We start from the raw sequence: 144,179 nt of genomic DNA, 5'->3' as shown, positions 1-144,179 counted from the left end.
GGATTTTGTTCTTTTGTTTGTTTGTTTTTGGTTTTGTTCTTCCTTCTTGGATGCTCCTTCCCTGGAGGTGTTCAAGGCCAGGTTGGACGGAGCCTTGAGTAGCCTGATCTAGTTGAGAGGCGTCCCTGCCCATGACAGGGAGGTTGGATTAGATGATCTCTAAAGCCCCTTCCAGCCTATGCCATTCTATGATTCTATGATTCTCCAGGTACCTTTAAAAAAGCTGTTTCTGGATTACTATCAAGCATAGGCAGCACTGATCATAAACTCTTAAGCATTTTACTTGTTTATACTCTACATATTCCAGGTTCATCACTTCAACTGCACTGTACAATTTAAGATCTCTGTGTGTGATAACTATTTCTGTTTTCTTCTCCAAGGGGTGTTAAGTTTAATTTCCTAAGGTGCTAAGGTTATCTGCTACAGTTCACCTGTCTGTAATTTTTGAACATTTCTTTAATTGTAACCAAATTTTAGATATGATTAGAAGACAGAGCTTCCCCTTCCCTCATCAGTTATCCCGGTTTATGAAGAAAAGGCAAGCAACAGTAGAAAGCAGCTATTAATTTTGGCAATTAGCCATTGCCAAACACTCCGCTTCTCTGGCATGCTGAGTGACAACTCTATGCTTTCCACAAGCCATGATGTGCTTATCTCTGGAAGCACTGTTGTTCTTTCTCTCTGAGGATGAAGAATTAAAGCTAACGTAATGGGAAGGAAGACTGAGGAAGAAGGTACCTATGGGTAAACAAACTTCACTGTTTGAATGGCACTTTTTTTGTCATTTTTGTCAAAGATTTCCACTTTCTGTATCTTTCTTTGCTATAGATTCTAGATTCCTTTCTTTAGATCTTTTTTTTAATAGTATTTAATTTCAAAAGCCCTCCATACTCAGCCCTGATCTGTGTCAATTTTGCATCAGTTTCCACAGCTCCACTTCCTTCCAGTATCTGGTAATTTTTTTCTGTCATTTTGTGAAAGTCAAACGTGTATTGATTGTACAGTCTGATCAATGATCTTGTGTAAATTGATCATGTCCCGAACTACTCTTAAAATGCATCTTGCATTTTTAGGCAAAAAACTCATGATAGCATACAGGCTTTATTAGAACTTTTTTTTTTTTCCTAGAAGTCTTGAATTCAGTAAGTTTTGAATAAGCCTGAAATTTTTTCAGCCACCATTTGAGTCGGCTGAAGCCTTACTAATAATTTCTGCCAGGCTTGCAAAATATTTACATGGACTATGAAAACAGATCAGAAGAGTATTCTGCATGATTCTCAAAGTATGCAAATGTTGCCTATAAGGAATATACATATGAAGAAGATAATTTGGTTGCTGCAGGATAGTATTTCCTGTGTTTTATTCTTTTCTACAAATCATTGTTATTCTTTTTTTTTTTGACAGTAGGCTCAGAATTCATTTTAATTTGTTTCTTTTTGTCCTTTTCTCTCATGTCTTTTTTTTTCCTCTTTACACACGAATCGTCTCTGTTCCCTTTTTATATTCCACATCTGCTGAGGCACAGAGATATAAACAGTCTCAAATATATTGAATTCTCATTGCAAATGGCCAAAAGGAAATATGAATTAATGTGGGAATTGGCCTAGAGAAATAATAAACAAAATTAACATGGTATAAACCCCTTTTAAATTAATAGAGGTTAACTTAGATTTCTGTCACCCCTGTTTATAATTAAACCTAAAAAGCAAATCTGGATTAATAATAGAGTAAATAATAGGTAAAATATGGCGTACTAATATCAAGGAAGAAACTACTTATTATGCCACCAATTTCTTTTCATTTCCCATGCTGCATAGATCCTTGTGATATATTGTCCAGTCTCGTTTAAGTAATTTCATGAGAGTTTTTTGAGGAAGAATGTTCCTAATTTAAATGTGACAAGTTTAGTCTTCCAGGTTTCAAACAAATTTATTTTTGCTTCATATTATGTATTTTCTTTTTTAAAAATTTAAAAGCAAAAATCGTTCATTTGTTTTTAAATATATGCTAGTCATCTTAATAGAAACAGCATTAAAATTAAAAGCAATAAGTAATGCTGAAAATAACTACTTGTTATATTTTTTAGTATATTAATTCACACAAATTAATTCGTAAATTCAACATTTTGGATCAAGGTCAATCCAAATGCTTTATTAAAAATTGTTGTAAGAAATCAACATAAAGGGAACCACTTCTTCTGTGGGCTATTTAAGAAATGGTACTGATCTTAGTATGAAATCCTGGAGCTCTCCTTAAACCTCAATGATTTTTAGTGGGAGTTACTGGACCTATTGAAAGGAAAATGGGTACATTTGAACGTTCAGCAAGAAAGAATCAACTCCTATCTCTGTGTTACTCTAGTGACAAATGCTGGCTGGCTTCTCAGCACAAAAGAAAAGAGGTCTTTTAATAGAGCACATACTTGCAATTCTGATCCCAAGCTCAACAAGGAAAATCCTACCACCTCCACTTACCTTATTGCTAGTGTCAGTATGGTTTTTAGGTAATGAAGCAATGGATACATTGAGAATCTCAGTATATAAGGGTGACAAAATAAGGACTCAGCTTACAAAGACAGATGGCAATTCATAAAAGCAAAGTAAAAGCAATCATTATGGTATAAAACATTTCAGACAAATCCATGGAAATATGAAACGATTGTTACCCAGCATTCCCCTATGGTAACAGTATCAAGACTCTTCTAAATCTGCTAGTTTGATATGGAGGAGTTTCTCAAACAACTGAGGAATATGAGGATTTCTTATAAGTAATAGAAAGTGAAAGAAGTATCACAGGATTTGCCGGACCGAGGCAAAGCATTGATTTACTTGGTCTGCAACGCATTAAATCAGTGCAGGTAGTGTGCTAATAATCATAGAATCATAGAATCATAGAATGGTTAGGGTTGGAAGGGACCTCAAAGATCATCTAGTTCCAACCCCCCTGCCATGGGCAGGGAAATCTTCCACTACACCAGGTTGCTCAAAGCCTCATCCAACCTGGCCTTGAACACTTCCAGGGATGGGGCACCTACAGTTTCTCTGAGCAACCTGTTCCAGTGCCTCACCACGCTCTGAGTGAAGAATTTCTTCCTTATATCTAATCTAAATCTGCCCTCTTTCACTTTAAAGCCATTTCCCCTTGTCCTATCACTACATGCCCTTGTAAAATGTCCCTCCCCAGCTTTCCTGTAAACCCCCTTTAAGCACTGGAAGGCTGCTATAAGATCACCCTGGAGCCTTCTCTTCTCCAGGCTGAACAGCCCCAACTCTCTCAGCCTGTCTTCATAGCAGAGGTGCTCCAGCCCTCAAATCATCTTTGTGGCTCTCCTCTGGACTTGCTCCAGCAGCTCCATGTCCTTCTTCTGCTGGGAACTCCAGAGCTGAACGCGGTATTCCAGGTGGGGTCTCACAAGAGCCGAGTAGAGCGGCAGAATCATCTCCCTCGACCTGCTGGCCACGCTTCTTTTGATGTAGCCCAGGACACGGTTGGCTTTCTGGGCTGCCATTGGCAAAGGCAGGAGGACAAAGCAAAGATGTCTACCCTGGTTGCTGACTATCATCAGGGCTGTAATCCTGTAGCACCGTATTTATGTTCAGCCTCTCAAAGCTGCTGGTGGGCTAAGAGCAGGAAGAAGCTGCTGGTAAAGAGCTGGTTGGTGTCCTCTGCTGAGAATGGAGAGAAGATGGAGTAAAGTCTTAAGCAGTCTTAGAGAAGATAATTAGGAAAACACGGGGGCATCCTAACTTCAATAGCAAATGTGATGAGAGTTTACAAAATTAATACTAGCATAGTATTGCAAAGCACTCATGGCTTTTGTTTGAAGTGGAGTTATTTATTCTTTTTAATAATTGAAATGGGCTACTCTGTAGATCCAATGTCACATGTGTAAGGGGAAAAAAAAGGAATCTTGGCCTCTAGTTAATCTGGTGTTATTCATAACATGTAATGGGATGCTATTGAACCTAATACTCTGCAGATGACCTAAAATGCAGTTTGGAGAAAGAAGCATTCTCTGATGATAGTGGCTTCAAACAATGGAGCACTATCTCACCCCTGGTCACTCCTTTTCCATTTATTTATGTTCATCCTTGAAAGCTTATGTTGCATTTACAAGTAGAAAAGAATATCTGAACACTTTGCCCTGTGTGATTTTTGCATATTAAATTACATTTATATCAGCAGATTTTTTTATTTCATTAAAATACAGTATTTTCTGCCTGAGTGTAAGCATATATGACTCTCTCTTTAAGTCCCTTTACCTCTATGACACTTCAGTATATGCATAGAAGAGACAATGTTCAGAAACATGTTTCCTTTTTATTGCATCTTTGTAGACTTTTTATGTGCTTCTACTAAATAACTAAATTACCCTAATATGATATTCTTAAGAGAAATGAGATTAACCTGCCATAATGCTGTAATAGCTTTTAATTTCTTCATTACATAGTGTTTTTTCTAACTTTTAAAACTCATTTTCTGTTAAGTATCATAGTAAAATCTCCTTACTGAAAAATAAAATACAGAACCATATCAAACAAATCATGAAAACCTCCATTAGTTCAGTCTTATATAGTTATACAAGTCAACTGAATTTAATTTCATTGCATCCATGTGGCTACTCATATCTAAATCAATTTACTGGAAGGATGTTACAGAAGACAACACTGCTAAAAAAAGAAAAACAAAAAAAAATCATAGAATCGTAGAATAGTTTGTGTTGGAAGGGACCTCGAAGATCATCTAGTTCCAAATCTCTTGCCATGGGCAGGGACACCCTCCACTACACCAGGTTGCTCAAAGCCTCATCCAACCTGGCCTTGAACATTTTCAGGATGTGATCACTGCAACTTGGATTTACATCTGTCTGCTTAGCCACAGAGCAGAGGAGTAACATCATTGTGCTTTTGTGTGGGTTGTGAATGTCAGGCTACAAAAAATTTTTCTTATATCAGATGCACTTTTTTTAAAAAAATAAAAACAAAAAAAAAGCATTTTGGCAAGTTTTCAGTTGGTCAATCTGCATGAATTCTGAAAGATATATAATTTCAATTCATTAGTTTCCTAACCCCAGTTCCTCTGCCTTCCACGTTGCATCGAAAAGCCACCACAGATTTTTTACATTTTAAGATTGTCTTTTTTAGTGAGAGATCGGTAAGACTCAATGATCTTAAAGGTCTTTTCCAACCTAAATGATTCTATGATTCTATGACTCTCTGTGAATATATTGTTTCATGAACTAAAAGACTTTAAATATTTATTTCCAGCTCAAATGGATAGGTAAACTAAGAGCAGGACTAACACAATTATTCCTTGCAACATTTTCTCTAAGCTTTTAGTACTTCTGGGAATTTTCTCAATTCCAGCTATACATTATCACCTTCATAAAAGTGATACTTTTTTTTTAAGAAATGGGGAAAAAAAATATTCTTATAAAGCCATACAATTGCTATCTTAAAAATAGAAACAACACACCCATTTCTTGATGCTTTCCAAAATCAGAGTGATGATCTATTACACAGGCATGGTTCCTATCAGGAAATATTTAAAGTGTTCCTTACTAACTAAAGTTGTATGACTGTTCATGTAGGGAGCCATGAAATTCCAGGAGGGCAACACAAAAAACAAGGGCACTCAGCATGGTTTTCACACCATTCTTCAAGATAGACATGAGAGGATGGGCCGTGTGAATATTAAATTCTAAAAGCCTCTTATAATTCAAGAAGCCTTTAAAACTATAAAAAATTAAAAGGCTTTATAAAAACTACATATGCACAGTCTTCAAAAGAGCTTGAAAGATGTTTGGAAAGATCAAAGAGGAATATCTTACATTATCATGTGATGGGGGAAGGAGAAGGGAGGGAGGAGAGAGAACAAGTGTCTGGAGTTTGGTGTTGGAGGTGAAGAACAGAACTGAGGATGAAGGTCTGCTTTTCACAGTCTTATCTGGCACACACTGTTTGCCATCTTCACTTTTTATATCTGTCTTAGTGCTACTTAGAAAATTGTAGAAGGAGGTGGAGTGTGAAATGTCTGAATAACCCATGATATTCTGTGGAAAAGAAATGTGCCAGTTTTAGTGCTTGAATGGCTGTAATTATCATATTGTGGGCGAGAGTGCTGAAAGCTTAACATTTCAGTGAAGTATGGTGGGATTATACAATGTAAGATGTTGATACGTACCTATAACTTGCACGTGATACAGTGTGACATTAAAAGCAACAACAGAACACTCGTTGCCTTTCGGCTAAAACCGTATATGAAATTGAGGTTTTTTCCAAAGGGCTCTTTATAAATGTTGCATGTGGTACATTGCAAGAGACTTACACAGTGGCACTTAACAGTTCAAAGAGTTCCTTTGGTTTTACCATGGTGAATGCACTTCCGAACTTGAGATTCCAGTACTCTCCCTCCTAAGCAATTACAATGTCTTTCAGGATATTCAAGGAGCTATTCATTAAGCTATCTTTCTCTCCCCTTTTCTCTCTTCTTTCTTCTTTTTTCCCTTCCTTTAAGGGGTGATGTCAGGTTAAATTTATTTCAGGTTTTAAGTTTATGAAGCTTTTCTTAAAAAAAAAAAAAAACAAAAACCAACCAAACAAAAATAAAAAAGACCCACCTCCAATTAATGTGAAATAAAACAATAACCTTACAGTTATAGGTGAAGTTCTTGTGTGTTTGCAACTGAAATATTACACTGTTGGCTTAGTGTTTGAAATAAATTAAAATCAACAACAGTTTAAAAAAGAAACAAATAATCCTCATTAATTGTCCAAGCATGTGTATGTAACTAACCCTCCTCAAAAATCACAATCAATTTCTCATTGCAACTCACTTACGTGTACTCTTTCACTTTCATTTTGTTGCTCTTCATGGATTTTTCCATAACCATTGACGCTTTGTACTCAGATAAGTCACAGTTATTTTCTCTCCAGATTATCTTCTCCAGTAAGAGAATGAATTTTGTTGGTTCAGAATTGAATTTATCTCAAACACAATCAGTGCTGATTGCTGGTACTCTATTCTGTTAAAAAAATTGTTACCTCAGAAACTATAACAGTTCCTGCTTCTTAGTTTTTTCCACATTGCCACTTTAAGCGCTGCTATACCTGCTTACTGTTTTTTGTATTGTCAGGTCTGGAGTCTTCCTGCAGAACACACAAGTGCCATCAGTGGGGTGCCACTTCTCCCACTGCCTTCTGCAACTCAAGTCACATAATAGCTGTTACCATGTATTATGCTATGAGGATGACAGATCTTCTCATTTGGCTGTGATAGCTACTTTTGAGCCAGCCTCCTTTGGTGGCCTGCAATGAGGAGCCAGGAACAGAATAACTGTGTGAGTTAAAGGGCTGCTTGACTAATTTTTCTTTTTTTATTTATATGAAGTTGTAAGTAAACATATAAGGAACAGAATCCAGTTGCTTCCACTGTCTGTTTGAAACTCTTATATATCGAAATTAGTTTACCTTTAAAAGCCATATTTTGAGATTTTAACATCAGAGCATGGAAATGAGTCACTATACTTCCTAAAGGTGTTTAGATGCCTTATATACTTAACATGCCCATGAGGCCTTCCATGATCTACCGAATTTTTCCAAGAGAGGCGTATTGCCTTATGATGATAAACTATTTATTTCCTCTCTCTTTTATGTTACCTCTCTCTTTGTATTTAATGTTATCTTACAAAAAACTACAGTATTCCTCCCTGAGAATGATCCCAACATATCTTACAAACTCTTTTTTTTTTTTTTAAACTCAATATAATCCTATTAAGTAGCCTCTGAAAACAGGTACGTGCGTGTAGGAGGCTATATTTCTATCTGCCCTGTGAAGCACACAGAAGTGCTGCACATCATATTTATAAGCTCTGTCTTGAATTCTTTCTGCAACTAAGACTCCCACTGAAGCCATCAAGCAAGTTACTTTCACAAGGAATGCAGACTCCTACTCAAAGTGAATATTTCTTGTTATAGACCTAGCCAGGGGATGCTGAGGGAATACTTAGTGTTGCTTTTAAAAGTTACAGTAAAGTTTTGAGTCTCTAAGCAATAGCGTTACAGGAGAAGAGTAAGGATGTGCAATGAACAATAAAGTAGCATTTCTCTGTATAAACGAGACAATTCACTTATCAAATTCTTCAAAAACATAATACAGGATGATGATTTCTGGCACAAAAAAAAATGTAATTTTTGTAAAAAAAAAATAGGCAGAACAAAGGAAGCAAAATAGCACACTCCCTGTGTCATGGTGTGGCTTCAGCTCCTTATTTTGACCACTCTTACTTACAAAGCTGACACGCTAGATGTGCTCACTTGTGTTTGATTTAGGCAAAAGTTTTTTCCTTGATGAATGTCCTAGTTACCAATAAAGACTCCTACCAGAGTCTCTCAAGATCTTTCTGTCCCGAGTTACCATTTATCTGTTTACCGTGTCCACAGTGTTCTCTCCTAAACATTCATTCCTGTTGAAACTCGTGAAGTCAAAGTGCATTACTGAAGCAAAACCTACAGAAATATTTTGAAATCTGAAAGCGATTTTGGCTTCACCAGATCAGAATGGTTAGTTGCTATAGTAACAACATCATGCAAGAAGGAATTAAGCATCATTACAATCAGTAGTAAGTATTGAATAGCTGCTCAAAGCTTTTCCTCTTCACATATGGCAAACAAAATGTTCATAACTTTATTGCAGCAAGAAGACAACCCAAGTGGCTTTTTTTCTCTCCCAGCTCACTCTGAGAGACAGCAGACTAGCAACCTTCCCACCACTAACAACAAGAATAACAGACTATAGTTCAGTGAAAGGTAGTCCAGTGGTTAGGAAAGGTATCCTAAAAATATTGAAATATTTATCAAGCCAAATTCCTGTACATAATGTCCTTTAACTGCATATGGAGAATGAAGATAATGGAGAATGTCTCAACTCAACACAATAAATTGCATGACATTTTGTATAGTTATATAACACTAGCTAGTGTTAATATCACACCAGTTAAACTGATGCTAATCAGTTTTAAAAAAAAGCCTTTCTCCCCCCCCAAAAAAAACAAACACCACACTTTAATCTCAGAAAACTTGTGAGGGAACGTTTAGCAAAACATTAGTTTTCTAATGTTTTTAAAGAGAAGGTAACAAAAACCTAAGTGTTCACTGTGTTAAACGTATTGAATAATGTTGACAAATCCCATCACTGAAATGTTATGGAGGATGTAACTTGGTAATCCTACTTAATATGTTAGGATACAGGGCAAATCCAACGCTTCTATTCCTACAAGCCTTTCAGATGTGTTCTAAACTTTTCCTGTCCAACAAGCATGTTCAGAAATCTTAAATACTTCTTCAATGTAATGTCATCCTATAAAAATGCAAGAAAACCACTATAGTTTTACAGACAGAATCTTATATTGATGATTTCGGTCATTCCAAATGAAAATTTTTTCTTAATTATACAGTTTAGCTGCTAGTCTCCACTTGTGTTTACTCATTTTACACTTTTGGCCTTCTGACTTCATATCCACTGATCAGATAGAAGTATGAAGTGATTGATCTTTGTTTGTTTGTTTGTTTGTTTTTATTTTAGTGAACAATGAATTCCTTGCCTCATCAGAAACTATCATCTAAACTTCGAATTTTTTTTTCGTATTTTTTCCCCAGCATACCTAAGGAAAAGTATCAATCAGTAGTGACAACTATTACATTAGTATGTCCTCATGGAAAAAATTGAAAAGCAATATATGGTGTTTTGAATAACAATAATCCTTACTTAATAGCCTTTACAAAGAGTAAGGAACTTTTTAATAGCTGGGACCATTTTCCTGTGTTTGTGACGTTTGAAACCATTGTATTAGAATTTAATGATAAACACTCTGGGACTACATCTGGCAAAGGACTTGGACACCTTCTAGTTAAATGTTGTAACTTTTAGGGGTCTGACATTCATATTATTACCCTAGACCTCAACTGAGACATTGTCACCTTTATTTTGCTTTTGGCACATCCTATTTTCTGTTCAGAACTTTTATCTAGAGGTAGAGGAGAGAAGAAAAATGAGTGATTCTTGCTAAATAGATATAGCGTTATAGAAGCCATGTTGGGCATTCCAACAGATAAATGTGAAGCCCACATTGCTAATTATCTACATGCCTATGATCTGCATGGGCACAGAGAATTTGATGTGCATCGGAGGTATTGAGCTTAACCTGTATGTACTGATTAACTGTGCAGTGCACATGTAGAGACTTTAACTCACTCTGCAGCCAATGAACACAATGTGAAGTCCTTTCACAGCACTGGAATGCACAGCTCCAGGAAATACGCATTTGGGAAGTCTCAGCTTCCTTCACCTCTGTTGGGAAGGCAGGCACCTGTTCAACGTTCTTTTACAGAACTCAACAGAGATCCTGATCCTCTTCTAAAAGATAGCTAATGGTGCTTTTCATACGTGTGTGTGTATACATATATATATAAATAAAAGCTAATAAAGAATTTTCCAGGCTACAAGGTCAGGTCATGTCTCCACTTTTGAGAATTGCCTGTAGTGAACCGTATCTGTATCTTTTACCTCCTGCTCTAACCAAAAATCTATTTCAGCAATGGGGAGGGGAGAAGAGAGGAGTTGGAGACACTAAGTTGAATGAGAAGCCTTCATTTTTATCTTTGAAACTCCATCAGTACCGGTCAAAGAAACCAAAACAAAACTAAGTTTCCTGAGATGGAAAGAGTGCTTTGAAGTGTGTACGATTAAACAACCTAGTTTAGAAAACCTGTCTGAAAAAAGGCAAGCTCAGATTCCTATCCCTGCTCTCAGAATCATTTCTATATTTTCAAATAGTGTTTCAAGTAATTCACAAAAAATCCTTGGATTAGGGAATGCACTTTATGATCATAGGCTTTAATACCTTTGTTGTGAGAATTCCTCACAAATTAGGTGGCCTAATATCTGCTTAAGATTCCTTTTTTTGTTTTTTCCTTTGCAAGGCTCTTGATTTTAAACCCCTGGATGACTGAAAGAGAGTACTTAGTAGCTACTTCTCACATCACACCAATTCACTTTATCTGCAGGGTGGGCAGTAAATAATTCATGTGACAAACATTAAATAATGACAATACAGGAAAGTGTGAAGTAACTTTTTCTTTATGAAACCAGCTATGCTGTATATGAAATGGGAGGGTAGAGAGGGTCCTCTGGGCAGAGACTATGTAAATAGCAATTGAATACCATACTGTAATGCATATACACTAGGGGATAAAATATAGGTTCTGCAGGCATACTTTGTAACATCTCCTAGCTCTTCATGAGCCTAACTTTCTTCCAGACTAATTAACAATTTCTGTAATCTTCTAGTGTGATTTGTATTTCAGTTCAGTATTATGGTTATAAATAAAGGGAACTTAGGCATCTGTCTACTAATACTGCACTTTTGCTATTTTTAAACAAGAAGAAATAAATATGAGTGGTTTTGTGCATTCCATGATACCATTATAACTTGCTAACTAGATCTAATAATATATCGCAAGCTGAATATTCAGCTGAATTTTGAGTGGTTCCCTGTTCCAGCACATTTATGAACCTTTCTCCCTCTTTTTACCTGCACAAGCAGATTTTTAGCTAAATGTTATTCATAATACCTATTTGATCACCTGTACTTCAATAAAAGTCTTACATAAATGCTTAAAACATCACTTGCTGTTTTGTGCTTATTATTTTTCCATTTCAGATAGCTATAGTCAATCAAAGACCAGGAACAGTACTAAATCATGAAATTTTGTTGTTATTGCATGAATGTAAGAATTTGACTGCACCCTAGATGTCTTGTCTCTTCTAACAACACACTGTAGTAGTGACAGTTAGTGTTCTAACTTGGATTTAGGACAAAAATCTACAAATCAGCTTTCCACCCAGGTATGGAATGGAATGTGGAGGAAATGTTCTGTGGGCCCTTTGAATCAGATGTAAATTGCAGGCTGGGCATAGTTAATGGCTCCCATGCTCTTTTCCAGTGCTCTGTTATCTTTTGTTCATCAAAAGAGAGAAAAGGAAATGTAAATTTGGGAACAAAGCACATAATACAGCGGATGAAAAACCAAAGCAAATGTACAATGATGACCTACAGGCAGAAGATATTTATTTAAGCTGCTGGTTATGAGATCCACTAATATTCAGAGTCCTTGTGCTACAAAGGGATAAATTGCATCCTTCCAGAATGCTTACACATACTGTAAATATTTTCAGAAATTAGAAATCATTAAAGAGTGCTCAGTAGAGTTAGATGTTGCAAAGCATTTGGTTAGCTATATGATCGTATAAGGATTGGTGTGATAGTTCGATGTGGGGGAGGAGGTTCTGGTGGTAGGAGAGGGGATTTGCTCCCTGTGCCACTAGATCGGAGTCCCATCCCCCTTGGGATTGAGCCAATCATCGTCGCCTCTGCAAATTGCCCTATTTAAGTTGGGACAAAGGAACAGAAAAGGTGCTTTTGCCCAGGAGCGAGGACAGGGGAGGACAGCACTGCCCTCGCTCCCCGGTCCCGGCCGGGCGCTGCCTGCGCTGGGCTGGCGCCACGTGCTCAAGATGGTGGCAACGGAGCTGCTTGTGGAACTTGGGGAGCACCCCGCTCCCGGGGTGCGCGCTGGGCCGAGTTCACCCAGAGAGGACTAAGACCTGAAAGAAATGGCCACACAGACACCAGGTCAGTAAAGACGGAGTGGGAGGAGGTGTGCTGGAGCTGAGTTTCCCTTGCAACTGGTGGCGAGACGGCAGGTGGCCCCCCTGCAGCCAGGCAGTCCCGGTGGAGCAGAGACCCACTCGCAGCCTGTGGAGAAGCCACATTGCAGAAGAGATGCCTGAGCCTGAGAGAGGTCTTGGAGCATGGGATGCATGATGAGTAACTGTTAATAATGGAGCTTGGAATGCACGATGAGGTCGTGAGGCATCTAGAATCCGTGGGACGATCCACGCCGAAGTGAGTGGGCACAACTCCCTAAGAATCCAAGACTGGTAAAGCCCACACTGGAGCGATCCAATGGAGAAGGATTGCGTCCTGCGGGTAGGACTCACGCTGGAGAAGTTTGTGGATTTTCCTCGCGAGCAGGGGATCCACTGGAGCAAAGGAAAATGGTGTAAGGACTTCTCATCCTTTAAGAAAGGAGCAACAGTAACAACATGGATGAACTGACCTGCACTCTCCCATTCCCTGTGCCCCTGCGCCGCTAGGGGGAAGGTACAGCCAGGAACAAAAGGAAAGGGGAGTGGGGAGGTGTTGTTTATAAGATCTGGTCTTGTTTTCTCTTTATCCTCTGAAGTAACCGGTTATGTTTTCCTTTGTCCTTTTTAAGCAACTGTTAATAAATTGTTTTGTTTTGTTTTGTTTTAAGAAAGCTGAGTCTGTTTTGCCCGGGACTGTGGTTGGTGGGTGCTCCCTCTGTTCTTGTCTCGACCCTCAGTCCTTTTATTATAAAACTACTACAATTGGTGAGTAGCTTTACAAGCTAGTAATTTTTTTAAAACTTTACAAACTTTACAAATCTAGTAATTAATGGAAGTAGGACGTTGAAACTTTCCTATAAGTAATACTCAGTCAAGCTTATGAGAACTGATACTGAAATTGTGCTAAAACTGAGGTTGGAAGAAAGTCCTAGAATATAACTCTTCACAATTATAACAAATTATGTAAGTACTCATTTTCTTTCTCAATTCCACAGTTCACTATCTAGGAAATAGGGAAAATATTTTTGTTCCATACCTAAAGATTCAGAAGCAATAAAATAATGTAGAATTTGCTTAAAAAAAAAAAAGCCTTCCAGAACTAAAATAAAACCCAGACCTTCAGACACATGGAATGAATTACAGAATGAATAAACTGTAGGTGATTATACTAAAAGAATAATCTACATAAATATGTAGATTATTGACTATATGCTGTTAATATTTCTTTAACGAGATTACAGGTGCTACTGCCTACATGGTGTGTATCAGCTTACAAAGCTATCTGTCACTCTGTATAAGTACAGAGTATTAGATATGTTATAGAGCAATCTGAATGTTTTCTTTTTCACATTAATGGATTTACCTACATTTTATTAAAGAAGGTAGAATAAACTGTTACCAGTTAAACAATAGTGGTATCTGTTGTCTTTGTATTAGCAACACTTGCCTCAAGTGGAAATAGCCCTGTTATTTTATTTTTTTCATTTTTAGTATGTAATGTATAAGGTTAGTACAGATACTATATATTCATCTTTATTTTAGAATAGCTTGAGAATTACCTTAAAATGTCTTTTACTAAAAGCCAAAAAAATACCTGCATTTGCTATTTCTGTGGTATGAATGTAATGGGAAAGAGAGCACTGTTTTCTCGGAAACACGTTATTGATGACTGCTGTTTAACAAAATCATTAATTTGGCTAAATGTCAGCAAAAAATTTCTGCCAGATTAATGGTTTTATACAAAACCTGAGAGGACATCATATTCACAGGGACAACCAAAACTCTATTTGATTATGACAAAATTGCTACCCAGATATTGATAGGTTTCTGAAAATCTTTAGATTTGAGGTTATATTACATCTAAACCTACCAAGTCCATTCAGTGTAATGGTGGAATACATCTTAACACAAATATGAAAATTCAATCAAATTGGGCTTCTCTTTGCATTTTTTTTTGCTTCACTGTTAAAGAGAAGAGATTAATTCACTACAAAAAAACTAAAATAAAGTGTAACATTAATGTCTTTATCTAGTTATACAGCTGTCAGCAATACTCATTATAGTTTATTGAAAATATCAGCAAAGTTGCTGCCACTTAACTAAGTAGCCTAGAAAATTAGATCCTGTTTTGCAGTGTGTATTTATATTAGTCCTCGTTAATGTGTTACTTAACAGAGGAAGCAACAACATCGTAAGTCTTTTATCCATGGTTTCAGAAGTGTAGCAGATTTGCTTTCATCTTTTTACCGTTTTGGTTTTTGTTGGGTTTTCTTATTTATTTTATTTCTAGCCAATAGTAATATTAATGATAATGAAACAAAACGTTGTATTGTGATTGATCTCAGTAAATACAGACTGTACCCTTCAACTGTAAAAAGTAATTTATGTTTTCACACTATCTGAGAATATTCCCATGGTACTTTACCAATAAACCAGAATTTCCTATATACTACTCCCCTGCTTAGTGCACAAAAGAACTTGCTTGAGCAAGTGGGTAATAAACATTTAATGTATCTAATGTTCATGGCTTTTGTAACCTTTAGTTTTTGATACTGCCACAAAATGACTGACTTCAGAGTAATGCGAGATTTTTTTATCAGAATCTCCCACAGGTAAATCCTGCGAACTACAAAATCTAGATTACAGGTCTTTCAAAAAGACGAAGAAATGAAACAGCCTGTCTTCCTGTAACTGATTTCTTCCCCACCTTTCTTCATAGCTACATTTTTCAGAAAGATACAAAGGGCTTGAATCCTTTTACTTCCCACACCACTTCTTCTTACCTCTTTTTCTCTTTCTTTTTTTTTCCTAAATTCACTTTTTAAAATTAATAATATGTTGCATATAGTCTTGATTCTGGACAAGTAAGAAAGGTCAAGAAGAACAAAACATAACATTGAAGTAAGCTCTCATCCTCTCTCACTCTTGCAGCATGGTGCTCTGGGTGCTTTGTGTGTTATAATACCATGAATGTCTCTAATGTTGAACTCGATTTTTTTTTTTTTTACAGAGATATGAAGTCTATTGTTGCTTATCATATCTCTTAGAAGTGTTTTCTTAACATGAAGCAATGTATTTGTCCAAATTCTGTAAAGGTTTTACTGTGGCTTCCATAGAAACGACTCTCCCTGAAGAAGTGTCCTCTTATTCTCTGTTAATAAAGAGTCCTCGACCTCATTTCGGTTCTCGACATTGCTGATAATCCCATCTTCATGAACTATCTCCATAGCAATCCTGGTTCTCCTACCAATCTAGCGCATTTTTATCTTTTAAATTTGGGCTACTTCTTTGCGTTGATAAACCTTCTGCTTGTAACATAACAAGATTAGACTCATGATCTTCCATTTTCTGTGCTCAGCTGTACAGTCTTCCTGTTTCCTTGTCTACATTTAGTAGGTTGCCAGAGTACAACCTACCAGAGTAGGTATTTTTTTACAGTAAGAAATTCTAAGTGGTTTGTTACATGTTTTAAGGAGAGGAATACCACTTTATGAATTTAATTGCTGACATTAGAATTATTATTAACACATGATTTCACTAAAAGTTTAGCATCATTGTGAAAGATTATGCAGATAATCTAAAACAGCTATATAAAAGGCAGTTACTTAATTTTTTAACATATCAAAACAAAAACAATGATTTTAACATAGCTGTGTTTAAACAATGGTTGCAAACCAAGACACTGTGATTTCTATTTTTATCTAGGTGCATTGATTTACTACTATAAGATATAATTTTTGGTCATATTGCTCTTTAGAATAAACTCTCTGACAGTAACATTTATGATAACATATAGGGTTAGTAATTTTAGTGACTGAATGAACAAATCCTAGCAGTGGTATAAAATCACCAGAAAGGCCAGAGGCATTATTGCTAAACCAATAAGAATGAAAAAAAATTATTAGTGCATCGTTATATCTATAATCTTTATAATAATACAGGGAGATGTTATTCTTTTCAGTAGAGAATAAAACTCAATTTTCTCTAATAATAAAGTTAATATAAATCCATATTGGCTAAAGATTTGGGGAGTTTTGCATGATGCATATGCAGAAAGACATTCCTCTTTTCCAGAGATGACTGCAGAAAGATTTCAGAGGAAAATGGAACCTAGTATCAACTTTCACTTAGGAAATGCAGTCTTCTTATGTGTTGGGGTTTTTTTCTTTTATTTCAGAAGAGTCAACAAGTCATATAGCACAATTAATTATGGCTGAATTATAACAAAATCTCAACTATGGTTTAGTAAAGATTCAGAGCACACCTACATTTGACGTGTATATTTGCATTTCAATATCTTTTGAAATTGTTTCTAAATTATTAGCTATTCTGTGAGCATAACTGGTTAATTAGATGGAACTCTAATGACGAGCCTAAGCATATTTTAATACAGAGATATGAAGTAGAAGGTTTGATTAACAATGAAAATTGCAAAGTATCATCTTTCATTGGAAACATGGACAGAGTTGATGGGAAAAAAAGACACTCCTTTCACTTTGCCAATGCTGATGTAAACAAAACATGTGTCATGACATAGCATTATGGGCCTGGGGAAAAAAAAATCCACCCAAGGAAAGATGCTGAAACCTATAATTTCGATGAATGCAGAATAATCTGCAATTTATTTTTTAAATACATTTGCTGCAAAATAATTTGTCATAGTATATTGTGAAAAGTTCAGTTCTCTGCATCTAAGTAATGTTCAGTTGTGATAACCGTTTCATATTTTGGAGTCGAAATAAACTGTCCTGTCTGTATACTGGAAAATTCTGGTGTCTAGTAGACGGTGAGTACAAAGAGTTTGTATATCCCACTCATACCAGTCTTCCTCTAGTTCTTCAGCTTTAGAATCTTTTCTTGAACTGATCTGAGGACCCCATAGATAGGTAAAAGGACTGAATTAGCACTCTGAAAAGAATTCTGTGCTCATTTCCAGTGGTGAAATAACATTGGCTCCATAGCATTTTCACTTCGATAATTCATATCTTGTCAATCATAGGTAAGGACAAATTGACAATGAAGACTTCAGACAATTTGCCACTTCAAGATATAGCTTGAGTCAATGTTTGTTTTTAAAGGTTTTTTAAAGATGCCCACAAAAAGTATGTTGCTTTATCACAGTGAGAAGGTTCACTGTATTCAGTTAATACACTTCTCCCAATGTCAAGCTCCCTCTCTAACCATCAAGTCCAACTACCAGACTGAAGCTAACAGGAACCGTGCTGATCGCCTGAAGCAGCCTGTGGAAAAATGGGATTTAAAGCTAATATGGTAAATACAAAACAATATCCTTTTTCCAGGAAAACAAATGTGTCGAGGAAAGGCATAAAGACTATGACTGCTGACAGACTGTATTTTGAGAGGTGTAACTTTTGACCATGATGTAATCACACTGTAAATTGGTCATGTATATTCTGTTTGCCTAAGTAACATGGTGTTATCTAACAGTCTCTTTGGCTTGTGTCATTGTTTTCACACAAGCTGCTTCAGGTGGACAGAACAACCCTACCAGGTGCCACTGCATCCTTCTCCACTAAGTTGGGAGCTGGCAGAGTGGAAAGTCATATCCTGCCAAATGTCTCTGAGGAGCACAGCAAGCACAGTGGGTTCTACAGTGTATTTCTGAGGTTGTCTGCTTTAATTTCATATATTTGACATGCTCGTTTTATTAAACCTATTTCTAGGTAGAACAAATTTCAGTAAAAATTAATATGTTCCATGTGCTCAAATCGTAAATTTCTCATTTGAAGCTAGAAAGTCTTAAAAAAACCCCATGAAACAGTCTTCAAAGTCAAGGATTTGGCCTCAGATATTCATGTATCAATATAAGACAACAGCAACAAAATTATGAATGAGCTCAGCTTCACAGACTTTTAGTGGCTACATACTGAGATGATGACTTGCACATCTTTTCCTCCAGCTTTCGATATGGGAAGCTTCATAGTGAAGAACTAACCCATGATCTTGAGTGCATCTTTTAGGTTCCGCTTTATTTTCACCCTCCTCCCCAGTGGCGCAGACTGTGATTCAGGCCACCTAGAGGGCCCTGGCTCTCTTTCTCTGCATGCAGAAACTCATCCTTTCTTATTGTGAGAGTTGGCAGTTTTGCCAGAGAATGGTATTTTTGATCGCCTTCTGAGTGGCAGAGGAAGTGGGACAGAAACAGCAGAAGCCAGTCAGAGAATTCTAAGCCTGTTAGCATTTTTCTACAGAAAACTATGATATATTTTTTTTTCTGTTTGTTTTGTTTTTTTTACATTATTTTATTCTGTATATATCCCAGTATGATAATTGTAGTACATCAAATAAACTTCAGCATTGTATTATACAAAATATGGAAAAGAATAAAGGAAAGATCCACATGGGAATGATAATATTTATATATGAATGCAGTGTACAAAATGTGTATGTGCTACTGAGATTTAAATTTCCATATCTGCCGTATCGGTGATTTGTGTTTGTTTGATTACATCCCGAGAAGCAGCACAAGAAACGTATGCTGTTAACAGCTGATACATTGAATGTCATGTTTAATAATTTTCAAATATAATCAAAATGATTAATATTTTCTTGTCATTTCTTCTGTATAATGCTGAAATTAAGGCCAATGAAACACTGTATTTTTTTTATATTCCTTAGGAATGCAGGAGAACATATAAACGACACATACTGGGCTGATTCAAGCATTTTGCTGTATTAGCATAGAATCATAGAATCATAGAATGGTTAGGGTTGGAAGGGACCTCAAAGATCATCTAGTTCCAACCCCCCTGCCATGGGCAGGGAAATCTTCCACATAAACATTTCTTTTTGAAAACATGCATATAAAACCACAGTGGGATTGTAAATTTGGCTTTATCATACCCCAGAGGGCTTGAGTTTATGTAACAGTGTTAGGAAATGAGACCCTTCTTCCAAAAATTAGAATTTTGCCCTACAGAGACAATTTGATAGGGGTATTTTGCAGGTATACAAAGGTTTGCCAGTGGAGAAGCTCTGCAGGACCAGGTTCTACATCACAATACTATGTAATAAAAAAGGAGATCTATGTACAATTATTTAATATGGCAGATGTTACTGCTGTAAAAGAGTAATATTGTCTTAGTAATTACCCCTTCATTTTGCTTCCATCCCTCATGCCTTCACAGAATGATTCTCTACTGTATTATTATTTGTTCTTCTTTTAGTTAATTTGAACTGTAACAAGTAAATGAACTTCTACATTTTTCCTGGGGACATAATTCTCCAGTTTAACAAGTGTCAGCTTTTGGGGTTTGAATTTCGTCATAGTCACTCTATATGTCTGTATTCCTAATTTTAAATGGAATATCCAATAATTTTGAAGAGAAATGTCTTGTAGACCACACCTAGTATTTAGACTTTTTTCCACTGGTTTTCTCAAATCTGAATGAGAAATATTACTAATATTCTGTAGTTCACAGACAGTTCATTGGCTGGGTTATTTCTTAACCTATGCAATATCAGAAGAAGCTTTAGCTTTTGACTATTTTTTTTACAGCACAAAATCTTCCTCCTTCTGTTTCCCTTTTCACTCCATAACTTCTAATTGCACAACTGTGGGTAATACATGAGCAGAAAAGGGACACAGCTTGACTTCCTGCTTCCATGCTGTTTTTGAGGCATGACTAAGAATGAAAACAATATTTCCACTAGGAGACTGAGCAAATATGATCTTGAAGTCACTGGCAGTTAATAAATTTGGAATCCCTATTTTTGCTGAGCTGTTTACGAGGCTAAGACTGTATTGTCTGTCAGCAATCATGATATATATGTAAGTTCACATCTTAGAAGGAGAAATTGTACTTCAAATTATTTTGAAAATACTACACAAAGTTCTTAAAACAAGAAAAAATTAGTTTAAGAAACAAAAGTCAGGTTTGGGAATTACTCATATTTTAAATACAAATAATAAAACATTTATAGGACTGGTGACTGAAAGAGGTTTAAAAGTGAGCACTGCTGATCCAATGATCAACAAAACCAATGCACAAATTTAACCTTTTCTGTTTTTATGAATCTCCTCACTACTAAAACCAACAGCATAATGCCGACACATAACCAGACTGCTGGTCAGCCCATTTCTGTTCTTGGTCACTCGTCACATCTCTGGCAGTCCACTATCTGTCTGTTCATCAGTTTGGCTGCATTCTGTGGCACTCATCTTTAAAATGTGATCAAAATGTTTTATTTTGATTTTTGCTCCTAAATTTCCATTATCTTTCATCCTCCTATACATCTATCTTTTTTAATGTTATCATTCTGCTATATGTGTATCTTTTTTTTCATATATTTTGATGTTTCCTAAACTGTAATCTGAGATCTGTGATCCACAGTAGTTAGTAAAGAACTTGTGTATAAATATTCTTTTGTCCTGCTCTTTCTTCAAATGTCTGTTTATTGCATGAAAGTAAAAAAAAAAATCTATTTTCTGTTGATTTTTCATCCTTAAGCAATTAGCCGCCACAAGGATGCTTTATAGCCTCTAATGAGCATACTCAGTTTTTCAGGAAACTGAAACAACATTACATTAATCATCTGCAAATGAAATTATATCGTTTAAAACTTCAGTAAGTTGCCAATGCCATTTAACCTCCAGGTTTTGTATTTTGTTTTCCAAATTAACTATTCAAAACCTATTTATGCATTAAAAGATAGTCAAATAAATTTGAAGAATGAATTTAAAAACCTGTAAAACTTGATCTGACAGTTTTTTGAGAAAATCTATGCGTAAAGCAAGTGCTAGCTCAGGTCATAATTAAACAGAAGCTATTCAAAGCATAAATGGAATCAAAAGAGATTTTAAAAGCTTCATGAAAGATAGATCTATTAGTGGCTATTAAAATGATAGTCTAGAACAAGGCAGAATGAGTATTGGACCAAGCTCTCATCTTTCATTTCTAGATGTCTCTCGTTAGAACTTACTGGTATTACTGTTACACAAAGGAAAGGGGGCATGTCCTTTAGCAGTTAAAAAAAAAACCAACCCAAACCACACACACAAAAAAACCCAAAACAGATGAACGAACAAACTCTCATAGGTCTTTTATATTCTTGATACAAGAATGAATCAATCTTTCATAAATGAATGTAGACAAATGGAAATATTTAAGATAATCCAACTATTGTCCTACAAAGTATCTCTGAGGAAAAATAATGCTGCTTCAATATCTAAACCAACCTGAAAGAGCTGAACTGCTGGAGAAATCTCTTTGTGTGTCAGAAGGAAAAGAGAAAGAACAGTAATTTTCTCAGTCTCTTCTATTTACAGTCTGCAGGGCAGGTTTGACTGCTTGTGTGAACAAAAGATGAGAAGCACATCAGCAGCAGCAAGAATATTCTGGAGAACAAAACTACATCCATCGTTTCTTTCGCAGTTTTATTCAGTGAGAATGTTAATACTACAAAATTCGAAGGCAGCAGAAGACTGATGTATGTGGATGCACGAGGAATTGTATAACAGTGACTCATTGCCTGTATACTCTGAGGCTGCAGGTGAAAGTCCTGGGGTTAATTGCAAAAGATGAGGAAAGGACAAGGGAGAAAAAGAAACTCAGGAAAAAAAGGATTTGTTCTTGAACCTGGGAGAACATGAGTGTTATTCAGACCTGTTGATAAGCACTATGTAGGTTCAATGATTTATGCATTATGTAGATTTATGCTGCCTAGATTTACATTTTTAAGCAGTGTATACTTTCTATTATAGGAACTTTGTAAAGTTCATCATGATATCATTCGCTTATGTCATACTCCATAAGGAAAGGATATGATACTATGGGATGGATGGCTAAATACTACATCCAAATCCAAAATAATTTGCTTTGGAGGGAACAGAAAATCAAATCTGGAGCTGCTAAACATAATGCAATAATCACTTTACCACGTTCCTCTCAAAAGCTGGAAACCACTGAGGCTCTCTCAATGAACCTTCATTTTCATGTATGTATTTGCCCATGTCTGTGGTGTACTGCTTCACCAGCATATTTAGAACAATATCACCACTAAATGGAACTGCAGGAATCCACAAAATCTTTCAGGCCTGATCCCATGATAATGTTGCAATTTCAGAACGTTGTCTGTAACAGTACTCCACATCCAAGCATTGTTGGGAAGCAAAGCTTGGATTTAGATGAGACCTTTATTGAATCAGAAATGTAACTGACTTTGGAACAACGAAAGTTCAGAGTTAAACGTGTGTTCTTGGTTTTGATTTTTGACATCTAGGGCTGCAACTGACAGTTCAGAGTCCCCATCTTTGACAGGATGACCTTGACATGGCAGGAATTTTCTTATAATCCAACATCTGACTGCTGTGACCCACTGGCTTCACAGAAGTGTGCAATACTTTAAAGAACTGCATATATTACAAGAGTCACAAGATAAATTGTTGTTTAATTACATAGTAAAATTTATTTAGAATATATATGTACTATGCATATGAATTGGATACTACTTTGTTGCAAACTGGTTTATCTAATAATTTTGAACTCACTGCTTTGAAATTCTGCTCTTCTGCCTCTTTGGATATGCTGTCCTATCCTACAAAAATCAGACAGTTTGTTTCCCTACAGACTGAAAAGTAAGATTAGAAGAATATTTTCTCATAAATTGATTTTCCATATTTATGCATATATGACAAATTGAATTGAAAACAATATTAATTGACATATGTCCCTTAATATAACTGCAGGGCACATCAGCACACCTACCTTGCAAATGTTATCTTACCAAAATACTCAAAATTTGCAATTTATAAATGAGAAATTCTGCTAACAAACAATTAAAAAATTTATTTAGCATTTGGACTTAAAAAGCTTTTATTACAGAGTGGCACTGGAAATTTTTCTAGACTTTATCAGTCCTGATGAGAAGGGATTCATAATCATAAAACTTACCTGTTTTTATTAAAGTAGCTATAGTTGGACAAAAGATACTACCTCTCTCCTCAGACTTCTATTACAAGTGTATAAATCTTTTTTATAGGAAAGTCCCTATTTTTCAACTTTATGTAAGACAGTATAGATTCATAGTTTTTGTAAGATTATTTTAAAACCTGTACAAAAAATCTGTCTGCAAATCATATATACAATACTATACGACCCTTTAAAATCCTGCTTTACAGGATTGATAGGATCACGATTTTAATTTACGTGCAACTATCTGGTTTAAAATATCGAAAGAAATTTCCTTTATATCACTCAAATACATGTGTAAATTGTATCAGATTACATACCTTGTACAGGCATGTGTTTATATTAATGATATAATCCGAAACTCATTTTCATTTAATTTTTAAGTGCTTTTCATAAAATCAAGAGAAGGATTGTTAACATGAGGGTTTTGTTTCCTCTGAAAGAGTGTGTGATTTCTCATAGCACTCTGCAATGAGGTTAGTGTTGGGAAGTACAGCAGCACATCACCGACTTTGGAAGAAAAATGCAGTGGGTGAAATTTGGCCCTTACTGGTAGTGCTGTGCAAAAGCTGGCTGTAAAACAGTGCAGAGCTGGCCGAGCATCAGTGACAGCAAATATTCTGGCACTATTGCACAGGATGGCTGAAGGCACTCAGCCACAGCGCAGAGGAAAGCACACTGCCATTGCTTTGGAAAAAAAACAAACTTACCCCTTGGTCAGTAAGTTGCAGATGGCAGCGCATGTTAGCAGGTGGGGAAGCTGTTTACTGCCTTTGGCTCTCGCTCTGGATCCTGTTGAATGGTGCCATACTGCCTAGTGTCCATTCTGTATCCTAATCTGAGCATTAGTTGAAACAAAGCCCTTCACTTACACGAGATGGGGTTGAAGAGCCTCTTCATGTCTTGTTTTCTCTCTCCATGTCTGCTGAGTGCTGGTCAAGCTTGTTCCTAAAGATTTGTCATTAAATTAACAATCTGGAACTGCTGAGGAAAAACAATTTTTTTTTTTTCCCAGAAATCAAAAGATAATGTCTTATCAAGAAATCAAATGGAAAGACATGGAAAGAGTCCTTAGAAATAAAAAAACCCAACCTAATTCTGAAGGAGTGGAGGCCAGCTGGTGACGGGTGCTACAACTTGATATGTTTTTGCTGTCCATCCCTTCTGTTCCACTGTCATCCGCTTTAAATGAAAGATTAACTTTTAGATTAAACCTTTGCCAAAGGTTTTGCCAAATAGCCTTTGCCAATTCTTTGCCAAATCTGGGCATATTCCTGCATTTTTTAGGCCTTAATCCACATTCCTTTCTCTCTCCTCACTTTATACCTGGAATTAAAAGCTTCTTTCATTCTTTTTCTTTCAGGAAGCAAGACTGGGAAAGCACCTCAACTTCTTCTCTTGCAACTACCTCAGACCTGTCTCAGAAACACGTACTTGTCCAAAGCACAATCTTAATTTGGAAAGGATCTTTGACTCATTGTATCCCATGGAAGGACGTCTTCCTTTAAGATGTCTGAAATTTGTGGGGTAGTAAAAACTAATTGAAAGCAAAACTTCAGATCAGTTTAAGCAGCAAAGGTACATAAATTAGTGACTCCTAAATGGTTAACTGTCCTCAAGCCACTGTGGTTTGTGAAGAGAAGAGCAGGCATCTGCTCCTGTCTCCGCTACTGTCCTGCTGGGTATCTTTGGGGAAACTGGTGAACAAATAAGTGCTTTTCCTACCCGTAAAATAGTGATAATGATACTGACCTTCCTTGTAAAAAGCTTTAAAAACTAAGGATGAAAAGCATTATATAAGTATTATTGTTGCTCCTAGCAACTAGCAGCCTGCTTCCTGACAGCTGCAAGAGCAATTCTCAAGTAACAAAAATCCCATCCCTGATTTCCTTCTCACCATTTTCACTTGTGAAACTAAATTTCACCTCTTCTTCCAGTAGAAAGTGACAGATAGATACTTGTGTGGCACAGTGTCTGGGAGGGTCGTTCTGCCTCCTGCTGCTGGAGGGAAAGGAAGACTGTAAGGGTCCCGGACTGTATTTTAAAAATAGGATGGTTTTCAGATTCTGGGCTGCTCCAAAGATATTCTTGCACTACTCTAAGAGACCATAAAGTGTTTCTAATGTGGTCTAAATGTCTACCAGTAACTCAGAAGGTAAATTAAAGGTCAGAACTATAAGCAGTGAACAACACTATTATCATATCACTCCCACCAAAAATCAAAATCTGTGTTTGTGCAGGCTTACTTTGTACAGCCTGTCATTCTCCTCTGAGAAGTGATGGGAGAAATGCTTGGCACATTGATTCTAAAAGCAAGTGCTTTTTAAAATTATGGAGTTCATTCCAGGCTTAATGAAGGTATATTAATAAATGTTATGACAGGAGCTGAGTCAAATTCTATGGTAAAATGAACAAAATCAGGAATATGCTCAAATTTTAAGTCGCAGGACTGCTATGAAAATGTGTTTCCTGCGAAAAGAGTGTGCACCAGCAAGAGGAAAAAAGACATTGAAATTGTGACAAGACACCATCACTTCTTTGGTTTTTACTGATGATCTGAAATTTGCTAAAAAGTGTTCTAATGAATTTTGCTAGAGTGGGCGAAGAATGTTACAGAGTGCTTTGCTTTGAATGGGGATGGTGGGGTGGGGGGAATAAAAGGAATGAAGTAAATGTTCCTGGATTTCCTCTGTTGCTTGGTGCCCTGTGACAGCCAGTGGGCTGATTCCACGCACAGAAGCACTCACTTCCCCTGCGGGAATAATGTCAACATGATTTCTTTGGAACACAAGAACAGTGATACCCACAACCCTCTTTCCTGCGTTTCCCTTTCTGTGAGATTTTAACGAAGATGCAAAATCCCAAATTTGGAAGTGATTTTCAAGTACAGCCCAGGCAAGATCCCTCCTAGTTTGAACTATGATTCATGAACCGAAACTGAAGTGTAAAATATGCCCTCTAACAGCAGGATGTTAGAACAACATAAAACAAGATGCGTGCACATCTGCAGGGCTATGATCTTATTGGCATCGCAGAAACATGATGGCATGAATCCTATGACTGGAGTGTTGGAATGGAAGAATACAGGCTCTTTAGGAAGGACAGGAAGGCGAGACAAGGAGGAGGTGTCACTCTCTATGTCAATGACCAGCTGGAATGCATGGAGCTCTGCCTGGGGATGGATGAGGAGCCAACCGAGAACTTATGGGTCAAGATTAAAGGGAGGGCAAGTACACATGACATTATAGTGGGAGACTGCCACAGGCCACCTGACCAGGAAAATCGAGCAGACGAGGCCCCTCTATAGACAGATAGGAACAGCCTCACATTCAGGAGCCCTGGTCCTCATGGGAGACTTCAATCGCCACAAAATCTGTTGGAGGGACAACACATGAGGGCATAAGCAATCCAGGAGGTTCCTGGATTGTGCTGACGATAACTTCCTTCTCCAAGTGACAAAGGAACCAGTGAAGAGAGGAGCTATGCTGGGCTTTATTCTCACCAACAAGGAGAGACGGGTGGGGAAAATGAAGCTCAAAGGCAGCCTTGGCTGTAGTCACCTTGAAATGGTGGAGTTCAAGATCCTTAGAGGAGAACACACAGCAAGCTCACTATCCTGGACTTTAGGAGAGCAGACTTTGGCCTCTTCAGGGATCTACTTGGTAGAGTACGATGGGATGAAGCCCTAGAGGGAAGAGGGGCCAAGAAAGCTGGTTCATATTCAAGGATCACTTCTTCCACGCTCAGGAGCGATGCATTGCAACAAGGAGGAAGTCAGGCATAAACATCAGGTGGCTTGCATGGATGAACAATGAGCTCCTGGACAAACTCAAGCACAAAAGTGAAGCCTACAGAGGGTGAAAGCAAGGAGAGGTAGCCTGGGAGGAATATAGAGAAATCGTCTGAGTAGACAGGAAGGAGGTTAGGAATGGTAAAGCCCTGATAGAATTAAATCTGGCCAGGGATATCAAGGGCAACAAGAAAAGCTTTTATAGGTATGCCAGCGATAAAAGGAAGACTAGGGAAAATGCGGGCCCTCTCCAGAAAGAAACAAGAGACCTGGTTACCCGGAATATGGAAAAGGCTGAGATATTCAAAGACAGTTTTGCCTCTGTCTGCACAGGCAAGTGCTCTAGCCACATCTCCCAAGCCACAGAAGGCAAAGGCAGAGACTGGGAGAATGGAGAACTGCCCACTGTAGGAGAAGATCAGATTTGAGACCATCTAAGGAACCTGAAGGTGCACAGGTCCATGAGACTTGATGAGATGCATCCATGAGCCCTGAGGGAACTGGCACATGAAGTTATTAAGCCACTATCCATCATATTTGAGAAGTCGTGGTAGTCCAGTGAAGCTCCTATCAACTGGAAAAGGGGAAACATGGCCCTTATTTTTAAAAGGGAAAAAAAGAAGACCCAGGGAACTACAGGCCAGTCCATCTCATCTTTGTTCCTGGCAAGATCATGGAACAATTTAATACAGATGATTTAATACACAGTGTAGATGCTCACCACCCTCTCTTAGGCAAAGCCCGTCTTGTCCCGAAGCTGCAATACCAGGCGAACGTGAGGCCCCAAAATAGAGAGGGGGAGAGAGAGATAGCACTCCGAGAGTGGGAGTACTGGAAGAGAGAGGAAAACAAAAAGACAATAGAGCAAAAGTGCAGAAGCGCAAAAGAGCAGAAGTGGCGAAAGAGCAAAAGCGCAAAAAGCCCTTCTTTCCGGCTGTCCCTCGCTTTTATACTGGGCATGACGCTGCATGATATGGAATACTAATTGGTCAGTTTGGCCCTCAGTCTTAAGTTCCACCACAAATCACAAGGGGAATCGTGTCCCCCTTGTTCCGGCTATGCTCCCCCCTTATCCTGCCGTGCTTCTGCACTCCAGCCAGAACACAGCACACTGAAAAGTCCTTGGAGTTTCACTTTCAACTACAGACATCAGCTTGCTATCAGCGTTCTTCTCAGAGTGTGTCTCTGAGTAAAACCAAAACACGGAGCTCTTCTAGCTGCTAAAAAGAAGAGCTAACTCTGTCCCAGCTAAAACCAGGACAGTGGGTAAGGAAGAAGCAACTGATATCATCTATCTGGACTTGTGCAAAGCATTTGACACTGTCTAGTGCAACACCCTTGTCTCTAAATTGGAGAGACATGGATTTGATGGATGGACCTCTCAGTGGATAAGGAATTGACTGGATGGTCACACTCAAAATGTTGCAGTCGACGGCTCGCTCTCCAAGTGGATGTCAGTGATGAGTGGTGTTCCTCAGGAGTCGGTCTTGGAGCTGATGCTGTTTCACATCTTTGTCACTGACATGAACAGTAAGACTAACAGCACGTTTGTCGACGACACCAAGCTGTGTGTTGTGGTTGACACACTGGAGGGAGGAAGGGATGCCATCCAGAGGGACTTTTACAGGCTTGAGGGGTGGGCCTGTCTGGACCTCATGAAGTTCAACTAGTCCAAGCACAAGGTTGGGCAAATGGGTCAGGGCAATCCAAAGCATAAGTACAGGCTGGGCAGAGAAAGGATTGAAAGCAGCCCTGAAGAGAAGGACTTTGAGGTGTTGGTTGATGAGAAGCTCAGCATGAGCCTGCATTGTGCGCTGGCAGCCCAGAAAGCCAACCATATTCTGGGCTGCATCAAAAGAAGTGTGGCCAGCAGATGGGGGGAGGTGATTCTTCCTCTCTACTCTGCTCTCATGAGACCCCACCTGCAGTATTGCATTCAGCTCTGGGGCCCCCAAAATAAGAAGGACATAGAGCTGTTAGAGCAGCTGTTAGGAGGGCCATGAAGATGATCTGAAGGCTGGAGCACCTCTGCTATGAAGACAGGCTGAGAGAGTTGGAGTTTTTCAGCCTGGAGAAGAGAAGACTCCAGAGAGACTTTCTAACAGCCTTCCAGTACCTAAAGGGGGACTACAAGAAAACTGGAGAGGGACTTTTTACAAGGACATGTAGTGATAGGAGAAGGGGCGATGGCTTTAAACTGAAAGAAGATAGACTTCAATTAGATATAAGAAAGAACTTCTTTCTTCTGAGGGTGGTGAGGCACTGGAACAGGTTGCCCAGAGAAGCTGTGGATGCCCCATCCCTGGAAGTGTTCAAGAGCAGGCTGGATGAGACTTTGAGCAATCTGATATAGTGGAGGGTGTCCTTGTCCATGGGAGAGGGTTTGGAACTAGATGGTCCTTAAGGTCCCTTCCAACCCAAACCATCCTATGATTGTATGATTCTATGAAAATCATCTGTAAAATCTGATTGGTTTATGTTCTTTGTTTTGCACATAATTGAATGTATCTTGTACTCTGCCATACATCTTTTTGTCTTGGATGGGCATCTCTGTTTCAATAAAAGTGGTACCAAAGTATTTCTGTTGGTTAACCTCATAGATAAGAAAGTGCATATAAGTATATATTTATAGTCACCTATACATGTTGACAATCATATGCATACAAAGTAATATCCAGATTATGTTCCTCAAAAATAATTTTAGAGTTCATCTTTTCCTGATTCATCTTCCCATAGCAGCAGCAAAAATGTTTTATTTCTGAATTCTACTTTTTTTTTTCTTTTTTTTTTTTTTCTGGAGCTGTTCAAATTTATCTGCAAATTCAATTGTAAAACATAAAGTATAACAATACTCCAATATGCAACTCGAACACTTATGTGTTATATCTGCATGCTTAGCACAAGTGAGGAGTGAAGTGTAAATCTGACTGTAAAGTACAACTTTCAGTATAAATTAGACCATCAGCAGTTGAAATGCCTTAGGTAGAGCAGAAGGTGTTAACTCTTGCTGTCATTAATGCATAAGAAAAGTACTAAGGGAAAGTTTTATATGTGTTTTGTGTGTATGTGACTATTCTTAAAACAGCCATTTCATGAAATAACTAAAAATGTTAGGCATGTTTATGTATGGTGGTGGTTGTAGTTAAGTTGCTTAACCCAGCATAATGAGGAGTCTGTTTGGCATTTCACTGAAAGATTCAACCTTCTGTGGGAGATTGTCTCCAGCATTATTTTTTACTGATGCGACTGTTATTCAGGACAAGCTTGTAACTCTATGAAGATTTTACAAAATTCAATTAAAGTGAAAAGAAATAGAAAATACAGAAAGACTACAAAACATGAACTTTATTGTATGGTTTGTTTTGGAATTTTTGTTGGGTTTTTTTTTTTACCTGCTTTCAAGATGGAATGAATTTACCTTTTTTTTCCCTTGGAACATTCACTTCAAATTTTTCCACGTTCATTTTCACTCCTTCTCACTTCTTTTTTCTCAGCTTATTTGCTCTTAATCCTGAAGAGAGCCCATTCAATATCAATTTGAGACTGTTCAGAATGATGACTAAGTCAGACTCATCTCCCACAATATTTCCTTAGGAGTTAGTAAGTTTTTCTTGGCCCTTAACAGTCGCAAGTAATTTTTTTGCAAGAGATCATGAATTAGTCTTGTATATCCAAAGTGTTTCCAGCTACTTCTCCTTTGAGTGAACCACAACAGTTCTGACTGGCAGAAAAGTAGATCCTTCGTGAGATTAGCATCATAAAAAATTACATTCCTCCTTCATCTTGAGCCTCTTCTAAAGTCTCAAGGCTTCTAACTTCCCAGTGATACATATTTGAGGTTTAACGCAGTACCATAGATCTGGAACTTCGCTAAGCATAGTTGACAACACAGAGGATGAAGATGCACATAAACACGAAATACCCAGCACTTCTGTGCCTCAGTTCTCTCACAGATGGAGAAGCATCTGCAGGACCAACACTGGAAGGAGTTCCTACCTGTTATTCCTCTCTTTCTTTCCTGATGCTTAACCGCTATTGTGTATCCCACTGCATCATTCATCACTTCTGCCCAGTAGTGGACCGATATTGTTTGCCTATCCAGTTGAAGCTTGGTCTTTTTTTGTTAGAGGTTTTATCAGTTGTATCCATCAGTGTCACTAATCTTGAAATGCCAAATGCAGCTACTAACTTCATCAATACCAATTTGTATTGGATAACTCAAACACATTTTCTATGTCAGTCAGCTCCATCAACCATACTAGGGTAGCAGTATCCATGCTGGAAGTCATCCAATTCCTCTAAATGTGGACCTGTGAAACAGATAACAGCCATCGAACTCTAAGAGGTCTTTCAGGACCTTCTTTTCCTTGCCTCTATCTTTGGGAATCCAAATACAATGTACTAGTGGGATCTAGGTGTGATGCTCCCTTTACGACTTAGAGAAATCATATAGCCGTTATTTCAGTGATGGTTAAAGGGAGATGATGTACCAGTAACTAGACTTCAAAATGTCTTGTCCACACACACATTTATTACCCAAACTCCTTCTCTTCTCCCTCAAAATTCCTGTTTATTCATGGAATTATGAACTTTGTTATTATTTATTGCACAAACATATTGCTTAAATGATCAAAAAAATTGATGTATATAACACCATCAGTCTGAACGTATTACTGAAAAATAGAAGTTAATCAAAGGACAATCTCAAGTTTTTTCTGCGACCTTTGTAACTCTGCGAAGTAGATTTCTCTATCTGCAAATACTATGCAAGTTCCTGTTTGTTCCTGTATCTGGCCCTCTGCCTGTTCAGAGGAATAGAAAACCTGAGATTTAGTTAGCAGCAGTACCCACTAGAGTATCCAGAGTAGCTGACCACCCAACAGCCTCATCGAGTCAAGACGAAAGCTGTCCCTGTTCATCTTAGAATCTTCTCAGCACTGGAAGGTGATAGAGCTTGGGTTTTGTAGGCATAACCCTCTAACATTTTGGGTGGACAAAGTCAGAGAGAGTGCAGCTACTCTGCTGAATACCCATTGCAGTAAAGATGCATGCCTCTGTCATAGACAAAGGTGGCAGTTGTAACCTTGAAGGATACAGGTATTGCTGTGCAAAGGGAGTCCTCTATGAGAAATACCCTGGGAATCAGTCTAGGTTTTGACACCAGAAGCAGCAGTTCATCTGATCACATATCATTGTCACTCATTGGTTCGATTGTATAAAATGTGATCAAAAATGTCCCCCAAAAAAATCTCAGTGGAGGTAAACAGATACAACTGGTGCAGAGTAAAATGGACATATCACAATAGTTTCCACTGTGAATACAAATTCCTTATCTGTGATGTACTATTTACTGTATTGCTTCAGATGTAAAAGAAGATCCATTTTTTAAAAAACAATTGTAATAGAAAAAATAGTTTCTGCAGCCCATTTAAATGATCAAGCCCACATAACTACCAGTTAGGCACTTCAAGTGATAAACTTGCCAGCTAGTTTTAGTCATTTTAAGAATACTTGAATTTTTAAGCAATATTGAGGAATTACTTGTTTTGCTATATCAACTGTGAATTTTTGTGAGCTGTAAATCCACATAGGTCATCTTTTAAACAGATTTAAGTGGTATAGGCTTCTTGGGCTCACTACTGAAATAATTGTAAAGCATGGGAAAGTCTCATTCTTTTCAAAGGAACAAAGGCTTTAGTGGCAATTACTCAAAACCTAGAGTAAGAGAAGGAGGGTGCCTTTTTTTAATGATCTTCTGGAGTTTCGGCTCTTCCCAAAGTACCACAGTGTTACCATGATATAGTGGTACTGAGAACATGTCTCTACCAGAGTGTTCTGTGAGGTGACATCTTTTTCCTTTCTATCAGTCCTTTCTGAAAACAAACAAACAAACAAACAAAACACAAATAAGATTATTTCTACATGGAAAATGTAGCTTCCAAATTAAATTTATATGTCTTCAAGAAAGAAGAATCCCTCATATCCTGTTTCCTTCATCTTGCCTTCACCAGTAACTTCTCCGAAATCAAACTAGTATCCTTCGATGCATCCTGCACCAACTCTTTACATTTTAAAAACTTACTCGACTTCGCTGACATAAACCTTGTCTGTATCAATCCTTGCTTGGAGACAGATGTATTTTTGTTTTCCTCTCTCCTGATATTATACATGACTGCATGATATTCAGATTTCTGATGACAATTGAAAGATTGCTAAAAGCTCTTCTCTTAGTCCAATCTACTGTGTCTGTCACTGAAAATGAAGTTTGGCTTTACAGTAAGTAAAGGAAGATTTTCCTATATTCTTGTTTTGTTCTAGTTTTTTGGTTTTGTTTTTGCTTTTCCCCCAGTTGTTTATGTTCAAGGGCATAGCTTTTCCTCCTATCCAATCTTAAAGCAGTGCCTTAAAGTTATGAAAATTGCACTGAAGGAATAATGCATTCCTGTGCACTTCCACTTTATCAGCAACACTGTTGAGAAGACACATTCTATAAATCTTTTGCTTTCACCTCTGAAAGACATAAAAAAAATATGCATTCTTATACCATGAGCTTATACACTGGTGTCTTGTTACTACATCACATTCATGTACATGGCTGCTACGTGTCTGGTGGTTATTTTGGCTTTTTTGTGTCACTAAAGTTTTTTACTTGTAACTGTCGTGGGTTAGGTTGAAACCCCCCCCCACACACACAGCCGGTCACTCCCCCTCCCCCACCCCCAGAAATGAGGGAGAGAATTAAAGCAGAAATAGGAAACCCGTGGGTTGAGATAACAATGATTTAATACAGATGATTTAATACAGTGTAGGTGCTCACCACCCCCTCGTATGCGAAGCCCGTCTCGTCCCAAAGCTGAAATCCCGGACGAACGCGAGGCCCCAAAATACAGAGCGGCAGAGAGAGAGAGAGAGAGAAAAGAAAGAAAAACAGCAGAGCAACAGCGCAGCAAGCGCAAAAGAGCCAAAGCGCAAAAGAGCCAAAGCGCAAAAGCCCTTCTTCCCGGCTGACCCTCACTTTTATACTGGGCATGACGCTGCATGATATGGAATACTAATTGGCCAGTTTGGCCCTCAATCTTAAGTTCCACCACAAATCACAAGGGGAATCGTGTCCCCTTGTCCCAGCTATGCTCCCCCCTTATCCCACCGTGCTTCTGCACTCCGGCACACTGAAAAGTCCTTGGAGTTTCACTTCCAACCACAAACATCAGCTTGCTATCAACATTCTTCTCAGAGCGAGCCTCTGAGTAAAACCAAAACACGGAGCTCTTCTAGCTGTTAAAAACTCTGTCCCAGCTAAAACTAGGACAGGAACATAGTGTTGCAGATGTGACGTGCAACTCGCAGTGAACTGTTCAAATGCTTGTTTGGACCTCCCTATCCCCTGACACTACCTCCCATGCTACACCAAAAAAAAAAGGAAAAAAGGGAGTTCAGTGTCAGAAAACCTTAGATATTTCCCTAGACTGGCAGAAGAATATGGTAGAGGGATAAAAAATATATATGTATAAAAATATATAAAAAGATGTAAAAATAGTGAAAAGATAATCTGACAGTCAACAGAGTGGAAAGGAAAATATTAGGCAGGAATATGTTCATATGTCTAGGTGAAGTGACCTTGTGTGCAGCCTATTTATTGTATTTTTGTTAAGACGTAAATGCCTCAAGTAGCCCATGTAACATCATCAATGTGTATCTTAAGTTTCTTTCTGAAAAGATCTGAAAGAAATATCTAAATGATCTAGAGAAAACCTTAAAATAAGATTATTTTGGACATCTATATGCACTTGGTTCTCCCTAAAGTCCATATGACAAATAGAAATGCTATGGAATGTGTACATTCTATATTATTGACATCTATGATTTTTTTTCACTTTATTTTTTTTGTTTTTAAAACAAATGTGGATAAACCTTGCAACTCTCTGTTAGACCACATGTGATCCAGGTAAATTCCTCCTATTTTGTGTTGCAAAAAAGCCATGTGCATTGTAAAAAAACTGATCCAGTAAATAGATTTTAAACAAAAATATATACTTGAGAATTGTCATTAATGCTTTAGAAAATATGCAAATGTATGCACTTCTTTGAAAGAAGACAGCATTAACATCTTTAATAAAATATTAGTCGGACTTTGGTTTTATTGCTTGGCTGGCTTTGATTTAAAAAGAAGCTATTAGTAACGCATCTGATTTGCCTATTTGCCTCAAAATCCAAAAATAATATTAGAATACAAAAGCCTTCCTTTCATTATTGATGTTTGCTCATTCTAATTTTTTTAAAGGCATGATATAAAATTGTTTTCATATCTACCACAATAAATCTTCATGGTTCCTTTAAATAACCAGGCATATATGTATATCTGTTAAATCTTCTCATTGGTCACCTGTTCATATCAGAAGGTATGTGGAGGCGAATTCCACAACGAATCTATATTGTTATGCCATATAGTAATACACATTGCAAGTCAGATTGCATTTATTTATAATCACTTTTTCAAAATAATTTTTCTTTTTTCTACACTGCATTTCCATTACAGAGCACTCTCTCCATATTGTTCTTGCACAGTACATTTCATCCACTAATCCAATGTAAGAAGATGCATTCAAAAAGTAAGTATTGCACAACATGAAGTTTCCTTTGTTCAGAAAGATTGGACATTCCTTATGGTTAACAAAGTACGTGATTAAGTAGTGTTTTTATAAATACTAATTTATTTAATAAAAATACAAAAATATAAATATACATATATAAAAATATCATGATGAAACAACACACAGACATTCTTTAACTCAATAAATATGGCAGTAATATTAATATTTTTTAAAGTATATTTTTGAGATTATGTTACAATGTGGGTGCACACTGTCCCAGCTCATAGGAAAGGTAATGCAAAGGAATTAAAAAAAAATTAAGTTTCCATCTCATTATTAAAGGCACAAAAAGCCTTTTATTGTCTTTTTATTGTCAATGAAAACATTTCATTAGAGGTTTCTAGGCAGAGAGGGTGAATTATAGATTTTTTAAAAATCTGAATCATTCATATTCATTCACTTTGACATATTGATTAAGCAAACCCTTACTAAGACAACATCTAGTTATTGTAAATTTTTTATTCCCGAGTAAGAGAGAGTAGGCCACTTTATCTAGTAACATAGACATGAACTCCACTAACACTGACCAGATTATTTTCTGGTAAGGTAAGGTCACAGATTACTTTCTCAGTCTCGATCGCTGTCATCTCCACCATACATATCTGCTAGTTTTTTAAACCGTGGTCCCCAGTCACTGAGGTAATCATAGTCTTGGTTACCCTCCGTGGTAAGCGATTCCAGGGAGCTGAGTGAATTTGCTATGGAATCATTTCCTTCATAGGCATATGTTGCTAGTGAATCATAAGGAGGAGCAGCTGGGTCTAAATCATTTTCCTTTAACCTCCTATGAATAAAATCTTGGACATCAATGTTTTCCCATAGAGGTGCAGTCCGTCTTATCTGAAATATAGTTTCTGGGATAACATCTCTTCTCATCTTACTTTCCTCCCTCGCTTCTGGATTTCTCAGTGTGCCAATGTCAAAAGCCTCAGTGTCTTCTTCCCCGCCTCCTTCATCATTGTAGGTCACAATGTTGTCCCGAACATCATCCTTTGAGATGATCAAAGGTTCTTTCTTCCTCTGTCTCTTGAGAGCCGTAAACAAGACAACTAATACTGAAAGGAAAAAAAAGATGAATAAAGATATGAGTAGTTAGAAAATAAATACATGAACAAATATTTTGCATAATCTGTTGAACTGGAAAAGTTTTAAACATAAGATGAGAATTTTAGTAGGAAAATAGTGATAAAAGCTATCTCCAAGTTGAAGTTAACAAGGAAAAATAGTAATGATTTTGTAACAGTCAAAAACTTACCTTATGCTTTTTAAACCTATGAGAGCAGTGATTAAAATATTATATATTTGAAATAGATATACAATTAAGCTGAAGTTTAAAAGCAATGTCTTAAAATAGATCATCTTAAAATACATCTTAAAGTACATCCTACTAGGATCTGACTTTGATTTTAGTTTTGTGAAATACTGCCTTTCTGGCAGTCACTAAGGATGATTTCATCAAACGTAGTTGAATCTCCTTGGCAAAAGTAATTCACGCTCTTGAAAGCCAGTGATTTAGGTTTTCATAAGTGCCTAATTCACTTTTGAAAATGAGATCTACAGGTCCTGCTGAAAAGAAGAACCCGAAGACCTTCAGTTATCAATATTATTGATAAAACTACTTTTGACTTCCATGACTGCAAGGATTTGAATTCAATCTTTACTACTAAATGTTTCTTTTTGAAAACATGATCTCTCCAGTTTAAGAAATACTAGTTGAATAACTCTTTCATTTGGAGAGGTAAGGATTGACACAAAAATAAAGCTGTACAGAGGGAAATGAAAAACTGAAGTTAAGATTTGGAAATATATTCTGATGCCTAAATGCTATTGATTGCAGTAGGCATTCAATACTTGAATGCATTTAAAAATCTGACTGTAGTTCCAGTAGCTGGAGTAAATAGAAGAGGCCAGTCAGATTGACTGTCAAGGATGCATAACAGTGGTTGCTGAACCATACATTACAGCAGCGCTGAGCACTTTTGTTGAGTCTTAGGAGCAAAGTTTTTACTCTGAGTGGCTTGAATACTGGTGAATAAAAAGGAAGACTGGACATGCTGTATGTAGGGAGAGGGGAACTAAGATCTTCCACATGCCATAGTATAATACTGTGATTGTAAAGGCTGTTCTGTTTTGTTTGTGGATTTGTATCTGTACAGGATCCATTCTTTTTAAGTTTTCCTAATGCTAGACAAGTAATAGCCCACTTAAGTAACTCTGAGAACTTCATATACAAGCGTAGGGTAGATCACTAAAAAGTTATTCTGAAGTGTCTTTTACAGTTGGGTACCTAGTATGTCTCTCCTATTTTGGGGCATAATGACACCAGTCTGCTATCCTAACACACTCCATCTTGCTAAACAGTTAAATAAGGTGCCAATAACCATGATGTTAGCTGTAGACTAACAACTCTGTTCAGATGCTCTTCAGCCTTACGCTACTCTGGCTTCAGCTATGTCTGTAGCACTAAGTAGAGCAGGGTCTCTGGCCCTTGGGACCAAGAGATGCAAAGTGATCACACTTGCTTTGCACAACATTGGTCCCTGATCCTGCTCTGAGTTTCATGTGCTATCGCTATGGTTCTAAAGCACACTTTGATTTTTGTTTTTGGTTCAATTTTTCTGTACTAAAACATTGCAGCTGATTAGAGTGATGTTTTCACAGTGAGTGAGTAACAGTAGTTACTGGTGTTTCATGGTACCCGTTTCATCCTCTATTTTGGGGCATGAAGGATTGCTTTGAAGACGAAGAGCCTGTGGACATGGTGTTAAGAACTATGCAAGATGGAGAGTCAGATTTTGCAGAGTTTGAACAATAATTGTCTGCTGGAAGTTGTGCCCTGTAAATTCTGCTCAGACTATGCCTGGGCAATGACCTGGGGAATCAAGCTGGATTATGCTGAAACCAAGCCACCGACAATGCCAGTCTAAAAACTGAAAAAAAAAAAAAAAAAATCATCTCCTTAGAATTACATAAATTGACACTTGTAAGCTGTAGCACAGGTGGAAAAGGAAAGAGGTTTTCCACAGTTTGTCTGGAAAGTAGAGATGATGGCACTTTTGAGGAACTTCTCTGGTAAGCAAAACATGCAAGTTGCAGTTTTTATGTTCTTAACACCAGGTTATGAGCTAGCATTTTTTCTAGCTTCTTCACATATCACCTAATCTTTCTAATGCTTCTGCTCTCCCACCACCCATCTAACTTTTATACTCACACTTTATTTAATCAGCTGATCTCACTACCACTTGTAAAAAACTGAACATTTCTCTTCTGTGATGTTGAGCTAAATATTTCCTGGGTATACAAATCGCAAATCATTCATGATTAGATAGCTAATATAACTGATGCTTTTTTAATCACTGAGAAACTTATCACCCAGCTTCAGGAGTATGATTTTAAAGTCCTGAATCTAAATGAAGATCTCTTTATAACATAAAACATTATACAAATGAGCATGATATCTAAAATTGACCTTAGATTTTAAAATTTATTTCCTCCAAATAACATTGGTAGTCTCATTATTTTTGCACATTCTTGCAAATAGTAAAGATGACAAACAGCCCACAATAGCTCCTTCTGCTACTTTCCCAGCTCCTTTTCCATCTTAGAAAACAGCTGGTAAAAAAAAAAACAAAAACAAACCAACAAAACACCACCACAAAAACAAACCAATCCAAACCAAATCAAACCAAACCAAACCAAACCAAAACAAAACAACAAAAAAAACCCCACATCAGATATGAAATATTGTTCTGCAGGGTCATACAAATAAGGAGTTGAAGAATATCAGGGGTCTAGAAATGACCAGACCTTTGCCTAGTCAATTAAACATCTCATCACAGGTACTTGCCTAGCAGGATAATGATGCAGAGGAGAATGGCAACCAGTGCCCCTGTGCTGAGGCCAGCAGGGAGGAGCAGGGCCTCAGCATTGCAGGACTGCATGTTCCCCCGGCTGTCACAGGCACACACTCGAATGGTCAGCGTGCCAGTGCTGCTCTGGATCGGGTAGTCATTGTCAAATATTATGATTGGCAGGAGATAAGTACTCATCTTACTACGGCTGTATCCATTTCTTCTAGTCATAATTCCTGCCGTGTTATCTAGAATGGAAAAGCAAAATAAATAAATATTGCTGGATGAAGTTTTATGTGATATGGGGGTGGGGTGGTACTGATCAGCAGTTACCTTTGTTGTCTACAATGGAGAAGTTTGGATGAACAGCAAATTCTGGCACCAACTCAAAGAAAAATCTGTGTCCTCGAGGAGGCTCATCTCTATCAACTGCACTCACAGTCTGTATCAGCTACAAAGAAAACATTTCGTGCTATTTTAGAAATCTTGTGTTTGAAATAAGGTCTCTACTTGTCATGTCCAGTAGAAATCCAATGAATCTCTATCTGAAGACAAAAACTGAAACTTTCTTTCAAAGCCGAGAGTCAATGCCTCTCTTGAGGTTTTCAAGTGTTTCCAGTGTGTAGGGTGTCCTGAAATCCCACAGACATCAAAACCACTTGTTATTACAGACTTACTTTGTGACTTGTTTTTCTGATATTTCCAGGGAAAGTAAAGCATGACTTCTTCAAGAAATTCAGTAACTGACAAGTAACACCGACACGAATTTTAAGCTTTGCAGCAATTAAGTAAGGAATGGCTTCTTTCTTATATACTTTTTCTGAATATTACTTCAGTGAGGCTTGATACAGTCAAATTTTGGAAGATATTTAGCACCTCTCAGGATGGAACATTGTATTAGACAAACATAATTATAGAGCTACCAAGAATACTAAAGTCTTTCTCATACTATATCTTTCAGAAACCATGTGATGCTGGTACTGTACTGCACAATGAGTATTTGACCCATTATTTCTAGTTAATTTTGGGATACTTTTATTACAGCGATTAAGTTGTTATTAAAAAAAAAAAACCTGTAGAGAAAGTCTGTTTGACCCATTCACTTCCTAACAGTTCCTTCTAAAACAGCCACAAGATTTATTATTTTTATGATTTTTTTTTATTTTTGAGGCATTTTTAGGAACTTGAAAGGTAGTTTGTGAACATCAGCCTTGTACAAGAGGACATTACTACACTGAAGGAAAGATTATGCAGTTTTTCGAAGTGTGGTTAGAATAACAACTACATATTAAGGTCTCTTCTCTTACAAAACATTTGATGGTCATTGCTCTTTAGATTTATTTTTTTTTTAAGTTTTAGCTGTTTCCCAAAATCGGCCAAGTCCCTGTTTATGGCAAAGTAGCCTGTTCAGCATGTTGCTGATTCTCTGATTATATTAACATTTTTCCAATGTCTCATTGCTTTTCTCTTTGCCATAATCTGCCTCTGAGAGTGGCAATACAGACAGCAAGACCAGGATGGTGCTTAATTTTAGTTTTGCATTGCTCAATGCAAAAAAGTAATATTGCTACCAAAAATAAAATCCTTCTGATAAGACTAAAATATCAAATTGAAATGAGAAAATTTTCCTATCACATTTTTACAAGTTTAAAAAGCTAGAAAAAGTGTAAAAGTACCAAAGATAAGAGAGAGAATAAGTGATAATATTTGTGAAATTACTTGCTGAAAAACTCAGGGAGAAAATATCCTGATATAATAGCTACCAGAAATTGCAGTTGAGTATCTTGCGGCTTTTTGAGATGTAATCAGTGGGATGTTTGTAGGATCTGGATTTGATTCCCTTCATGTGTAAATCACATGGAGGAGAACAATTGTGCCAGGCATAGAGGAACGTAATTACATTGAAAACTTATTGTTGAAGGTAAGGCTGAAGAAGAAAAAAAAAAAACAAAAAAACCCCACCTTATTACCTGCTCTAACTATTGGCTGCATAAATTGAGAACCAGCTGTTCTTCCACCAAGAAAGATGAGAGAATAAAAGAACAATGAGAAAGAATGATTGCAGGTGAATTTCTCCAAATGATGAATAGGTGAAAGGAAATTAGAAATGTTATCTAATTAAGGGATTTTTTTTCAGTTATACAACTGTAAATAAAAGATAATGTTAATGATAATCACTGCAGAAATGAAAGACCTGTGGATATTTCCGCTTTAAGTATCACAATTATATAAAAAACATTGGTATTGTTTCATGTACATTTTGAAATTCCTTGTTGGAAATGTATTCTGCCATTTTCGAGCAGTTATGAACATTGAGTTATGATCACTCTTCACCAGAGTTTAGGGAAAGATCTCTGATGCTGTAAGATTTATGACAGAAGAGTTATTTCAAGCAAATGACTTTTACTCAAATATGTTTCAAGCACCTCAGGCTTAGAAAAGATAAAAAGCATTCTCATTTTTTTCTTTCTTCCATAGTTTCCCATGCAAATGAGGATGATTTGGAAAACGTAGTATTATTGGAATTATTTCGAGGGCTGCATGTGCATGTGCATTTCTGTGTGTTTAAAGAAACAGTCTCATACTCTCGAGTGGATCTGATTGGGCAAATGTAAGTTTCATGGGGTCACTTGTCTTCAAGGGTACTGAAAATTTAAGTGTAGGCAATGACATAAAGTTTTCTGGTTTACACTCAGGACAAAGTGGTTGTAGTAGCTTGACAATGTAAGATGAGTTGTGAATAAGGAATTATTCCAACTGGAAAAAATTCTTGAAGAATTTCTTTTATGCTGAAGCCAGAGATTCTGTTAAAGGGTTTGGACATATTTCCCATTGGCATAATTTTTTCAAATGTGGAAATAGTTTGATTATGATACTGTTTTGTGGGATTTTTTTCTCCTGAGTACTGTGTTTTTAAGGTCATGCCTTACATTACAGTCAAAATAATGGTTGTAGTTTATATTCAGGCTATGTTATAGCTATTCATACTCATCTCTGAAAAAGTGATTGGGGATGAATAGACTGCCTAGAAGCAGATTCCTTACACGTATCTGTTACATCCTTAGACGTAGTCTGCTCTCCGTTTTTCTTCAAGCTGTTTTAGAGACAGAAAGTGAGTAAAAACGAGGCAGGGACATTCTGAACTAACTAGGGTTCCTGTGCACTTCAGAGGATGCCCTTACTGTTCCTGAGGCTGCATTTGTGGACACGGAGAGCTGCACAAATAGGAGACTTGGGTCATGAGCTCAGCCTTGAGACTGTCTCTAAAAGGAGTATAGAAACCATTAAAGCAAATGTTAAGCTAGTAGTGCATCTTAGAGGTCAGCATCAGCTAGCCACTTTTTAGATGGGCTTTTCAGCCTGTGCTAGCTTGACATGTCATGCAAATAAACCACGGTTGCACATCAGCTCCAGGGTACAAACTTTAAAAATGCAGCAACACGCTTCAGACAGATTCTTGAAAGGTTCACTGAATAAAGCAGAACAAGATGAGGTCTATGGGTGGACAGATGCAATATATTTTCAGGTAAAAAATTTCTACTAATAAAACAAAATTTGAGACAAATAGAATGTCTGCAATGTAATTTACTGTTGCTTCTTTTCAAAACAGTAGCATATCAGTGGTTGCTACCGTATTTTTAAACATTTTTTCAACGTTCCTTCTTTTAAAATTCACTATAAACAAGACACTGAAAAGTAACATCACTTTCACAGGAATTTAACTATGTTCTGTTGTTGTACAGTGTCTTTTTGAAGTTTTAAAAGAAAGTAATTGTCATATAGCATGAAAATTTAACTTCCAGTCTCAGAGAAGTAAGACCACTGGAGACAGACACTGTTAAGCTAGAGATAGGGCAACAGCTTCTGAATTTTGTTGTTTCTTGTATGCGATTATTGATATGCAGAGGAGTAGATTTTCAATCCAGTTGAATCATTTGGGCTTTCATTCTTGTTATATTATGCTCTTAGTTAAACCTGGATATTGTACAACAGAGAAATTTCTCAAATGTCATTTATCTACTTTCAGCTGTTTCTGAGATAAGACTTAAAAAATATCATTCGGCACTTGAGAAAGGAATTATTGGGGCATTTTTCTTTTTGTTTTTGCCCAATACTTTTTTCAGAAGTGTTACAGGAGAGAACGGAACAAATCCTAGTTCTTGGAGCACTGGCTTTGTCGTTCTTGAAATTTACTACATTTGTTTTCTGCTGAAAATATTTCTCAGGGAATCTGGAAAGGTCTCATCACTTTGTCTGCAATAAACTATGAAACAGTATATTGTGAGAGACACTGTACTTTCGACAATCATCAAAAAGTAGTAGTGTGCAAATGGTATGGGGGAATGGTGGAAGAGCAAATTTGTGTTTTTCCTGTCGTTTCTTTCTCTTGCCCCTCTTCCTGCCTGTATGATCTGGTAGGGCCAATCACTAATCTTGAATGTATTAATAACACAGCACAGTGTAAGTGGGTGGGATGAAGATTTTGTAGATGATTTTGAAGTGGCTACATTTCTCTAGGAATCAATTAATAGTATAGTTCAAGTGTCCCCACACAGAAGTGTCAAAATCAATCCAGCTGTCAGTGGATGGCCATCTTGTCATTTTGTGGTATGAATGATCACATATGTTCAGGCACAATTCTGGCCTGTACACCTGTGTGGTGCTAGCTGCAGAAAGCAGCCTCCATCACGTGTGTGCAAACTTGAATAGGTCTTTGGTATTGATACTTTATGTCTTAACGAAATGTTCTGCAATGCCTGCCACTTAACAAAGCCTTATGTTTGGTAATGCAAAACAGTTCGGTCTTCAAGTCTTGGCTCTGTTCCACAAATGTGCTGACAGTATTAAAGCAGGACTGAATGCTTATCAGAAGTTGGAAAATTCTCCCTTGAACTCCAATTTTTACTTCAAAAGAGAGAGACTGTTAGCATGGGTCTCACTAAATCAAGCAAATAGATGCCTACCTAGAGAAGGCAGCTACAAAGTATAAACAACTCGTGACTGATAATTAGCAATGGCCACATGAAAAATGCCATCTCTGTGTGTTCCATCTGAAAAAGGGAGGGGGAGTATGGAGACTAATGAAAAGAAAAGTCTGCCAGCTTTCTGAAAGAGGAAACAAACTCTCTGTTCTGATATCTGAGAGCCCCTGAATGGCAGGAAAGAATACAGCATCAGAAAAAAAAAAAAAGAGACCCTGTTTATTTTCTTAAATATTATTATTGATGGGTGTTGAAATTAGCTAAATTGTTACTAGCAAATTGTTCTGTTAAATCAGTCTCCTTTTCAAGTAAATCTTCCTGGTTTCCATGGAGAGGACTCATCCTCTAATCCAGCTAAAAAGACCCAATTAATTCTCGTGACAAGGGCATGAGAGAACTTGCACCAGAGCCTTCCCCACAACAGTCCCTGGGGCTCTAGCACGCCATCAAAGGATTAGGGATTTCTGAATTTTGAGAGACGAAGGCTGTGTCATACTTTTCTTTAGCCTGTGTATTAGCCAGAGGAATGGGACTCACATGGTGAAAAACCTGTTCCAGCCTGATGAACGTAGTTGTTTATGCACCCCTAGTGATAATGTTTCTCCCCAGTCATACTATTGTTGTTTGGAGACAAAAGAATGGCAGGGGAGAAAGAGAAAGACTCTGTAGGATTTTTTTTACTCTGACCCTTCTAAGGCTATCTGAAAAACAAAACAAATGCAGCCTCTAATATCTGCTGATGTTGAGAATGTGTAATGAGTCTTGGCAGCAAAGAGCAATATTTGATCATTATGACTGCTTCTTGACGCACCTGAGATTCAGAGAGTGGTGTGATTAATAGCTAGTCCTAATTAAAAAAAAAAAAAAAAAAAAAATTAACTAAATGTGTTTATCTTCTCAGTCTGACTCTGCTACTGTAACACCAGATGTAGAAGCACTGTCGTGATGTGTCATAAAGCAATAATGATTCTAAACAGATAGCTGCTTTAGGTGATCTCTAAAATAAGGTAAAGTAGTATTAATAAATGAACACAACATGATACTGTATTTTTATTGTATTATAGGGAGACTGTTAAACACGAACAATATAGGCTATCTGGAAATTAGTATCCTTGGCCAAAATATTCAAGTTTGTATCTCTATATTCATTGCTATTTTTAGGCACTAAAATAAAAGTAGTCTCATGTACTGAAGGCAGTCTGTTTTCTGAATTGCTACGTTAACTGTATGTAAATGTCCAGATATGAACTCAGATGTCTGTCTTGAGAAAACAAGTTGTTAACAAAGAGAAGAATGGACTGGATCTCTCATTCTTCTGCAGCTACACTTGATGCACACTATCTTTCTAGTATTTTTGTGCATTTTTCCAATTAAGGAAAATAATTACTGGAATTACAATGTTATGCTAGATCTAAGGGAGGTCTGAATAACAATAGGGTTATCTAAGGGGTCTCTGTCATTTCTGTTGTTAGAAAAGCACAGAATTTACCAGAAAGATAAATGAAATTTTATACATTAATGGATATATTATCAAGTATGCTAGATTAGATGGAAATTAGGTTAAGGAAACTGACAAGCAGTGTGTCTAGATTGAACTTGGTTCAAATATATGACAAAACTTGTGTTTGCTGGTTGGTAAAATTGCACATGATTAAATTCAATGAAATCTTCATTTGTAAGCTTTGGAACCTTTCTTTGTATTATGCAATTAAAGTACATGACTTACTTTGCTATCAGTCATTATATTGAGATTTTTAAGGTTTATTTGTCTCAATTTCATCTTGTGCAAAAAGACTTTCTTGCACAGAGAGAATTTAAGTAACATGTCAGCTGTTTGAAATTAATGGCTAGAATTATCTGAATGTATTCCACCTGGAAAAACAGCTAATAAATCATAAAACAAAACTATGAGAGTACAATAACCAGAGTTTTAGGGAATTTTGCTTATTCTGTAAGGCTTGAACTGTATTCTTATGTGACAATTTATGTCATCAGTTAAGACGCAATGCTCTGATCATAAACCTCAGTTGTTTTGAAAAGGATTCCTTGATGATTTTTCTGATATTATAATTCTTTCCATTGTTTTAATTTAATTCACCACTGCCTTTGATATGCGTAATCCTTTATTTATGTCATTTGCATCAAAAAAAGTAAGGTTTTCTTGAAAAAGAATTAAAATAATAGTCAAATACCTCTTCAAAGCCAACTGACTTACTCAAAGTATCTGATCTTTCTCACCCACTTACCTAAATTCCAGTACTAGGTGCAATGAATGAAAAGTAAGTAGAATTGAATACAAACTACAACAATTTACTGTATCCTGTTTTAGCTCTTTTTTGGTGTCTTTTTTTTTTTTTTTTTTTTTAATCTATTAAACCAGTCATAGAATATGATTTAAATTGCAACTGGTAAAGTGCATGTTCTTGCTCTGTCCAGAGTTTTGCAGGATCTGAAATTCCAGACTTATCTCAGGTACCATCTATGCTGCTTCCAGATGTGTATCCATATTCCCCAGCCCTGTAAAGATTTTGAGTGTTGCATAGCCACTGTGCACTAAGGACAAACAAAATGTCCTACAATCTGATCCTTTCCACGTACCTTCCATCAAGCTACCCACCTTTGGTTGGATAATGTCAGCAAGAAAATAGTGAGACACAAGGACAGACTTAAGATGAGTTTAGGGATCCATCTAGGCCTCTCTCTGCTAGAGTAGGAACCCACTCAGATTTGTGCTAGTGAAAATAATGATCTCAAGCACTTTCTTCCACTCAAAAATGCATAAGTCCAGAGAAGAGGCTCACGCATGGACTTAGGCCCATGCTTGAAAGGCAATCTTGAGGTAACCAATCTGCTGTTAAATTCAGTTGTTTGATAAATACTTTCAGAATTAAAAACCAGCAAAGCACACATCTTTCTTTGTAGGTTTTAAAACTGAAATGCTGACTGACATTAGCATAAGTAGATCTTGGTTGCAGCAGCAATAACATTAAAAGACTTCTGTAATATCCTGGCTCTGAGTTCATAGAATCATAGAATGGCATAGGCTGGAAGGGACCTCAGAGATCATCTAATCCAACCTCCCTGTCATGGGCAGGGACGCCTCTCAACTAGATCAGGCTACTCAAGGCTCCGTCCAACCTGGCCTTGAACACCTCGCCTCTCTTGACCTGCTGACCACCCTTCTCTTGATACATCCCAGGATGCAGTTGACCTTCTGGGCCGCATGAGCGCACTGCCGGCTCATGTTGAGCTTCTCATCTATAAACACCCCCAAATCCTTCTCTTCAGGGCTACTCTCAGCCCACTCTGTGCCCAGTTTGTATTTGTGCCTAGGATTGGCCCGACCCAGCTGAAGGACCTTGCATTTTGACTTGTTGAAGCTCATGCAGTTTGCACTGGCCCAATACTCAAGCCTATCAGGGTCCCTCTGGATGGCATTTCTTCCCTCAATTGAGTCCATGGCACCACACAACTTGGTGTCATCGGCAAACTCACTGAGGGTACACTCAATGCCATCGTCAATGTCGCTGAGAAAGATGTTGAACAGCACTGGACCCAGAACAGACCCCTGAGGGACACCGCTTGACACTGGTGTCCATGTAGACATCGCACCATTGACCACAACTCTTTGAATGCGACCATCCAGCCAGTTCTTTATCCACCGAGTGGTCCATCTGTCAAATCCGTGTCTCACCATTTTAGAGACAAGGATGTCATGTGGGACAGTGTCAAACGCCTTGCACAAGTCCAGGAAAACGACATCCGTTGCTTTACCCATGTCAACCAGCCCTGTAGCTTTGTCGTAGAAGGCCACTAAATTAGTCAGGCATGACTTGCCCCTAGTGAAGCCATGTTGGCTGTCACCAACCACTTGGTTATTTTTTATGTGCCTTAATACAGCTACCAGGAGAATCTGTTCCATGATTTTACCTGGCACAGAGGTAAGGTTGACTGGTCTGTAGTTTCCCGGGTTGTCCTTGGTCCCTTTTTTAAAGATGGGGGTTACGTTTGCCCTTTTTCAATATGTAGGAACCTCACCAGACTGCCAGAACCTCTCAAATATGATGGCTGGTGGCCTAGCAACTTCAGCTCCCAGTTCCTTCAGGACCCGTGAATGTATCTCATCAGGTCCCGTGGACTTGTGCACCTTCATGTTCTCTAGGTGTTCCCGGACCTGATCTACTCCTACCCTGGGTGGTTCTTCACTCTCCCAGACCCAGCCAACATCCTCTGTGATTTGGGTGGTGTGGTTCGAGTGTTTGCCAGTGAAGACTGAGGCAAAAAAGTTGTTGAAAATTTCAGCCTTCTCGATGTCCTCAGCAACCAGGTCACCCGTATCTTTCCGGAGGGGCCCCACATTTTCTCTTGTTTTCCTTTTTTCTCTCACATACCTATAAAATCCTTTTCTGTTATTTCTAATATCGCTGGCCAGATTTGACTCTGTCAGGGCCTTCGCTTTTCTAACCTGGTCTCTGAGTACACGAGCAACTTCCTTGTACTCATCCCAGGTTACCAGTCCCTGCTTCCATGCTTTGTGTATTCCCTTTTTCTATTTGATTTTAGCCAGGAGTTCTTTGTTTATCCATATAGGTCTCCTGGTGTTTTTGCCTGATTTCTTCCTTTTAGGGATGCAGTGCCTTTGAACTTGGAGGAGATGATCCTTGAAAGTCAACCAGCAATCTTGGGCTCCCAGCCCTTCCAGGACTTTATCCCATGGCACACCTCCAAGGAGACTCCTGAAGTGGCAAAAGTCAGCTCTTCTGAAATCAAGGGTTTCAAGCTTGCTGAGCTTCCCCTTCTTAGCTGCCCTTAGGATCTCAAACTCCACCATCTCATGGTCACTGCAGCCAAGGCTACCCACGAGTTCAACATTACCTACCAGCCCTTCCCTATTGACAAGAACAAGGTCTAACATGGCATCTCTCCTTGTTGGTTCCTCTATCACTTGGATAAGGAAGTTATCATTAATACATTCCAGGAATCCCCTGGATTGCTTGTTCCCCGCTGTGTTGTTTTTCCAACTGATATCAGGGTGGTTAAAATCCCCCATGAGGACCAGGCCTTGTGAACAAGCAACAACTCCTATCTGCCTATGCAGGGCCTCATCCACATGGTCCTCCTGGTTGGGTGGTCTGTAGCACACTCCCACTGTAAAGTGTCTTACCCTTCCTTTCACCCTGGCCCACAGGCACTCAGTTCTATCGTCATCACTTGCCAGGTGGAGCTCCACGCATTCTAGCTGTTCGTTGACATAGAGGGCAACACCCCCTCTTCATCTCCCCTGCCTGTCCTTCCTGTACAGTTTATACCCCTCTAGTCCAACACACCAATCGCAGGAGTCATTCCACCATGTCTCTGTGATGCCGATCAGGTCATAGCGCTGCAGGCTCACAAGCATCTCCAGCTCCTCTTGTTTATTGCCCAAGCTGCGGGCATTCATATGGAGACATTTGAGTTGGGTCCCTGATGAGGTACCTGGAGCCCCCTGATGATGCTCAAATGTTTCCACAGTAACCAACCCCTCGACAACCCCCGTGCTCTGTCCGCAACCCGGCATGACACCTTGATCCAGGCTGAAAGAGTTGGGGCTGTTCAGCCTGGAGAAGAGGAGGCTCCTGGGTGACCTTATAGCGGTCTTCCAGTACCTCAAGGGGGCCTACAAGAAAGATGGGGAGAGGCTGTTCAGGAGGGCCAGTTGTGATAGGACGAGGGGTAATGGTTTTAAAATCGAGGGAGGTAGGTTCAGGTTGGATATTAGGAAAAAATTTTTTACCATGAGAGTGGTAGAACACTGGAACAGGTTGCCCAGAGAGGTGGTGGATGCTCCATCCCTGGAGACGTTCAAGGCCAGGTTGGACGAGGCCCTGAGCAACCTGATCTAGTTGGAGATATCCCTGTTCCTTGCAGGGGGGTTGGACTAGATGACCTTTGAAGGTCCCTTCCAGCCCTAACCATTCTTTGATTCTATGATTCTATGATTCTATGATCCCTTGCTAATTCACAAAACTGCGTGATCTTGCTAGTGCATTCCTCCCCCACAAGCACTGGCATACTGCATTCCGGCTCCCTTCCAGTGATCCTGATTTCACCCTCACCCCCTTTCATACCTAGTTTAAAGCTCTGTCTATGAGCCCTGCCAATTCCCTTCCCAAAACTCTTCTCCTTCTGTGGGACAGGCTATTACCATGCCTTTCTAACAGACCTGGCCTCTTGCAGATCCAGCCGCTGTCAAAAAACCCAAACCCCTGCCAGATACACCAGGCTCAGAGCCAGGTATTAATCTGTTGGTACTTCCTGCCTAATTCCTCATCATTGCCCACAGCTGGAAGGATAGAGGAGAACACAAGCTGTGCTCCTGATCCCTTGACCAAGTGCCCCAAGGCTCTCAAGTCCTTCTTCATTGTCCTTGGAGTGGTTCTTACTAATTCCTCACTGCCTACCTGAAACAACAAAAGGGGGCAATAGTCTGAGGGCCATACTAGGGAAGGAAGCTTTTTCCTTACATCTTTAACTCTGACCCCTGGGAGGCAACAGACCTCCCTGTGCAGCGGGTCAGATCTGCATATCGGGCCTTCTGTTCCCTTAAGCAGTGAGTCACCAATGACAATGACCCATCTTTTATTCCTTACTGATGAGGTTTTAATGCCGATAGCAGTCCGACTAGGCTTTGGTGACACCTCAAGCAGGGTGAACCATCATCCTCAGTGTTATCCAGTTCCCCTTGCAGAGCACCGTACCCGTTATGCAAGGACAGCCGGGGGGGCGGGGGAATTGCCAGGCAGTTATGCTTGCCTCTCCGAGCAGGAACCTTGTGCCATTGCCCCCTGTCCCCTAATTTCTCACTTTCCCTGATCCCCTCTAACCTCTCTACTTCTTCTTTCAGCTCTGCCACAATCAGATTATGGAAGTTGTCAATTTCCTTCTCACTTTCCCTAATTATTCTTAACCTACTCACCTCCTCCCTGAGCTCCAACACTTCATCCTGGAGCTGCACCACCCGGTTTAGCAGGTCATCAACCTGCTTGCACCTCACACAGCCATCCTCAGGATTGCTCCCAGCTACCAGGGAAAAGCTATGACATTCCTCACAGCCTGTGACCTGAACACCAATATCCCTTCGAGCGGGTGCAGAAAGCAAAATTCTCCTCCTCCGAGAAGCCACCATGACTCCCTAATAAGGTGGAGCACTTCAGTCCTGTCCAACGAGCTGTAAGCAACAGCAGTTGTCCCCTCGTTAGGCAGGAACAATAGGCTTGCTCGTCATTGTTCTGTCTCCTTTCTCAGCTCCCAGTTGCCACTTTATTTTCTCTACAAATCTTATCATCTTTTTAGATTATTACAGAGTTGCTGAGATAGTTTAGAAAGAGATATGCATGAGCTTTGATCAAATCCAACTCAACTCCAAATTCAAGTTCAACTTACAATGGAAACAGTTGCATTTTCTTTTATTTGTGAAAAAAAATATTTTTCACATCTCTTTTACTGAAGCATAATAAAAGATTTTCCTGTTTTGTGTACTTGAAGGTGTTGTTACATTAACTAAGGATTTGAAAAAAATCCAGAAAGAAATGGAATTATCAAACAGTATAAAGAGGTTTATAACATTACACATAACTAGTTCTGAAAAATATTTTCTGATATTAGGGATGAAAAAACACCTTAAAGTACAATTTTGTATTGTGTACTATGTTATTATACTAAGGTAAAATCCTGCATCTTTTATCTCTTCAAAACTTTTTGAATCAACTGGCAGTTTCTGTGGAAGGTAGGGAATAAAAATGTCGGATTGGTTTGCAGTTTTTCGATTTAAGAGATGTTGAAGTCTTCATGATGGTATTTCAGGAGAGTTTAATTACAAGTTCTTCAGTAACATAAGTATTTGTTTACCTGTCCTGCTTTTGCATTTTCACAAACAAATGTTTCATAGTATTTGGCGAATTCTGGTGCATGATCATTTATGTCTAAAATCCGGATGAAGACAGGTATCTGGCTACTTTGTTTAGGATTATCTGAAACAAGAAAATTATTTATATTACAATGCAATGATATACAGTCTAATTCTATGAAAAAAAAAATGAAATTATCTTTTTATTTTCCGATGGACACTAGAAATTTTCATTTATCTTGACTATTTAAAAACAATTGTATTTGATTTACCATACATTCCATATGCATAAGACCCCTATCTATATTTGAAACAAAATGTTCTATTATAGTGTATGTACTTTCAAATAATAAAAAGCATACTTAAATTGATTTGCATGAAAAACAGGTCACTGAGTTATTATTGATGTACATTCCATACATCCCTGCAGTAAGAAATTCATTGTAAAAGCTATTTCCTGAGGTTGAGTTGTCAAAAACATTTACTTGTTCATATAAGTAAAGCATTTAAACGGTGCCGGTCAACAACACTACCACAAAAAAAAAAAAACCACGAACCTCAAAGGTCTATTCTCCCTAAAATGTGAAAATCAAAACAAAAAATAGAGATAAGTAGAGGTTATCATCAATTGGCCTTCACAAACTTGACCTCTGAGGTTAAGCTATCACTGGAGATGAATCTCACAGTACACACATTGAAAATGGAGACCATATTTGGTCAAATTTTTGACCAAACAATGAAAAAGCATTTATGAAGAAAAGGTATCGGTCTTTCTGAAAATGGGCATATAATTCATCTATCCATATCACCCGACTCTCAGACTGTAAAGCATATAGACTCCTGGGGAATCTATAGGGAGAATCGTTGTTCCCTAAAATCAGTGTCTCTGTTTCCCCTCTGATGACTGTTATAAGATGGCTGGAAAGAAAAGACAGGCAAGAGGCATTCAGATCTAAAAGTTTCCAACAGAACAATAAATACTCCAGGTGAAAGACTTAGAGAGAGAGTTTATTTCAGACATGAAGGGGAAAGATTTTCCTCTAGTCTTCAAATGAAGTCATTTACTGAGATAAGTTAAAGCTGTTAAGATAGAGCACAATTTCTTCTGCTGTTTACAGTGGTCATTCTGATAATGTGTTATTTGCCTGTCACGGACATCTCTTTTTCCAGGGATATTCCCAAAGGCTTAGCTTAGGATAGAGCCAGTGTATCACACTTGCACCAAATTATTTGCTTGGAATTCTCAGAGAACCAGTTAACGTGTCTAATATATACTGTACATGGTTTTGTTGAGCCCAAATTATCTTTTCATAAATGAGCAAAGATAATCCTGAAGTAGTAAATTGAACTTTTAGATGTGCATTTAAAGATACTCTATCTGTTGATAATATCTGAATAAGGACAAAACTTAGAAAACAAGATAAATCATAGATACTGTAGAATTCAGTTTTTTTCTGAGTTCTAATGTTCTTCCAAGATAAATGATCTCCAACTTACTGATTTCAGTTGCTATGACAGTGATGTTGTGCCAGGGAGTTTCTTCCCGGTCAAGTGGCTTTGAGATGAATAAGGATCCGTTTCCTGAATAGACGTTGAACATTCTGTCAAGGTCAGTGTGTCGATCTACAGAATATCTGTCAAGATATAGTACAACTGAGCATCACTATCTCCTGTTACAATCTCTAGTTTAGCTCACAGCCACATCTAAAAGTTTTCTAATTTTAACTGCGGTTAATCAAGAATGTTTTCTCTACAATCAACCTGAGCTTTCTTGTAACTGCCTGAGGAGTGCAGCATGTTAAAAATACTGAGAAACAATTTTTTTAAAACTAGCGAGCAGGATGAAAAGGAAACTATTTATGTGTGCAGTTTGTTAGATTGATATTTTAGATTACATTTTGGTTTATAAAGTGAATGTTGGAATAACAACTAAAATTGGACATTCTTAGATAATATTTTTTCAAATTAATTGTTTCCTGGAGAACTCAGTCATCAAATGACACACATTGCAGATATAATTATCAATTCATAACAAAGTATTTTTGAGATGTCATAAGGACCATCAAAATCACCAGAAAAAAAATCTTTGGATTAGTTATTTAAGATTAAAATTCTTAAAATCTTATTTTATGACATTTGCTTTTGCTTTGTTCTTTTCCAGCAAGCAAAATCCTGACTTACAAGTGTTTCTTAATTGGTGTAGTAGTTACCAGTCACTATCAGGTTAAATGGAGATTTTATACATCGATTACTTAAAATTATTTATTTTTCTTCCTTCTCTCACACCTCCTATCCCACACTGTAATGCTGCAGGACATAACAGGTTTGTTCAGGAATGCAGAAATCAGGTTTCCTAGTCAGTTACATGGTAAATACACAAATTTCAGTGTTGTGTTTGTCAATGCAGATAATAATAGCAGATGGCTAACAATTACAGCAATTTCACAGCACTGAACTCTTACCTCTAATTGTTATGACTTTCTCGCAATCATTTCCTATTTAATATAACGTGATCATTAAATAGTTAAACTATGGAACATGATAGACAGTATTATGTCTAGGGGATTATGAAGGTACAGAAGGCTGACTGCTATCAACCAGCAGGGAGCATGGAAATAATCTGTTTTGAGTACTTTACGTAAGTTCACTGTTAGAAACATGGTATAAAAGCAAAATCTTATGAACAGTTTGGTGAAAGTACTAGAATATGATGCCAGTTAAATGCTGACATCTCCTTTCTTTTTGCCTGGTGCCTGTAGGCTGTCCTTCAGTAGCATGCCTGCACTGTTAAACGTGTTTACCTTCACAAGCTCCCATAGATATTTCCCTGCTCAACACTTTTCAGTAACTCTATGGTCTTAATTACTCAAGTGGCTCCCTATTACATTGCACTCTCATCACACTTTGTGTAGGAGACTTGACCCACATCTAAAATATTTTATACTGTGTAACAGCTTACTTTATTGCATTTTTTGTTATATCCGGATCTTCAGCTACAACCTGCCCGATAATATTTCCTTCCTTGACATCTTCATCTACTTCTATTAAATACCAGGGTCTGCTGAACACTGGAGGTTCGTCTACGTCTTCTACAGAAATTTTGACCAAAGCCGTGTCTTTGAATGGTCCCAGCTGAAGAAAACGAGGATCAGGATGAGTGTTGGTTGCTTCCACTCTTAAAGTGTATAACATCTTGTTTTCGAAATCCAGATGCTGGGGAGCAAATAATAATAATAAAGAAAATTGTGTCACTTTACAGGAAATGTGAGTCAGTTTTATAATGCTGAATTAGAATTGTAAGCGTTTTTAGAAGCAAAAGCTCTAAAATTTAATGCATCTTGGAGAAGATGGAGTATGTTAGGGCTTGTTCTAGATATAAGAAAAATAACGAGTATTATAGGGCAGCAAAGCAATTATTATCCCTCTGCTTACTACATGTTCAGGTTCCTGGAAAACCAGGAGGGGTCAATATATAGAAAAGTAGAAAAAGAAGCAGAAAAGTTGGACTCAATTCACAAGTAGGAGGTGTTAAAGGGCTTATTTGTCTCATCTCGTTGGCAGGAACAAGAACAATTATCCCACCAAGAGATGCTCTGTCCTGTTTCCTTTTTCCTTACTTCTTCCCCATTACCAGCTACACTTGCCTATTTTGCATGAAGAGAAACCCAGACCTATCTCTGGCCTCTGTGTTCCAGAGTGAAAAGAAAAACTACGAATTCTGATTTCCAATCTATGTGTCATTTATATTATATATTTCCATATATGCATATGTATATATACATTCATATGTGCACACATATAGATACCTGCACATTCGTAAATATACATATGTTTCCAAATATATGTGTATAGTTCTATATCACATATATATGTAGATTTAAATTATTTTTTACTGGTGTGTTCAGAATAGAACTGAAAATAGTGGTCAGAGTTTTACAGTCAGAACACCAAAAGGCAACAAAGAAATCTGTCAGAGATTCTGCTGATGTCTTTGCTCTTTGGAATTCCATTGACATAACATGTAACAACTTAATTTTCACCAAATTTAGACTTAAACTAAGAGAGATTTTAGGTGCTAGAGGTACCTGATTGTTGGACAGATTAGAGAGGGACAGTTTAATCTCAGAGGTATAAACCCATCAAGTTTCAGGCGCGCCTCAAACCCTTGTTAGCCTTGCTACAGCATTCAGCTGATGAACCCCGTTGTGAACTGAACCCACACAAGTTTTCACAGCCCTGATTCGAAAGTACTGTGTGCGAGAGTATACGTATTGAACTGACAGTAGCCACTGAAATATTGCTTTATGTGAAGTGACATGCCAGTGAATTTCCCTTGAGACTTGAAAATAACAGGTATCTGCTGAAGAAAGAGAAGAACAAAACTAATACCACAACTCCTTGGAAGCCTGACCCTTTGTGAGATCTACCCTCCCTTTCACTGGAAAAAGAAATATAACCTTAACACCTGGAGAGTTAAGTACATATAAAAGAGAGGGAGAAAGAATAAACCTTTTTGACAGTTATAATCCCTTCCTGTGTGTCCTTGTCAGTGATGATATCAAACATGTCTGATCCATCCCCATTGGAGATGCTGTACTCAATCTCTGCATTTTCACCCACATCAGGGTCATTTGCTTTAATTCTGCCAAGAGGAGTCCCAGGTGGTGCAGACTCTGGAGAGCTGAACTGGTAGGTGTCTGGAAGAGTGAAATCAAGTATTTGTTATTTAGAGAAGTTTTGTTCTTCTGAATAATAAACATCTTACTCTTTCACCTGGATTTCTAAAGTAACTTGAAGTTTGAAACACTGAGAAAAACGTTGTTAGTCATCATACTAAACTTTAAAACAGAGTTGATTGACAAACAGTCACAAAAATTTCAAGTGATTCTTCAAAGTCATTCAGTACTGTGGTTTTAATGTTTTTGTCTGTTTGTGGTATTTTTTGTTTTGCTTTTGTTCTTCAGATATAGGGAACAGAGAAGCTCAACAATATGGCATCAATTCTAACCACGATTATTTAATAGTTTTGGGATGTTTTTTCTCTTGATTTTCAAGAAATGTTCCCAGATATATTTAGAAGTAGCAGGGGGTTTTATTTTGTTTTCTTACACCACGAGAGTTGTATAAACCAGTGTGGATTTTGGAAAGAGACTAAAACAGAATGGGCATTTTTTTAATTTGAAAAATATATTAGAGATTTGTAGGTATTCTGTGTGAAAGTAATTCATACTAATACATACTAAAGAGTCATAGTAAAGAACATTTGGATATCTGTTTGTGTTAATTGCTATTGTTAATTGAAATTCAGATACATTCAGATTTTCTTTAATTTACTCTCCTCATACTTTTTGTGTTCTTTCAATGGCTGATTTTATTTAACATTTTTATAATCAGAGTTTGATAGAAAGAATTCTGATTACACAGACATTTTAATCTTGCCTGTGTGTATGAAAAGTGAATTTGTATGTATTTTTGACAATACTTGCAATAAAAAACTAATTATAAAGACATACTGTTGCACAAAAGTATTAATCAGATGGGTTTTTTGACCAATCAGAACTGGACAACAAAGATCTTTCATCACTAGCAAGACACAAATGTTTCTAAATCGTTATTTTCTGTTATTCGCTACCAGGAAAATTTTAAAAAATTCTGATATATTCAACATTTTAAATGTGATGTTTCAGAATCTGATGTTTCTTTTGATCTGTTTTTCATATAAATTAATATTAATTTACTAAGCAAAGTAGTAGCACTGGAAATATACTTTAAGATTCCGGAGCTGACAAAACACATAATCTTTATTTGAAGGATTCAATAAGAACCTGTATAAATTGTATTGTTTTGTAGTGAAGTACAATCAGATATCTCTCTTGCAACTAGCCTATTTCTTATATTTACATGTTCTTTGCTTTCTTTTAAGTCACCTAAAGGGTTCTGAAGGTTCCTTTTAAGTACAAGGACTATACCAAACATCTGAGTGCTGAATGAGTTTCTATCCTCAATTGTACGGACTATGTATAAAAAAAGTCACTCTAAATACCGTATATTTATATAGCTGTGTAACAAAATGGAAGCTAATGCTTGATGCTAAATTGTATTTGCTCTTACGAATTCAAGGTTGTAAGTGAAAACTCAGTGGTAGATTGTTTGGCTGCAATCCACATCGACTAAAAATATATGTTATCCCCTTAAACCAGGTTGAAAATGGGATGAAAGTTAGGATTCTTGGCAGCTAACTGTAAGTTTGAAGAGTTGCTCAAATTCCAAGTTTTGGCAAGTAAGCCAAAAATACTGCAAGAACAGGTTTAATCATGCTACTTATTACTTCTTTCAGAAGAAATAATTCCCTTGAGTGCTTTTGCATCTGAAAGCATTCCTTGTTTCTGTGATGCTATGTAAGTGCTACATGCTTTCAGCATGCAAGATGGCTATTTTGGTTTAGAGTACAAATAAATTCAGAATGTATACGATTTTCATTATAGTGCTGTTTAAACTCAGTTTAGGCCTATGTCTTTTAACTGTCCAGGATTCCTTTCAGGACACAAAACAAAACAGAAAATCTTTTCCTTCTTAATGCAATCTGAAAAACCAGTACACTCATAGTGCACTCTGCCATTTTCCTTTCTTCTATTCCTGTAAGAAATCAATCTTTATTTCTTCAGTACCTTGACAATTCCTGTTGGTTTCAGTTGCAATTCACCCTCTGCTTTGTGCCATATTTTTACTTAATGTTGCCTTACATAAGAGAAAATGAAAGATAATTGGTTTTGGAAGGAGCGGACTTCCAGAACTAGATAGTTCTTTGAAGGTTATGCCCCACTTCATAACTATCTAAGATGAAATCAAAACCTCCAGGTGTTTCTCTATGTTTGATATCCTAGGAAGTGTTTAAAAACACCCTGCTGGGGAAAAAGAAAATGAGAGGGAAGGGTCATCAGCAAAATGAAAATTGAACCATTGAATAGATCCCACAGCAGGTCTTCTATAGCCCATCCAAAGTGTTTCAGTGCTATTCAAAGTAGAAAGTTACAAAGAATATTGTATGAGGCATCAAATTGTGTAAATTTATGTATAATTAAGTATCAAATTCAAAGCTAATGGAAATAATCAGAACTTCCATAGACTTCAGATTTCAGCTAATCTTTAAAGAAGAGCATCATAAGGAGCAAAGGCTAAGGTGACCGAGAATCTTAAGCTGTTTTGCAGTTCTATGCATTCTTCATTCTCTATTTTTCTTTAATTTATTTTCATTCAATTCAACAACAAAGCTTACAATACAATGTGCAACACTACATTCTAATTTAAGTTCAAGAATTCCTGTTTGCCAAAATGTTAGGGACTATATCACTCTATATGTGTTCAAGCAGTATTCCCTCCTGAAGTCAAACAGGAAGGTTGGTTAAGAATTGCTTTTTGAGTTTGCCATGTGAACATGATTCTCAGCAAGTGAACTTTGAGTGTGAATTAGAATTATATTTTCTTCATGAGGACTGCAGTGCTTCCCCTCCCCTCTCTTTTTAAAAAGCAATCTGTTATCATGAATAGAGATAAAAATAGTTATATGCATTTTCAAGAATCCCTTCTCCCACACTGTCAGAATTTTCTAATATTTTTAAAAATCTGTTCTAGGTTGACCTGTTTATACTATTCCGAATGTACTTATTGCCATGGTACTGAAATGCTTTATAAGTTCAAGTCCAGGAGAATGTTTTCTAAATCAACTCTGCTCAGTCCTTGATGAATCTATAAAGAGAGCCAGTGAGGTCCCTAATCAGTGCCGATATGCAATTCAAATTTTATAATGTGGACATTTTTCCAGCAGGCATTGAACTGAGGCTGTATATTTCTTTTGTCTGCAGCCTATCGAACTGTTATCAGACACTGATTGTAACAACTCAGGACTGGATTTAAACCAGTGGTTTAGCATGAAAGGATCTGTAGTATGCTGTGAATTAAGAATGAGAAGTAAGTTTATCATTCCAAAACATATTTTGCTATTAAAAAATTGGAGGCAGAGATTCTCATTTGTCTTAATAATGCTGCAACATAAACAGACACAGCAGTGGGTCAGTATTTATACTAAAAAAAAAAACAACCCAGGACAAAAAAGAAGATCCCAGATGGTGACAGTGAAACAGCTGATTTTAGAGAGGTTCTTTGGAAAACAACAGAACTATTAGATGCTCCATACTCTGGGGGAAGCGAGGTGGATTGTCATTGACATCAGTCAGCGTGATGTTCACAGTAGTGGTCCCTGATAGTCCTCCCATCTGGCCTCCCATGTCTTTGGCCTGGATGACCACTTGATACTGTTCCCTGTTTTCTCTGCTCATGTCTGGTAAAGCAGTCTTGATTACACCTTGGAGAAGAAAAAACAGAGACAGAGACGTGAAGGAGAAGAAACACCACGCACTTTAATCTCAGAGTTTTAAAATGGATTCTTGTAAGATATACATAGCAGACGTTAATCCATAGCAATCAAAACAGGATATACTGTAATAAGCTTTTCAATCTATGGCTGATTTAATGTGATTTTAAGAAAAAAAGGATAAATAAATGTAATAGATATATTATTCATTGTTTATGATATGCTAAATCAATTTAATTATTCTTTTAATGACACGAATATAAATAATTTTTTTATTTAATGGAATTTTTCATCTGCTACCCCAAGTTATCATTTTAATGCATTATATAATCTCCAGCTCTTGTGAGGTTTTGATATTATAGCACAGGACTAGACTCTAACATGTCCTGGATTCATTCTTTTGCACTGTAATAGATCGTAGATTTTAATGCCCAGTGATGGCCACTATAAGTCAGCTAAGGCTATAACTAATAAAAGAATAGAACAAGACTCTAAAATTAGTGTTGGAAAATCTTCTTTAGGTGTCTGGTCTCTAGAATTTAATGAATGTAATTTAGTTGTCTCAGTCTTGTAAAGCACACCAAAAGAGTAGGGACGTCAGGTGAGAAAATCAAAAATCCTATAGCCTGAACAGAGAAGTTACTCAATCCTCCTGGGATCCAGAGCCCAAAAGACATTCTCATTAAAGTGGACACACACATATTTTCTTTTAGAAAACCAAGTAGAACTTTTTTTTTTATTATTTAGAAGGGTGATGGATTTGCAGTGTTGAAGCAATGAGAGCTTTCGCTTGTGAAGTGAGAGAATTTAAATATAATGTCCTTTTTTGTTTGGAGGATTCACAACCATGCCTTTCCGTTCTTGGAAGAAGGCTCTCATTACAAGCTTGTCTTGATATGGAAACTGTCCTAATATGCAAAAAAAAAAGCAACCCTGGAAAACTCCTACTCCTAGCAAGAGGATGAAGCAAAGGAAAAAAATCACCTCTGTAGTCTGGTAGTTGTAGCATTTATGCCCAATCCAGGATTACCAGGTTCTGTCTGCCATACCTAGGCTTGTTAATATATGTAAGATTAAAAAGTAAATTAGATAAAAACGAAAGATAATCCCAGAAACAAAGATGAGAGCCCGGGTCTCCCCCAAACTGTCTGCCTGCCAGACTAGTATCAAGTAAAGCAGTTCTTCTTCTGCAATATTATTTTAACAAAAAAAAAAAGGCATACTTTTATTGTGATTTCAGTTTCCGTTTAGAAAAAGTGCATCAGCTTTATGTCAAGTCATATGAAGCCATACACCCATTCAAATGTTTAAATGCAAGGGAGAAGTGTCTTGATCTCTGCATCTTGTCTCTGCTGCTGCAAAAAGTAAGACTGTGTGAATTGTTAACCTGTTTCTGGATCCACTGAGAAATATGGCTGTCCCTGGAGGATGCTGTACACCACTTTGGCACTGTTTCCGTAGTTGGCATCATCAGCATCTGTGGCTGTCACTTGAACAACAGATGTACCTAAAGGAGTACCAAACAAGGAATCAGTAGATTTTAAGTCACCTACTTATCGTAAGCCACATATAGTGGTTTCAGTATTGAATTCAGTAAAAAACTGAACAGCATCCAGTGGACAAATCCAGTGTTATCCTACCCAAGCAAATAGTAGAATAAAGTTTCATCTTCCTCATGACTAAAACTAAAATCTTTATCACTAAAGTTTCATGCTTCAGTTAAACATGACCAAATGCATAGGAATTGACACGTCTTTGAAATCAAACACAGGATTAGGTATTTTTGGTGATCAAACAGGTTTGAAGATAGTTCTCTGGTAATAACATGATCTCAGTTGAAACTATCTGCTTAAAAGGTAGGTAACTGCTACGATTCTTAGGTTTGGCTTAATCAGTAAATTATCCTAAAGTAAATTTCCCTGTGCTCATTTTCTGCTTAGATGACAACCTCCAGGTATCTGAAGTCAGATTGAATACAAAAATTTTTCTCATCCTAACTAATTTTTAAGATGCTTTTAAAAAATTAATTCAGTTTTGCAATAAGAAATTCTAGAGGGTTTTTTTTCTCTCTTGATCAAAACTATCCACCTATTTGGAAAATAATCCCGTTAAACAATAACTACATTTTTTCAGCATTCACTTATTTTGCATGAAAATGATTTACCTATTTCCTGTGATCACAATGAGGAGAATATAGACTATGTGGGATTAAAAGCACTGTGAGCAAATAAATTTGGTGTAGTTTATGGATTAGAAGCAAATGAAAGCTTCTCTAAAGACTTTCTTATAAGATATATAAAAGGAAAAATTGTTCTTCACAACTTTTTATTTCTAAGCAACTTTCAAGATGTCAGGACACATTTTGCTAACACAATCTAGAGCTGACAAATGTCTGGATAAACGCAGACAGTTTAATAACTAGGAGTGTAGAGGTCTTTAACTCCTTGCCAAGGGCAGAAAGCTGACTGAGAAGCTCTTTACCCTATTTTTGACTGGGTATTTTTTATGTATCTTACTTGCCTTATAAGGAAAAGGTCTAGTGAGCACTGTCTAATTCAGTGATATAATATTCTACTCCTTTTTTCTTCACCCTCAGGATTGAAGTTCACCCAGATAACTTGCAGTCAAGTATCTGTCTCGTCTATAAATTTAGAAGATGCTCATTTACCTGTGACTAACAGAACTGAAGTGAATCATCTCAACTGTCACTCTTCAGTGCATACAAGGGATTGGGAAAAATAAAATCCAGAGCAACCGAAACAGATTTATGAGAGCACGTGTTAGTATTATCTCCTGTTAGATGCACCTCTTTTCTCATAGTACATAATACTGCTTTACACACAACAGTTTTGCCTACATAATAGCAACAATTGCCACTATTTCAGGTTATTAGAACAGCACGAGAAGAGGGGAGGAATACTTCTTTCTCTGCAACAAATCAGCAGAACGAAGTTGTAAAAATGCTTTCTTGCAATTCATCAAACTCTAAAGATCATTTTTGCCATCAGCAATCTAGATTACTTTTAGCCTTGTTAAACAGTTAAAGGTCATCTGTGTTCCAAGCTGAGCTGTAAAGATAACCCTGAAGAAGCCAATATTTAATGACAAGTTTATCACTAACAGTGTCCAGTAGAGCTGCTCATCTGGGCAAAAATAAAAGACAGTTTTCTGAGAAATGTAAAGTTACATGAGTCCTATCTGCTTTCAAAAAAGCCAAAAAGTTAAATCCTCAAGACTAACAGGGAAAGAAGAGTCAATATCACATGCTAGCCTATAAAAAATATGGAAGTCATCCATAGAATCATATGCTTATGCTGTGTGTCATTGTAGCATCCAGAAATTAAGAATTGGGGGAAATGTATATGTCCATCCCACCCTCCCTCAAAAAAAGTCCAAAATATCTTTGTCAGGAAAATTTATTGCCTGTGACTTCCTGATCTAGGCACTGTCTTGGGGCTGACACAGAAGTTTGAGTATTGTCATAACAACTGAATGCACATTAAAATTTTTTTCCTAGCTACTGTTTTAATGGGAAAAAAAAAAAAAAAAAAAAAAAAGAAAAAAGAATGCTGAAGTCTGTTTTGAGAATGACTTTTTAATTTTATTTTTTTTCCAGAGAGGCATTTCTGAGCTCAGGGCAGTCTTTGGGAAATATCTGTCTTTGTCGTATTGGAATGTATATCTCTGTTTCCTGAGGCTCGAATGCCATATAATTATGGTTACAGAAGCTGTAACCCTACAGAAACTTTGGAGGTCACTACCAGATAATTCAAGTGAATCTGATATAGAATGAGATCTCATTATTGTTTTAAAAATTTTGATGGGGTTTTTTATTTGTCAAATTCTATAGTGTGGTGAAAAAACAGTGTTGTAACAACTACTGCTTCCTAGTAAACTAACAGTTCAATCATGAAAATGATTAAAAAAGTATATCCTCAGAAAATTTTTTGTCAGCATGCACTTCACTCTCTTTTCCGCCAGCATCTGCTGTGTCATAAAGGAAGATGCTCAGAGACAATAGGCAATGTTTGTGCAACTTCTTTTATGTGGAAAGAAACTTCTCTTAGCTTTTGGGATCCAAAATTAAAGTAGAAAAGGCAGTGAAATAAAGAAACTCAGCACTAATCTTAAAGTAATTGATAATGAGGCAAAAATAGTTTGAATCTTTTTAATTAAAGACAACTATGCCCTATCAGAATGGTACTCACAGAATGTACAACTATACCCTATCAAAATGGTACTCATTTGCTTATTTATAGTCTAGATTACCTCACAAGCAGCCTTTTGCCCACATTTGTCAGTGGAAGTCAGCAAGATTTAAAATGTGGATGAGGCTGCTAGGTCAGAAATAAGAAGCTTTCCGAGATACTTCCACAGCTGCCAACATGAGCAGAAATGAAGAAGTGAAATAGAGCCTGGGAGGAATTAGGAGTGAGGGGAAGGTGTTTCAGTTTTTGTCTTTGTTTCTCACTATCCAACTCTGTTTTCAATGGGTAAAAAATTAAATTAATTTTCCCAAGTAGAGCCTGTTTTTCCCTGATGACAGAGAAAATGTGAGAATGACTACAATACCAGTCTAAGGAGTAATAACATCACCTTTTCTGTAAAACAAAGTGAACTTCAACCTAATCCCACCCAGCAAGCCTATCCCATCTCAAGATGGGAACTAAATCTCAGAGTTCTCAAGAGATATGTCTTCTTTTTCTTTTTCTTTTTCTTTTTCTTTTTCTTTTTCTTTTTCTTTTTCTTTTTCTTTTTCTTTTTCTTTTTCTTTTTCTTTTTCTTTTTCTTTTTCTTTTTCTTTTTCTTTTTCTTTTTCTTTTTCTTTTTCTTGTTATTTTTCTCGTTCTTGTTCTTTTTCTTGTTCTTGTTCTTTTATTTTTCCTTTTTCTTTTATTTTTCCTTTTTCTTTTTCTTTTTCTTTTTCTTTTTCTTTTTCTTTTTCTTTTTCTTTTTCTTTTTCTTTTTCTTTTTCTTTTTCTTTTTCTTTTTCTTTTTCTTTTTCTTTTTCTTTTTCTTTTTCTTTTTCTTTTTCTTTTTCTTTTTTCTTTTCCTTTTATTTTTCTTTTTTTTTTCCTACTTGTTTTGTTTTGATGAATTCTCAATATTTCTTTCACACAACTTGCAGATTGTTTAGTTGGCTTTATCTCTCAGAATCTCTCTATGTCTGCATCAGTGAGCAAGAGATAACTGAATGTGTTGAACTTGACAATCTTTGAGTGCTATAGCATCAACAATATTTTTCTTTTCCTTTTCTTCTTTGCTTAGATATACAATTGAGTCTGGAAGCTTAAGAATTTTGACAGCGTATCTGTGATGGATGGGGTCATAATATGAAGGTGCAAAAACAGAGGATAATTGTGAAGATAATCTGAGAGAAGACAAATCTGGACTAAATCTGTGTAAGTAGTGTCTTTGTCTGTGTGTGTTTATGTGTGTATATGTATGTATGTGTGTACATGTAACAATGTAGAGTTCAAAAAGGAAAACTGAATTACAGAGAGCATCACTCCATATCTAGGACAGTATAACTCAGTGTCAGAACCGAATCCCACTAACACAGGTTTCTTGGAACTCACGAGCATTTGAAATTATAATGATTTCTGAATTATGTTTAAATACTTTCTGTATTTTTGTGTTATTCAGTCTTTGAAAGAGTCCCTCTGGTATAATTAGGTCTCCTAGCACGATATCAGAGTGTATTGCAAAGCTTAAGTAAGGCACATATTTTGCTACCTTTTCAAGTCATACTCTTCAACATGCAACTTGTTCCTACTTCACTCCTTTGGTTGACATGAATTAAAACAGCTTCTGCCAGTTAGAAGAATATATCTACATCTATTTGAAAATGCTATTTTACTGATAACTTTTTCTGTAACCTTCATTTTGAACTGTAATCTCAAGTTTGAGTGAAGAAAATGAGCAGATTCCATTGTTATCATTATACATTTCAAGATTCCACGGTGAACGTTGGATCAAAAAATGACATTTAGTAATTTAAATATCATTCAGAACTATGAAATTTATTTTTCAAAGAGAATTCTGTAACTTCAAAATGCATTTTGAGTGATGATTTTTTGATTATGATTTTTTCTAGAAAAATAGGATTTCAGATCAATTCGACCTTCTGATTTTAAGAAAAAATATGTTTGGTTTAGACTTTGACCTTCTAATATAAAGTTTTCAAAAAGTAATCTGAAAATAAAAAAATCAGAAAATGCTGAAACAGGATGTTTTTTACATCATCAAACAGCTTCCTTTCTATTTTTTCTCAAGTCAGCTTCTTTCAAAATTGGCAATTATTGAAAAGTTCTGATTTTTACAGAGAACTTTTGTGTATGCATGTGTGTGTATCTAGCTCTGTTTAAGAGAGAGCTCCACTCAAAGCAGAAAGGCTGTTTCATTTTCAGAAATAGAAGACCAGCTGGGGTAGGCAGGGAGGAAGGAAGGACTTTGTCTCTCTAAAAGATAAGCTCTTGTGCTTGCTTGGGTTTTCAAACACAATGACAATCTGCTGTTCATCAAGTTTATTCATGGATGGAAGATTTTAGAAGTGGATTACTTTTACAAGCTGAAAAGATTTGGGAGAGCTCTGGAAAACCTCTGGAGGCAAAATTAGGAATTTTGTTTGGCTAGAAGCCTAAAGAAGATAAGTGGACAGATAGTTTGCTCAGACAGCATGGCTCCAAGAATTATTTTCATGTGGACGTACTATGGAGATGTCTCTGCTGAAGACATGAGTGAAATTTTAAGTAAAATACAGAAATATTGCGAGGTATTAAACCATTTTTGTAATTGAGATCAGGTCATTCTCTCTGGATAGGAGGTTATGCTTAGGCAGTGAACTGGAGAAATTACGAACTAGGAACAGTCATATGACACTACCTAAGCCTAAATGTTTAGGAACACTTAGAGTTTACCAAAAAGGATCTCATTACCACATCAGTTGAACTGCATCACTTCAGACTGCTTTCTATACAAAGGGCAGGGCTAAATAAGGTTGAAATATAGCTCATTTTTTGACTGGAAGACAACCCTACTTAGAAAGCTGAAGGAATATGGAACTGCAAAGGAACAGAGATTTCACTAGACCGCTTTTCTTTGATGCAGAAAAGGCCAGAAGGTTGGTAGCATGAAAGATTTGTAAGAGCAAAGGTAAAGGAAGAGTAAAAGCAGAAAAGGAGCAAGTGTCAACAGATAAACAGGTAAATGATCCAAGCTAGAAGAGGAATAAATGGGCATGACTGAGAAAAACAAATAAAGCTAACTTAGAACAAATAAGGAATCTGAGGAACCAGACTCAAAGGAGCAATAACTCCTGGAAAATTAAGAAGGAACTTAAAATGTGGTTCAGCCATATATATTGAGCAGAAATGTATTTAAAAAAAAAAAAAACCAAAAACGAGGAGGCAAAAATGTGGCATAAAACAGGAGACATAATATTTAATAAATTACGTTTTACCGAGTTGGTGATTGTTAATAGTCCACCTTATGGGTATGAGGTGAAGCTTAAATTTCACCTGAAAATATGCTGTCTCTTATTTTTCTGTGTACAAAATGTATATACATAATGGCTGATGGAGAAGTCAGTTAATGTGCTAGCTCTTGTAGATCAGTACTATACCTTTGTTTTGGCTGCCCACTGATCTCTCCCACTCAGGAATCATAAACTTTGCACCACTGTGGTGTGCATAAACAGTCATTGTAATCCCTGTTAATGTGGCTAAAAGTAATTTATGAGATGCAAGAATACAAAGCTATGTTGTGTGGTATAGCTCTGCTTCTTCCGTCAGAACTACTTTTTCCTTTCAATTTCACTCCATACCAGTAAAACCAAATAGACTTTACCACTCATTCTAGGAATGTGAGATACTATTTTTATGTGGCTTTACTCTGGAAACAGTCTCTTATCCTTTCATAGAATTATAGAATCATTTAAATTGGAAAAGACCTTTAAGATCATCGAGTCCAGCCATTAACGTAACACTGCCAAGTCCACCACTAAACCATGTCCTTAAGTGCCACATCCACATATCTTTTAAATACTTCCAGAGATAGTGACTTCCCTGGGCAGCCTGTTCCAATGCTTGACAACCCTTTCGGTGAAGAAATTTTTCCCGATACCTAAACTAAACCTCGCCTGGCACAACTTGAGGCCATTTCCTCTCATCTTATCGCTTGTTACTTGAGAGCAGAGACTGACATCCACCCCACTACAACCTCCTTTCAGGGAGTTGTAGAGAGCAATAAGGTCTCCCCTCAGCCTCCTTTTCTCCAGACGAAGCAATCCCAGTTCCCTCAGCCGCTCTTCACCAGACTTATGCTCTAGACCCTTCACTTGCTTCGTAGCCCTTCTTTGCACACACTCCAGCACCTCAATGTGTTTCTTGTGGTGAGAGGCCCAAAACTGAACACAGGATTCGAGGTGCGGTCTCACCAGTGCTGAGTACAGGGGCACAATCACTTCCCTGGTCCTGCTGGCCACACTGTTTCTGATATAAACCAGGATGTTATTGTCCTTCTTGGCCACCTGGGCACACTGCTGGCTTGTATTCAGCTGGCTGTTGACCAGCACCACCAGGTCCTTTTCTGCCAGGTAGCTTTCCAGCCACTCTTCCCCAAGTCTGTAGTGTTGCACGGGGTTGTTGTGACCCAAGTGCAGGACCTGGCATATGTATAAAACATATATGTTTTATAAAGATAATGGGAAAATAATTCTCATTATTTCTTGCGTATGATGTGTTTTGATGTTTTGGGGTTTTGTTCAGTGCTTCCGTTTCTATGACAAAATGGAATCACATTTAAGACTGCATTATGAGAACTTGCATTAAAGAAGTAAGTGCGTGCTAATGATGATCTCACCACATAGAAAGATGCTATGTGGCTAAACTACTCTGTCTTTAATCCACCTGAAATGCTGTGTGGAGTAGAAACTTTTGCCAGTGAATACAATACATATACTATTGTAAAATATTGTCTGAAATTGAACTGGAAAAGAATGAGTAATGTTGAACAAAGCCTCTAGTCCTCACCCTCCCACTGTTCAATACCTTGATACAGTAACTTTATTTTTCCTTTGGCAGTAATTGTAACTGTGAAGTGCATCATATGCTCTGCATGCAGATACAAAAAGCATTATGAATGTAAAAACAAGTGGGAAAAAGTACTAAGAATGAGAAGAAGTCTGAAGTATTGGTGGGTGAACAACTCTGTATGTTTATTCTTTTGGGAAGCTTCTTTTTCTCCTTCTCACCATAAAGAAAGTCACTTCTGAAACAACAATACTGATGCTATCAAATAACAGTGATAAGATAGAGAAAAGAGCAGTCAAACTCTTTCAAGTGTTAATGTTGACCAGCTTTTACGTTTCATTTCTTAGTGACTCTGAAGATGTACAATATAAAGTGATTTGCCATCCATAATAAATGAACTGCAGCTTAGAAGTCTTTTTCATTTTGTTCAACATGCTGTATATACTTACAATTAGAAAACACATTTCTTTTAGGCAGAGCAAGTATCTGCAGTCGGTGTTCAAAAAGAAATTAAAACCAAAAATGAAAAGAATGAATCACAACATTATCCTCAAAATCTCTATTCAAAATAATGATGAAACTCACCAGTAACATGTTTCTAGACATGGAGCTGCTATGTTTATGGTAAGACTGTTCCAAATAGAATTAGTTAGACCAATATGTTGAAGGAGCAACAAATAATGCCGTAATATGGCAGTTAATTACTTTGGTTACTTTTTCTCTGACTACCATGCTTTTACAGCGTATGTGGAAACAGGCTGGCTTTATGGACTGACAGCTGCCGTCTATGGTAGGTCAGTCACAAGAGCTCCACCACTTAAGAATCCTTGAACACTTGTTCCCTTTCAAAAGATGAGAGCTGGTGATCTTGGCCCTTTACCCCATCTTACTTTACGGAACAATCTGAAAGAGAGAAACAACTTTCAGTTGTTTTTATGATGAATTTAGGAAGAGCTTGTCCCAGTTGATCCTACTAGGAGAAGTAGTAATTCATAAAACCCGAAACATGGTTATCTCTTGATTAAAAATCTCAATTCCTAGCCAACACTTCCAACTAAGTTTTCAGTTCTATTTATAATTTTAAATTTATAAAATAATTAAGCAATCATAGGAATGTTATTTCTTCAGTACTGTCAGGACCCTTTGTACATGTAGCACAGCTTTAAGAAGCTTTCTGCTTTGCACTTTTCTTTTCTCAGAAGAAATTACCTGGGATCCTTCATGCAATCTCTAAAGGTTTCACTTAAGAGAAAAAAAAAACAAGCTTAAAATAAATAGTTTTCAATAATTGCCACTTTTTAGGACTAAACTTTGAGCTTCTGATGTGCATGTCTGTACAGTTCAGTATTTTTCAATGCAACACAGATAGGTTTATGATTTTTTTTGAAGGAACAAGTTAGCTTTCTGTATCTGTTTTTCATTTGCTCTCATTTTGAGCTCATCTTTTGTATTGCTTTGTTAGATTTTTAAGAGTCTCTTTAATATGGTTTTTTATCTATGATAGTGAACTAGAACCTCACTGTCAGCTGCATCTTCAAAATTCTTCTGTAATACAAGTAAATAGAAATCTTAAAAGAATTTCTACCTTTGGCCAGCTCTTCAAACAGGTGCAATTTGAAAATGTATGTGAATCTCTATTATGAACGTGAGAATGTAACACATTATTATTAAGACAACAAGCTGGCCTCATTTATTTTATTTGAGTGCATTTTCATCATCTATGGAAACTCCTGTTTGGGTGGTGATAAAGTCTGTCTCTTTAAACATTAATACATCTGTGGAAATAGTAATTTTCTACAAAAATATAGTAAATGAATGTATTATTGGTAAACTCAAATTTGCATTGGTTTATGATATGTGATTTGTGAAAGCCTCTTGCTTCTGTTGAGTTTAGGTAATGTGAATGTTTTCTGTGGAAATGACAATAAAGACCTGTAATTTGGAAGAAAAATGAAGTCTAAAGCTGAGAAAATGAAACAAATTCCAGGGTTATCTTAGTCATGGGCTGTTTTTAAATTACAGTAGTTAGAGTACTATTTTTAGACAAAAGTAAAACAAGAGCTTGCATGGCTCTATATAAATAAATATAGATCTAAGTATATACATGTGTGTGTGTGCATGTACATGTAGACAAAACCCATAAAACATTAAGTAGGGTACTCTAGGGACCTTTTTTGTTATTATTTCTAGACATTTAATTTATCTTCAAAAGTGTTCAAATGTCTTGAGTATAATCTGTCAAATGATTCACATGCATAAGTATTCTGCTAAAGACTGCTGAGCTTTCAAATTGATCACAAGTGCATTGGCTATTGAGTCCAGGATTACAGTCACAGTAAATGATGCATATCATGAGGATGATCTCATTTGAACAAATCTCATCGACTTGAGAACTTCTGGTTGAAAAAGATTAGAAGTATTGACTAAAAATTGCTTGCTTGGGAAATACTCTTAGAAATGCCTGAACTAATTTCCAATGGTTTAGACATTGGAATGTATAAGTCTTGGTGAAAATTTGTTGTATATATGGTTTTAAATAGTTTATCTTCCTAAGGTAGACAAGCGTTCCTGATAGCCAAAGTATCTTCTAAAAATCTTATTCATGAAGTCAATATTAGTCTTCCTGACCATGAAATATAAGACTCTTTTCCTGTCCTCTCTCTTAACCACTACAGTGTGCTAAAGAGGTGCTTATTGTTTAGGGTTTTTTTTCACAACCGTCACATATTTGGACTTTATGAGCAAATAAACCTTTTGATTTTTGTTTTCGTTTCCAATATACTGTGTACATAGCCTTATTTATCACAGGTTATTTATCGTTTACCTTGGAGCAGAGCAAAATAACTGTTATTCAGTTGGCTTTCTGACAGGAAGCTTTGATGAGAATTTGCAGTTTATTGTCAGTAACTCTTGTTAAATGCAGGTTATTCACACATATGTGTACATACTTCAGTGGACAGTAAATTAAGTTGTTTTGTTTTGTTTTAAATTACCAATTAGGTGTGAACAATGTGTTTTAAATATGAAGATATTAACAACTTTCAAAAGGAATAATATTGATACTTGCACACATCTTAATCTTGCTTGATCTTAATTTCATGGTGTCACATATCTATGAGGTTGTAGGAAAAAGATATTCTGGAAAGTCTTTTGAGACATCTGGTTAGATAGCAGATAATAAAGTAAATGCGAGCATTGGCATTGCTGTCTTATGAAAACTTGCAGATGTCCATTTAGTTAGATATTAAGAAAAAGATAGTGATTGCCATAAGAAATGTTGTAAGTTATCTTGTTCTATGCACTTAGTAGAAGACGAGTGTCAGTGGGAATAACATAGAGTAGTTTTCAAATAAGCAAGAGTTAGATAAGATAGTCCAGGATAAGCCTTTTCTTACCTTCATTTTCTTTACTCTCTGAAAGCTGTATATAACACTGAAAATTTTCAAAATTACTATATGATTGTCAAGAAGGAAAAATGATGACGTAGTATGTTGCTAATTGAACAAAAAAAACCACATATGCAGTAACTGATATTTCTATAATGCATCTTCTATGTTATTAGAAACTTAATACCAATTTTCACCTATTTTCATGATGTAATTAAAAGAAATGTCATTTTATTTCTGTAATATATATAAAAATATATATTATGTATATATATATGTATATACATATATATTTGTATAGGCACATTTTTAAGTGAGAAATTTACCTTATTTAACAATATTGTATCCATTATGGACAGGCATTCATAGTCCTTCCATCTCAGTAAAAAGGCATTTGATGATCTCTTTTAGGGAGAATAGTGGACTTCTTTTGAGGAAGCAATATGCCTTTCCTCAGCTTGCTATTCTTAGGCTGGTGGTATGCTGCAGCTAAATAATTTTTAATAGAAGTAGTCCTAATTATTCAGATTCATGTGAGACAATACACCTTTCATTTAAACTGAGAGTTAGGGATGGAGAGGCATAGCTCATAACATGAGGTACATGGAATAAATAAAGGTGTAAGAGTCTGCACCTTAGTTTTGTGACAGATTGATCTGTTTGATCATTATGGATCATCGAAGAGACCATTACCTCTTTGGAACACTGAAAATTATGTCAAAGCATCTTTATCTACATTCTACTGTGTGCGATGCTTTGTTACTTTAATTTGTATTATATTTTAAAAAAAAATTGCGTTTTATCTTACACCCAGATATGATCCATTGTATCTTATTTACGTATTTTAGAAATACTTAGAAGTTGTAGAGAAATCTGGTTAGCAAAAAAACACAATCAACAAACAAAAAGCAAACAACTCACCCTGCTTTTGTGTTTTACTATGAAAATAGATGTACGCATGTGTTAGTGTGATTTTAAAAAATAAAATTGACATTTCACTCTCAACTGCATAACATTAGCAACTAAAATGTATATTCAGGCACTCAGAAAGCTGCCTTTGCTTTTAAAAACAACTGAAAAGCTTTTGTGTTCAGAAGATTAGACCAAGTAAGCATCCCAGATGGGCTTTGATTTAACAGAATAAAAAAATATAATAATACTCCTTAGTAAAATTTGTAAATTTATTTCATGGCTACATATAACCAATTCTTAAATAGGTTTAACTTCTATCTAGTTAATTACAATTCCTGTCTTAGATCTGTGTGTCCAGTTTTCCCAGCCCACTACTACAGGTCAAAAGTTTGGGAAATCCCAGTCTCAAAAATCATTTAAATTAAAAAAAAAGATTTTTTTCAGACACCTAAAATTATACAAGTGACTTAACTACACAGTGTCAGAAAGGAACCCTGGGCAATAGCATGACATAGAGACATTGACATTAACACTTTAAGAGCAAGAGCTACCCTTAGATAACAGATTAGCTCCTCTCCACTATTCACCTGCTTATTTAATGTCTGTCAGGTTTCAGTTTTAATAAAGGATATCACATATGAAAGCCTCTATTTGACATGTCCTGGTTGCAGCTGGGACAGAGTTAGTCCTTTTTAGCAGCTAGAAGGACTCTGTATTTAGGTTTTAGTCTGGGATTCGTAACAAGTAGAATGTTGCTAATGCACTGATGTTATAGTTGGCACTGAGACATCAAGGACTTTTCAACTTGCCGTGTTTTTGTCAGTGTGCAGGGGCCCAACAGGGGAGCAAAGACGGGACAAAGGGCCCACAGCTATTAGCTAATGATTTGAATTTAGATTTAGGATTGAGGGCTAAATTGACCAGTGAAGTATTCCATATCATGCAGCGTCATGCCCAGTACAAAAATGAAGATTGACTGGAAAGATGAGCTTTTGCTCTTCTGCAGGCTCTCACTCTCAGACTCTGGGAGTACTGTATCTCTCTCGCTCTCTTTTTGGGTCTCGCGCTCATCTAGGATTGCGGTGTTGGGACTTATATGTTTCGGGATTGTTAGTTCGGGATGGAATGGGCCTTGGTTATCAGGTGGTGAGCAATTACACTGTGCATCACTTGTTTATATACATTATCATCATTTTATGTAGAGAGAGAATCACAGAATGGTTAGGGTTGGAAGGGACCTCAAAGATCATCAAGTTCCAACACCCCTGTCATGGGCAGGGAAATCCTCCACTACTCAAGGTTGCCCAAAGCCTCATCCAACCTGGCCTTGAACACTTCCAGGGATGGGGCATCCACAACTTCTCTGGGCAACTTGTTCCAGTGCCTCGCCACCCTCAGAGTGAAAAATTTCTTTCTTATATCTAACCTAAATCTGCCCTCATTCAATTTAAAACCATTGCCCCTTGTCCTATCACTACACACCCTTGTAAAAAGTCCCTCTCCAGCTTTCCTGTAGGCCCCCTTTAGGTACTGGAAGGCTGCTATAAGATCACCCCGGAGCCTTCTCTTCTCCAGGCTGAACAGCCCCAACTCTCTCAGCCTGTCTTCATAGGAGAGATGCTCCAGCCCTTGGATCACCTTCGTGGCCCTCCTCTGGACTTGCTCCAGCAGCTCCATGTCTTTCTTCTGTTGAGGATCCCAGAGCTGAATGCAGTACTGCAGGGAGGATCTCACAAGAGCAGAGTAGATGGGCAAATCACCTCCCTCAACCTGTTGGTCACACTTCTTTGGATGCAACCCAGGATACGGTTGGCTTTCTGGGCTGCCAGCGCACATTGCCGGCTCATGTTGAGCTTCTCATCCACCAGCACTCCCAAGTCCTTTTCCTCAGGGCTGCTCTCAATCCATTCTCCGCCCAGCCTGTACTTGTGCTTGGGATTGCCCCAACCCACATGCAGGACCTTGCACTTGGCCTTGTTGAACTTCATGAGGTTTGTACTGGCCCACCTCTCCAGCCTGTCAAGGTCCCTCTGTATGGCATCCCTTCCCTACAGCGTGTCCACAACATCACGCAGCTTGGTGTCATCTACAAACTTGCTGAGGGTGCACTCAATCCCACTGTCCATGTCTCCAACAAAGATGTTAAATAACACTGGCCCCAGTACTGACCCCTGAGGATCACCACTCATCACTGGCCTCCACTTGGACATTGAACTGTTGACCACAACTCTTTGAGTGCAACCATCCAGCCAATTCCTTATCCACTGAGTGGTCCATCGTCAAATCCATGTCTCTCCAGTTTAGAGATAAGGATGTCATGTGGGACAGTATCAAATGCTTTGAATAAGTCCAGGTAGACGATGTCAGTTGCTCTTCCCTTATCCATCAATGCTGTAACCTCATCATAAAAGACCACCAAATTAGTCAGGCAGGATTTGCTTTTAGTGAAGCCATGTTGACTGTCACCAATCACCTCCTTATTTTCCATGTGCTTTAGCATAGTCGCCAGGAGGATCTGCTCCATGATCTTGCCGGGCACAGAGGTGATACTGACTGGCCTGTAGTTCCCTGGGTCTTCTTTTCTCCCCTTTTTCGAAATGGGGGCTATGTTTCTCCTTTTCCAGTCAGTGGGAACTTCACCAGATTGCCATGACTTCTGAAATATGATGGATAGTGTCTTAGCAACTTCATCCTCCAGCTCCCTCAGGACCCACGGATGTACCTCATCAGGTCCCATGGACTTGTGCACCTTCAGATTCTTTAGATGGTCTCGAACCTGATCTTCTCCTACAGTGGGAGGAGAAGACCAGAAGATCAGAAGATCTCCCCATCCCTGCCTTTGCCTTCTGTGACTTGGGCTGTGCAGCTGGAAATATATTCATATATTACTACTAGTAGTATTAAAGTGTTCTTATCTCAAGCCATGGATCTGTTTCCCTATTTCCCTTTAATTCTCTTCCCCATCCCTGGGGGTGGGGAGGGTGAGCGAGCGACTGTGTGGTGTTTAGTTACCAGCTGGCCTAAACCACAACACATGTTCCTTCTGATAAAGACACAGGTGTTCCTAATATTCGCTATTCCAGTCCTCAGTACCAGCACTTCAATTGCCACAGTCTCCAATACGGTCACATAAATGTGAGAAAAGGCTCACTGTACCTGTTTTAGTGTGGCCTGTCTTGAAAGAAGCAAAATTATTTCGTGGCTGGTAGCTGCAAGAGGTCATAAGGGAATAAATTAAGTTCCTGCAAACTGGCATCAAGCATAGGAATTCAGTATTCACTGTGGCTCTGAAAACAGGTTGCACATGGCTGTGAATTGTAACACAAATTTGTATTGAAGGATGTATGAACAGTGTATGTTCATATTGAGAGGTATATATACTGGCTGAAATAACATGGTTGTTCCTTAATATTTTCAGAATGTCAATGAGACTTTTAGCTTTTAGATGTGAAGCCATGAAAGATGAAAGGACCTTGGTTTAACTGAAGAACAGCATCTCTAACAATGCAGAACGTATCCCATTGTACTGCACCGCAGTGTGAGCAAAAGTGCTGAGGTAAAGAATTCAGGCCCATTATGCTTTTATTCAGAGATTACAGTGTTATAGCTGAAAATCTGCTGAAATAAAAGGAAGAAAAATGGATACATCAAACAATTTTTAGTGTAAGTATGATACAGGCACTTCTAATCCTAATTTTAATCCTAATTTCAAACAATTTAGAGAATCCAGACTTCTGTGATTTTTTGGTGGTTTTTGTTTTTTTTGTTGTTGTTTTTTTTAATAATGTGCACAGATAATGGAAAATAATAAATTTGTTGCAATAACATAGCCAGGCAGACATTATTGCACAGAATCATTCCAGAAAGATATAAAGGGGAGCCATGTTTAACATGGCTTAGGCCTGAAAATTCCACTTGGCAAGAAGATTGTCACTCCAAGGGTGCTCTGCTGTCTGTTGCTGCAGTAGCTGAATACATTTTGACACAACTATGGAGTAGAGTTATTCTAATATTCCACTAATTGATGGAAAATTGAAACATACAAACATTAAATGAGGTTGTGGTGACGTTAAAAGTGCTTCTCCAAAGTTTAGGCCAAACAGTTTACAAAGCCTAAAGCCCCATATGCACCTATATCTAACAGAATGTATGTCCAAAACTCACAAACCCCAAACTATCCCAAATTTCATGGCAAACTAGATTTATATTTTTAACTGTTTAACAAAAAGAAGTTTTTGGCTTTTTTGCTTCCATGTTTTATTTTAAGAAAATATTAGGAGGCATTGAACTCTTTATTTTATTTTTTCATCTTTGTTTTGTTGAAAGGGATTTCTTTCGTTATAAAGACTCATATGAAAACGATAAAGAAGATATATTTTTAAAGGATAAAAATGCAGTATTTTAAAAAGAGAAAGTTATCCAGATTATAGAGGTTATATGACAGTTATAGAGGTTTTGAAATTCTTTAGTTATAGTGACAAACGTAAACAGAAACATAGGAAGTATGCTAGCTACAAGATATCTGCCATCGTGCCTAGTTTGACTAAAAGAAATTCTAATATTATGTTTGAGCTGCAGAATGTAAAATATGAACTTGTGAATAAAATATTTATTTGAAATATATCTTTCTCCTAAAGCTAACTGAATAATTAATTTTAAAATAGGGTGTATGTCAACAATTAGTATTCTGAAATTTTGCAAGTTATCAAAGAAGTTTTCATAAGCTTGTGACAAAGTCAAGACAGTTATAGCTTTTTTTATATAAGCATCTAAAACCAAGGAAAACATGCAGAGAGAAAACATAATTATTTCCTGCTGAAATATAGAAGATGAGAGCTGCCTCCATTTAGTCGTTTACCCACATCTGTAGATTAATGCTTACTGACATAAGCAAATTCAAAAATAGAAAATATGATGGTTACTGTATTTGGTTCCGTTTCTTTTTTTTTTTTTTTTTTTTAATGTAAGACCTACTTGTTCTTGTAAGAGCTTCCTGTACAAAATAACAAACTATTCTTGAGAAATATGTGTTTATGATTACGCGATACTGAAAACGTGATGCAACTAAAACTAAATATCAGAATGCAGTCTTACTTAAATCCAGTAGTAGTTGTGATATTTATAGATTCCCAAGAGATACTATAGAAATAGTAAACAACGATAATGGAACTTCCAATACAGCCATTGTGTAACTGATGTTGCAGTATATACGACCGCACTCACGCTCAATAGCACGGTAATATAAATGGTAGTATTAATGAATATTACCCTGTGTGTTTTACTGCAATTTCATCTTTCTGTTTTTCTCTTTCTCTTTGTCTGCATGTATTTTATAAATACCTTTTATTTAGAGTAGCTGTTAAATACAAGGCACGTTTAGGCATGCAGTTATCCTGTATGCCTGAGTTGAAAGTGGCCATATCTGTATTTCATATATCATATCCTTCCATCAAACTTCATAGTTAAACTAAAGGAAAACTACTTTATTCTGATTGCATTTGCAATTACAATGATTTAATGGAGAAATTATAAATTTTAAATTTAGACATTTAAAATATGTCCCTCTATACTCGCACATGTACAAATCTGAACCAGGAGGTATCTTTGGTTAGATCCATTAAATCTAGAAAGCAGCAGTTAAGTATGAAGAAATGAGTACTAAGTTAAATTAGACAGTATCCTTTCCCTTAATAAGATCAATTCAAAGAGTAAAAAGTATGTTGTGAAATACTCATCAGCCACATGCTAAAGATGTTTAATGAGAAAAAAATGGTAAGCCTTACTCATTAAAATTAGCAAGGCAGGTACAAGAGGATGTAATAATACTGACCCAGGAGTCAAAAGGGGTTGAACTCCACAGGACATCTCATTGCTAACTATCCTTTTTAAAAATTTCTTGATAACTTTATTTATATCCTGAGAAAAGTGGTTTTCACAATGAGCTGTAGGGTTAGTTTTGATTTAATTTTTTTTTTTTTTTAGCAATTATATTTTACTTGGATCTTAGCTTCTACTCATGTAAGCTTTGAAGATGAAATGAGTAGATCTTAAGTATGATCAGGGCTGTACTTTTCCTTCTTCATGAAGAGGAAATGAAAAGATTATTCTCAAGATGCATAATATGTATTTAGCTTCTCTGAAGATTCCTCTTACAGTATTTCTAAAATAGAGCCAAATCAGAATAGGCCATGCTTCAAATCCACCTGCTTTTCACTGTGACCAAGATTATATCTTACAGCTTTGGTATTCCATCAATTTAAAATGTTGAATGTCTTTTGTTCCTTTGCTTTTTTTATTATGTTTTGATTAATATTTATGGATCTGTCTAGCATCTTTTTCTCATTTTTTTGAACTATTTTTCATTGGATCAATTTACCTAGTCTGACATAAATCTCAGGATTCTTCCAGTCATCTATAGCACTCTTTAAAAATATAGCCACAGCAGTTATTATCCTCCAGTTCTTCAGTATAGTAGCTGATTTTAATGAGAAATTCCTTGTTATTGAGTTTTAGAAACTCTTAAACTAACTTTCTCATTTAATTTTTTAAGTTAATGTCACTGTGAGCTTTTATCGTGATCATTTCCGTAAAACCTGTCTGAAATGACACTGCAGTCAGCTCACTTCATTGGTTTTGATTGCTTCCAGTACTAACTTTGCTACACAGCATTTTAGGTACATCCATAATGCTGTTGGAGATACGACTGGATCCCATTTAGGCATAGCAAGGCTAATTTATGCATAGCTTGATGGCTGCAGTGTAGATATTCCAACACAGCATTAGCACAAACTAGTGTACAAATAAGCGTTCATATTTCGCCCTGGGCTTGGATAGATTGTGCTGAAAATCTGTGTTACACTTCTGTTGTTCCTACTATCAAACCAGTTAGACATGAATGAGATTTGTCTATTGGCACTGAAAATCACGCATTCTGTCAGAGGTGTTGACTTATTCTCTCTTGTGTGCTCCAGATCTAGTTCTTCCAAGAAATAGTCTGTAACACAGTGACAAATATGTAGTATGATATGTCATTTGAATAACAGATACACGCATAGCTGGAAACATTGCTAGTGATGATTCCTCTTCAATTTCTCAATCTTAGTAACATTTTCCTGAGCTTTCATAAATAACTGCTGTCATATCCGTTGAACTTGGTAAGCATAATAAGTATAATAGTTTAAAAAAATTATATTTTAAGACACAAAATTGTGAGGAAGTGAAAGATGAGAAGAAACAGATTTTCCCGCAGATTTTTGGTCTGCTTATCATGAGTATATATATTTCTTAAAATGTGTATAGTGTAATTGTATAGTTCTTTCCAGTCAGAAAATGTATTTGATTAGGTTAGCAAGAAACTGTGTGTACATAGTTATAACAAACAACCTTCATAATCTTCAGTATTTATGCAGGTGATGCAGGACTGCACTGATTTTTTCATTTGTTGTAGTTTCAGTAAAGATGATCACCCTATTCCAAGGGTTCTTGCTTTTATTTTATTATTCTTATTTTCTTCCATTTGTTATAGAGGAAAATATAGAATTAATGGGCACTTTATTTTCATTCTGAAGTCTTCTGGTTTTCTGGAATGCACTTTTGTGATCTTAGTCTTTTTTCTTACTTTCTTTTCATTTTCAGTATATTTTCTATCCTTTTCTTTCAGATGCACTGACTTTCACAGCAGCAACAACCAAAATAGGCATTGCTAACTCAATAGTTTCTCAGTTTGTTCTTCCTTCATGACTTATTTTACGCAACTCTTCAACCTCAAATTCCATTTTAAATTCTACAGTCCAGAACCAATTATAAGGTTTGGCCCCACCAAATTCCTTACCAAATTTAGCTTTTGAACTTCGGTTTGACACTCATCTAATCTGTGAACAACAATATATACTAAAACCACTGAAGAGATTAAGTGTTGAGGTGTAATGAACCTACTTACATAATTGACAAACCTGTAAATTCGTGATGTTCTGCAATAAGCATTATGTTGGGAAAAAATTCTTTGGACTGCATATCCAGACAGAAGAAAAGCTAGTAGTTGTTCATTAAATCATACCTATTGAAAGAATAATTACAACTGCTTAAATGCCATTTTAATCATGCATGGGAGATTTTTTAATGGATATCGAAGCCACTGTGGAATGTATGAGTCAGGTGTTACTTACACAGCCCATTACCATGCTGTATCACTCTCTTTTTTTCTTCTTTTCCCTGCATTTTGCTGTATGTGCTGCTTAGTGCATATTTGCTGGTTTGCTTACGTTCAAACAGTTTTCTTTTCTCTAGATATTTCAAGAACTATACTATCTTCATTCGGTATTTTATGTGCTTTATGGGAAGGTTTCCAAGAGTACTGCTTGCTCACCTGTAAGTTGTGTTCCACTTACAGCAAGAATCTGACCTTTTCACTTCCAAGCCATTTTTCCAGTTATGGCATCTGCTTTAAGAAATTACATAACTACTTTTACTCATCGAAATTCAAATACTTAAAATTGCCATTCCAGTGTAGTTTTTATATCCCTAAATGCAAATATCAACTAAACAGAGCAAAGAGTAGCTCAAATCCAGTTTTTTACCTTCATATTGGAAGGGGCCTTTTTTACTGTTTAAATCCTTTTCCTCTAATTCTTTTTTTCACAGTAAAATTCACCTTTACTTGAGTCTTTTGTGGACACTTTCTCAGCTTAAAGTACATAATGGTACTTACACTGTCATCATCCTCATCAAATATAGACATTTCATAGACTAAAATTTCACAGGCAGTGCCAAAGCATTGGATCTTATTTTGTTCTTTTATTCATGTTTTTCCATTGCCTTGATTAAGTTGGAATAAGTGATAAGGTTAAACATGAACATCATGCTTTTTATCCTAGCTATTCCTATAGAGTTTCTTTTTTAAAAATACATTTCAAATTACATATAGCAGTTGCACTACCAACATTTTTTTTTTCACAAATTATCGGCAAAGTACATTCTGAATGGAAAAGATTTCTCTATATTCCATGTATCTTTAAAAGAACCATTCTTGGACTCTTCACATCATACATAATAGTGTAGGTATTCCATTCTCACGATTATAGAAGAGAGTTATAAAATAGAGTCCTGTTTCATTCTGCTTCTGCTACTGCTCTCGGAGGTAATTATTAGCTTCTGGAAATTATTTTGCAAAGATATATATTAGTCACAAATGGTGATTGGTATTTTATTGTCTCTCTTAGCAATGCCATCATCCAGGGCTGATTTTGCAAACCATTACAGTAATTCATTATAACTAAATAACTCTTGAGAATTTATCTGTCTGTTGTTTCCCATAGCCTTCATATTTTATGCTTACTCATCTTAGAGACTGTCTCTATTGTAAAAGAGTGGAGCTCTTATATCATAACTTCTAATGGATGTGTGATGGTGAATATTTTCTATCACTTTGTATTATTTGAATAAAACTCAGAGAATTATTTTCCTTTGATGCTATATTTTTCATCCATCTTCTACTGTCACTCTACATTTTTACTTCTCAATGTAACAGTTGTGAATAGATGTAAGGTTTTATCCATGAAGAATAATATTTTTTAAACAAAAAGAGTTATTTTTTGGAGAAAGGGTTCATATGGTTTTTATCTTGAAAAAAAAAACCAGACAAGTCCATATAAAAAAAAAAAACACACCAGCAACGACAACTAATAGTCATACCAAAGAGAAAAAAATACTTAAAATAAGAACAAACGAACAAACGAACCAACCAAAACAAATTTTTAGGTATATGTAGCAATATATTTTGAATCCTTTTGATAAATTAATTGATTTACATACTTACGTGCTTCAAGTTGTTTGTGTCTAAAGGTACAGAAAGCATTGGTAAGTTAGACTTTACAAATACAAAGAGAATACATTTTATGCAAGTCATATTCACAGCTTGGGAAAATGATATAGTAACTGATAAGACAACCATGTAAGCTACATTCCTTGATGGTTCTGGTGTAAAGGAGTAAAGAGTAGCTTATAGTGTGGAAAAAGGATTAAAAATTGGATTAAGATGAAACAAATAAATAAAAGCAGGAACCAATTATTTGTGTTACATTACTGGAAAGAAAAATTGTTCCATGGGTATTCACAGAAGCTAGTATTAAGTGACTCAAATAATAAATGACTTAAAAGTTCCAAATCAACTCAAACCCATTTGGATTTTGCATAAGGATAAGATTTTACCTACCAACTCCAGACATCTCTGGAATACTGGCGGTGTACATGTCCTTGGTGAATTTTGGTTCATTGTCATTGATATCGTGGATTTTAATGATAAATTCAGACTCTGGCTCCACTTGTCTTCCCGTTTTTCTGTCTATAGCCTTGGCACGTAGCACATACAGAGACTTTTCTTCTCTGTCCAATTTCTTTGCAGCATGAATATCTCCTGTATTTTCATCTATAATGAACAGACTGCCAGCTCCATCTCCTGTTAATATGTATTTTAAATTTCCATCTCCTTTATCTTGGTCAGTGTGTAGCTTCAGGGAGGTAGAAAAGAAGAATTCTATAAATATATGTATTGTTATTACAGACCAAATTATTCAGTATATATGAATAAGTCTGTACAATCTTGACAGTAATTGGGGTCAGCAGTGGTTATCTTCTGTTTCACTGTTGGAAAAATTGCAAATTTGACACTCAATCATGCACAAAAAATAGTTCTAAACAAACTCATAAGGACATAGGTGGATGTAGAAGATTTTGGAGTAGTATTTAAAATAACCAACTTAAAACAAAAGGTAGTATTTGAATAGTCTGTCCAGAAACTGTCAGTAGTCTCATTATTGAAAATGACAGGGGTTATAAAACTCCCAAGTTTCTATTTGCAAAATAACACTTGTCTTCCCATTTACTGATTGCTGATAAGGCAACTATTTACCTGGGAACGCTACAGATGAAATGAGTTTTAAGTATTATAACTTCTGAACTTCCCAAAATCACCTATAAACATTCTGATTTAAGCAACTTGTGTTTCTAGTTGTATTTCATTTTTTTGTTAAGAACATCTTACCTCAGTTAATTACTTCCTTCCTTCTAGTCCCCTCTACACAGGAGAAACAATTTTCAAGAACACTAGGAGGTAAATTTTCAAAGCATCGAGTGGGATTTAACAGTCCTTTTCCTGCTACATCTCTTCATGCTAGTTCAAAACTATATCCCTGTGAACTTACAGGCACAGATTAGTTTACCATATAGCATCATTATGAAAAGGTGCCTAAAGCCAAAGCCAAGAAAGCCATGGAAGCTGACCCAGGCACTAGAAATTCTCACGTAATACTCTTTTTCAGAAGTCTATTCCCCTAATTTCATTTTCAAGGATCCACAGTTCCTTTATATGAGCATGTGCAGTGTATTTTCCTCAGATTACAGTCTTAGAGTCACATCTGGCCACAGATTAGTGACTTCAGTGTTTTGCAAATGTGGACAGAAAGAATCTTATTCTAGGTGGGTTTTTTTTTCATTTCTCTGAGTAGAAAAATATAGTATATCACCCACTTGAGAAAATATTGTTCAGTATCAGCAAAAGTATTTAGATAGCCACTAAAGCCAGACAAGTTATTTTATGCCACTTTTTCCCTTGTCTCCTTGTTTCTGTATTCCTGCCAGTGTTTATCTCCATGTTTTGTAGCTGAGTTGTTGCTTATTTTTATTACTCCACCAATATGAAGAGTGACTGTGGTGTATTTTGTTACATTTCTTCACTTTGATTTTTTCCTCTAGTTTAACACTATAGGCTAAAATAAGCCACTAAATGCGATCCGACTATTGTTATGGTCTTCTACAGGTAAGATTGGACAAAATGACTCTCCAAGCAGTTTTAGCACTTAATATATTCGGTGTATATTTGTAACAAATATCTGTGAAAATTCTTAAGGATTGCATACAATGAATTGAAATAATTATATACAAAATGCATACAGACTCAAAAAAAAAGCTCCTGTCACCTTGACAACTCTACAGGTAACATTTAGAAAATAAATATTGTGCAAGTATCTTGACACAGAATGTGGAGCATTATGTCATCAATATACAAAGTTCTTTTAAAATATTTGATTCTTGTGTTCATATTTGATCTTATTTTTGCATTTGGTTCTTATTTTAAGGAAAAAAAAGAGTAGAGTTATTTGTATGTCAAGTACAAAACATAGCATATTTCTTTCAGTCAAATAATTTTGTCTTGTGCCACAAAGGACAAGTGTACTCTTTCTTGTCCCTTAGAAAGAGTACACATCCGTTCTTCTTCAGATATTCCTCACCTTGTGGCCTAAATATAATTTTCTCTGTTCTTCTTGAAGCAGAAGCTTTTTAAAATATGCCAAATAAAAATCAAATCTCAGGACTGATGACTAACACCTGAACCTAGTTTTCTGAGGAAGACAGACCAGCTTCTTTTTGAGTCTTTAAAACATCCAAGTGCCTGTTGCAATGCCCTATGTTGTTACGTGCCTCCTTAACATTCTCAGCAGGCCAGTCGGGGGAGCAGCCAGAGCAAGAGCTGGATCTGTGAACTTGGGGAGAGATCAATCTCATGGATCAGAAGAAAGAAAGCCACTTAACATAAAGCGTTAGGGAGGTTACAGCCTCAATGAAGCAAACATTCTTTCTCAACACTGAATGTAAGGAAGTACTTCTCCATTCCCACACAATAAGTCATCACTGACTAATTAGTAATTTGTTAAAATGTTTATAGTATCAACATTAGTCATACAAGTGATTACATTAGACATGCAAGTTCTCAAAAGTTGAGTAGCTGTACATTCTGTCCTGTATTTACAAAGTTAGTTTTTGTATTTTTGAAATAATTTCCATCAGTATCCCTGAGGCTTTTGGTTTTTCTCCTGCACATGTATATTCTTCAACATACATTGTTATTATAGAAATCTATTTATCTTGCTTATTGTTATATGAATTAGACCAGACTATGGCCCACAGGTATGATCTCCATAGTAGCCTGCCTGGCAGACTGCAAGGAAAGAGACCTAGCTTACAGGAGCCCTGGTCTTCAATTGTTAGAACCACTACACAGGGAAAGAATGGAATATGTCCAGAGACACTAGAAGTTTCCCGTTTTTAAAACAAGCAGCCATTACTGAAACAAAAGATCGCACAGTTCTAACTGGAAAATAAAAAAAAAGAAGGAAGCTGGGAGTAGAATGATATTTTTATATTGTTTATCTTTAGAAAAGAAACCAAAATTCTCAGTTTAAATAAGAAGATATTGCATACATGGAATTGTATCAGAAATAATAAGTACATGATATGCATTTTATTAGAAATAATATTTGGAATGTTATTTTAGTATCATGTTATATGAAAGTGTGTTAATAGTGTAGTCCATATTTGAAAACCTGCTAAATGCTTTTCCCAGGCAATTCTGCTAACTGAAGAATCTTTCAGAGACTGTAAACCAACTTGAAGTTAGCACTTTACTTACTAAGATTGTAAATTTTGCTATTTGACATTTTTTATTCCTACAAAGTCTTTCTAGACTCAGAGATCTTATCATCTGGGGAAAAGAGGTCCTATATACTAAAAGAAGACAGATGAAGATAAGTAGTAGAGATCCGGGCTGTGAATGTAAATAGTGTTAGCTTGACAATCTCCTTTTCATTGTTCATACAAGCAACTCATTTGGTAATCCAGAGTAAATAACCTCTTGAAACAGGGCAACAATAAGCAAGTAGTGGGAGCAGTGATCTTTTCTGAGCTAACAAGTGTTTCTGAGGAAAATATCACAACTATCCATTGCCATTCCCTTACCTTGCTCTTCAACTATACATTGATCCTCCGAGAATAGGTTAATTTACTTTGTCTGTTGAAACTATCTACAAAGATGTCAAGTAGCTCAAGATGTGATAGATATTTTAAGCTTCTTACTTTTCTCATATTTCTACCAAATAATAAACAATTTTCAAGAATGAGAAATTTGAGAATACAATGTAATTTCCAAACAATGAAGACTTCCACCTCTTATTGCCAATTTTCTATTAACAAGATCACTTGAATACAGTTGAAAACAGATGTTTATACAAAGTAAGTATAGGGACATTGTAAAAAGATATTGCAGTTGAATTTTGATCAATCTATATTGCGTTTCTGTGTGACTGGTAATTTTCTATAAACTGCTTAAATATTTTTGATTTATAATATAAATATTATTTCAGCTTTTCAAATTTTAATTGTTCTACAGAGACGCTACAGAAAATGTCCCACAGAAAACCACATGCAAAAATGAGGTGTGTTACAATATGTTTAAAAAATATCATGCCCTTTGCTCACTAAAACCAAGAGACAAGAACAGACAAATTTTCAAATTCCTACTTCCAGTTATAGTAAACAGCTTTACATACAAAATCATTCGTGGATTATATTTTTTTTTAGTTAGTAAACTGTTCTCATGTGTGTGAATGGGGCTCAGATGTTCAAACTGGATAAATAACATACACACATTGGATCTGAAGTATTCTTTGACTGCTGTGGTTTCCCTCTACATTTTACAGTCTCAGAAGGTATGGGGAGGTTTATTATCAGGAGAAAGTAATTCGTGTTGAAATATTTTGTTTTGTTTTACTTTACATGATTCTTTTACTCTATTTGGAGTGGGGTAGGTTAGCAATCAAAAATTCTATATGGGTGGAAAATGAACTTGTCCAATGTGTCCTTTCCCATATCATAAATAGCCCGTTCCGTAAATTGTTTTGTGAAGAGCTGGTGGGTCAGAGGAGAACCGTATACTTCAATAAAGGAAAGCAAATGAACAAACAAACAAAATAATCCAAACCAGATAATATATTAGATTATTCAGCATATAGCAATGACAAATAACTAATTCCATCCCCATTTCATTCAATATCCAGCATGAAGTCATCTGAAACACATTGAAATGAAGACATAATTTAGAAGATGCGCTGCTGAATATCTTGAATTCTTAATATTCTTTCACACACTTTTTTTTTTTTTCTATAGTCTTCTGTGTGGCTGGCTAAACATGTTCTCAACACAACTTTTTCTGAGGATCATCAGAGAGAAAGACATTTGTAATCGTTATTGGAGTGACAATTACCTATTTCTATAACAATATATGACTTATAAATATGGGTATGTTTATAAATGCTCTCTGAATCGCTTTATTTTTATTTACATAGGAAAAGAGTGCATTTCACATTAGAATGTCTATCCAGTTCTGTGAAACTAAATTTTTATCTGATGTGATAATTGAGATCTTGATGTTCTCAAAAGGAATCTTGACATAAATTTACACGGGTCTCTGTTACTGTAATTTCCAATAAGTAAATGAGTAGGCAAACAACAGATTATCTCAGAGTTCTGTAGCATAATTCTATTTCCCCTAAATTAAGTACCTTACTCCTTTGGCTTACACTTAACCCTCATGTAGCATTCAGTATTTATCAGCAGATAGTGATTATAACACATAACTGCCGGGTTTCAGGAAGTATTTTATTTGACTATGCATTCTTTGTATGTCCAAGGCTAATCCACAACTTCTATCAAAATTGCTATTATTATACACAATACAAAACATAACATTCTTAGCAAGAAAGTTGTCAAGTTCAGGAATTGGTATGAAATGACAGAAGAAAACACAGAGGAAAAAGAAAAAAAAATGTTTTCTTAGAAAAGAGTTCCTGAAAGGCTCGTGTTTAAAAGTACTTGACTGTTTTTTATTAATCCAATTTTAATTCACTAAATTTCCTGTAAACTGTGCAGCTGATCTGGTTCTCAGCTCATTGTAATAGAGGGTAACTCTTTTCAAGTCAGGCAGACATATAATCAATGGAAGAGGGGACAATCAATGGACACAGTTAACAAATTATATGGTGATGTGAATCAATTTTCCCCATTTAGAAACAAGAAATTGACAGACTTCATTTAGATTTCATTTTATTTGCAATTTATTTCTGTACAACTATTGTTGCAGATGAAAAGGGGAAAAAAGAGCAAGATGAGCTACTTGTCACTAGCAAAATTGTTATGAATAAATACAGTGAAAACATTTATTTTATTGCCTGAATTCAGAAAAGAGGTATAATCCTTCCTGTAGAGAGGGATGAGGGGAAAGGAAGGATGAAGACACATCAAGAAGAGGGTAGATTCATATTTACATTGTGGTAGGTACTCTGATGGTGTTTACAACTTAGATGGTTTTCAGTGTGCCTCCATATCATGACATAGAAAAAGAGCTATTACTACAGATTTCTTACCTCAACTACCTCCACCAGCAGTTTTCTTTAGCAGAGGAATCCTGATTTCCCATGGTTTTCTGTCTCAGACTCAGCCTGTAAATGCCTTCTAGAAAGTGTGAGCAATATTCTTTCCTTACTTTTTAAGTGAAAATATGTTCAGTTATGGTGGTCAAATGAACTCTTTTTAGTATCACTACATTGGTACATCTGCATATTTTAGTGAGACATGAAGACTAAGTTGATATCCACATTGTTGTGGTGAAAATACTACTGGAATACAAGCAAATCTCTTCTAGGGTATGTAGAGAATACAGGATTACATGGAGCTGCAGTCACAGCTAGGATGTAAATGCACATGGGAGGAGCGAAGGGTGTAAACGCAGAGTTTTAAAGTCAGAAATCAGATAGATAAGCAGGTGATTGATATCTGACCTGGAAGACAAGTGAATTCATGGGCATGTCCAATTTCAGTACGAAACTTCTGAAACTCCAAATTCTCTAACATCCTGGTCACACATTAGAGAGAGCGAAGTCTCCTATCTGTGTCAGCTATTTTTAGCTCTCTTTGAACCAGGACAGAAAGGAATGGAAGGAAGATGCAAAACTGAGTCTTTTCTTGACATAGGGAAGCAGTTCTGGGTCATATAGCTATGGCATGCTACCTTTCTTCCAGTGCTCCCTGTCAACAGTGTTGCCTTGTATATTGCGCAGTACTGCATTTGGTTGTTCATCCTTACTTGCTATTTACTGATGTGTGTAAGTAGAGGTTAGAAGTTCTTTGAGCAAAAATCCTAAAAATTAAGTTAGAAAATTTTGATGTCCTTACATGGTTTTTTAAATTCATCCTGTAGAATTGTGAAAGTATTTTCATAATTTCTGTAAATTTGCTATGATAATCTAGAAAGCTTAATTCCTCTTTCATATTATAGTTGCTTAAAGCAATTTCTAAGAAGTCTTCTCTACTGCAGTTTTCTGTATTATTTCTTTCCACCTTCACACGAAACATTGAAAATGTTAATGGCAAGTTTGTGTGTACCCGTACACATATTTTAGAAGTTTGGAGCAACAGTCTATTACATGCTTTTTCTTAATTCTGGCTGGAATAGGGTTTGCCTCAATGTGCGTAATTCAAAGGTCTTTCTTAAAGGAGAACAGTAGGGTTTGCTTGCTGTTTTATTTTTTTTTTTAATTCTGGTTGCTGCAGACATAATAATAAAAACTTAAAGTGTAAATGATGCTAGTTATTTTGGTTTGAGGCTATAACAAGTCAGCAGGGGAACTTAGAAGCTATAAAAGATGAAGATTTTTTTCCCCCTGTGAAAATGAAAGCTGAACCAAGAGTTACATTGATATTGTCTTTTTGTACCAAATATATTTCTACTTAAGGCTTTGCTAAACCATAAGTCAGCTGTCCGAACACATCTCTATTCGTTTTATACTTCATGAGCAATTCACTCTTCAGATGGAAAACATTCTCCCTCCCCCTTGAAACACTGTATATTCAGTCTCTTAGCTCCTTGTACAGCTAAGGTGCTTTCCACAAGTCAGTCACAAATTTGCCTTTACTACAAACTCCTTTCCTTAAGTTTACCTTTCATAACTGTCATGGTTTGATGTGGGGGGAGGTTCTGGTCGCAGGGGCTGCCCACCAGATAGGACTCCCATCCCCCTCAGGGCTTGAGCCAATCGGTGCCTCTTCGAATTGCCCTATTTACGTCGGGACAAAGGAACTGGAATGGTGTGCCTTTGCCCAGGAGCGAGGAGAAGGGAGGGAGGCGCTGCCCTTGCTCCTCAGTGCCCGGCCGGGCGGCGGCCCGGGCCAGGCCAGTGCCAGCCGCTGAGGATGGTGGCGGTGGAGCCGCTTGGGGAACCTGAGGAGCGCCCCGCTCCTGGGGTGCCCGCTGGGCCGAGTTCACCCAGAAAGGACTGAGATCTGAGAGAAACGGCCACACCAACACCAGGTCAGTGAAGATGGAACTGGAGGAGGTGTGCTGGAGCTGAGTTTCTCCTGTAACCGGTGGCGAGATGGCAGGCGGCCCTCTTGCAGCCAAAGGCGGTCCTGGGGGAGCAGAGACCCACTCACAGCCCGTGGAAAAACCCATGTCGAGAAGAGATGCCTGGGCCTGAGTACAGTATGCATCTACGGTCCGTGGGACAACCCCCGTCGGTGTTTTGTTTAGAGGAGATGCCTGAGCCTGAGGACAGTTGTGAAGCATGGGCACAGGTAGGGACATATTTAGAGTCTGTATAGAGACGCATCTAGAGTCTGTGGGACGACCCACACCGGAGCGAGTGTCAACAACTCCCTAAGAATACGAGACTGTGGTAAAGCCCGCACCAGAGCAATCCATTGGGGAAGGATTGCATCCTGCAGGTAGGACTCAAGCTGGAGAAGTTTGTGCATTTTCCTCGTGAGTAGGGGATCCACTGGAGCACAGGAAAATGGTGTAAGGACTCCTCTTCCTTTAAGAGAGGAGTGGCAGTAACAACATGGGATGAACTGACCTGCACTCCCCCATTCCCTGGCCCCCTGCGCCACTGGGGGGAGGAGGTAGAGCCGGGAGGAAAGGAAGGGGGGGTGGAGAGGTGTTGTTTTTTAAGATCTGGCCTTGTTTTCTTTTTATCCTTTTAAGTAACTGGTTTTGCTTGTCTTTATTCTTTTAAGTAGCTGTTAATAAATCGTTTGCTTTGAGAAAGCTGAGTCTGTTTTGCCTGGGACCGTGGTTGGTGGGTGCTCCCTCTGTTCTTGTCTCGACCCTCAGTTCTTTTATTGTATTTTTCTCCTCTCCACTTCACTGGAGTGAGAGACCGGCTGCATGGAGTTTAGTCGCCGGATTGGCCTAAAACCACAACAATAACATTGTTTTCTTTACCACTTAAGGCAAAAGATTCAGATTAAAAAACTTTTCCATAAAATTAACATAATGAAACATTATTTTAATAGTTTGACAACTAGAAAATGTTGATGTTTGGGCTGTAATATATACAGAGCTACTGACTCTGGAAAATGTATACAGAAACCATAATAGACTGTACATAGTATAAACGATCAACTTGGCAAAGTGTCATTAACTGTCAGATTTAGTATGATTCTTCCAAATATGCTGATGACTTCATAAATGTGAAAGCAATAAGCATAAATAGTAAGCAATGGAAAGGAACACGATATACTATAAGGTATTCAGATATGTCCAAAGTGACTCATTCAGAAATGAGAAGAAAAAATATGGTTTCAGTACTTTTAGGATTCCTCAAACAGGTTTTAATCATAGTTTCTAGCTAAAGTTCCTGGGCTGAGAGAAAAACAAAATACAAATGCAAAATACAGGACACAAGCACATGTGTATGTGTTACTTTCAGAAAGCCATGTGCCTATTTACCTCAAATTTTTAGTCATATATGGTGATTGTACTATGCTATTTATTCTAGTGTTGTGGCACAGAAAAAGATTGGTTTTTCCAATATGTGTTAAAGCACAAATTTATTTGACTTGAGGAAACTTGACTGTAATTATCACTCTAAGCTTACTCCAAGTAAACAAGGTTATGCATATAGAGGTGGGAACGAACACAGTATTTGTGAAGGAGGATGGATGAGTGTTACCTAAACCAAAATAAATTAATTTATAGCAAAAATGCAAGAAGTGTACTTGAAATAAGAGCTTGTAGCATCCCAACCAACCCTAAAATCTTATAGAAAGTATGTTGAGTGCTAGTGACAGATAGGATATTACCCAGTATCCCCACTGTATGATTTAAGACCTTTGTGAGATTTACAGCAGCTAGGATAGAGTAAAAGCAGCATGTCAGCCAATATTCTCCTCCTTTAGCATTTTAACTAATTAAAAACTCTAAAGATATCTTAATAACTGCAATAGTTCTTCAATATGGATTGCAGCAGTAATATCTGCATTGCTTTAATTTTCTATTTATGTGTGTTTAATCAAAAGTTTTATGTATGTTCTAAATGGCAATGTATTTACCTGATTGGAATGTGTGACATCAGCACAAACTTCTTAATTAAACAACCAAACTCTGTGTGTGATGGTAACCTAAGTGACTGTATATTAAACAAGACAAATGACATTTACTTTTCTTATCTTCTGTTTTCCAGCATCTGGTTCTTGTGTTCAGCTGTCTATTGTTACAAATTCTCTGGAGAATGATATTGTGAAAAACACTGCTGACATCAGCTGCAGGTGCTGATTTTGACTTAATGGGTAAGGGTATTTCTGGTTTTCATTCAGGAAGGATCCAGCAGAATTCTTAGTATTTTTCTGGTACTGCTGATACAAACACAATATGGGGAAATTAATTCCCGACACGTACATCTCCCCATACCTCAGGGAGAGTCCTAGAAACCAGAGCTGTTTTCTCAAGTGCCTCCATCCCCTGCATATCTTCTGCACCTCCTGTGCCCTATATGCTAGGTTGTAGTCAAATCTGGAAAAGTGGTTGCATATTTCTGCACAAAGAATTGAGTTTCAGAGCACATAGAATGTCTTTGTTTGTTCTCCTCTCTCTATTCTCCAAATCAACAGCTGGATTGCAGGTTTTCTGACTGATGAGAAGAACTAAACTGTTTTTTTATTGTTTGTCATACTCTGTCATTTGTTTGTTCCATAACGAGATACAGGTTTACAGGAAGTGACTATAGTCATCAATTATATCCACAGGTCAGAAATCATCATGTCACGACATCAAGCTCTGTCACTTTAATCAGACCCTGGAACAGCTGGCAAATCTATCATTATTTTAAAGGTTTCACAATAAGAAAGAATATTTTTCTCATAGATTTTTCTCTCACCAGAAACTTCTGAGTGAAATCTGTCTCTGTGTGTGATATCTCTTGCTGTTTCAGAGGCACTCAAAATGCACTATAGGTCCAAAAGATGTGCACAGAGACAGGTAGGAATAAGAGCTGTGGGCCTGGAAGCAACATGATTTCATCATGTGAATGAATTATCCCTTACTCTCCACAGAACTAATTGATCTGGTCTCAGCTCTATACTCATAAGCATGTAAGAAATACTGTAGCAGGGAAGAGAAATGGTTTGTTTAGCCAAGTACTTTATCTCAGTGGCAATAGGAGATGCTGGTTTGAGAGAGCATGCAAACCTGGCCACTGCGATTTTTTTCTTTTTTACACTCCGTCCCCTGTCCCCAGCATCTACAACTCTCAGATTAGAATAGCGATATTAGAGGGACCTGTGGGTGTGTGTGTGTTTTTGTTTTATTTTGTTTGATTTATTTTGCTTTTTTGTTTGTTGTTGTTTGTTTGTTTGTTTTATGAATCTGATGTCCCTGAACTTGTTTAGTTATCCATTGCCCTAACTTTGGACAACTACTGCATTGACTGAAGTTATACTGAACTGATTAATGTTATACTGTTTCCAGTTGTGGGTTATCCACAATGATCTGAAGAATACATCTAGAACAGCAGCATTTTACTACTTCCAATCAAAATTTTACTTGTATATATACATATATATGTATACTTGTAGATAGAGGTCTACAGATCAAGACAATGTTTTTCAGAAGTCAATCTGTTAATTCTTCAATACTTTTTTTAGAATGTGGTTGTTAAATAGTTACTGTTTAAATACCTTAAATGCTTATCTAAAATCTTTTCTTTATCCTGAAATCAATGTGTTATACACACACACACATATATATATATACACATATATATTCTCATATCATTTTAGAAGCACAAAATGATTTTAAACTGTGGGGTTTTTTTGTTGTTTCTTTTCCTTTCACACACTTTGAAATTAGACCACATTTAGCCACTTGAAGCACAAAGACAATTAGTTGCAGTACCCCTAATAGAATGAAAACAGGACCGATCATTCCTGTTTCCTCCTATTAGCAGTATTTTTGAAGGACTAAAGCATTTCTTCTGGGACAGATTCACATTCTGCCCTTCACTTCATGCCTTTCTGCATGTGATTCTAAATCCTTCCTATGGAATGAGTGGGAATCCGACTGTGACCTCTTCCACTTCACAATTACTAGCCTGTATAGAGATTAATGTATTTTCATGTTTTGTGAAACTTAGAGAGACAGTTAAAAAAAAATCTAAATATTTACTTTGCTTTCTTGCAACAACCCCTCTTCCATTTACTTCAGGAACAATATATACAGTAATACTTGCTTGCATGCCAAATTCCTCTTTACATTCATTTTATTGTCCACATCATCCAATAAATATGCATGATTATTTCCTTTTGTCACTTATGTTACACATAACATACAGTAACGTTTTAATTTAAAAAAAAATATTGGTTTAAAGGATCTATAGTCTCAGCATTTTAAATGCAAATGCTGCTGTGTTAGACAGACAATGTAAGAAAATTCTTTATATATTTAAATATTTCATTTGTTAATTCAGTCCTATCAGTCAGCTACCTGACCCAGTTATATCTGAACATTTAATACTCTGTTACCTCCTAGTATTTGACAGTGTTTATTCATCACAAATGCTTATTAAAAAGAAAAATATGCTTACTTCCACAATCCTTGTAAGATTGAACTATCAGAAAAGCACCATTTTTAAAACTTGCATCAGTAGTTGCAATATTTTCAACAGTGTGATATAGTAGTGTTAATTCCACTTAAGCTGCATAGAAGTTTTAAACTGGAACATTTTTATGGGAACTAAATTTGTTTCAATATTTAGAAACTAAATCAGCTTAAAGTTCAAGGAGCAAAAACAGCTACAGGTGATGATAACAATCACAAATTTTAAGTTAGGTAAATGCATTTTATGAATTCTGGAGTACAAGTCTAACAGTACACCACTTAATACTTCTGTGTTTGTCATTTTTATGCATTGAGAAAAGTTAAACCAATCATGTATTTCAAAAATTCAAGCATTCAAGCACTGTTCACCAAGTAGCTAGCTATTAAATACTTAGTTTTGTTTTTCCTCATTTTTATAGTGTACCCTGATGTCTTATTCAACCCGATACTTCCAAGCCCTGCTGTCAATCAAATGGCTGATTCATGGTTGTTACTATTATATTCCAGAGCTTTTTTTTTGTAATATTGTGTGGGAACACTTCATACATAGACGTGTTGTGAGGAAACACTTCATCAGGATAAGTGTTGACAATTACGTTTTACAGATGGAAAAAATAAAGCAAAATATACATAAACCAAACATTCTATCAAAATTTATTAATAATTATTTCCAGCATCATCAACTACTTTTGTGGCAGGGTTTGGACTAAAACTTTATTTTGTAGCTGAATTAACAATTCCAAGGTCCTCTTTGAGATTTTCTTAAGAGTTCTGCAATTTAAACTGAGGGGAATTGATGTCCTTTCTCTTTAGGTTCCCTCTATGGAAGTGAAGAATACATAAAAAAATTCTCTTCAGTTAAAGCTAGAAGTCACTTAATATTATCAGCCTGATTGTCATTTCCTCACACTCTCAATGTGACAAAAATAGTATGATAGTTTCCATCTGAAATGGGCATGGATGTCCCTGAAATGTGAAGCAAGGTAAAGAGGAATTTATAACTTCATGGAGGTCAGAATGCTTTCTCACTCTTTTTATTACACTGATGAGTAAAAACAGAAAAGAGAGATTTCAGCAGTTTGTTGACCATTGGTATAAGAGAGAACAGAAGTTAGCCCAGTGTGTTTGTGTTGCTACAGCAATACATATGACAAGGATTTGACCGTAGTTCTGTGTGTCTATATCTGATAAGAGATCACAGGTTCCTCTTTTGATTGATGCCCAGCATAGTGTTAAAATGACTGATTACATCGGCCAGAGAACATGTTTTTCAGTTTCTAGAAGGCTGAAATGTGTGATGATTCCTGCAACGGACAGAATTTGATGTATCAGACACATACAGGAAGAAAAGAATTGTTGTTCTTGACAGTTGCTTGTTGACAGCTCCTCTGTCTTCAAGCTGACTATTCATAAACCTTTCTCTGATAGACAAGATGTTGCACAATACAACCCTCTGATGCAGTCAAATTGCCCTTTATAAGTAGTCACATATTGATTTTTTCTGATGGCTTTTGCACCCTCTTTGTCATCAGTCTGGCAGGTACCAGTAAACCACAATATAGTCAAAACACTTCTCTTCAGAATCGCTCCCATAATGTAATCAGTGCAATAAATATACAACATCATGAAAAGTATCTTGTGAAATACATTTTCCTCACCCTCTGACCTTGTCATGCACAATAAATGATTGCCTGAAAAGAGATAATGATAGGTCTGCAGATTGGCACTAGTCTAATCTTCTTTTCTCACAGGCTTAAAGCTGCAAGGCAGAGAAATACCAGCCTATGAAGTTATAATGAGACGCTAGGGCTATTCTGCAAACAACAATTACCTATCGTGGCAGGCTCTTAAGCCAGCCAGATCTTTTAGGGAGACTTGCTTAGGCATTTTATCATAAGAAGCTTGTCAAGACCAAGAGGGTTTTAAGCTTAGAAAAGCCAGTTTTTACTGTAAGGAAAATAGTATTTTAAATGGCAACTGGAAGTTATGACTGGAGACAGAAAAGAACGCCATTCTTCAGGCCCACTTTGTCCTTAAATCAGGGGTTTTTTTTCCACTTCGAGTCCTGGTTTTCATTAGCTCGTCAACATCCTCAATCCCTGCAAACTCCATAGGGGAGGACCGCCACTGTGTGGGCCCCAGACCCCTGTTACTGTTGTCCTGGCCCACCCCATGGCTGGTCTGAGGAAACTCAGGAGATCCCCGGGGAAGAGGAGCTCTGACTAAGCAAAGAGTAAGCGATGTAGTGAACAATAAACTAGACTCCACATAGTAGTCTTAGCTGCTATGTTGGGTATCAGGTGAGCATAATCTTTCCATACCTGAGAGGAGGAACATGGAGAGAGGGAAAAAGGAAAAGAAATGGGGAATTATTGTTGTTCTGCCTTTACTGAATTGTCTCATATTGGTTTTGGCTTTAAAAGTAGCTTGGGAGAGGAAGGGGAGGGGAAGGGAAAAGGGAAAAGAGAAGGAAAAGAGAAAGGGAAGAGTCTGGAATAAATAGTTTGAGGATTTCCTCATTTCTTATGCCTTTGGGTTATTCTTTGTTTAATTTTGTTTAATTTTGTTTTTCACTAGCAGTTTAGCTGATTTAGCATTTGAACTTGACAAACACACACAGAATCCTTGAAAACAGGACAGGGACCTAAAGAAATAATCTGTGCCATCTTCCTTCCTCCAGGTAGGGTCAGTGTGGACTTTCTAGCATGTTCTTTTTAATTTGTCATGGAAATCTCCAGTATCAAGATAATCCTGTCTCTCTGAGTGATCTTTGCCAGGTACTTCACTGCATTGACTGTATATATCATCAAAAACCTTCTCCTGATGTTGAATGTAAATCAGTCTTATGACAATATGAATCCAGCTTCTTCCCCTGATAATGACAAGAACTTGAGACTTTTTTTTTAGCAGTCTTTTATGTAGCTGAAGAAACAGAAGCTATCAGATCTCATGACAGCTGCTCTATATGTACCAAACAATGCCAACTCACTCTTTATTCATGTATTTGAAGTTTCTGATCATTGCAGCTGTTTTCAGAAATTATTCTTATTTTGTGAAATACGATGTCAAAATTTGATTGCAAAATTCTAACTTAGGCCTATCAGTGCAATGTAACATTGAAGATATTTCATATTCAAACTGTTCATACTTGGGTTATGCATGATGTGATTAGATCTCTTCACTATTTTTGCAACTTAAATTAAAAATTGTTTTAGGTATTCAGAAATAAGCAGCTGTCCTTTCTTCAAACTAAAACATCCTGATTGGTTTTGGAAGATGTAGCTTTTGTCTTTCACCACTTTCTTACCTGGCCCTCCAGCCTTCTTTTTAAACCTGGCAATGAAATTTTACTGAAAGCTTTGTTTTTAATTATTTTTTGACAAAAATTTTACTTTCTTTTTTTTTTTTTCAATAAAGTTTATGTTGGAAACCTTCAGAAAATAAGTTATTTTTAAACAAGTAAAGCTATGTCTCTTCATAGAATTATAGAGTGCTTTGGATTGGAAGGGATCTTAAAGATGATCTAGTTCCAACTCCCCTACCCCAGGCAGAGATGCCTTCCATTAGATCAGGTTGCTCAAAGCCTCATCCGGCCTGGTCTTGAATACCTCCAGGGATGAGGCATTCACAACTTCTCTGGGCAACCTGATCCAGTGCCTCACCATCCTCATTGTAAAAAATTTCTTCCTTAGATCTAATGTAAATTTACGCTTTTTCAGTTTAAAGCCATTGCCCCTTGTCTTATCACTACACGTTCTTGCAGAAAGTCCCCCTCCAGCTTTCTTATAGGCCCCCTTTAGGTAATGGAAGGCTGCTAGCAGGTCTGCCTGGAGCCTTCTCTTCTCTGGACTGAACAATCCCAACTCTCTCAGACTCTCTTCATAGCAGAGGCATTCCAGTCCTCGGATCATCTTCTTGGCCCTCCTCTGGACCCAGTCCAACAGCTCCATGTCTTTCTTCTGTTGAGGATCCCAGAGCTGAACGCAGTACTGCAGGGGGGATCTCACAAGAGCAGAGTAGATGGGCAGAATCACCTCCCTCGACCTGCTGGCCATGCTTCTTTTGATGCAGCCCACGATACTGTTGGCTTTCTGGGCTGCCAGCGCACATTGCCAGCTCATGTTGAGCTTCTCATCCACCAGCACTCCCAAGTCCTTTTCCTCAGGGCTGCTCTCAATCCATTGATATTTTTAGTTAAGTTATGCATTTATCTGGAGACAGCAGCTTGTTGTGATGGGGTTTTTAAACTTTTTTTTTTTCTTGGATTGCCTGTTTCCATTTTATTTTTATTTTGAGGATTCATCTGGCTAGAGATATGGATGCTTGAAACTAGACAAAATGTTTGTTGAAAAAATGTGCGAACTGAAGAATGCAATGTAAGTGGAGTTAATTTATTAATTTATTAATTTAGGAATTAAAGAGGTTTTTCATTTCTTATTTTTTAAAGTATGGTCAGACTTTTTCTTATTTCTTTGGTCTTTTCTGTCTTTATGGATTTTTTTTCTTTTCTATTTTGATTATTGCATTATTTCTGTTATATTCATTCAAAGATAAGGAAAAATTTGGGGTCTGAGAAAGAAAAACAAAAAAAGATGAGACTTAAGAGACCTCACTATTTTTACTTATTTTTTCTTATTCTATTTACCTTAAAATACTGATTTTACTTGAAAAGCAGAGATTCTAATGAAAATATATTATTAAATCTTATTCAAAAACTGTGTTTTAAAAGATGACTTTGGGTAATAGTGCGTGCTACATGGAACATGTTAAGATTGTGATTAAATTTTCCTGAAGATGACTTACACTTTTAAATGATTATATGTCAGCAACATATGATTGTTTATGATTCTGTTGTTTTTTTTAAACTTGTCATACTGCTAAGTCAAAAAATGGCAAAGAAACGCACTTTTTCTAGCAGCGTTTAGGAGCTGAACTGAATGCTTCAGTTTTTTAAACAAGACAAGCGGGATGCATCTGTAAAAAAGTGGAGGGCACACTTGAAACACTGAAAGGATAGTGCACCTGTATGTTTTCTCATCCTAAGAATGGGTGGCTCTTAAACTGACTGTGGAGTGAAAATAACAAATTCTGTAAAGAAATCTTAATGGATTAATTGTATAAATTGATTAAAAGCACAAGAGAAAAAGTAAGTTCTTTCATGTATTCTAAAGACAAGATTAAGATAAAATTCAATGTATAAATAAAACAATATTAAGTAGTTGTTAATAAAAAAAAAAAATTTGTAGCAGATGAGAACATTATGCTTCCAGATGGAGAAATTAAGGTTACTGCAGACTTCGGCACTGCAGTGCTGTCAGAAGCCAGCTCAGTGGATCAGCCATTTAGGTCATAAGCTTCTTCCTCCCAAACTGCTCAGAGCAGAGGCTGAGAATGGCCAAGGCTTTGGCAATATGGTTGAACTGGAATAAAAGTAGTGGAGTAGGGACTTCACTGATCCCATTTTCTAGTTTCTCTGCTGCTTCTCATAGTAAGAGGCAGCCTACTTTGGACTTTTGTGATGTACCAAAGACAGTCAGTAAAGTAATGTGAAATAATATTTCCAGGCATTAGTACATTTTCATTCTATATTTACAAGGAAATACTATTCAATTTCACTAAATAAGACAAAACCTAATACAGTAAAATGGGGATATTGAGTGAAGTTTTGTATTAAATAACAGCAAGTCTGGTGAGGTTGGTAATTCAGTGAGACTTCTTGGATTGTTACATGAAGTTCTTTTGGTCTTGTCTCTCTCTTTTCTTATCAGGCAGACTACTATGGTAAGTAACCTCACTTACAGGTGTCTGAATATTTGTAAGTGCAGACTACAAGAAATAAATGGTTGCATTTGAATATATGTTATACCCTGCTCCCCAAAATAAAAACAAAACAAAGCACACACAATCCCTCCAAAAAAAACCACTGTCTGAGTATTTTTCTTTCCACTTTATAATTTTTAATAAGGCACACAGGCAAATATCATGGATCAAACTCACTAGTTAACTGGAGGTAGAACACCAATTTTTCTTCAGTTTGCATCCAATGTAAATGATGCTTATGACCTGGCAAAGCCCATGTCATTCATTTCTGTGGAAGTTATTAAACAGGAGGTTATTCATGGAGCAGCTCATTTTGAGCAGTGTCAGTTCTTTTTAATTCAATTTTGTATTTCCCCGCTAAATATGAAAAAGAAAGGTTGGAGATGGTGTAAAAAAAAAAGTTGTTGTTGTTGTTTGTTTATCTTTTTTAAATTCTGGAATATAACAGTTGTTTGATGGCACAGTTTATGACTAGTCTAATATATATTGCATGGAACTTCACACATTATTTGCCCATGAAGATTAGCAGTCTTTGATTAACAAAGTGTCTGTTTGATATAGCGAGAGACTAGCTTTCATGTAAAAAAAAATGTAATTGACTGGCTTAAAAGGACAGAACATCTCTTGTCTCTTGAAATCACTTAAGTATATTGTTGCAAAGTGTAAAGGACTGTGTTTTCCAAAATGGCTGATGATTTTGATTAGGCCTATTTCTTCCCACCCAGGAATACTTCCCAAGGACTGGAGTTAGAGAGATGGAGTTAGAGATTTTCAAAAACTAATGCTCATTCACTGGGTGTCAGGTAAGTTATTTAGAAATGAAGGCACATAAAATCAGTATTAGCTTTGGAAAATAAAACTAATTATCCCTAAAGGGCTACTTGGTTAGAGCTTTCTGTGTATTTTATTACCTTTTTCTTTAATTAATGAACATCATCCCCATCAATATTTTACTACTTCCTAAATTGCATGTCCTTTTTTATTAGATTATTATCTGTTTGGATTGTTTGTTTAGGAATTGAATAAATCTGGTAGACTTTTTTCTTGTAGGAGGTCAGTGTTTTAGATTCTAAGATTCTGCATGAGGCTTAAAGTTAGAAGCAGCTGAGAAGTTGGATCTATGGCCTCTTTGTAGTGAAAGAAAAGGAGATTGCAGAAACAAATGAATGCCACAGTATGATACACAGTCACGTGTTTTATTTTCTCAACCTCTTTGTGTTTCACCGAAAAATTACCAGTTTTATTATTTTTCTTTAAAAAGAAACTTCTCTCATACATTTAACTCTGAACGTTATCTTGTAACCCATTTTTTCTTTTTCTTTTTTGTGAATTCTCAGTAGGCAGAATGAGTTTTACAATTTCCCTCGCTATATCCTCTGAAAATTCCTCACATTGATTATCTCATTGAGATATTCAACATTCATACCAGGCAACAGACATCTTGAAAGAATATGGTCATGTTTATGGTTTAGAATTTTTTTTTTCTTGGCTAGATTTTTAAACAAGACTCTGTGATACCGCTTACTTTCCCTGTGTCTGGCTGAATATTTCAGTTGCAAACTCTCCAGAGCAAAGTTTACCTCCCTATTCACTTTTTATACAACATATAGCATGATGGAGTGACTGGTTTCTCTAAGTATTTCCTGAATATAATAGCTTAAAAGGATAAGAAATGTAAGGATGTCATAAGCAGTTCTTGCGTTGCTGCAGGTGTGAGTAATAGGACCTAACGAATTTAAAGACTTCCTATGCACTTATTTTTGTGCATGCACCAGAATATGAGACAGGTGAGTCCTCTGAGTTGGGAGAAGAAAATATGTTTGATGGATATACTGCAGGTTGTCTGGATTTACCTTGACTCCCATCATATGCCTTTTGCCTAAAGGGTGGTTGGTGATTTAGGTGTGTTCTTTGAGTAATTTCCTTACTACAGTTGTTCTAGTTATCAAGCCTTTTTGCAGCTGTTGTATGCTAACTTCCTTTGCTCATCAAACAGTATTTTCTATTTCTGCTAAGTGCATTAGATACTGGTCTCCATTTTATGTCACCTACCATACTACCACTGCCTTTGTCTAAAAGCCATCTAACTATAATTTGGAACATAAGCTCTGTTCTAACTGCTCAGAGTTCGTTAACACTGTGTTACTCCTGTTAGCAGTCTGGGATCCATGCACCAGGTTTGCATGGAGTTGGGTTTTTCATCTACCTTACAAGTACACCAGGCCTCTTTTTTAGTTACTTGTTGTCACAGATGAAACCTACCCACAAGCACCACTCAAGTAAATGAGACCATGGCTGCGTTTGCCAGCTCTAGCTGCTTAGATTAGTCTGGTATCTGCACGAAAGAAAGAAAAAATCAGGGATAATGGAGTTGCTAACAACTTTCCATGCTTGGAAGATATTTAGGAAGGATACCAGAAGGTGAGAGTAACCCTGGTAAAAAACAGTTATTTGGCCTTAAATATAAGGAAAGACATCTCCCTGAGACTACTTGTGTGGTGAGGCCATTAGCTGCCGACAATCTATTTTTAAAAAGAGCTACTTTTATAATAATAATAATAATAAGCATAACACCTTAGATGTGATACTCCCTCCAGGGACCTCTGACACCAAGCGGGACCTGAGCTCAAGGCAGAAGTGCCCTCACAGGGACCAGGCTGCCAGCCAGGACTTGGACAGTCCAGCAGTAAAAGAAAGTGATAGTTCCCCTGGGTCCCTGCTGCTAGTCTAAACTGGGCTGGGAGGCCGAACATTTGGAGTGGGAGATGTGTGGATGTTACAGAATAGCTCTCCAACCCATGCACCCATCCTCCTTAGCAAATAAGTTTTATCTCTTTATGTCATTCTAAGTGATCTTACCCCACTACCAATAACAGAATACTCTCATAACAAAGTAAAGTAACAACAAAGTAGCATCACTAACAAAACACAAGCAATGACCTAACATTAAAATTGTTTGAAAATTGAACTAGGGAGGGAAAACTAATTTTTCAGTATTATGGTTATGATCCTTTACTATTTTATGTTCTGATAAAGTTTCTTAATTCAGTTTATTGAATTTTTAGTAGAACATTTATTATTCTATCCCAGTAATCCATCTGCCTGTGCATATCCATATTAAAGAGGGACTGGATAAGAATACTTGCTATGAACTAGTCCCCATGGGTTGGAATAAAAGAGTTCTCTCTTCACACACACCAGTTTGCTAATTACCATCACTTTGAGCAGGAGAATACTAAACCTGAGATTTAAGCCTTTCTTGGAATAATACTGTTCAAAAAGTTATTACTTTTTTTTTTTTTAAGGAAAAAATTTCCTTAGTTGACTTCTTCTTGTAGCAGCTCCCTCTTGATGCTGTATGACACATGTACCCAGGATAATTTGAACTAACTCAAATGGATTTACTGTGGTTTTATACCACTGAGGACAGAACTATGATAATTTTGTCATGTCATAAACTGTTCTAAAGTTAATGCAACCATATGGAGTTTATCACTTCAATCCAACTCCATCTCTGTGGAATATAAGTTAATACTTGGGGTGATTTCCATCTGTTTAGAGAATCAGTAACGCTGACTCCTCCCTCAGGGCCTCTGTACAATATTTTGCAGTGAAATGTGAAGAATCTCAACATGTTATCTGAGTTGTAAGAAATGAATCATCTCAGATACAACTGCAGTACAGCCATTTGTTTTCCTTCCTGGATTTAGCTCTGTGATAATAAGGTCCAATGGCTTTTAGTTAGTTTGCAATAAGCGTCGAGTACGTTTAAATTTGTTGCAATATAATATATAGGCATTCCTCGTGTGAAATAGAGATGACAATGACAGTCTTGATGACAGCTTAATTTATTTGAGGTTTAGAATGGCATAGGTGGCTTAGAGTCCATTCATCTACAGCAGCGGGATTGAAACTGGAATCAACTCTTATGTTTGATACTTGTGCCTCTTCTATGACTACATTCTATTTTAAAAAAATAAATAATTCTCGAAGTCTCTGGAGGTCTATATTATTGTGCACCTTATTGTACATTCTCTTTGCAACTTTACTCAGTACTAAAAGATACTTCTAACCAAATTTGGTTTAGAAATCTCTCTATGCAGTTAGTTCACACTTTATTGAAGATCTTTCTGCCTACAGCAATCCTTCCTATTTTGCACATTGATAAACAGATTTAGCAATGGGATTATTTGCTCTCATCTTATTTCTGCTCTTTCAAGTCAGAATTAATCTCACTGAAAACAGAGTTGTATGGATGTAGTGTTGGTACAAATGAGGTCAAAATCAAGTTCATAGTCACCATGATTGGCTGCTTTGATGTTTGTAGATAGGTCTCAAAGAATGGAAAGTCTTTCAAGCCATTAAGTAAAGATTTCAGTTTGTTGCAGAAATGGTGAAAACCAGGTATTTTTTTCTCCTCAACCATTTTATCCATACTTAGAATTGTGCATAGACAACAATTTCATTATTAATAAATAGAATTCTATATTTCACTTGAGGAAGTATACATTCCAATATACTAGCAAATGCCACGAGTTAGATAAATGAAGGCATACTTCTCTATTCCCTTATCTAATATTTATGTTTAACAGTAGAATACTGGAAATTATTCAGTGATAAAACTTGCATGGGCATATGTAATAAGAAATTGGAACATTTTAGTCTGAACAGTTTCATATTTTCTTTAACTAAACTACTTCATTTCTCCCACAACTTCAAACAATCATGGAAGCCTCAGGTGGTCCATGATGTGCTTTGTTTGACTTAATTGAGAAATTGGGACCATTGCTGTATAAAAAGCAAAACAACTGTAGAGAAGAAATGAAAATATCAAAGGCGTCAGTTGCATCATCTCTAAAGTATCCTTTAAACACCAGTCTTACCTTGCCCACGTATTGAGTATCTGGACCTGTGTACTCCTCTAGCAAGAAAAATTGATTCCACATCCAACCACGCTTGGTGCGGTGCAGTGTTTTTCCACCATTCTCTGATAATTCTGTTATCCTTTCACTGTGTGAATGTTTGTTAGTCCTCTTTTGGGATGGCAACATATGAATCACAAGAAACATACAGCTCCAAAGCAAAACCATCAAGAAGTAGTAAGTCCTCATCATTTACAGTGATCCTGTTGGCCTCCACTCCTCTAATAATTCACCAGAACAAATTTTTCAAATGTTATATTCCTCTTGTAAGTATGACCTAGAGGACAGAGAAAAGTATTTGAGTAAGTTGCAATAATTTTGTTTCCCTAAAACCATGGTCCTAGGGAAACAGGATTACCAATAGCCTTAGATCGTGACAATAACTCATGGAAATTACATATAACCATAAAAATAAAGATCAGTTGTGTGTTGGAACTTTTTCTTGAGACAGCTATGTACAAGAACTACTCAGAGAGTTATAAGTCAAGTTCTTTAATGTCTCCTTCATCTTCTTCTGTTTCACTCTTTCACACTGTATATAGACATTAATTTAAAACACAGTCTGAGTAAAATACTTCTTCTTCTGAAAACTTTAGCTACAAACAGCATCCAGACATAACGAAACAGCCCAAATAGTAAGAAACCTTCCAACCTAATCTCTCCCAGCTCAGCCTAATGCTATCTTCTCTTACTATCTGTTCAGAATTGTCTGCAAATCTGATATTTTTACTTCATGATTAATACAAACCCTTTTTCATCTTTGCTAGCCCCCAATTGTCCAAAGTATCTGCTTCTGTTTCTGCACAAAGGAACTCATAATATGTGATGAAATTTAAAGTATTATTGATACCTTCAACAGATTCCTTATTCAAGAAACAAAAAGTAATTGTTAGATAAGAGTTGGTTCATAGGAATCCTGCTGGGGTTAACAAAATTCAGCATTTGGAACAGAATTCTGCATTTGGAATGTATTTTATTTCTTCCCCTCTTGAATGAATAAGAATTTTCATGACATAGAATCTTACTGTTATTATTTTTTTTTCTGAAATTGGAACTGATGTTTTGTGTAAAAGTTTGTAAAATACATTTAATGAAAGCCAAATATTCTTTGTTTTTAAACTCATACTCTTTATTAGGCAGTACAACCGAGGTGCCTGATGTCCTAATCTTTTCCATCACCTGGGTTTCCTGTCAAGCCTGCTTTTGCTTTAGAATATCATTAGCTGAGCTGTCATTGTATATTACAGAAAGCTTAGGAAAACAATTCAGCAGCAGAAGTATCATTTGTTTTGAGAATCATAGTCCATGAGCAGTGATAGTAGCATGAAGCCACAACACCCAGAAATTTTGGAATACTGAAATTTTGGATTTTTTTGAAAAAACATTCATATTTATCCTTCGTTCTCCCACAACTCAACATTACTAGCAGTTATTTTTGCTTTGTTTTTTGTTTTGTGGGGTTTTTTTGTTTGTATTGTGAGTGGGTTTGGGTTTTTTTTTAGAGGAGGGTAAGGGAATCTTTTTCTGTATAAAAAGATAAAGATTTTTTGAAATAAGGTGCTTTTTGTGAAAATTATTAGTCAGCTGAGAACCAAAACTGTTTAAAGGAAAACATTCAGTCAATCGTACTCTAAAGATCTTAATGATTAAATTGATAAAATTGTACCCTTGTGTGAAGTTTTTCTTAAAATTATTACATTCTGTATAGCTCAGGATCTTAACAAGCAATCGTGACGGAGGATCAAAGTCTTAGCGTTTTAGTAACTTCAAACAGAGTTTTAGGTGAGCAAGAAGTGAAGGCTTGGAATATTTATTACTTTCTAACATCGTGTTCAAAACCAAAAAAAACCCAATTTAATAGATGGCAAATTTATGCAGAAGATCATGGTTATAATGCAGAGAAACTATTTTTTTACTTCTTTATTTTAATTGAAGAATCAAAGCACAGAGCAAATTAACTCTATTTGCATAAAATCATGCATGTACACAGATCTTGGCATACATTAGTAGATGTATTTTCTTTGAATTCTGTAGGTAAACCCAAAATCTTGTTTACTTCTTTGTAATGCTCAATTTGTTCATTGTTGCACAATGAAGGGCAAGGGGAAATCTCCTGTGGTTAATTTAACACCAGTAAATTTTGACAGTTAACTGGAAAACATATTGCTTACGTGATGATCTTGCCTTGTGGTTGAAACTTTCCACACATCAAAAAAAAAAAAAAAACAAAAAACCACAACCTGAGCTAATCTTCTATCTATGTCTAAATTTGATGATTCTTTCCCTGTGTAATACAGACTGAAGTAGTTTTTGTCACTGAATAAAACTATTTATCAATGTAGAACATAAGACATGATCATCCAGATCCCCAAATCCAGCCCACTATGCCATCTGAGACAGATTGCAGGGCCTTTTCAGACTTCATAAATTAGATCTTGCCTAAAGTATTGTGGAACGAAATTAGACAGCAATAGGAATTACTTTTGAAAATACTGTACTCAAAAGACCAAATTATTAAGTTTGTCCAAAGGCTCTGAAGTCTTTTATCTCTTATTGAGATACTCCTGCTTGATGTGTCCTCAAATAATGCTCTTTCACAGCTGCATTACAGCACTTTTTGTTGGACTGTAGTTCAATACCTCTTACATACATTCTGAATGATAACATGTTCAAATATTCATATCAATCAAATTTTGAATTTGATTACTTTTGCTTTGTGTATGAGTGATGCGTTGCTATTTAACTATTCCAATAAATTTAATGGTTTTTATATATCTAAGGTCATGACCGATTTATTTGACCAATCTATTTCTCTAATTTCTTGGAATATATCAGCTCTTCTACATTAAACCAAAACAAACCACAAAACAAACAATCAAGAAGCCCTGAAAATTACACATGTATTTGCCAAAATTTTAACACATGGTTAATCGATGAGACTACTAAACCTATAAGCCTTGGAAGACAGCTGTGAAAAATAAATTATCCAAAAACATCAAACAGTTTCCGTTTTCTCTTCAAAATTGTATTATTTCAAAAGTCAGACAAATCTAACACTCAGATTATTTAGTCTGGTTTATTTTTACTCTTTTTGAAATGGGAAGGATAGGGGGCGTCAATACATTTTCATTTGACCATTTGGGGATGTCTGATTGCATGTTCAATTTTGTGATAATTTCAAATGTAAATGAAATTTCAAATTTCAAATGCTTCACTTTTGCTTTCTCAAAACTACACATTTTAATTTCCTGAAATTGCTCTCATTTCTTTCTGTCCAAATACTATTTGCTATGCTCCTTCAAATGCATAAGATGTTTATAACACTCTTTTTTTTTGTGCTCAGAGAAATACTTCAAGGTGGTCATTGGCTTATGCATCTTGTATCGTAGTCAACTGTTCAAGTGGGTCAGGAGTTGCTTTTGGTAGACTCAGAAGGCATGTTTTAGTACTGAAACAAAGGATTCTGGTGTAGTCCAGAAAAGCAAGAGCAGCTCTTCAAGCAACCACAACGCACTGTGCACAGACGCTCTAAGCCTGCTAAAATAAATTATTTCTGTGCAAAGTCCAATTTTTTAACAGATATTTTTTCTCAGATGAATCTAGGTTTCCACATTTTGTCTCAGTCGAGACAGAATTTAATCCGAGATTGTTTAAAATGTGTGATTTTCTACGTAGTGCTGCCCTCTACTGTTTTCCTTGTTAATTAACAGAACTTGAGCACTACTACTGAGAAGGCAGGTAATAGCCTTCATATCAAGAAGCATAAGACTCAGTTTTTGGAATGACTGAAAAAAAAAGAAAAAAGCTATAGCTCATTATTTTCTGCTTTTGATTTTTACAATAGTTGGATGTATTAGGTGTAAAGAGGGAGTTATTAGCCTGGATCAGTCTGAATCTACTGAACATTGTGCTAAACATCTAATTTGATCTCTTCTAAGAGGAGTAAAGATCTTAAGTTTGAAACTAGAGAGAAAAATTTTAATGGATTTTGTTCTTATCAACTGATCAAAATTATGTAGACAATCTCTCTCACTTCACCTCTGCTTCCACCATTTACTCAGTACAATGGTCAACTTACTGTTCTTGTCAAACAATGGAAAATTATTTTCTTCCTGGTTGCATTGGAAATTTCCTTTAAGATAAGAAATTCGTGTATTAAACATTTTAATGCTCCAATTTGTGGAAAATATGCATTCTTTCCTCGCTTTGCAAATCAGAGAATCTGAGTGGAGGCAATAAATGTTTTTTTTTTATTTGTATGCTTTGAAGGTTGTGTGATGGTAGCCTAGAACCATTATAGTCTCTCCTTGCAGTATGGACTCTGATATCAGAATCCTACAACAGCTCCAGGTAAATGAATTATCTCTGTATGAAAGACATTATTCTCCTGAGAACATCAGCAACTGGAAAAATGTATCTTTTAAAGTCCTTTTGAATGTAAAATATTCTATTTAGATTCTTCAGGTGTAGTGTGAAATAAGCCCTGCTGGGATCAATAGCAAGGATTTGTTAGCAATGATGCCAATTTAAATGTTTCTATAGCAATTGCCATGGCAATGTTTTTAATTAGTGCAGCACAGTCACTCACAAGCGTGACATGAAGAAAGACCAACCTTCGGCAACTTGATAATGTAACCCACATTAGTTTGTTTCATTTGTTAATAGAGAAGTAAAATTCTGTTCTGAAAGAAAAAGGCTGTTGTGCTCATGTATAGCTAAAAATAGCAGAGTTAACTGCAGCAGCAGTGCTGCACATTGTGCTTACCGATCTTTAAATAGGCAGTACGCAACTGATGTTCAGGATGATCCAAATAATCTGTAAAACTAAAATATGTCAGGACATGGCAAGTATGAATCTTCTGTAACCTGTATGCATGGAAACAGTCTCATCAACTTTGGCTGTGTTTCTTTTGAAAACAGAATATCTGAATATAGTTTTAATCTACCTAGTGTGAATACTAAGAACAGTAAAGCTGTAGCAACAAAAGGCTATGCTATAAAGTGCACACTGCCACCAATAATACCAAGACTTTGGTAGAGGCTAGGTCTGTGTCACTATTGCTTCACTTTTACTACTCCCCTAACTAATTAAAGGTAGCCCAGGTATGCGTACACATGCTTTCCTCTGACTTCAGCGCTCAAATATTCTGAGTGCAGTCATCCTACAAACATGAATATAGACGGTGGACATATCATTAGTGGCTGACTTTCGAAAAACAAGCTCCTTTTTTTTTCATCTTCCTAATTTTTCCCCTTCCCTCTCCCCTCTTCACAGATACAGACAGGGTTAGGAGTGACATTGAAAGGAAACAGCCAATGTGCATCTTGACTGACAGACTTCCTATACTGAACCTGGGAGAATCAAGGAGGTGTTTTCATTTATTTCTATGAAAGCTGAAGTAATATTTGAGGGATCCCCAAAACTTAAGGGACAGATTTTTGACTCACAAACACCCATTCTTTGAGTACAAGTACTCAGATCCCATTCAGGCACAGAAAAAAAGGCCACACAAAAAAAGAAACACTTTCCCACTCAGCAGCTCCTGCTGCAAACCTTTCGGAACAGATTTTCAAAACCACTTTCTGCCCATTATATTGCTGATCTATTCAGTAGTGTATACAGTGGAGATAAGCTCAACTGAAAATGAAAATTTTACTGGGAAACAGCTGAAGGCAGTTCTTTATGTCTGGGACACAAGTGCATGTTCCCTTAGCTACGTGAGTCAAGGAGTCACACGAATTTGAATAAAGTTTTAGGGAATGTGAAATAACAGCAATTTGTATTGGAATGTCTGTTGAATTAATGTCTTTAGGCAAATGAATCTATGATTTATAGGTGTTTTGTAAGAAACATTTATCTTGCTGTTAAAACAGAGTTAGCATTTATTTTAGAATTTTGCCAGCCTCTTGGGCATGTAGATTGGAGATATTGGTCCAAATTCAACTCAACATGACTGGAATCACCCTCTCTATAGAACTCATAGTGAGTAACGCCAGTCTCCTAGGTGCGTGGATCTGGCAAGAGAATGTGTTGATTCATTTTTGGACAATCCCCACTGGCAAAGATTCTTGCAGACACACAGCTGTGATTTAAAGCAACTGTCCCTGGGCAGTGAAAATACCATCTGCCCTTCTCTGAAGCAAGTCTCTTTCGAGGTACAGATGAAACTGTTTCTAGATTCTTTCTCCCCCAATCATCCTTCCATCAGCTAGTGAATGAAGCCTGCAGCACTTCCAACCCATCCTGTGTAAGAGTCTCTCACTTGTTAGCGATGGTGTTCAATGAAGCTAAAAAGAGACTTTTAAAATATCTGCTTCTGAGGCAGCAGGTCACAGGATTACAAAAGCAAAATGTGTATTTTCACATTAAAAAAAAAAAGTAGAAGACTCTTTCTCAAATAATGAAACTTTTTGCAGTATCTGTTTTTCATCAGCATGAGAGGAAGTAGGAAATATAGCACTTGTAAAACCTTAACGCAAGGCCTTTTGAAGATATGCCTTTGATCTTTAGTATCGATTTTTCTCCACAGGGAACACATTTCACTCTTATCATATAATGAAGCTGCATTATAAGTTTTTATACCACACCTTATTTACAAATGCAACACATTTATCACATCTATGTTTTTTAAATAATAGCCTTCAGAGACAAGAGGAAAAATAAATGTTGTAATTAAAACAAAATTCTTCTCTTTGCCTCTCCTTTAAGATTGCCTCAAGATCTGTCACTCATAAACTGGTTGACTGTACTTTGATATTGATACCCTGCAATATTTAAGGATTTTTTTTTATTATTTTTGCTTACTTTTTCATAAAAAGCATATACCTCTATCTGCCCAATACAAAATAAAGCAGTGTATGGAGGTGTAAACCCTTATTTTCTAGATGCATGGATTCTCATCAGTCTCTCTGCATGAAGCAGATGATATTCACCTATGGCAGCACTGTTAATGACAGAATGCACTTACCAGTTCTCCTGATAACTGGGACTATATGCTTTCACGGAATGCCTCTTTCTTACTGCTTTATTATGCAGCAGTCTACTCTGGTCACACAGCTAGGTCATAACCAAGCAACCTGAGATTCCATGTCAGGTGCCTCCTACCTCTGCATATATCCTGAGCATAGCATGTACCAGAATGAAAGCTTGCTAAACTTTCTGAGTCTACAGCTTGTATAATGGCCCAAGAGGTTGTTACAAGTCAGAATTTCTCTGAATAAACATATCTTCAAGCTAGTATTTCCCAGATTTTTAAAAACTATTAGTCTCTCCCATCCTCCTTCTTTTTGTTCATGTATGTCTGAGTTGTTAGAAATGTCGTTCCTATAGAGAAGGATTGTGAAAATCAGACTTAATTACTTAAGTCTGTGGACTTCTGTGGACTAGAGAAACTCAGTTGCTGACCAATTAAAGGTAGTTAGCAGATTCAGACTGATAATTGCAGCCCATTGTTGCTGCTTCCTTCCTAAAGGAGCTGAGCAGCTGCTGAGTGCTGTCATTTATCAGAACTCGACTGCCTTTATGTCCTTCTGCTGTCTCCAAGGGGATCACAAAATCAAGAAAAATCTCGTCCTCAGAGTTGAGCAGGCCCCTTGCAAGGATAGAAATTTGTGCACAGAAACAGTGCATAGGTTTAACATACTTTTTTGCTATTTGTTTTCTCAGTTGATCTGAAAGTCTTATACAGCTGAGGCTTCAGCCTTTATTTCCATAATAAACATCCTAAAATACCTACAAGTGGTAATTCCACCACTTACAGAAACAATATAGATCTCAGAAACACGAAGTACAATGACTTTCTTTTTTCTTATTTCTAGATCTGAATCTCTTCCTTAAAAACCAAAAACCACCACCATCCACAAGCAACCAAAAAGCCTTTCACTTCCATCTCCTTTGACTTTATTAATGAAAGACAAATGCAAAACATGAACAAATTTTAAATACGTGTAAAAAAATATTGCTTATTCTGTTAGTATCCTGATAGTCCAAGATGAGGATGTCTTCAACAAGCAGACATCCATGATAGCGTATAAACATGATGAAGCATACAAAGGTTTTTCTTCTGTGAGTTTTCTCAGTCTCCAAATATTATGTATTTAGTAATCTCCAATAGATTCTCTTTGTCATGACTTTGTCCACTTTTATTTTGAAACCATGTAAGCTTTGAGGAGCCACAACATTCTGCAAGGAGACTCACAGTTTAACAATTTTGTGAAAAGAACCAACTCTGTTTGTTTTTAAACATTGTAACTGACATCTTTATTAGACAACTAATACTGTCATTAGAAGCCACAGTAAGCAATCATTTCCTCTTCACTTTCTTTGCCACTGATGAATGCATAGACTTAAATCAGCTTCTCTTTCAGTTGTCTCTTTTCCAAAATGCAAGGTTCTAGGTCTGCCTGCTTAATCATTCCTTGTCTGGAAGCTGTGCTATGCCTTTGATTGCACCTACAGCTCTCCTCTGAATCTCTTCCATCTTTTTGGTGTATCATTTGAGATTGGTGAACATACATTGTTGCAGCATTCAAGCTGCAGTAGCTTCATGCATATATAGACAACAGGTTAGTCTCATTCTCTACTTAATTTCATCACAATATATGGCATTGTTTCCTTTTTTTTGACCGCTGCACAGCTCTAGGCTAATGTTTTCCTGTTATTATCTATTGTTACGTTATGGTGTTATTTCCCAAAGGCAATAGTCTGACTTTATTATTTTAAATGTAAAGTCTGGGGTTTACCGTGCGTGTGGCTTTACATAATTTCATAACAATTTCACCATTCATCACTTTTGTGTTCACTCACTGTATTGCATAGACTACAAATGTATATATAGCAAACTACTATAGTTATGAAATCACTGTAAGGTGGAGACTGTTTGTCATGGCAAGGCTCAAATCCATGTGGCTAAACTCTCTTCTCTCCCCTGCCTCACTCCAAAGCAGAGTTACCATGTCCATATCATCTACAAGAAATCACCTCAGGCTTGGTCCTCAAACACTGACAGGAATTTTCTGGGAGAGTACCAGTTCAAACAGGCTAAACTGATGTTAGAGACTGTAATAACAGTGAAATGGTATGAACGCTTACATTGCAAAAGCCAATTTCCTTACCAGGTGAAATGTATTAGTATAATCATAGTCATAAGATCCTTTTGCAAGCTTTTGCTAAGGGCTCTTGGGTTTATTATGCTGAAGGTCACTTGCAAAGTTTTTCACCTTGATATTCAAATTGGTTTTCAGTTTATTTATGAGTATGTTGAACAGTACTGGCCCTAGTACAGATCCCCATGGAGCACTACAGCAGACCTTATTTCAATGTGAAAACTTGTTATTTACTTATTCCTGATAGTTCCTGTCATTTAATCAATTACTGATATATGCAGGGACCTTCACTTCTAGCTTATAGATCTTTAGAGCCTTTGGTGAGTGACCCTGTCAAAAGCCTTCTAGAAACACAACTAGATCATATCAAAGAGGTCAAAGCTATCCATATGTTTGCTAACTCTTTCAGAGGGCTTGAGTAGGTCTGTGAGACAGGACTTCCTTTTCCAAAAACTATATTGACTTTTCACCAGTATGTCATGTGTCCAACAATTGTATTCTTTATGAGAGTTGCTAATAATTGCCCTGCTTTGTGCCTCAGACTTTGTCCCTGTGACTTGTCACTGGCAGCTGAAACTGTTTTTTATAAATTAGCATCACATTCAATACTTTGAAAATATCAAGGAAATTGAAGTGAAAAGTTAAAGAAAATAATATTTCAGCATTTTCGTCACTGAGATTTCTAAGATTCCTGGTAGTATGCATGAAGTTACTGCCATTTGCTACAAATTGAAAACCCACTGTACTGAAATTAGATCTTCTGCCGAGTCCCTGCTTAAATAAATAAAAATAGTAATAATAAAAAAAGTCTGGCATTTAATCGTTAAAGGTTTATAACCCTTTCTGTTTTCTCCTGAAAACTGTGTCGAATGAGAACATCAGGTAACCACAAGCATAGTACCGATGGCAAAGTTTTTCATGGAACTTTCCAAACAAGTTTTCAGTTTATAAGTATAGTGGTTTGTTAAAATCAAAATATTTCCCCAGCCTCTGAAGAAATGACAGAAAGGGTGTATATGCTTTTCTAGTGTTCCATGACTTTGCCCGTCACCGAGGTCAGACTGACAGGCCTGTAGTTCCCCGGATCCTCCTTCCGCCCTTTTTTGTAAATGGGGGTAACATCCATCAGTCTCCAGTCCAGCGGAACTTCCCCAGTGAGCCAAGACTGCTAAATTTCCTTTTTTTTCCTAACACTGAAGAACTGTCATTATATTCATTATCCACAGGCAGTTCTTCATGGAAAATAATATACCTTCATCTACATCTCATTACTGCAGTGTTGATTTTAGAATAAACATTTTATAGTAACAGTTACTAATAAATAGAGTGAATAATAATGATCCAGCATAGTGAAACGGAATTGCCCTGTTGTAATTCTGGATGCTGTGAAGGGAAAATATATTGCAATGGTATAATTATGATGGGCATCATAATATAACAATTTTATGTTAGTTGATATAAATTCAAATATTTCTTAATTTAATCTTTTTTTTTAGTTTAATCTTAATGAATGTTGAAGAATTGCTATTTTTAGTAATAGAAAGTGTTAAACAAAGACTTTAGAACAATTCATTTATGTATACCTACCTAACATCCATATTTTATATAAAGACAATAAGAAAGCCATAGGAAAGATTTTTGGGGGAAGTAAAGTCTATCATCTGGCTGACACAGCTGAAGTCATTGAATAGTGCTACTGAATTTTTCATGAACATTTTTTTGCCAAAGATTTTATTTCTTGCTGTTTGACAGTAGCATATATGGAGATATGGAGTAAATTGAACTTCTTGTATAATGTGGAATTATGCCTAGGTATTAATGTAGAAGAATGATATATGCCTCCAATACTTGGGAAAGCAAAATCCGAATTCAGAATTAAACATAGCTATATCTATAAAGCCAGCATTGTCTGATTACTAGTCTTACATTAAGAAAAAATCTTAAACCATTAGAGTTTAGGCTTTGTCAATATTCACTATTTTGTGTTGATTGATACCTTTTAAGAGTTTTACTCTTTCCTCATCTTTCCAATCTAATAAAACATTTTTTATTTTATGGGACTGATTATTTTTGTTCTAAAAATATTACATGTCTTTTAATTCTTCAAAGGTATGTTCAAAAATTTCTTGAAGCTAATGCATATAAGTCTGTGGACTTTCAACAAGGTCACAATTATGATGAAGATTTTAAAAGAGCAATCCAAATGACCAATTATTTTATTTTCACTCACAGTTCCTAATGAAGTAATAATACTGTGGGAAAAAAATTCTTCCTTTCTGGTCACTTGTCCAGAGAGCAAGTTAGTTTAAGTGCTTATCATCAATCTTCTGTTTATTGTTTTCTTTCATTTTGTATTAACAGTAGTGCTAAAATAAGGAGCAACCCATAAGAGAATTTTATGTTCCAGTTTTTATAGGTACTTGATAGACTAATGTTTAACGTATTTCAAAAACATTCTAGCTATAGCCCTAGCTGGGAAATACATGCCTATTTTTATAGAACGTAGAGATCTGCAATATAATTGCATTTTGCAAGAAACTTATAAAAAGCTTGGTTTTATTGGCTGTGTTTATCACTGTTAAGGAGGATCTGGGGGAAAAACAGAGAGGCTTATGTTTGGTGTGGTTTTTTTTGACGTTAAAGGCATGATGAGTTTTCTTATTACTGAATACTGGCTATGTGGTATCCAAAAGAGGGAGCTATAACATTATACTATATCTTTCCACTTTATGAGGCAGTGAAATTTCATACATTCTTTTATTTTTTTTTTCTTAATTGTACTTAAAGATCATGTTTGCTCTGAGTTTTTTTTTCTTTGTTTTATATGAATAAGCAATATAGTTCAGAACTAGATAATACATGCTAATAATCTTATTGGAACTGAGTGAAATGGTTGTACTAAAGTCAAATATGCTTAAAGAAGAAAACATCCTGTCATAAAAAAAGGTCACATTAATTTCCCTTGCTCTTGTTTTCACCACATGCTTTTTACAAATTTTGAGCGAGAAGTTTCATCTCTCTGTACTCATTTCCCACCTTATAAAATTGAAAATATGTATAAGTAGAGCGCTTGAAGTATTTGCTAAACTTACTTTGATTATTTGTCTCTGTAAAAAGTGAGACCAACATAAAATATCACTCTTAATAACTGATGAGACATCCAGTTCCCTGAAATCTTTGCTTGGAGGAACACAGTACTTATAAAGGTATTAACCATATTTTGGAAAGCATGAACTGGATAGCTTTCATATCTGAAAGGTTAGTGGACTAGGATGTATCTGAAGGAGTAGAATAGAAAAGAAATAACACTTGCTTTACTTTCGTAATTTCTTTAGAACATTTTCTTTGCCTCTTTCTGATAGTTCTGTGTACCACATGGAGAGTCCAGCATACCCCAGTAAACCTACGTGAGGAGGGACATTTGGTATTTTTGGCATCAAAGAAGCATTGATAATTGTTTAATCCTTTTCTAACATTTTTGCTTTTGATTTGCTTGTTGTTTTACAAAAATCTCTTTTGCTGGTTTGGCTAAGATCATATCTTATTATTTGGTAGCGATGTAATTGGCAGAAAGTAATGTTAATGTTGATGTCATAGACCTATTTGGTAAATGAGAATAGAAAGGTCAAGTTAAAACCCTAGAGATGCAAGTCCAAATGCGAATTCTGCAGTTGCAAGCACGTATGCTCAAATATATGCGAAATTATATATCCAATTTATGTGAAAATATGTTACCCTGTGTATGGAATGTGATTTTTTTTAATGGCTTCTAGTATTTTTCTTTCTTATTCCTAAGTAAAATTAAACATGATATCCTAAACCATTACAACTTTTTATCTTTTTTTTTTTTTTTTTAGTAAAATAAATGCTGTGTAAATAAGAAAATATGAAGGCAAGTACAGGCAAAGGAAAGAGCAAGTGTATCGAGGAGGAGAGGATATAAACACTTGAGAACGAAAAAAGCTGCAGGAAAGGAGGATAAGTGTTCTTCAGAGAAGTGTATAAAGTTAAATGTGAGCATCCCATTCATAGCACATATTTGTTAGATAAAGTTTGGCTGTCCATTAGAATCACTGTCTTCAGTTACTTAGTTCAAGAAACATGGATTTGACTTTTTCAGAGCTGCTGAGTATCAGCAGGAATTAAACTAGTTTTATAAACGTTCAGCAACTCTGAAAACAGCCTATGTTACACTGGGTCTATTGTTTCATTTGTTTTGAGATCCACTAAACTTTCCTGTGCCTAGCTTTTTCTTCATTATATGTAATAGTAGTACTTTCTCCATGTGTTTTAAGAGCTTCTGCTAGTTTTTGTGGAACTTCAAAGATACAAGTCTGGGAATAAACATTTTTCACAGAAGTCGGTGTTTACCAGAGTGGTATCCAAAGTCACCTGACAGTTTCTACTGCATTATAATATAGAGATAAGTTTTAGGAAAACTTCTATGATGTTATTTGGGTTATGATAAATTTTAAGAGTGACTCCACTGCAGAGTAGACAAGCAGGAATACAGACTTTTTTGACAAAAGCAGCCAAATAAAGCACGACACAATAAACATTCCACTTTAAAATACTTTAGTTGAACAAAATATCTAGGCAGTTTCTTCTTCACTTTGAAATTCTTTAGATAGTTTTTGCTTATCACATATCTCTCATCACATAAGGTCAATCCAGCCTATAATATGCCTTCTTGGAAAAGCTTGTGACTTTTCCCTCCCAATAATTTGCTCCAACAACACATTTGAAAAAAAAGAGATCATTTACAGATATTTATGTTCAACGTTATTATTTGTTAAGAGCTGTTCACCTTTCATAATTTACTCTAATTACTAGGATTTTTCCAAATTTCCTGTAAAAGAGCACTTCTGTAGTTGGTATGCTTTTCAGTTTTCATGTCAATATTTCATGAGATTTATTATATTGCTTCACAATATGTAAAGAGCTTTCCACTTCACTACTTCTATTATGACATGGTACGCTTTAGCAGTTAATATGAAATAATAAAACCACTTTAATTATTGAAGGCCTTGTTATCTAATACAAAATGAAATACTTTATCTTCATTTCCAGATTGAACCTCCCTCCCACGTGTGTCATAATGAAAGTGAGTAATTCTGCACAGAAGTTAATGTCATAAAATAAAAAAAAAAAAAACCAAAACACATATGTTATCAGCTGCCATTAAGTCATAATAAAAGAAATTATGAGCTTGAAGTTAAACCTATTTCTTGATTTTTAACTTTCCCTTTTGGTCTTGATGAATACATAAGAAAATATATTTGTTAACACCAGCTTGTGAGTGTTGAAATTATAGCAGACAATGCATTGAAAAACATACTATGTGTGAAACTTTCCTCATTTGGATGTGAGCCTTGTGAATGTAATTAAAAATATAAGTGCTTACTCCAGTCATATTTTCACTTTCTGTTTTCACTGTTGGCATTTGAAAATATGTTCACATTTTCTCCAATTATCCTCGCCGAAGGTCTTCTATGTGCCATCAGGTTTATTTCGAATGTCAAAAACATTCCTGCTTTTATTTTATTCTTTCGTTTTAATTGTAAGTCCTCTGTCATATAGTGAATTATAACTAATACTTAATTACTGTTTGCTTTTAACACAGGTTGTATCTGCACCTACACTAAAAACGGTGGTCACAGGAAAAATTTAAGTAGTTACTTCAGAGTTGGAATTCCAAATTTCTAATGATTTCTTTATAACGTATACAAGTAGAATTTAATTTTTTCTTTCTAAAAGCCAATGTATTCCAGGTTTTTCTGATGTATTAATTTCAGTATTGACTTTATTTTGACATGCATTAAAAGCTTAAGTGTGCTAAGGCACTCTTTATTTCCATTCTTCTTTCTTCCATCACTAGCACAGGACATTATTTCAATAGCAATTAATCTTTGTATGGGTTGTTTGTTGTTTTGAATTTTTTCTCTTTCTTACATGCACTGTATTTACTCTGCTCAGGTGTGCATAATATTGTTCATATTTGTTGCTGTTCCAGTCTCTGCAGGAAATTGTAGAGCTTTCTTCCAAGTTGTGTAAATCAGTAAGAAGATTCTACTAGCTTCAGTGGCTTACAGTACGGCTTTTGTTACCTCTCTGTAGTTTTTCTTATTTTTGTCTGGCATCAGTCATAGAATCATAGAATCATGGAATGGTTGGAGTTGGAAGCGATCCCAAAGATCACCTAGTTCCAACCCCTCTCCCATGGACAAGGACACCCTCCACTATACCAGGTTGCTCAAAGCCCCATCCAACCTGGCCTTGGGAGGGCCAAGGGATGAGGCATCCACAACTTCTCTGGGCAAGCTGTTCCACTGCCTCACCACCCTCTGAGTGAAAAATTTCTTCCTTATATCCAGTCTAAATCTCCCCTCTTTCAGTTTAAATCCATTGCCCCTTGTCCTATCACTATACGCCCTTGTAAAAAGCCTCTCTCCAGCTTTCCTGTAGGCCCCCTTTAAGTACTAGAAGGCTGCTATAAGATCACCCTGGAGCCTTCTCTTCTCCAGGCTGAACAGTCCTAACTGTCTCAGCCTGTCTTCATAGCAGAGGTGCTCCAGCCCTCGGATCATCTTTGTGGCCCTCCTCTAGACTTGCTCCAGCAGCTCCATGTCGTTCTTGTGTTGGGGACTCTGGAGCTGAATGCAGTATTCCAGGTGGGGTCTCACGAGAGCAGAGTACAGGGGCAGAATCACCTCCCTCGACCTGCTGGCCACGCTCCTTTTGAATCCGCCCAGTTGGCTCTGTGGGCTGCCAGGGCACATTGCTGGCTCATGTTGAGCTTCTCATCCACCAGCATCCCTAAGTCCTTTTCCTGCTCTCAATCCAATCTCTGCCCAGCCTGTACTGTGCTTGGGATTGCCCCGACCCACATGCAGGACCTTGCACTTGGCCTTGTTGAACTTCATGAAGTTCTCACAGGCCCACATCTCAAGCCTGTCAAGGTCCCTCTGGATGGCACGGTACCTTCCGCGTGTCAACCACACCACGCAGCTTGGTGTTGTCAGCAAACTTGCTGAGGGTGCACTCAATCCCACTGTCCATGTCTCCAACAAAGATGTTAAATAGCACTGGCCTCAGTACTGACCCCTGAGGAGCACCACTTGTCACTGGTCTCCACTTTGACATTGAACCGTTGACCATAACACTTTGAGTGCGACTGTCCAGCCAATTCCTTATCCACTGAGTGGTCCATCATCAAATCCACGTCTCTCCAGTTTAGAGACAAGGATGTCGTGTGGCACAGTATCAAATGCTTTGGATAAGTCCAGGTAGACGATGTCAGTTGCTCTTCCCTTATCCATTAATGCTGTAACCTCATCATAGAAGGCCACCAAATTAGGCACGATTTGCCCTTAGTGAAGCCATGTTGGCTGTCACCAATCACCTCCTTATTCACCATGTGCCTTAGCATAGTCACCAGGAGGATCTGTTCTATGATTTTGCCAGGCACAGAGGTGAGACTGACTGGCCTATAGCTCCCTGGGTCTTCTTTTTTCCCCTTTTTAAAGATGGGGGCTATATTTCCCCTTTTCCAGTCACTTAGTGTCTTGGTCTTTTGATGGCATTTTCTTTAATGATATTTACATTTTAATGTCTGGTAAAGCAATGGCTTCCTCAACACCTGTTACTAATGTATGAATTTGATTATGATTTTTTAAATCAAAGACTTCTTAGCCCTGTGTATAATTTTAAACTCCGTACTGCCTGTTTATCTATTGTTCTAATTATGCAGCACTGAAGTATAACCGTTTATTTTGTCTAATAGAAGAATGTGCTGCTTTTATAAGCAATATGTTCACATTCTTCTATGTCTCCTGATTTAAGCTATACTGAAATTACATTTCAATCTCATTTTTATAGCTGAACAAACTCTAATTTTACTTTGTCTTTCAGCCTGTGCAGAAAGAGGCCTCTTTACACTGTCTGGATTTTCCTCTAACTTTATGCTCTGATGTATCAGAAATCAATATTTGCTGGCATTTTGCAATACTGTTTCCTCTGACATTTACCTTGCAAGGAACATGGAGTTATTCCACTTATTTGTTTGAATACTGATGACTTATGCACAGAAGATAATGCATTTTAAAAAAATAATTATCCAAGTTGGTTTTTTTTTTTCACATATTGTATGTAAATTGGCTTTGTCATGTAATATTATCTGTCTACTCACATTTTATTCACATGTTTATTACACAAATTAAAGCGGATTCTGCACATATGCCAAGCCCTGTGTGGGAGAAAGGATGTGAAGTGGCTGGAAAGAAAAAATTCATATCATTTAATATTGGTCCTGATTACACAATAGTTCACCATTTCTCCCCTAGTTTTGTTGCTCTAGCCCAGCCTGTGGGCTCTGGTGTGGGTCAGACACTTCAGGCATTCCTGAACAATCTGATGCTCTGTCGCATAACAAATTCTGCACTTTCTTTCCCTTTGCAGGTCTCAGGTCTTTTGCTCTACTTATTAATGACCGTGACAGTATTTTCTCTCTTTATAAAGATTGAATCTAAATGTTACTGATATCCATGGGAATATTCAGCTAGACCATGTTGAGCTTTCCATCAGGACTATCTGCACTTCTGTTGTTGATCTGGAGCTTATACTTAACTGCTTTCATAGAACACTTTGAAATGTTTTATTGTAATTAGTGACTGGTAATTGGTAATTTCTGAGAGACACCATATGAATACCAACTTATTTGGTCTCTAATACAACACCGATCTTCTTTCAATTCAGCAATAGTGAGATAGAACCATATCATTACAAAGACAATAAATATAGAATCATAGAATTGTTAAGGTTGGAAGGGATCTTAAAGATCATCTAGTTCCAACCCCCCTGCCATAGGCAGGGAAACCTTCCACTACACCAGGTTGCCCAAAGCCTCATCCAGCCTGGCCTTGAACACTTCTAGAGATGAGGCATCTAATATTATTTGTATCATTTTCTCAGGTTCTAGTATTTCTTCTTCAGGATTTAATTCAGTATTTATTCTGTGCTCAATCAGAAAATCTGTTATTCAGGCTATTGTATTATTTTTTTTTACCAAACAGTAATATATAACAATAACAATAGATATTATGTTCAATCAGAAAACCTGTTATTCAAGTTATTGTATTATTTTTTTACCAAACAGTAATATACAACAATAACAGTATAAACATGACTGTTTATACTCCCCTGCTGTACCAGTAATTTAACAGGACTTCAAATTCGGTAGTAAAATTTATTTAGTTATTCGTATCAAATACAATGTCAAAGACAAAACTTGAAATCAAGCAATTCAGACTTATTTCCAGGCAAGTTTCTGAACTTAATAGTTTCATATTAAAACTAGAATGGTTAAAACTTGTTTCTAAAACTGCTCTGTCTGTTCCTTCCTGTCTGTTTTCCTGTCCTTCAGATTTATTACCAATATCAAAATCATAAAAAGTATGAATAAAAAATTCTCCACTCTCAAGTCCTTTCACAGCCTCTCCTTTGTGTGCCTCTAGCACCTGCAGTATATGAACACAAGGCTACAGATCTGTAGGAGGCTACAGATCTTTTTTATAAACCTCAAATCTGTTGAAAATGCAGTAGAAAAATATTGTTCTAAGTTATTTCCTTTTTGATTACTATGGTTTACAGACACTAAAAATACTTTCCATCAGGAAAGTGGGATTCTATATCACAAATTTGAACCTGCTTGTGATTTACATATATATTTTTGTATCGGTCTTTTAGAAATAGGTTCCTTAAAAGTCTGCAGACTCACAGGGTAAAAACCAGTCACTTAATACAGTGTGTCCCTAGTGAGTTAGGTAGTGCTGTGTTGTTGTATGAGAACTGGATTCAGTGTCTTTGATTTATAGATGATAAATTGACTTTCACTGAAGTAATAGGCAATATTTTCCATGTTGGGGAAATGCAGAAATATTTTTAGTATTTATATTAGTTAATTATTACTTTTTTTGCCAGGCAGTCAGTATCAGTGGACATAAATAAATATGATTAGAAGATTATATAACTCACAGGTGGCCTGATCAAGAGGTCTCATTAGTGGCCTGGCTGCCCTGACTGAATGACAAGGTATGGATGTCCAGTGATGTGGCTGCATGTACTTATGGTAGGTTGTATCTTATGATTTAGTCTGGTCCCTAGTCTTTCCTGGAGGTCTCTTAATGACAGAGTACAGACATTAGTGATTGTTAAGACCTTCTGAATTTTTAATTGTTTGAATATCAATAGAGTGTTAAGATTAACATAATGGTGACATTAATTTTTTGGGGCAAGAGGTCAGTGAGACTTGGAGTGAGGGGAAGGATCTTTTCCTCCACTTGCTAAAACAGTTTGGTTTCCAGAGCAAACGGACAAGACTTTTTCACTGACACATCACCCTGTGGTGGAGGATGTCACCCTCTTTTTCTTCATTTCCCTCAGAATGAGGACCACTCAGAAATCTCTGTCCTCTTCACTGTCCTCTCTTCAACTGGCAAGTTTCTCTGATTGCTAAACTCAATAGTCCTCCAGCTCAAACCACAGCAAGAACATAGCAAGTCCAATTGCTCTGGAAGGCAGTGAGGCCAGGCCTAAGGAATGGGAAGAGTATAGAGTATGGGAAGAGTATGTTGGAAATGTTATGATACTGTCATCATTCTGGAAGATAATTTTGGCAATTAGCATCACGTAGATTAAGATTCTACTGGGATCTTGAGGCATTGTCATCACTGTCAGATGGATTCTATGAAATTATAACGTACCTAACTCTCACTAGTAAGTCAACTCCAACTTTTTAATTACACTTATTTATGCCCATAAATATGTACTTATATGTAGGTAAAGCATATATATGTTCTTGCATTTAAACATTGAGAATTTATACACTGATTGTGCTTAAGTTTCTTTCACATGTAATTTCATAACACTGTGGATAGTAAACCAAATAAAACCTAACAAATACTTCTTATTAAATTCTCAGTGAAGTAAACTGCAAGTTTTATCACCTATTTCTAGAATTAATGAATATGGCTGGAAAAGTATTAAGACACATCACTTCTCAGATATAAAAGTTTAACATACTATGTGGTAACATTCTAATTCTTGAGGAAAAAAAAAAAATTGCAGTACATGCTGCCTCCAAAGATGAACACTGTTATATCTCAGGGCAAATAACAGTTCATCTTTTGAAAGGGATAGGCGCTGTTGTTTTTCACTGCACCTGAGAAAATAATTGCTTGTAATTATTGTCCTATGCCTACCTTTTTATTTAAATCTTAACATCTACAAATCTCTTTTTTATAAATAGGACAAAAAATTTTGGATGCTCTGTGACAATCCTGAAACCTCCTATTTCATTCAATGTGCCTTAGAATTAATCACTACAGACTACTTGGAAAGGAGAAAGAACATGTCTATATCTTCCTTGTACTTCCTATCCTTCAGATACCTGATAGTGGCCACTGGGATGGAAATTTCTGTTTAAAAGGACTATACTCACATCACTTGACCTGTCAATTATCAGGATAAAGATAAACTTCAGGAGCAATTAAGTAAAGTGAGAATAAGAAGTCAACTTTGCATTTACATTGTAAAAGGACATTTAAACAAAAGTTATCAGGGGTATTGCTTTGTCTGCTTTGGGGCTGATAATTTAGATGACCATACAGTAAGGCTGAAGATATTCCAAAAACCACATTGTAGCAACAAGATTCCAGGCTCCATGAATCTTCACCTCTGGAGGTGAGAAACAGTGTGACAAGCCGAAAAAAACATTTTCTGAAGATAGGAATTTTGTCAATACATGTAATCAGGTATAAACTGAATGGATGTTAAATACAGATGCTTCACTGAAATAATCAGTTATGCCATATAATTGTGTTAAAGTTGTTTAGTCATCAGTTCTTCTTTCAGGGAATTCTTGACTCAATATAAAGTTATTGAATGAAACAGAAATTTTTTCCTCAAAATCTTGAAAGTATAAACTGAGGCTGACTGATTGGTGGACACTGGTAACTAACAGCCAGTCAGTCTCACCTCTGTGCCTAATACGATCATGGAACAGATCTTCCTGGAAGATATGTCAAAACATATGGAATTCAGGGAGGTGATTAGGGACAGTCAACATGGCTTCACCAAGAGCAAATCCTACCTGACTAATCCAGTGGTCTTCTACGATGGACTGACTGCATTAGTGGACAAGGACCTACAGATGTTATCTACCTAGACTTCTGTAAGGCCTTTGATATGATCCTCCACAACATTCTTGCTACTAAATTGGAGACATACGAGTTTGATGGTTGAACTCTTAAGTGGATAAGGCTGTGTCCAAAGAGTTACAGTCAATGCCACAATGTCCAAGTGGAAATCATCTCCCATGGAGGGGATGTTGAACTAGATCATCTTTAAAGGTCCCTTCTGACCCTAACTGTTATATGATTCTATGATTCTGGCTTGACGGTATAGCCAGAGCAGCTGTTTTGCTGTGCTTTCCTCTGATATTTGCTGGTCTGGGTCTGCAGTTAAAGAACAGAAACTTGAAATGGGCTGCAGAGTTCTCCTCAACTCAGAGCACATAAGCGTCTTACCTTACCTGAGACTGACTAGAACATATGCCACTGGAGACCTTACTATGCAAGTACATGCATGGCTTTCATGATACCGATGCTGTGCACATAGAAAAAAAAAAAAAAACATATATAGATATAGATATAATTATAGATATAGATATATAGAGAGATTAATTTAGATAGATATCTCTAGATCTCTTTATCTCATCTCTATCTATAAAATGATATCAATATTGATATAGATATAGATATAGATATATGTATGCACATATATGTGTGTGTTTTCACCATAAGAAATGAAATTTCAGGATTGTTTTTATTACCTACTAAACTCACAGGCTGACTAGCACAAAATTTAATTAGTGCTAATCAACTTGAGGTGAAGGAAGCAGAAAATTAATGTGACTCATTTATTTTCCATTCTACAGCAATGTCCTCTTATTTATGTTCCTTAAAAGCATGTTTTTTTCAGATTTCAGCTTTCAATCTGTACAAATTAATGATTCTGATCCTATTTGCACAGAAAAGATATAGACAAACTGCAACATTTATTTTTGTCCCATTTGTACTGTAGCTGTACATAGTACTGCATTTTGAAAGAGCTCAAATCAAGTAATCCAGAATCTTATGCTGTTTTACACAAATGTTTATGTTGCTTCAGCTTTGTTAATCCATTCCTGAAGCTTTGGACAGGAAATTTGCTGCTTTCCTTCCTTCCTCCCTCCTTCCCTCCCTTCCTTCCTCCCTCCCTCCCTCCCTCCCTCCCTTCCTTCCTTCCTTCCCCAGAGAACTAGTGATTCTTTTTCACCAGGTTGGCAGGGTTTCTTCTGGTAGCTCTAGGCATGTCCTTTAACAATTACATTGGACTACTCTATGTGTGTTTCTGGCCTGGCTTTATATTGTTTGGGATACCGACATGTAGGTCTTAGGAAAGTTCCCAGTGACACTCACAGCACGTAACTACTGTTTCAAACTACCTGCACTTTCAGAAAAACATCATTTAAATAGTTATCCTGAGTTTATATAATTTTCTACCAATTAACAAGTAGTGAAATTCTTTTTGAATCAAAGTTGACTTCCTCTTCTAAGTCATGAGACCAGGAACTTTAATCCTGTGTTAGTTAATCCTTAAGACCCATTGTAGCTCTGTTCACCACTGAAGCTGTGAATATATGCTACTCCTAGTGTGTTACACACATAGATCTGTACACAAGCTATGCAAGAACTCTCTGGTCTCATACGCAATTGTTAGGAAATGTTCAGATTCATCATTTATATGTTACCTGCAGTTACTGAGTATATCTCTTGAGTAATCAAAGGTAACTACGATCCTGTGTCTATGTATAGCAGTATAGTTCACTATTTAATCAAATGCTTAGTAAATGTAGTCCTTGAAGTAGTTTTAAAAATATACCTATTCTACTCGTAGGCTTCAAGTTTTGGGAAAGCATTATGAACAAGAATCTGAACGTGTTGGGGATAGAAAAATACATACAGGACTTCTGTATATTCGAGAAGTTTATTTTTTGTGGATTTGTATTATACGGAACTGTTAGACAGATTTACTCTAAAATGTAAATGTGAGTTGGATGAGTGTAAATTCAAATGGCAATAATTAGAGTGAGCATCATTAGCAGGAGTGCTAAATCTTTCCTTTTATCAGTGCTAACTGTTATGTTTCTGAACGTACAACACTAGGTGCATCCCTAAACCATTCTCTGTTACATTTGATCTTTTCAGATCTATGTCAGACAGTATGAATTCCTTATTTTTTACTTCCCTAGTGCTATGTTCCCCTTTCTTGAATTAAAGTTTCTTAACCAGTAGTGGTTTTGGCCACTTGTAGCTGTAAGCAGCTGTACCAACTTTATGAAAACTTTCTTCTCTTCAGTTGGCTTAAAAAGTAGTTAGAAATACACTAAATGTATGATACTTTTCAGGTTTGAAAGTCCTGTTTTTTACTGCAGGGATGGTCTGCCATCATGAATAGTGGGAATTTTTCAATGGGATTATGATTGAAAGAGCAGGCAGCACCAGAAGCTTAGATTTTATTAAAATGTGACAAATGTTATTAAAACATTGTCATAAATGTTATTAAAACATTATAAACCCCTTACTTGAAGTGATATGTGAGTTCTCAGCCTTGATATTGCTACTACTACTACTACTACTACTACTAAGCAAAGAACAGTATCTTCAGGATAAAGTAGTTCTATCCCCACAAAGGGAAATGAAGAGACTAATTAATTTTCTTTAGAATACAAGGGGTTTTACTTAGTATCTCACCCCTAGAAAAGATATAAATGCAATCCAAAAATGTGTCTTGATTAGGAAAGAAGGCATGTATCACACAAATTTAAAACAATTAGGAGCAAGATCTGGCTCAATTGTTGGTAAATCATGAGATGCAGAAAACAACAAGGAATGAAGAGTCTACATTAATTTTTAAATATATTTCCATTTTTCAACAAGTCTGAATTCTCTTTAGAGATGAAATTTCCTTTTACATTTCAGAAGTAAACGTAAGGATTATTGCAAATCTTGTCAGAAATGAAAAAATATTTTCTGTAGCGTAGTATTTTTATCTTTAAGCAAAAAAATATCAGATAGAATCGTTATAGAAACATAGATTCAGCACTTAATTTTACTTTGGGTTAGGGAAATGCACAAAAGCAATTTCACTGGCTTCAATGGGACTAGTGTTATTGCAAAATGTTAGTCATTCTGAATAAGGGTTTCAGGATGTGGCACAAGCACAAATAGCTCTCCTGACAAATAGTTTAAACAACTGCAAGTATTTCCTTTTGAAATAACTATTTTTCTGGATTATTTTTGTTCTGTTACTACACAGGCAGAATCATTTCCATGAGATTTTCCACAACCAGCTGCTAAGCCTTAAAAATCAGAAGCAAGAACTTGTTTACAATAGTTTCCCACAGCAGAACTTGATATTTGAATCCATTATTATAAAGTATTATGATGAAGAATATCACAAATCACTTAAAAGTATTGTGACAATCAACACAGTAAACAGGCAAAAAGTTCAGCCAGAAAGTAGCATTGCAAACTTAAGCAAACCTATTTTAATTTACTTCTTTAAAAAAGATTTATCATTCTTATAATTTGCATTATTATTAGAATTAGAATATGCTTGAGTTTATGCCTGTACACATACATATATTTATTAATGTATGTATATATATGAAGAATTCTGTTCATTAAATTCAGGTGTGAGTTGTTTATTGATACCATCTAATCATATATAACCTGTAATTGCTGGATTTTAAAATGTTAATTTTCACTTATACTATGACTACTTTTTCTTTCAAAACAGAAGTAATGGGATTAAATTCAGCCTTATCCCCAGCTCACACCTCTTTCACTTTACCTCTTCGTCATCTCCTCAGGAGGGAATATCGACTGATAGACTATAGAGGAAATAAAGAATAATTACTTTGGTAAGATCTTGAGCTGAGGATGATAGATCATTATACTTTTTAAATTTACTTTATTGAATACTCTTATAAAACATGATGTTTTATTGAATCCTTTTTTAAGAGATGTCAAAATATAAATGTCAAATTCTGCACCATTGATTATCAATGCAATTGATCATCATTTTCTGAAAGTAATGTTTAAGTTTACTAATGTCTGCATATATTGTTAGATAGGCTTGTACTTATTGCTTTCAATTGAACTATTAAAAATATGCAAATTGAGATAATCTGCTTATGAGACTTGTGTAGTTTGTCTAAAATGATGGAAAGGCCTGCTGTTTCCAACCCCAAACGTAAAAGCATTATCCATAATTTCCTCTATGTCACAGAATCTTTTTGTGGGTATTATTTAGAAAGAACATGTTTTGAAATAGGACAAGTAATCAGGAGCTCTTTGTCAACATACTTATATACAATAGGAAAATGCTTTCTGTATATTTCTGAAAATTGGAGTGTCTAAGCAATCACATGCATATAGTCCAACACTGTAATATTCTTCCAGGCAGAATTTTCATGAAGCTGGTGGTTATTTCCCTTGAATATGGTTTAAATAAATACCATTTAGTGCCTAGAAAATTTGTACTTACATAAACCTCTCTGACATTTGCATTTTCATATGAGGAGATTCTAATATGAAAGCTGTGTTTATATGAAATGGGGAAAACTGAATCTAACGTGATGTTGTCTTGATGTAGCTATTACTCTTACTACTAAAAGGTGTTAAATTTAAACATAGAAATTTGCATTTAACTGGTGAAGAAATACACTGGGCATCACTTGAGGTATTCCATTTTTCAGTTATAGAAATATATCTCCAGAGAAACATTCTTGACTGTTTATTGTGTTATTTAAGTGTTCAAGACACATTTATTTTTATGAACACTGGTTCATTCATAAAGAGAAATTGGAGGACTGGGAAAGCGGAGGCCCTGTTCTACCCCTGGTTCTGACACTGAGCTACTCTGTAACTGAGACCAAGTCAATCTAACTCTCTGTGCAATAATCTCTATGTATGGGATGAAGATAACGCCATCTATCTCCTTTTGTAATCTTTCCAAGATTGTGGAATAAGGATTATAAATAACATACCTAGCTTCCTACTTTTTCTATAATTACATTGCATAATATATATTAAAAAAAATATTTCTGAAACATAATCATTTTAGCGCTTTCTTGTAAACTGCAGTATACATCCAGTATTTTTCCCTTTTCCCTGAAGTTAGTAATGACATTTTCCTTGAAGTAACCAAAGCCCAGTTTCGCTAGGATTTTACACTTCAAACACATAGTGTGATCTGATCAAGATAAGTCTCTCCTGTTCAGTCAAGCTCGGCAAGTAGGCCTCGATGCCACTGGGTTTTTTATCATGATCAGTCACTGAAAGTCAGGATAGTAACAGCCTTTTGTCATTCAGCAATATCCTATTTGTTTAAAAGGCAAAAGAAGAAAGTTATTAAAATTATGCTTGACTGCTCTTACAAAGATTCTTTTTTTCATTTCCCTTTGCTTTATTTTCCTTTTCCTCACATCTCCTTTTATGAAAATTTTGGATTTATTCCTACAAATGACTTTTCGTAAACTCTTTCACTCACGTGCAGAATGCAGTTAGATTTCACTCAGACATCCCTATTCATGTTCAAATATTTGTGCTTCTGCAGATAGCATTTGCATATAACACCTGCTGCAAGCCTTAGAAATTCAGAAAGGATTCTGATGTAAGTGGGAGATGCATTTTTGTCTAGGATTTTGCTCCAGTTGCTTTCTGCAGTTAAATAACACTGACTGCATGGAAGAAACATATAAAATTACGTACCTATATTGTCTTATATCTAGGTCAATATAGCACAGTTTTCCTGTAAGCACGAGATTTGTGTGGGAATTGGGAGAATTTTTAAACAGTGCCCTTTACTAAGTTTTGGTTTTCAGTAAGGCCTTGCTGTACCTCCAGAACAGTTTGCAAAATTGGGAAAAAAAAAATGAGAAGGATGAAGAAAAAGAGAACAATTCTGTGTTTCTCTTTATCTCTGAAAATAGGTGCAAGGTTCTGTGTGTGTGTTTTACCCTATAGCAAATGAAAATTCTGAAATAATGCTTGTTCTTCATGTGTCCTGTTAATCATCAGGCTTGGACAGCCAACAGGAGACACCAGTCTACCTCATTTTTTCTCCCAAACAAACTCATCCTCTGAGGAAATTGTCAGTCCTGTTACTTTCTAGCTCTACTTCTAAACACTTCTGCTAGTAGATTTCCTGCACCCCATGTTGTGCAGCTTCAGAAACCATGTCCTGACCCCAGGATATAAGTGAATGTCAGAATTAAGTTGTACAGTTGTTTCTGCAGCATTGTGGGTGATGACATTCAAACTAGTGGATTTAGATTATTACATTTTGTTTGGCAGATCAGTCGGGGGATAAAATCATCCTCATTGGCTGATCCAACGATGAGAGGGCGTCTCTGCCAACATCATGCAACTGCCACTGAGATCAGCATCTTTGTGGAGCAGCAGCCAGGTGAGGGGAGAGCACAGATCCCTGCAGATGGGCTGCTGTCTGGAGGGGAGGACAACCTTTTCAGAATGGTCATGTCTGCAGACATGTGTGAAAATGCTGAAAGCCTGAAGCACTTTTAACATGGAGCTGTACAAGGCATATGGCAGAGCTGTTTCTCTCCAAGTTTTCTCTCCCAACTGCTTTCTGTATTTAGGTGAGATGTACTGGTTACTTTTGCAACATAATTTTTCACAATAATGGCTGCAAGACAGTCTCTGAAATGAAATACTCTACTTTGTTCACATAAATAAACATACGAAAAACTTTGATTGTTGAAATCACTCCACCAAGTTTAGAAAGACTTGACAACTGTTTTAAGTACAAGTTTAGTATCTAGTACTGGTACAGTTGCATTTCCTCAAAATTAATATTGTTTATCTAACTTAAAAACAAAACAAAACAAAACAATAATTATGTATTTTGTAGGCATTTTATTGTGTAACATGATCTTGTAAAAGTTTTATATTTTTGCTAATAGAAAATCCACAGTAGTTGTAAACATATTTAATTCTATCTTGTATTCATATTACTACAGAGTGAAGGACAAATGACAGACAATATATTTTCCTTGTCAAATTGACACGTAGATAACAGGACGCTTTTTAGAAAAATAATGTAGCTCTTCTATGCATTTCTTAATAATAATAGAAAAAATATAGCACAAGACTTCTAAATATTTAATAAGTCTATTCTCACTTTTTGGAATAGAAATTACCATTTTAGATGTGGAAAATTACTTGGAAACGATGATTTTTAAAGATCTGTCATTAGCAATTCCTATCATTACCATCAATATTATTTATCAAAAAAAGCTTTTGATCTCATCAGCAAAACTATTGCAAGTATTATGCTTGCTTTTTGTTCCATATTTTTCCTTACCATGAGAAACTAGTGTAGTACTCAGCAGTGAAGTATAACTCTGCTATGATTTAGGCAAAACATGAGTTTTGTCACTGACTTTAATCAGAGCAAGATTGATACGTTGGTTGTAAATTGTCTATTGAAAATGGAAATTATTGTAAGAACATACCATTCTATTTTCTAACCTATTATTTAAATCTGTGAGAAGGCGAGTGGCTACTGTATGCACATTGCCATACAATTGCAAAGGATATTGATTTTGTTATAGTTCATATGCATCATTCTTTGTTTGAAGCTCATACAGCGAAATTGAACGGATGTGGTTGCACTTTGCTTGCATGTGAAAAGAATAAGCAAAATGTCACTCATTGGGCAATTGGTTTCTTCAAAATCCAGTAGTCAGTTCAACCTTTTATGCTTTCTGCCCTGCTTTCTGTGCTAATCTCTGATTATACATATTAGTCTCATAAGGTTGTTTAGTAGCACTTCTGGAAAACAGCCTTACACTTTAAGCCTGTTGACTTTGACTTACTGCTTAGAATATTGAAAGGGACACCTCCCTCATCTCTCAATCTTTCTGAAACCTGAGCTGTCACTTCTCCCTGTAACATATTAAAAAAATACTAATTTTGCTACTCCCACTAAAGAAAAACAAAACAAAGCATCAATGCTTCACTCTTAATAGTAGTAAAGACCTCCTCCTTTTCATCCTTCTTAACTGGGTTTGTTTTGATTAAACATTTTCGATAAAAACAAATGTGAAAGAAAGAAAAAGATAGCTTCTGTCTGAACAGATGAAAAAGCATCCTGCACAAAAGTTAGGCTATATTGTTACCGCTATTCTGCAGTAAAAACTGAACAATGTCTAATAATATTGCCAAATAGCATACACATTGCTAGCTTTCTAATATGCACAAGCAATTGTTACATATATAGCAACAGAAGTTTAGATTTCAGCGATTTAGTACAATGATTTTCTTTCTGAACTGTGTAAAAGAAATCTCCCCAAAGTCCTCTGATGGTCCTGCCCCCCAACCCCCTCCCTAAAAAGTATCATCTGTAAGGCTTCTTTAACGTTTTAAACACTTTTTTTTAAAAAAAAATCTGCTCTTTTACTGTCAGCAATTTCAGTCTTAAAGAAAGTTAAGTGTCCTCACCGTGTCTGTCAGTGTGAGCCTAGCTCTGTCCATCCAGTGCTGCTTCTCTACCTGCTTCCTCCCTTCTTCTGCCTGTTACTGTATCTCCAGCGCGGCACGTACTTGCATCGAACTAGGGCTCCCTCTCTCCCAGCATCACTTTTAAGTCAGGCAGGCAGAGAGCTGAAGCCAAAGGGACTCTCTGTCTGATTGGTTTCCATTCACTGCCCCTGATTAGTAAGAAACGTCCCTCACGGAGAGAGATGTTGCTGCTGATAGAGCCGCAGTGCTCAGCACGGGCAGGTTTGGGGCTGGGGGGGGACGGGACGGCGGCTTTACCAGCCGTACGGTGATTTGCAAGTGAATGCAGTGGGAGGGTTCAGAGAGGAGGGCTTTGCTAAGGACCCTCTTATTAACTGAGGCTTAAATACAGACACTCATGTTACCAGCTCAGTTTGATCTCTTTTCAGTTTTCATAATAAGGGTAAAGGCATGCCCACAACCTGTGAATTATGTGCAGAAAAAAAATAATCTAATTGTCTATGCTAGCAATACAGTGTCGTTTATGTGCACATACTCACTGAAGAATGCAGAATTATCCTGTAACACTACAGCGACAAATGATTTTAAGTTGAAAGAAGGCAAGATGTGGAGATCTAGGTTTACAACACCAGTGTTACAGCTATTGATGATGATAGGCTTGTCACCGTACCTGAAAGTAGACATAATACAAACTTGCAAAGAATGTTTTGGGAATTGTGGCTAATAACATTCAGGTCATTCACAGAAATATATGTAGTAGTGAATTTCCTGTTTTCTGGTGCAGCCTGTTTGGATACAAATAGTCCCTGCTCCCTACTATGTCACCAGATGTTCAATATTACAGAATATTGTGGGTTGCTTGAACTAGCATCTTCAACTGAAGTGAGAGATGTTGCCTATTAAAATGGGAGAACTGGAGTATCATAAGTTCTGGGTTTGGATCTGTTATTTGTGCATATTTGTGGGGGTTTGGATAGTAATGACTATTTCAGCCACTGACATAAGATTAGTGCTTACTATGGGACTTCTAAGAACTGATACTTCACAATCGCTTTCAGTACCAACAAATCCTGAGATGGCTATCATCAGATGTCTGTTGTGGGCACCAATGGAATAACATGAAATGCCGCAAAGTGTAGTTTTCCAGGCTCACAGCATAATTAATTTAGTACCAAAATTTGCTCTTAGAAGAATGGATCATGAGGTTAGACTCTAATTATGAAATATTATCAGGGCTCTGTGTTCAGTAATCGGGGTGAAAGGAGGAATCTGTTCTGGCGGAGAAACTTTACTGTAACAAAAGGAATGTTTACATTGCATAGCCAATTGAGAAACCTAAGTAAATGATTCTTTTTTACTTATGCTCTTATAACTACTTTAATACTATCATTGATGAGCTCAGCAGGCTGATATTCACAATATATTGTTTTTAATGAGAACCATTTCACCATTAGATCTCATTTGAAATGATTAAGGGATTGATGCAATTCGTATAGACATCAGTCAGAGCCTTTCCAGTGGCAGTTAAATTGAGTCCTGAATGAACTAAATCTTCTTTGAGAATGCTATACATGGATTAAAACAGTATTCACACATGTGTAGCAGAGTGCAGAATTTGGTTTAATATTTTGAAAATCAAAAAATTCAGACCCAGAACAAAATCAATTACTGTACCTCAACTAAAATACATAAAGCAAAGTTTTAATCAGTATTTTCATCCCACAGTTAGCCCACTTTAGCAGTGGAACTTCTGGGGAAAAAAGATATAGTTTATTTTTTGTCTCAGTAGTTACAGGGGAGAGTAAAAATTAAAGGTACAGACAGGTATATAGATCTGATAATCCATGGTTCCAGTGCAGCCTTAAATCTTGGGGATCCTAAAAGATATTCTCTTAGTAGGAAGATGTCTGGACGATAAAAAGGCATGACTAATGGCCTTACTTTTTTCACTGTATTGGGTTTTTTTCACTCTTTTGGCTGCTCTTTGAGAACATTGTGTCTACTTTAATCAATAATAGGAGACCATCCAGGCACAGAGGAATCCCTGAAACTGGACATATGTACAAAACATCTTTGCACAATACTTCTTTGAGCTTTAGAAAGCATTATTCAGTGGCAGTGGGGAGACTGGCCCCTGCTTTAAAGACCTGCATATATGTGTTCAATACTAGGCAGAGGACACTCAAATAAATGGGAATGGTTCCATTTCTGTTGATGCCATCTGCAAGTTTGCGGTAAAACAAGCAACATTATTTATATTAGACAGCATAGTGCCTGCTCGCACATATATTTTTCATGGTGTTGTAAATACAGCACAGTAACTACTACAGGGGAAAAAAATTGAAATTACGTGCTATACATTCACAAACAAGAGGCACTTCTAATGCAAACTGTTGCATGATGGGAGTAAAAAGTTTTTTAATTTACACTGTGTATGGAATATGCACCAAAAGTAGGCTAAAAATGAAAAAGCGTAGGTGTGACAGCAAATAGGGAGAGATGGGTGGAAATTTAAGGCTGTGCTCTAACACACAGAGGCTACTCCATACAGGGGAGGAAAAGAAAATGCTCCTTCTGAAAAAGAGTGGGCAGTGGAAAAAGATAGGGAAATGCAGAAAGTACACCAAACCAGTAAGGCAGGATTATTTTTATTGCAAGACAAGCTGTACTTCAGTTTTATGTTTTATGAAGGGTTTTTTTCTGAATGTAGCCTCTTTTCTTTTGATCCTTATTCATCTACCCTTCTTTACCTTCCTAAAGATTTGTCTGCGAGTGCCCATAGGAAGTAGAAATTACATATCCAATCTTTGTTGAAATTCTGAACATTTCCTTATTTCACAGAGGCTAAGATCACTCAGCAGTGCGTAGAGCTGGGCTGGTTGCCATGTTAAATCATTTTGAGTTCAATCACTGTTTTCCATCATTTTTTCATTTCCTGACATGTTTACACTTAACTTGTTTAGGCAAAACTAAATGCAAATAAAACTTCAGAAGAGGAAGTGGATAATCTATTTTTATCTCTAGGTTTTTCCACCTATATCCAATCAACAGATGATGTCTAGAAATGTGCCAGGAGGACTTTGGTATCTCACACAATCTCTTCCCACGCTTCTGATAAGCTAAGGTAGGCCTGAATTGTCACAAATCTGTGTTCCCACAGTTGTTCTTGGATCTGTAAGGAAAAATTGGTCCAGGATTTGGTAGTAACTTCCCTTCAATATGCCACTTATACAAATGTTAAATGTGTATTTAGTCCTTCTCAAATAAGAGACTGTGCGATGTTAAAAAAGAACAGAGCTGAACAGAATGGAACAGTCAAGAAGCACATAAATAAGAAAAGCTCCCCAAGATTCACAAGAACAAAGCTAACAGTTGTGCAACTTCAGTTCTGTTCATTTTACTGGAGCCTTTAAGAACCTGAAACATAAAAAAATTGGATCAAATAATTACCACTAGTTGAAAAATGCATCTGTATTTTCACTTAGTCAATCATTTCAAAGGAATGCTGTTAGCTTCTTTTACAGCTTTTCTCCAAGCTTTTTTCTCTATTTCTGTGAAAGATTTTAAATGATTCATTTGTTAAAGAATATGATGAAGTGTATGACTTTGAAAGATTGTCAGAATGGTACTAAATCAGACCTGACAAGCACTAGATTTTGGCTGCCCCCCTTTGATATGCATAGGATAGGACATAAGAGAGAAAATCTTTTTCTTACATAAGTAAGAAATCTTTTACTCCTTTCCCACTTTTGAATCTCTTCCTTAGGTACAATTATGCAAGGAACAGCCACTCCGTCTTGTCTGGGAGAATTACATTTCTGTATATGGCTCCAAGTTCCCCAAAAAAACATGAGAAAAAGGAAGATGTGTGAGTAGGAGTGGAGAAGAATGTGTAACAAGACCAAAATATGGTAAGAACAATTAGAAATTGCTAAACTTTGAGCTGTTGAAAACAAAGCCAAATTAAAACATACGTGCAAGGCAACCCTGTGCCACACAGACTATTAGATTAGGTTAACATGTCTCCCAATTTATTTGTTTCTTTTTTTGAAAAATACAGTAGTAAAAACTTTAGGTAAGTATATGTGCAATAATCAGTTTCATAGCTTAACCTGTATACTCTATTCATAGCATTTTTAAGTAAATGAAATCTCTAAATTTGAATTTTTAAAAATTGGTAAAAACCCAGTGACTTTTTTAGATAGCTGGCACAAAATTATTGGATGTTTGCACACACACACATGCATATGCATATTTGCATACATGCACACTTCCATTTATTTCAATGAGAAAGTTTATCTCAGTAAGTCAAGATTCAAAAGGAAGGTTAAATTAGTTTGGTTTCATAGGTTAAATAAGTAGAAAAACATTTTTAGAAATCCTTAGCATTTTTAAATTTATTAACTCGTTATGATTTTTTTTTTTTTGTCATCCATAAATCAGTGGCATTGATTACTTCTATCTTGCTTGCTTTCCTTGGTCTCCAGATACATTGCTTCAAAATATTAAAATAAGATAAATCTGAGTTAGGTTTTGTTGAACTGAAGTTTTAAAACATCAGATCAGATTTAACAGCAGCAAGGCTTTAATGTTTTCTTAGCATTAGATAGTAATGTACATAGTAACCAATGTAAATACCTATAAAAATTAAGATCTTCTAATTTTCAATCAATTTACCAAAATTATCATAGAAGCATGATTTATTGCATGCACAAAAAGTAAAGTGCTGTATACTTAAGTACAAACAACAAATATTGGATGGAAGATATTAATACATGAAAAGAAAGTGAAGATAAAGTCATGTAGATGGAAGTGTGAGTGGAAGGGTGTTTCAAGTCATAACTCTTTTATAAACTGACTTATTTAGCACTTCATCTTTCAGTCTTATATAAACAATTTTTACATGGATAATTATGGTCACCATCTCTAACACAGATATTTTAGTGGAAATATTGGTTTACTGAAACTATTGACAGATATCGATTGCTTCTTGTCTTTTTCCTTTATCAATTCTTTGGGGAGAAAATTGTGAGCATATGATTCCTGCATGAAATGAAACCTTTCAAAATTATTTAAATGCATTGTTTTTATTGACCTAATCCAAATAGATTTTCTGAGGGTTTTTTTCTTTTGGTTGTGGGGTTTTTTGCATCTCAGTCTGTAAAACATTTTGAAACTATTTACTTGGAGATGAGACTTCTTATTTCTTACAAATTTGAAAAATCACATTGAATGGAAAATTTGTTGACCTCCCAACAGTAATTATCCAGTTAATTGCAATAAAAATACATTTTTATAACATGTACTTGTGAAAAAATTAGCTTCAGTTGCAGTGGTGAAATAACCAAGTTAAATATTCTTTAGGTACAAGAAATACAGTTAAGGCAATAATTTGATTTGGACATCCTGAATCCAATTTCTACTCAAAACAGTATCATCCTTTCCTCCAAATATTAAGAAAACAGGGCTTCTTAAATATCAGTAAAAATATCCAAGACCCCTGACCAGTCCAACAGAGCATACCTTTCAGTACAGGGTGGACCTCCACATACACTACTTACAGAACAGAAGACCAAATCTACAATGGCATTTAAGTACCTTCTCGAGATAATCTATATATAGACAAAGCATGTAATTCCTCTTAGAAATTGTGCCACTCCCATGGGCAGACATATCCCACCCCACTGTGTTACAGAAACATCACTCTGATGGGCCACAGCAAAGCCCTCATCTTACATTAGACGCACTGATCTGAAACTTCTCCCACCCTCATTGATGTGTACATGCACAAATATACACAAAAACTAACTAATTAACTACCTACCTAACTGTTTCAAGGCAACAATGTCAGTCCTTCTGGTTCAGAAAAGACACAAGCAAAGGTCTCTGTGGTGTGGATGTCACCTGCTCGCTACAGAAACAATGAACCCTAGGCAGCGCAGATGCACAAGTCTATGGCGTTTGGACTCAGTGCTTATTTGTATAGGTTTATGTAAAATCATTAAAATTACTTTACAAGTATAGCCCAGAATAATTAAAATATTGAAAAACAATTGAAAGAATGAATTTTAGTGGAATTTTAGAATATCAGTAAAATCAGTGATTTTTTAAAAAAAAAAAACCAAAACAACATTTTCAAAAATAATACTCTGATATTTCTGAATTGCTAAGGAAATGTTACAAAGTACTTTAGCTTGACATGAAGTTTCCGTTCTTAATTCCATAGCTGGAGTCCATATGAGCTTTGTATATGTGTTCAAAAATTTATCAAGATGAACTGCTAGCCCTTCTGCTGCCATTGCTTCATAAGCTGGGTGCCTAAATTCTTTGCTTACAGTGTGTGACATACGACAGTTTTGAAGAGTTACTGAAAAAAAACGTGGGAGGAGAGTTGTTTTCCTCTGACATTGAAGAAGAAGCTGATTT

The 144,179-nt window shown here is 36.4% G+C and overlaps 1 protein-coding gene across 1 annotated transcript; it reads right to left on the bottom strand.

The window, feature by feature from the left end:
- Window positions 1–36,647: 36,647 nt before the first annotated feature.
- CDH9 (cadherin 9) lies at window positions 36,648–108,192 on the bottom strand. The gene is made up of 11 exons (XM_086609014.1): window positions 107,959–108,192; window positions 84,710–85,004; window positions 62,557–62,676; window positions 60,993–61,160; window positions 57,308–57,495; window positions 55,758–56,011; window positions 54,296–54,432; window positions 52,801–52,922; window positions 40,265–40,382; window positions 39,928–40,179; window positions 36,648–37,135 (listed from the first exon to the last, which is right to left on the bottom strand). The coding sequence occupies exons 1-11, from the start codon at window positions 108,187–108,189 to the stop codon at window positions 36,648–36,650; spliced, it is 2,373 nt and encodes a 790-aa protein (XP_086465140.1). The 5' UTR covers window positions 108,190–108,192.
- Window positions 108,193–144,179: the final 35,987 nt, after the last annotated feature.

This window comes from Tauraco erythrolophus, chromosome 3 (genome assembly GCF_009769465.1).
Source record: "Tauraco erythrolophus isolate bTauEry1 chromosome 3, bTauEry1.pri, whole genome shotgun sequence".
NCBI lineage: Eukaryota > Metazoa > Chordata > Aves > Musophagiformes > Musophagidae > Tauraco > Tauraco erythrolophus.
The sequence above is the reverse complement of the archived record's forward strand: the minus strand, read 5'-3'. Positions and strand labels throughout refer to the sequence as shown.

Coding starts and splice junctions, on each gene's coding strand:
- CDH9 (XM_086609014.1), bottom strand. CDS start 108,189: ATGATGAGGACTTACTACTTCTTGATGGTTTTGCTTTGGAGCTGTATG. Junction 85,005..107,958: donor ATACTCAATACGTGGGCAAG/GTAAGACTGGTG, acceptor ACCTCCCTGAAG/CTACACACTGACCAAGATAA. Junction 57,496..60,992: donor TCCACCTCGCTTCCCCCAGA/GTATGGAGCATC, acceptor TCACTCTTCCAG/ACACCTACCAGTTCAGCTCT.